We start from the raw sequence: 121,570 nt of genomic DNA on the forward strand, positions 1-121,570 counted from the left end.
TGAATATCCTGCCACTAATCAGCTTGCTTCTAGGGGCTGATAATTCTCCCCTTTGAAATTCTCCCCTTTCAGTATCCTTTGGGATACTGGCAGGTCTTGGCACACTCTCAATTACTGGGGACCACTCAGAACAAAGATGGTGGTTTAGATAATCACAAAGCCTTTTTTCTTTTGGGGGGGAGGGGCAGAGGAGAGAGACTGAATTTTAAGCAGGCTCCAGGCCCAGTGCAGAGCCTGATGCAAGGCTCTTACAACCCTGAGATCACACCTGAGCTGAAACAGTTGGATGCTTCACCAACTAGCCACCCAGGTTCCCGACAATCACAAAGGTTTGACAGACAACCAGGAGCTCAAACTGAGCTGATTGGTGAGGCTTATCTCCTGCACAAGATCAATTTGTCAAGACTGAGAGAGATTGCTGTCATATTTAATATGCAAGCACCAGTAGAGTGAAGAAAAAATAAACCAGATGAATATGTTCCAAACAAAAGAACAAGATAAATCTCCAGAAACAGATCTTAATGAGACAGAGATAAGTGATTTATTTTATAGAGAGTTCAAAATGATGGTCATAAAAGTGCTCACCATGGTCAGATCATGAATGAAGTGAGAATTTCAAAAGACAGAAAATATAAGTAAGTACCACAAAGAAATCATTAAGCTAAATAATACAGTAAGTGAACTAAAATATTCAATATAGGGGTTCAAGGGTAGATAGATCAGAGAGAAGAAAAGATCAATGAACTCAAAGACTGGGCAGTGGAAGTCATCCAATCAGAGGTGCAAAAAATTTTAAAAATGAACAAGAGTGAAGATAGCATAAAGGACTTATGAGACACCATCAAGTGGACAAACATATTCATTATCTGGGTCCCAGAAGGAAAAAGAAAGTGACAGAAAAGTTATTTAAAGAAATAATGGCTAAAAACTTCCCTAACCTGGAGAAACAGACATCCAGATCCAAGAAACCCAAAGAGTACCAACTAAGATGAACCTACACCAAGACACATTATAATTAAATTGTCAAAAATTAAAGACAAGAATACTCTTAAAAGGAGCCAGAGAAAAGCAACTTGTTACCTACAAGGAAAACCCTTATAGGACTATCAGTGGGTTTTTCAAGAGGAAATTCTCCTCATCAGAAGGAAGTGGTATGATATTATTCAAAGTGCTGAAAAAAAAACCCCAAAAAAACCCAAAACTGCCAATCAACAATACTCAATGTAATTAAGAATGCTCGGAGTTGCCCTTCAGAAGTGAAGGAGAAATAGTTTTCCAGACAAACAAAAGCTGAAGAAGCTCATTACCACTAGACTGGCCTGACAGGAAATGTTGAAGGGAATTAATTAAGCTAAAATGGAAGCTACTAATCAGCGAATTGGTAGTAACTTGAAAACAGTATAAAACTCACTGATATACAGTTAAATTCAGAACATTGTAATAGTGGTGGGTAAGCCACTTATAATTCCAGAATAAAAGTTAAAAGACAAAAGGATTAAAAATAACGATACAGTAATTTGTTAATGGATATACAATATGAAAAAAAACAATTGTGAAATAAAATTCACAAAACACAGGAAAGGAGTATAAACATATAGATCTTTTGTGTATGGATATGTTATCTGAAGGAAACAAAATCAGTATCTTGAAGAGGTAACTACACTCCCACATTCACTGTAACATTATTCACAATAGGCAAGATATGGAAACAACCTGTCTGTCAATGGATGAATGGATAAAGATGTGGTAGTTATATACATGGAACATTATTCAGCCATGAGAAGAAAGGAAATCCTGCCATTTGTGACAACCTGGATACTTGAGAGCATTGTGCTATGTGAAATAAACCAGACAGAGAAAGACAATGTGTCACTTGTATGTAGAATCTAAAAAAACCAAACTCATAAAAACAGAGAGTAGAATGGTGGTTGCCAGGGGCTGAGGGGGTGGGGTGGGTACTAAGGAGACACTGGTCAAAGAGTATAAATTTCCAGTTATAACATGCACAAGTTCTAGGAATCTAATATACAGCATAGTGACTATAGTTAACAATACTGCATTACATATTGAAGATATATGCTGAGAGTAGATCTTAAATGTTCTCACCACAAACAGAAATGGTAATTATGTGATAGGATAGAGGTGTCAGCTAAGGCTATGGTGGTAATCACTTTGCAGTATATTAAGTGTATCAAAATAACATGTCATATACCTTAAACTTACACAATGTTGTTACTGGTTTTTTAAAAATATTTATTTTAGAGAGGGAGAAAGAGTACACACATGACTGGGAGCAAGGGTAGAGGGAGAGAATCTCAAGCAGACTCCCACTAAGTGCAGAGCCTGATGCGGGGCTCAATCTCAGGACCCTGAGATCATGACTTGAGCCAAAACCAAGAGTCAGATGTTCAACCGAGCCATCCAGGTGTCCCAATTTACACAATGTTACATGTCAATTATAATTTGACAAAGGTGGGGGGATATGCTTCACACAATATTAGTGTACCTCTAAGCTACAAAATAATCTAATTGGCACCACTGTATATTTCCAAGATCCTAACCCAGTGAAGAAATAAGGTGGACATTACAAAATTTTTGTCTTTATTTTCTGATTGCCACTTATTAAGGTGTTATTTCACAGAACTCTTCTGGTGGCTAGATGTCCAGAAGTCATACAATTATCCATTCATTTGCTCCAAAAATGAATATCCACTTTACAAACAAGACAAAAGCATCAAGTATTTTGCCAAGCTCTTGATGTGGGTGCACACACAGGAGTGTTTCTCAAGCAGTGGTCCCTGGGCCAGCAGCATCACCTGGAAACTTCTAAGAAACGCAAATTTTTTGCCCCACCCCAGATCTACTGAATCAGAAACTTTGAGGTGTTACACAATTTGGGTTTAATAAGCCCTCCAGGGAATCTTCACACATACTAAGTTTTCAAGTTATTGAATTAAATAAGCATCAGTCTTCAAAGATGAAGTAAATTTTATGCAAGAGAAAAAAATAATGCAGGTTAACACTAACTTTTGCTGCTGGCATATGAGTTCACAAGTCAACTCCAGGGGCAGCTACGTGGATGCCCAAGGCCTTGGTAGTGCAGACTTCCAGAATGAGTGAAATGAAATGGGACTTGAAAACTGGATGAATCCCAAGTAAGAGAGGATTCTAACAGCAACCAGTGGAGACCTGCCACTAATGAATTCAGTCTGTGCACACGTGTTCTCCTTGATAAAACTCGACTGATTGTATGTGGATGATGACTGTTTACAAGGATGTGTTCAGTGAGGTGTCAATTTGGGCACGTTTTCTTCGACAGATCACATACCACAATCAGCTGAAAGCCAGTGAATGTGGTGTCACTGACCACATCATTAATGGAAATCAGACGAATCATAATAAGAAACACTTTTATTCTTTAAAAGCAATGTTTTAAGAAAAAGGAATCAAAACTCTTGGTAATCACACTGACCATTATCAGGATAGTACATGCTACTAGGAAAATGTAATTTTTTTTCTGAGATGCTCCTTGCTGGATGATCTGCATCTATGCTATAATGTTGTGAACAACACACAGTATGAGCATGTTTAGTGAGCAAGACAAGAGCTGTGGCTTACTCTAAATACTTTCCTTGGCTGCAGTAGATGACCAAATTTGATTATATGTTTTCAGAGCTTAGAAAGGCTAACCACCTAATCATGCCAGAGCTCAACAAACCAGCATTAATAATCACCAGAAAAGGCACTTTAAAATACATTTGACAAGGAGTGACACTAATGCAATGAGAACTGGTCTAAGCCCTGCACTAAACTTGTCATAGATCATATAGATAGTGCATTGTTTCCATATGTATATATAAATATATATATATATGTATATATACCAACAACCACAAACGTGTGTGGGTGTGGGTGGGGGTGTAGCTCTGTAAGTCCCTGGTAGGGGAAAAAAAACCTTTGCTGTTTCCTTTAATTCAATAGTATACAAAAATTATAGTCACTTGTTTTGGAACAAAGAATGAGGGGATGAGAAAAGTAACACAAGAAAGTACCCTACTACACCTTTGTGTATCGACAAAAAAAAGCAGTAAAATAAATACTCAGAACTTTCCTAAGTTGTCAACTATTTAAAAAAAAAAAAAAAAAAAAACCTAATGTTTTAAAAAAAGTTTATTCCACTGGAGGGAACAGGGAGGACATTTTTGGTACTGTAAATCTCACACACTCACAGCCATATTGCTTCAGTTTAAAACAGTGGAATGAACACGAGAAATTTCTTCCACAGATTCTGGCTTTCAGTACCCAAGTTTTAGGTATGTTGTGTTATTCCACTTAGCTTAACATATAAACAAAGTCTTGTATAAATATATTTTTAGGAGGTCTAAATTCTCAAGATATTTTCAGAATACTAAAAGTACTTAGAGGATTTTTGTGAAATAAACAGAATTGGCCATACATACCAGTCCACTGCATACACCCAAGACTTGGGTGTTTTGGCTCGATGTTCTGACAGACCAAATTTATCTGTGTCAGAGGTGGACAAAGGCTTACTTGTTCTTCCCAGGAACAAGTGTATAGACACATTCTTACTTTCAGAATATGAGAAAACGATTAGTAATGGCATTTAAAGTCAAATTACTAACTGTATAATGCCTGAGGACAAAAATCAGAGCAATTTTTGAAAGGTTAAGAGTCAGACTCTGGGCATTTCCGTTTTTTCGCTGCTGGCTCTTCAGTCTTGTTTGATTCTAAAGTGCTTGCGTTGGATTTGAGACTGGGGTCTGCTTTAAGGTTATCCATGGCAACAGTGAAGCCTGAGAGGAGGTACCCCCCACCTCCACTCATCAGTAGTTTGGGATGACTTCGATCTGGCAAAACCTAATCAAGACAGAAAGACATTCATGTTTTCCTAAGCAGATAAAGCTCATGCTAACAATACACAGGCCATACATCTGAATTTAAAGGACAGAGATTCTCTTAAAGATTTAATCAGACCACTTCCTAAAGAGCTCCTTTCCTTCACCTGATAGTGCAGATGAAAGTGTAGAAATTGGCTTAAATGATTTTCTTTTAAAAGATAAAACTGAAGCTGTGGCTCTCAAACCTGAGGCGAGTCTCTGGTGGCAAATGAGCAAATGTTTGTGTAGTCCACTGGGCCTGTGCATACCTTTCTTTCTATTGGCTCCAGGAAGCTTCATGGCCAACGGTGGAGCTTGGGTCCATGGAGAAGTAGTTACTAGACATATATCCAGAGCTTCCTTTCCCTGATACCTTGTTAACTCTAATGGGGAGGGTCCGTTCAGGGCTTTGCGTATTCTGGATTATGTAGTACCATGTCCAAGCAGCAGGGCAGGGCCTGTGGCAGCCATGGAGGTGCTCCTTCAGATCTCCCTTCAAGAGGGAACTGGCTGTGAGGAGTTTAGGCAGCAGAAAGCCTCTAGCTGCTGCTCTTTGGGATCCTCTGCAGCTTTAGACCCAGGGAGGCCATGGGCTGCTCCAAGTCGATTACTGAGCATGGGTACCCAGGACCGCAACATTTCTGCCCAATACAGGGCTCCTTTAATGGGCAATCTTTGCTCTAGCTTTCCCCATCATCCTGGCTGAGACTTTCTGAAGGCAGGGCTGCAGGCTCTTCCTCTCCATCTTCCTTTGTCTCCCTTCTTTTTTTTTTTTTTTTAATTTTTGTTTATTTATGATAGTCAGAGAGAGAGAGAGGCAGAGACACAGGCAGAGGGAGAAGCAGGCTCCATGCACCGGGAGCCTGACGTGGGATTCGATCCCGGGTCTCCAGGATCGCGCCCTGGGCCAAAGGCAGGCGCCAAACCGCTGCGCCACCCAGGGATCCCTGTCTCCCTTCTTTATAGCAATCAGACATCTACCATGATCTGAGGGCTTTCCCATCTGATCCTGCTCCCTCTCCCCCTCATCTTTCAGAGGCATCCTCCCCAATAAATCCCTTCCCACTTCTAATTTCATCTTAGCACATGCCTTCCAAAGGACCTGAACTGACATGGAGCCCACCAGTAAATCCTGAAAACCTGCTACAAACCTCTCCCAGCAAAGAGGAGAGAGTCATTTTCTTGTTGACGTAGGGATTTTGCTATTATCAGTTATTCCCTTCCACAGTGATCTCAAGGCCTTGGAGAAACAAGAACCATAACTGTTTGTGTTTCTGGACTGGAGTTACAGAGTGATAGACCCTGACATGAAAGGAGGAAAAAGGGTCAGGAAACCCAGGGCAATTTCTCTGAGTTATAGGCAGGAGAGTCTTTCATCTCTGTTGACAGAAATAGGGGTATCTCTATTTAACAACTTCTGGCACTACTGCAAAGAGCCAGAGTGACTCAGGAGAATCAACTCCCTGGAACTGCTGTTAAGTACACATACCTGGTAATTCCTAAGCCAGGTTTCAGACAGCCTGAGGTTGATGACGCCTCCTCTTTCCCGCAGTTTTGTGTAGCATTCCAACAGAGGCTAAAGGCATAAACAGAGTTCTATTAAGAACGACTTTGAGGGCTGCAATTTGAGTATTAACATGCAGATGAAAGAACTCCCGTCCGTTCCATGTCAGCATTACCTCTTTATACTGACAGTAGACCACAAATGGTCTTGAAGGGGCCACAAAGTCCAGCAAAGACAGCAGCAGTGGAGTGGGATGGAAACGACTAGCTACAATTAAACTGCAAGGAAAACATTAGACAAATTACTTCTCTACTCGGCAAAGCAGTGCATAGATTTTAAAATGCACTTAAAACGATCATCTATTCATTTGCCATGACTCATACAGGGAAGACCTTCAAATACAATATTCTCCAAATTCCAAAATAAATAAATAAAATCATGAGCTATTACTTTCTAAGAAACACAAAATGAATTAAAAGCTCTTGTGGTCCTTGGCAACTCTAGGTAGCATTTAATGACATTCTTGATTATAAAAAAAAAAATCATCTGGAAACTAATCCAACACTCTAATTCTGGCTTGGCAGATCTCTGACTCTACACCTCCTGTCAGGTTTTCCTTAGCCTTTACCTAATTAGCCATTAATACATCAATTTGAATACCCCACTCCTTAGATATAGCAGGACTACACAGACCCATTTGATACACTGTCATTAGAGAAATTTCAAATTTATTCTAAAACTCTGAAACCAGCACAACCAATTTCCCCACCTCCACCAGATGCAGCCTCCTTTCTTTAAAAAATCAAGACAGAATCATCATCTCTGCTTCAGCTATAATCAAAGCAGATAGGCAGAGAATTCTAAGCTGTTTGAAGCAGAGCCCATGAACACCCAGATATCTGCATTCTTTCATCAACGCACCCATCTGCGTTTCTTTCACTCAGCAGAGCAGCAGCCTCTAAATGTCTTTTCCTTTGCTCTTCTTGTCTCCTCTGCTTTTCCTGAATCTTCAAGAAGAAAAAGAAGAAATTAATGTACTGAGGTCATTCAGTCAGGTTTATGGAAATGCTGGTCTGTCAAAACATTTCAACGTATTTATCAATTTGGACTAAAGCAAGAAGGTCATTCATGAGGAGGTTGAAAACACAAACCCATTCGTAATAGGACCATCAAAACCTGCCTATACAATGTTTCTGGATCCTAAAGCTCCATCCCAAAGAATACACCACACACGTGTGTACACCCACACACACTTTCTCCATCTGTTTTGGCATTTATTACCTTGGGCACTGATGCTCCAAAACCAAACCAAATCTGTGCTTAAATGAAGTTAACTGAAACTCTGAAGGGAATATTATGAAGGACTCTTTTAATTTTATTTTTTATTTTTTTATTTATGATAGTCACACACACACACACAGAGAGGCAGAGACACAGGCAGAGGGAGAAGCAGGCTCCATGCACCGGGAGCCCGATGTGGGATTCGATCCCGGGTCTCCAGGATCACGCCCTGGGCCAAAGGCAGGCGCTAAACCGCTACGCCACCCAGGGATCCCGGTAAGGGGGACTCTTAACACTTACATAATCCTTTTTGTTTCCTCTCTCTTTAGGCTCCTTATATTCTGGATCTTGAGAGACGATTTCCATTGTTTCCTGTTCTGGTGGGTGATGGCTCTCTGGCCCTTCTGCCACACTGTCTTCATTGTCTTGTTCCGAAGTCTGTTTTTCCTCCAGAGTCCCGTTACTTTCTTCAACTGATGCACTGTCTTTAGGCTCTGAAGCTAACATCTCCACAGAAAATGTTCCATTTAGGAGACTGTCCACTTTGTTGAGTGGAAACTCATAAAGACCACTGAGGAAAGATTTGGGAAATCCAAAACATGCTGTTGCTGCCCGAACAGGTCCACCTCCAGGGTACAACTGAATAATGGAACCAAAACCTGAAGAGATTAAAAAAAAAAATCTGCTTGATGGAGGTGACTCTAGACTCTGCAAATACTCAAGAGTCCTCCACAGAATGGAGACTGAAGGTCTCTACTCTGTTCAGGGGCTATAGGATGATGCAGCTCCTCTGCAGGTCTTTCCAGTATATGAATATTCCCAGTGAAGGAAATATCATCCCAAAACATATGAACCCCCACTTGACACCATGGTTAAAACCCTGAGATCACCCAAAGTTTGGGTGTCACATGATTGGTGACTGGCTCTTAGCTTTTTGCCAATCCAATCCTCATTCAGAGCAGCTGAAAGTTCTCATCTGCCACAGGGTTAGAGGGAGGGCAGGCAAACCAGGCTGTGTTGTGCTCTTCCAGGACAAGATACACCCCTTGTGTTCTTCTCATCCAATTCCCTCAATTCAGGCCATAAAAATGAGCACCAGCTATCCAAAAATTTACTGAAATCACAGTCCTGGAGGTCTAAGCCAGCCAAAGGCTTCAGAAACATCCCCACTGATGTTGAAACTGGAAAGGGCAATTGCCATCCAGGGGCACCAACACAGCACTGGCAGGGAGATGTGGACTCTATGGGAAGGTCCCAGGGACTGGGGCTGTGTGGGCCCACATAAACCATGTCATTAATCTTGCCGGAACTCAGCCTCACTCTCTGTGTGTTTGAGTTTTTAGTCCCTTCTACTCACATCATGGTGGTGCTTTAATGAACCTGAAAATGTTACATCTTACCTCCCATCCGTTCCATCATTGCACCCAGCACCAAGCCTGCACAAGTTTCCATTACAATCATTTTATTGCCAGCACGGACATTTCCCAAGGTCAACATCTGGGCTAGTGTATCATATCTCATGTGGCTGAGGAAAAAAGAATGATTCATTTATTTTTAGCTAAGCAGAGCCAGCTACTCTAATCATTTTTTTAAGTTTTGTTTGTATGTTTCACAAAAATTATGTTGATAAGATTATAGATTGCTTTGGAGGCACAGTAAAAAGAACTTACAGTTTATGAGGTAGGAGGGCACTTTATGCAGGTGAACAAGTTTTTCATTTTACTTAAAATCATGACTTTTCTTAAAGATATATTTTCCCCCAATTATATTTTTGAAAGGAAACAAAGCGTACTTAATTTTTCCAGGTTCTCTTGCATAATACATAATTGAAAGAATGCGAGTGGATGGCTTCACAACAGTAATGATGGCTTCATACCTGGAGGAAGAAAACAGCGGACGTTAGTTTTTAAAAACTGGCTTAAAAATATTTTATTTTGAAAATATACTTCAGAAATGTATAATGATTTGATACTTTCATTCTTTTCAAACAAAATCCACTTACTTCTTTTTCTTCTTTTTTATATATTTATCTTGAGCAAATTCTGTCTTGTCTCGGAATGTTGTACTATTTTCAATTAACTGCTGAACTATTTCCTACAAGAAAAGGAACAAGCAGATTTTCTGAAATTTTATTTCCACTGAAATGATAACTTCAGAAGTTTCTTACCCTAGAATGTATCCAAAGGTCTGATTTTCCAGTCTCTTTTCCACAGAAGTCCAAATGAATAAACCACATTTCTTTTTACTCTATCTAGAATTTGTATAAAATACAAGTACTTTGTACCTGCACTTAAAATAGGGTCAAAAAAACCCCCCACAAAACAGAGATACATGATAAAGGGAAAAGGGGAGTAAAAGGAACAGTCATTTCTGAAGACACTGGCTGAAAACATTACTGAAAATGAACCAAGTTAAGCTCTGATGTGCCCAAAATTATTAAATTCTCTTTTGCTAATAATATCAGTAATGCCACTCACTTACATTCCTGCATATAAGAAATGAAATCTCCGATATATGGAATGGCATGTACATGTCAAACTCTTTCTAATAGAAAAACAGTATTTTTATGTTTCACCTTAAGTAAATCCTGCTTTAAAAACCAAGCAATTTCCTCAATACCAAAAACAAAAACAAAACACAATGTCCTTTGAACATTACCTCTCCTTTAATGCCTTTGTCCTTTAAAGCTTTTATGTCATCTTGAGTAAGTTTCTGAGATTTCCCATCATCAATTATATTTCGATTATCAGTGCCTGCTTCTTTGGTCTCTAAAGAAGGAAATTGCTTAATGACACTTCTGATCTGAAGTTATTTAAGATCTTTCTTCCTCTAAGGTCATGTCCACATTCAGTACATCAGCCACTCAAGTTCCACTGTCTCCCCAACCCACCTCTCATCCACTATCCTTTCTTGCTGTGACTGTTCCACTCTCTAACTCATCTTCTTGCTCCCACTCTTGCCTTACAAGCCACCCAGACACCTAGAGTATTCTCCTTGTAAAATGCAAACTGGCTCATCGAATCCTCCCATGCACAAAACAGTGGCTTCTTACAATTACAATACATTCTAAAGATATCTGCAAGGTTGTATATGTTCTGGCCCCTGAATACCTTTTCTAACTACCCCTGTACTTCAGCCACACTGCCCTCCTGTTCCTTAAACCAAGCACAGGCTCACCACAGGGCTTTGGCACTTGCTGCTCCCTCCACTTGGCACTGCTTTCATGACAGATCTCTGCCTAGGTCCTTCCCATCACTCAGGGCTGAGCTCATTATCTCAGCCATGTCTCACCCAATCAGCCTCCAGTATACCTCCCTGCTTTACCATCTTCACAGCACATATCACCATCTGCAAGTATGCTGTTTGTCTACTCATTCTTGGTGTTCCCCACTGCTCAGTACATTTAATAAGATGACTTGGACAGTGCCTAATCATGCCTGGAACATATTTGGTGCTAAATAAAAATATGGAGGTTAGAGTAAAAGCATTTTATTAACTGGTCTGAACCAAAACTTTGATTTGGTTAGTATTTTAGTTGTTTGGTTCTAAAAATTAATTATTTTATTTTATTAATAAAATATTTCAGGTACATTTATTTTAACAAGCGTTATAGTATTTAATTAACAATGACAACTAAAATTATGAGGCCTTTGCTATAGGCAAAGCATGGTTAAGACCTTTCTATGTGTTATATGACTGAACACTGGCTATAGCCTTGACATAAAATGTATTTATGGCTCCATTTTACAGATGAAGATACAAGCCCTAGAGAAACCAAGTAACCTGACTAAGGTTACTAAGGCAAGTGATGAACTTGGAACTTAAACATAGTCAGTTAAAGTCAAAGCCAGACTCTTACTCCTACCCTACCTACATGCTAACTGCCTGCAGCTGTTATGTAACTTCTGGGCACTGAAAGGACTCTACCTGTTCTTGCACCAAACTAGCAAGGATTCTTCTAGGATTAAAAATTTGGCCCAACGTCAGAAAGCTGGTTAGTGATGGGCTGGAGCCAGAATCCAGGGACCCAAAGCCAAAGGCAGACCTTGCTTCATTCCACCAAGCTACAGTTCTTAGATTATAAGTTTACATTTCTTTGGGGATAGCCTCGGTTAGCATTTTAAAATTGGGGTCGACAGGTTTCTGACTAGCCAGCTCAAGAGCACCTATTTCATATATCCAAAATAGTGTACCTGAAGTAGGCTCTTCCTTCTTCTTCTTAGGCTGAAGACTTCCTCCATTGGTCACTTCAAATGTGGTTCCATAGCTATGGCCAATGATGTTATCCAGATAGAACCACTGTTTTTCAAAAGTTACTTTTCTGGGGAAGAAAATGCAATTAGCTGAACCTCATTTGCATTCAGTATAGAAAAGATAGGCTCAATCAAGTTTATTTCAAAACTGGTCTCCATAAAGAATGATAGCGTTATCTCTGAGCATAAACTGACAAGTGAACTAGAGAGAAGTGGGCTGGGGCAGAGACATAAAATTAGTAAGAACCCACAAAAACACTGAACTTGGAAGGAGAAACAAGGACAGAAGACACTCCTCTTCTGAGGCCTTGTTCTGACTCCAATTTGCGCTGACAGGATGTCCAAACTCACAGCTTTGTGGATCTCATGAATAGCATAAAGCATAAAGTCACTGTCAGGCCACTGGACACACAGTGTAACACCCCTTGCAACTCTAGCGAGAAACTCGCAAAACTGAACAGTCATTGAGATGACAAGGATTTAACAAATTCCCTGGTCTAACTGGCTATTTTTTTAAAAAAATTATCTAGTAAAACCAGGATTAGTCAGTAGAGCATGAGACTCTTGATCTCAAGGTCATGAGTTCACATTGGGTGTGGTGACTACAAACAAAAAAAATTATCCAATTAAGGCAAATATATTTACAAATAAACATTACTGATATTCTATATGTTTGGAAATGCTGCCTAACACTGACAATGCTCTACTGAGGATCAGGCAGCCTCAGCTTTCCCCATTACCTGGATTTTTATCTTATTATCATTTAAAAGGAAAGTCCTACACACACATAAAAAGAAAACTAATATCTGCTGAGTGTTGACCAGTAGCTAGGCAGTACGTGCCAGCGTGTTTCTTTCTTTTTTTTTTTTTTTTAAATTTAATTCTCACAGTAATCCTAAAACATAGCTCTTCCCAGATGGACAATCTGAGGCTTAGGGAAAAGTATCTTGTCCAAGATACACTGTTAGAAAGTGGGAATCAGGATTAAAATCCAGGTCTGCCTGAGCCCAAAGCCTGGTTCCTTCTACTCTATCACACAGTCTGCTCCAGGAAAGACCAATGGATCTCACGAAGCCCCCCTTAGTTTTAGGATATGGCCCATGTCCACAGAACTCTGAATCCTGGAAGACACATACTGGTTAATTTTGTTTGTGCCCCACCCCACACCTTCTTTCCCTTTCTCTGTGCTCCAGAAGTCTATGACAGAACCCATAGACCACATCACCCAACCTCCCTTGCCAAAAGTTTCCCACCACTGATAGACCCTGGGTGCATTCCCACTCTCTGCTGGTTCTCTAAATCTTGCCACATCACTGTATGTGTATGTGTCACATCTTCATTAAATCTCTTCACTTGAACCATCTGAGTGAACTCCATGAGATCCTAAGTGATCCAGATATAGGATCAATTCTTATTCTTTGCTAAGTGCCTCGTTTCTAAAACATAACAGAACATAACGCACTCTCAAAATATTTGCTGACATACATCCAGTCAATCCAAGTTGAAACTCAGTTTAGCCCAGATATACATCCCATACTTTCATCCCTTGAGCATCCTGGTGCTAATGAAACACTGAGGCTGAGCTGGGTTGGATTTACCCTTCTGGTAGCTGGTCTGATATGGAAAGAAGAATAGGTCACTCAAACTGATATGTGACAAGACGTCACTGCCCCAATCAGGAAAATGGGGACCAGGCAGAAGAATGTGGTGCCATGTTTTCACTGAGAAGGAGTAGGATTTGCTAAGTCTCCTTCTCAGTGAGTCAGGATTGTTTCTGCTCAATCAGATGTGTACAGACCCAAAGAAGAGTGAAGGGAGAGTCTGCCCTGTAGTGTAGATGAACTCAGAGGGTCATTTATTGAATAAAATGGAAATTAACGTACTGGCTTCTGCCAAGAGAAGTAATGAAAAGTGTTTCCAAATAAATATGTCTAGTATGGTTACAAAGTACCTTTTAGAAATGAAGATGCTACTATTTGCCTTGTTGGTAATGAAAAAGCTCTTGTCTAAAAGAGCACATTAACAATCACATTTTAAAATCAAGCAACTTAAAAGGGCAGTATGAAAAAGGAAAGAAGACCAAAGTTTCACCCGTATGGTCACTGTACAGCTGTATAAACTCTGGAAGCATTCATCAAACTTACAAGGACTTTGCTGCACTGTTCAATTATAAAATTTAAATAAGTAGTATTGGCTCTTTCCAAAAAATACATACTTGAAGGCTGGCCCAGGCCCATACTTCTAATTGGAAATTCTAAAAAGAAAATGGTGCAGATATTACATTTCTGGACTAAAGGGAACTCCCCTCCCCCCCGGTATTTCTTTGTCTTTACTAAATTGATTCTCGTGCAATAAAACTTGGTTGTCACCAGTATGGTGCTTTGGGAACTGTTACTTGACTATTTTCTAATGATACCTGTTTCACTTTAAATACCAGTCAACAGTTTGATTCACACAGGAGTAAAATCATTCATCTCACATGCACTCTTAGAAACTCCAAATCTACCACTACCAAACCTATGGTCTGCAGAAAGCTGTTCTCCTTACACTGAACTCAACTTATTTTATTTCATTGTCAAAAGTACTATAATAAGCTAACTCAAAAGAAAGCTTGGTTGTACTTTTCAGATAACAAATTGAAATATCTCAACAGATTTTCAGCATGAATGAGCTGTTGGGGTTTAACAATCTCAACATCCCTGTCGTGAAGTCACGAAAAATTCCCACTTCTCTAATATTAAAACAGAGTTATAACTAACCAGTAGGTTCACAAATCAAGCCTAATTTCACGTTTTGAGACCCTGAGCGAATTGCTTTTCGGGAATTTAACTTTCCTAGACCTCACATCCCTTCCCATAAAGTGAGGGAACCCTAGAGTGATCCTACGTGCTATGAGAAGTTGTTCTCCGATGTAATTAGGTGTAAACAATTATTCCAGTTTGGATAGAGAAAAGAGCCTAAGGGGCAGAAAAGGTCGCAGAGGTTTCATTTTTGTGGGATTGATCCTGCTGAGGGAACAGGGTGAAAGGATGGTCTATGGGGAAACCGTAGGGAAGGGGAGAACCCTGAGAGGCAAGGATATCAGAGGATGATTGATGGGTTCTGTGAGATAAGAGGAGAGAACGTCTCACGGACCTGGAAGAACCCTGGACAGAGGGAGAAGGACGCGTGGGGGGACGCGTGGGGCGGGGAGAGCACCTGAGCATCCGAGGGGCAAGGCCGGGAAAGGGACCCTGCGGAACGAGATGGATGCTGAAGGCAGAAGGCCAGGCTTGAAACCATGTAGGGGGCACTCTGCGGGAAGACAGGAGGGATAGGGGAGAATGGGACGCGGAGGGCCGAGAATGGGACTTTGGGGGAAAAGGCCGCTGTGGGAAGACCAAGGGAAGGAGGAGGTTGGGGAACTAGAGAATCAAGAACGGGACCCTGGCGGGAGATGCTCTGTGGGAAGACCTGAAGGGAAGGGGTATCTAGAAAACGGGGACGGCGACCCCGAAGGCCAGCACCCGACCTACTTTCTCCGCTGGACTTGCACCGCTTTGAACACATCTTCCCGTTTCAGCACCACGAAGTCGCCGTCACGGATGCGGTGGTCCCCGGGATGCGGTGGCTGTGGGTCCAGCGGCTCTCCTGAGCCCTCCATGGAGCTCAGCCGCGCTCCCCGCGCTTCAGCGCCTCTCGCGTCCCCCGCGCCCCGCCCCTCGTCCTCCGCGGCCGCCGCGTCCAGCCTCACTACCACAAGCCGAACGGACGTAGAAGCCTCCGGCCGGCACCGCCCCCACGTGCTGCGCGCCGCTTCCGCTTTCCGGTCGGACCCTCCCGACAGTTTCCGGGAGCCTCGCAGCTTCCGCCTGGCCGAACTCCTTGATTGGCTGCCCTCCGTTCCCTCTCGTCTCGCCGCTCCTTGGACGGAAGTTACGTCACAAAACGCGCCAAAAAAGATTTTGGAAGCAGGGGAGTTCAGCGTGAGTAGCTAAATATCTTCCCGAGAGCCGGCGAAGTGTCGTGAGGATCTGAGGTCTCCGAGCTGCTCCAACACGGGAGACTTGGCCCCGCGCGGGGACGTCAGAAGGACTGCGACTGAAGGGACTTGGGCCGGAGTCACCTGAGGACGTCGGACTCCAGTCTCTTCCTGGCCCCGCCTGTTTCCCCCTGGAATAAGGGAGAGCCAAGCGGAGTGCACCTGCTGCCACCCGGGAGCCTGCCCCACTGAGAACTGAGAGCTCTGAGACCTATATCCTTTGCAAGTCAGAACAGCTTGAGGAGATGTAAATGAAGGAGGGTATTTAACGAAGCACAGCGGACCCACCCGTGGGTTCAGTTCTACAGTCCTCCTTGAGTTTGTTTTTGAATTCTTTACTAGGTATTCTCACTCTTATCTCATTTCTAAGAGGTATGGCATGTAGTGTCCTCAAAGTAGCGCTTCATGCGGGAGCCTGAAGACGGAGTTGGGAGCTCAGTACTGCTATCAAACAATTTGATTTTTTTTTGTAAGATTTTATTTATTCATGAGAGACAGAGAAAGAGGCAGAGAGAGAAGCAGGCTCCCCACAGGGAGCCTGATGTGGGACTCGATACCAGGACCCTGGGATCACGCCCTGAGCCAAAGGCAGACAGACACTCAACCATTGAGCCACCCAGGTGCCTCTCTTATGTGGAATTGAAGAAACAAATGAGCAAAGTGGGGGAAAGAGAGAGAGAGAGACAAACCGAGAAACAGACTCTTAGCTGTAGAGAAAAAAACCTGATGGTTACCAGAAGGAGGTGGGTGGTGAAATAGGTGATAGAAATTAAGGAATGCACTTGTGGTGAGCCCTGGGGTTGTATGGTAGTGTTGAATCACTGAAACATACTACACTGTATGTTAACTAACTGGAATTTAAATAAAAACTTAGAGAGGGATCCCTGGGTGGCGCAGCGGTTTGGCGCCTGCCTTTGGCCCAGGGCGCGATCCTGGAGACCCGGGATCGAATCCCACGTCGGGCTCCCGGTGCATGGAGCCTGCTTCTCCCTCTGCCTGTGTCTCTGCCTCTCTCTCTATCTCTCTGTGACTATCATAAATAAATAAAAATTAAAAAAAAAAAAACTTAGAGAGATGGAAATAAGTAACTGTTAAAATAACTGGAGTGTCTGAGGCTACACTGTTGCAGGCCTGTTTGTTAATCTCAAATTAGAATATGTTAATTTTGTATTTACTGTGTTACTACATTCTTAACACTATTTTCACTGTAATTTTGATGAGGATTTTTTTTGGTCTTTATCTTTTAGAAAATATGAATGGAGACTATAGAGGCAGAGGATTTGGACGAGGAAGATTTCAAAGATGGAAAAGAGGAAGAGGTGGTGGGAGCTTCACAGGACAATGGAGAGAAAAAGAACACAGACCCGATCTGAATAAAACCATGAGAAAACATACTTCTGGTAGTGGAGGTCAAAAATTGTTCAATTCTTTTTTCCTTCATGAAGGAAACTGTCCTACAGAGAGCAGTTTAACTTAAATTTGAGTCTTATATGATGCTCCTCCTTAAAATAGTATTTAAACATTAAATCCAACGTTTTTACTGAGACCTTTAACTTTACCTGCAACTAGTAATATCATATCAATTTCTCATTGTTGGAAGGAGAAGCAAATTAGAAAAAATGTTCTATTTCTACTGAGCTAGTGCTTGCTTTGGCAGCACATATACTATTTCTATTTATTAGTGTATTCTGTTTTCTTCAGAACAAACCTCACAGTCTTCGCTACTACAATCAACATTGGACCAGTTCATACCATATAAAGGCTGGAAGCTTTATTTCTCCGAAGGTAGAGTTAAAAGTGCAAAAAGTATTGTAAATTCTATTTTCTTAACTTGTCTTTGGATGTTACATCTCATATTATTACTATAATTCATTTGGCTTATTGATAGATACCACCTTCTTTAATTTTAATTCACTCAAACAATTAAATCATGTTGTTTCAAGAATATTTTTAGGTTTTATATCAATTAGGAAAGCAGAAACTACATTAGGTATTTCAAAAAGGGATTTAATACGGGGTATTGAATATAAAGATGGAAGTCTAAAAGAGCAAAAGAGGAGCATTGAGATAAGCCCCCAGCTAATAGTAACTTCTGGAAGCAGCATCTATTCTTATGGCTGAGGGTACAAAAGGTAAGAAGTTCTGAGGTTGCTAGGACCTAGGAATTCAGAGGAACAGCTGTTGCTTCAGCTACTGAGGGGCCCCCCTCAAAGTAGTACTTGGACCTCTAAAGGGTACCCTTCTAATCTGTGCTCAGATCACTGCAGTGAATGAAGCTAGTTGTTGCTGGTAACTCCAGTGGGAGGATTGAGAACTGTGGCTCTTTTCTGCAGCTGGAGAGATGCTGCAAAGAATTAGAAACAAAAATAAAATCCTTCTTTCTTGCCACCTTCCAGTCTTTAAAGTGGCTCCAGTTGGCAGAGCTTAAAAGAAGTCTGGAAAATGCACTGACAGATCTCAATTACAGCATCGCAGAGCAGAAAAATAGGAGGGTGGGCTTGGAACTGAGATACCACCAACACAGGTTTGTGTAGAAACACACTTAAGGAATCTCCCCTTTTATAATCAAGAACATCAGCTAACATACACATATTTAGAGGTTTGGAGACTAGTCTTTCCTGGGTTTTTACAGTTTTTATGTTTATTATGTCTTGTGAGTTACGGGTTATGTGTACACTAGGCTGTGTATTTTAAGGGCAAGGATCTTGCTCCATATGAAGCACTCAGTGTTCATTTGGTGAATGAATAAAGTGCTTTACAAATGTTTTCTGTATTGAGAGTCCGTTTCTACTATATACACAGATGTGTTTCCTAAGTGATATGTCTTTTGTTGCTTTAGAATGCATTAGCTACCAACATGCAGTATTTCCCTGGCAGTTAGCCCAGAACACTAGAAGTGATCTTTAGACTGGTCCTAAGGATGGAGTTCAGGAGATGCCTTGGGTTTAATCATCTCTACTTCATGTTATTGTACTGCTGTGGAAGACCAATTTGAAAATGTTACAGAACTTTATAGTATAAAGGTTTTAGGACTAGAGTGAAGTAAGTAGTAGTCTGTCTCCACTGATCGCAGGATATGGCAATTTGGACTAGTAGAATTTACTTTGCAAAGACTGATTGTTATTAGCTCTGTTTCTAAATAAGAATTTAGTTCATGTGTCTAGCTTTGGCTTTATTATAGTTTTCATTTTAAGCTTTATTATGTAAGTTATTTGAACTACTAGGTCCTATTAAGTATCAGCGGTTCAGTCAAAGATTTCCAGATATTGGTGCTTTTATAGAGAGATACTTCCTATTTGCATTTAAGACTATGCAGACCTAAACTTGCTTTAGAATCTTAACTATTGGGATCCCTGGGTGGCTCAGCGGTTTGTCACCTGCCTTTGACCCCGGGGCATGATCCTGGAGTCCCAGGATCAAGTCCCGCATCAGGCTCCCTTCATGGAGCCTGCTTCTCCCTCTGTGTCTCTGCCTCTCTCTTTCCATGTCTCTCATGAATAAATAAATTTTAAAAATCTTAAAAAAAAAAAAAAAAGGAATCTTAATTATTCACTCAGTACTTACGTATATTCTTATGTAAATGTAATCAGAATGCAAAGTAGTTAAAAGTCTTTTACCATGTATGTTAAGTGTTTCTTCCATCTCATGAAAGATATGCCTGTACACATGTGATTATTAGTGCTAATGCCATTTTGTTGGATTAGTTTACAGCAGTAGCTCTCCTTTTATTCAGAAGATTCAAGCATTTGAAATTTTTTTCACAAGGCGTATTGATTTATACGATAAGGTAAGATTCCTGTACAACAAAGCTACTAGTCTACCTTTATCTATTATCTTCTTGAACAATGTGTTTGAGATGCTATTAATCAGGAGATGCTGCAGCCAGACAGCCATGATCCAGATCCCAGCTCTGCCACACTTAGCTCAGTGTGGACTTCGGTGTATTACCTACATTCTTTGTACTTTGGTTTTCTCCTGTATCAGTTGGGCATAGTAGTATTAATACCACAAAGAGCTGTGAAGAGGCATAAATAAGTTAATATAGTTTAAATAGTGTAAATATGCTTGGTGTAAAGCTTATTGTACCCATTGTTTTCACCATATAAACATATTCTTTTTCAAAATATGTAATTGAATGTTTAGTTATGATAGTTGGCTCCAAAAAAGGCATCATTGTGTTCATGCCTTAATATTTTATAGGATGAAATAGAAAGAAAGGGAAGTATTCTGGTGGATTTTAAAGAACTAACAGAAGACCATGAAATGGCTGACTTGGTACCAAATATAGCAAATGAGTTAAGGGATACACCTGAGAAAACCTTGGCTTGCATGGGTCTGGCAATACATCAGGTAAATATTTATTTTGTGCAGACTTCTGTCAAAATTTTAAAGGAAGATTTTACAATAACAGTACCTTCTCTAAAAGATACTTAGTTTTTAACCAACAAATGTTGGCTAGGACTGAAAGCTTACAATCTTGTCTTAATAGATACCATTTATTTTATATAGAATAGCTTATCTAAATATAGCATTTATTTTAATTTATTTGAATTAGTCTATTGAAGATAATACAGAAATTAAAGAGTTCCTTAGAAACAATCTCAGGGAAAATAAGACTAGGATCATATTATCTGTTACAAACTTGGAAAGCAACTCAGATTTAGGTTCTGTGACATGAGGCAAGTCACTTACACTCCCTGAGTGTCCCTATATATAAACTGAAAATAACAATATGTGCTGTGTCTGCCTGAGTTTTTCTCAGGATCAATTGACACAATATATGTAAAAGTATTATTTAGGCTGGCAAAGAGATAAATGCTTCGAGGAAAAGACTAGTAAATCTCAGAACAAGCACAGATAAAATACTGGCTGTATTCAGAGATAAAGAGTTATTGGGGAGAAATGGAGAGAGCTCAGAGGACTTTGTAGAGATGGTAGAGTTATTATGGGTCTTAAAGGGGGTACTGAGAACTGCACGTAGAGCAGAGGAGATAATGGTAGCCAGGAGCGAGGAATAGTTCATTACAAAGATGTGTACACTGCTGGTACCTGAGACTGGAAACCTTGGTGTTGTCTTCAGTCTCCTCTCACTCATTAGTTCTCTATATACAAGTCACCACATGCTTGCATTTCTATTTCTGAAACATCTCTTAAATCTATTTCTTTTCCACCTTTACTGCCTCAGTCTTAAACCTTCATTATCTTTCCTAAGCTGTTGCTATACCTGATAAAACATGATCTGTCTTTGGAAACTGTAGTTACTTTTCTACAGAGTGAAATCTAAATCCTTTTTGTGGTGTTATAGGCTTCCATGATCTGATTCAACTTCCTCCCCACTTCCACTCACTACCATTCAGCTAAGCTGAGCTCTCCTCAGGAGTCTTTCAATTGTCTGATCTCTTGCACATGCTATCCCTTAACCGTGGAATGCCCCTTGCATTGCATATCCAAATTTGGGGGGCCTGACACTATTGTCTCACCAGGAAACCTTTCTCATGACCTTTTTTTCAAAACTTGCATAGTATTTTGTCTCTAAATCTTTGTGGTCTTTATAGCAATTATAGCTGTATATGTGCATCTCATTTTCACTTTTAAGATTGTCAGCATACTGCTTTATATACAAGAGGTTATTAACTATTTAATATCAAATGCCAAGGGAGTGCGTATTGGATATTTCAGAAGTTGTCTCTATTTTCTCTATCTTAATAAATCACTGAATATGGAGAAGTAGAAAATATGTTTTCACCAGAGCCTGTCCAAAAGGTAATAGCTTTGAGGACTATTGTAAGGACTTTTACTATTAAGCTTAGTTTGGACATAAAGTAGTAGACAGGAATGCTGGAGTTTTCCATTCCAGACACAACAAAATCCCAGGTAAAACAATCCACTATAAGTAGTCACAATTAAATATCAGAGTTTTAAAGGGCTATTACAGTTTTGTTAGTATTCTGCTCTGAACTGTTTATATTCATAAACTTCATATTTTCTAAAAGAAGAGTTTTGCTTCAAGAGGGTATTTTGTTCCAACTTTTGAATAAATACCTGTTTTGTTTAGGTATTAACTAGGGACCTTGAAAGGCATGCAGCTGAATTACAAGCCCAAGAAGGATTTTCTAGGGATGGGGAAACAATGGTAAATGTGCCACACATTCATGCCAGGTGAGGATTTGCTGTTATTAAGGTATTATTTAGAATCTGGCATTTAAGACTGTTTAAGAAGGAGAACCTCATTTTATAAAGTCAAAGAAATCAGTAAAAAGGGTATGAGTTCTTTGCCATCTATTGGTTATCACACCTAAGTGAACCCACTGAGAATTCTTCAAAGAAATCATGACAAAAATAAACTTTTCCTGCCTGAAATGAGATGATTTCCCAACCTTCACATTTTGGTAAAGATTGATTATGGGTGTGTCCTTATCAAGTCCCTGCTATTTGAAAAGTAATACACTAAGTGCTTGATTATATTTTGTTAAAATTATGAGGTTTCTACTAGACACAGAACAAATGGAATTTTGTTTTTCTTTAATTCATCTTTAAGATTTTAAATTCTCATTAGAAGAAATGAATAAGGTAATCATCAGGGTTTTGCTTTTCTTTTCTAGAATTTATAGAAGACATTGTGTAACGGTTCTTGAAAAAGAAATTAGAAACTGGAAGTCATTTTTTTTTGTTGCCAAAATTTTCCTGTTGGCATTTTTTTTCCTTTTTTCCCCTTAGAGTACAGCCAATGAGACAAGAAGAAAAGGGGAGATTTAGCATTTTTTGATTTTTAAGGATGATTTAATTCTTGTGAAATTTCTGATATATAGGGATGATATGGTTGGAGAATTCCAGTTGCTCCTAAAAGGAAGTTGTGAAAATATAGATAATGTTCACTGTTGGTTCATTTGTAAATTCAATGATAAATACATTCTTGTTTTTGCTGTTAGGGTGTATAACTATGAGCCGTTGACACACCTCAAGAATGTCCGGGCAAATTACTACGGAAAATACATTGCTCTGAGAGGGACAGTGGTTCGTGTCAGTAATATAAAGCCTCTTTGCACCAAGATGGCTTTTCTTTGTGCTGCATGTGGAGAAGTTCAGAGTTTTTCTCTTCCAGATGGAAAATATAATCTTCCCACAAAGGTAAGCTATTCTTTAACTGAATTATCTTGGCAAAGAAGGCAGATCATTTTACAGAAAACATTTCCCAGTGTTTCTGTACACGGAGGTAATTTTTATTTTTAATTTTCAATTTTTAAATTATGAAGTACTTTAGGGAGGAGATCCCTGGTGGCTCAGTGGTTTAGCACCTGCCTTTGGTCCAGGGCGCGATCCTGGAGTCCTGGGATTGAGTCCCGTGTCGGGCTCCCGGCATGGAGCCTGTTTTTCCCTCTTTATTATGAATAAATAAATAAAATCTTTAAAAGAAAAAGAAGAAATACTTTAGGGTATAGAAAAATAGGTAAAATATTTCTCCAGTCACCACCCAGAATGTACATTTTGCCAGTTCCAGATATATATATATTTTTTAAGTTTTTATTTATTTATTAATGAGAGACACAGAGAGATGCAGAGAGAGGCAGAGACACAGGCAGAGGGAGAAGCAGGCTCCATGCAGGGAGCCCAACACAGGACTCAATCCCAGGTCTCCAGGATCAGGCCCTGGGCCGAAGGCGGCGCTAAACCGCTGAGCCACCTGGGCTGCCCCCCAGATATATATATATATATTTTTTTTCCCAGATATATTTTTAAAGATATAAAGCATAATGATATAAAGATATAAACCGATATTAGTATTTCCTTTGTACCCCCTTGCTTGTACCATTCCCAGAGATCATTATCCTGAAGTGAATGTGTATTCTTTCCATTCATATTTTTATATTTAGACTTAATAGGTATACACGTTGTTTCCTTTACTCTGCTGCTTGAAAGTGATGTGTTCCTTTTTTCTTTTTTTTTTAGACTATTATAGATTTTTTTTAAAAGATTCTCTTTATTTATTCATGAGAGATAGAGTCAGAGACGTAGGCAGAGGGAGAAGCAGGCTCCATGCAGGGAGTCTGATGTGGGACTTGATCCCAGGACCACAGGATCATGCTGTGAGCCAAAGGTAGATGCTCAACCACTGAGCCACCCAGGCATCCCAAGATTATTATAGATCTTAAAGCCATAGAAAAGTGGAGAGAGGGGATCCCTGGGTGGCGCAGCGGTTTGGCGCCTGCCTTTGGCCCAGGGCACGATCCTGGAGACCCGGGATCGAATCCCACGTTGGGCTCCCAGTACGTGGAGCCTGCTTCTCCCTCTGCCTATGTCTTTGCCTCTCTTTCTCTCTCTGTGTGACTATCATAAATAAATAAATAAAAATTAAAAAAAAGTGGAGAGAATATCTGTATATGCACCATTATGAATTGACAAGTACTAATATTTTGTGATTTTAGCTTATTTTTAATTTTTTTAAAGACTTTATTCATTCATGATTGACACAGAGAGAGAAAGAGATAGGCAGAGACACAGGCAGAGGGAGAAGCAGGCTCCATGCAGGGTGCCTGATGTGGGACTCGATCCCAGACTTTAGGACCACGCCCTGGGCGGAAGGCAGGCGCTAAATTGCTGAGTCACGTAGGGATCGCTATTAACTTAATTTTTTAAACATAAAATATTATCAAAGTTGAACTTCCTCTGTTGCCCTCCCCAGTTCCACTCACTTTTTTCCATCCTTAGAGGCAGCTACTCTTCTGAAACTGCCATGTATTCTTCCAATATGCATTCTCATACCTGACAATATATATATATATAGGATTTATTTTCTTGTGCTGTTACATAAATAGTATGCTGAATGTAACACTCTGCCAACTCTTTTTTTCACTTGGTTGTTTTGGACTTTACCTATTTCAATACATATCTAATTCTTTCATCTTTACCATTGTGGAGTATTCCATTGAATGAATAGCTACTATTATCCATTCTCCTAGTGGACATTTGTGTTATTTTCAGTTGTTTACAGTTATATGATGCTGCAGAGAACGTTCTTGTATGTTCCTCCTTAGCAGAGGAATTTCTCAGTTGTGGGATATAACATTGTTAACTATTAGATGTTGCCAAACGACTTTCCAGAGTGTTGGTCCTAGCTTACCCCTCTGTTGGTAGTGTTAAATAATTACCATTTCCCTGTATTCTCATTAACACTTGGTATTGTTAGACTTCTAAAATTTTGCCATGCTGATGGGTGTAAATGGCATTTCATTTTTAATATGAATTTCTGTTGCAGTTGAACATCTTTTCACTTCTTTGTTGGCCATCCAGTTTCCTTCTTTATTGAACTTTCTGTTTAAATCTTCTGCTTATTTTCCTGTTTATACTATTGATAGGAATTCTTTATGAATTCTAGGTACTAATCATTGATTATATATATTACAGATATCTTCTCCCAGTATTTGCTTTATCTCTTTGTGGTATATTTTTTGTTCTACAGTTTTACATTTTGACAGATTAAATTGATCATTTTTTCACCTTATGACCTTTATGTTTTATGCCCTGCCTAAAAAGCCTTCTTCATTTGAGCATTATAAACATATCTCTTACATTTTCTTTTAATACTTTCAAGTTTCGTTTTTATACTTGGATTTTTGCCCATCAGGAATTTAATCTTGGGAATGGCATAACACTAAGGACCTAATTTTGCTCTTTGAAGTAAAAGCCATTTGGTACCATTTATTAATTAAGTCCTCTATTATCAGTCCTACTGATGTGTATTGTTTCTTCTATGGTGCACTGTCCTATGGACATGTGAGTCCATTTCATTTTGCTGGTCCTGTACAATCCTATTTATATTGATCTCATTAAAGTTTTTGATAAGGCAGGGAGACTACCATATCTATTCTTCTTTTTTGGAATTGTGTTTACTATCCTTGGATTTTAATAAATTTTTTACATTTATTACATTTTTACACTAATTGAAATTTGTAAGGTTTCCTTCTCTTCTAGGAAGAACAGGGTGTGTGAGATTTGGCTATTGATTCTGAATAATCAGTGGTGTTGGTAAATGAGTGTCATCTACTCTTTGGGCTTAAGGTTCAGGCTCTGTCTTTAGTTCAGAGGCTAGAATTTCAATCCTGATTTATTGGATATTTTCTGTAAACTATATTTGGTCAAAGTATTTCCATGCCCTCCAATTTAGTGGGTAGTAATGCTGACTCGCAGGATGAGCATTAGTGTGAAATGTTCTGCATGTGTCTGAACTTGCATGAATTGAAGTGATAAGAAAGATGTTTGTTCAGGAGATCCATATTGTAGTCACTATTTTTGTTACTATATAACAAATCACCCTAAAACTTAGTGGCTCAAAATAACAGCAGTCATCTAATTCTTTCTCAAGACTTCTGTTAGTCCAAAGTTTGGAAGAATTGCTTGGCAGGGTAGTTACCCATTTAGATCTCTTAAGGAATTGTAGTCAAATAGCAGATAGAGCTGAACAGCAAGAGGCTGGAGTGGCTGGGGGCTGGCTGGGCATCTCTCCTCCATGTGTCTTTCTGGGCTGGTTTTGGTTTCTTGTACATGGTATGGCAGCTAAGGGTACTCAGTCTGCTCACATGGCTGCTGATAGCTTCAAGAGACAGGTCCAGCTCTCAGGAAAAAATGGCTGCCTCTTTTGAGCTAGCTTCAGAAAACAGGTGGCATCACTTCTATTGGTTACAAAATAAGTCATAAGCCTGTCCAGATTCCAGGAGAGGGAAATTAGACTCCATCTTTTGATGGGGGAGTGGGAGGGTTCTAGAAAGGCTCATGGGAAAATACTGTTGCAGCCATATTTGGAAAATACAGTTGGCCACAATCTCTGAATTTACAAATGCATCTTGAGGTCCAAATAGTGGACAAGTGATTTTTAAAAACTTAAACACATTTACATTTCGAGGACTGTCTCTGTGGACTGTCTCACAGTGCAAAGGCAAGTGAGATAGGGGAGCTCGGGATCAAATAAGACCCAGGAAGACTTTGGAAAACGGGAGGTTTGGTGCTGGATATTGTGGATGCGAGAGGGCATTCAAGATTCAAGGATCAGGAGACTGAATGTGCACAAAGGAAGGAATATGTGCTCAGTGTGAGAGGCTTGTGAGGAGCCTTGCACACCCACAGTAAAAGGAATAAAAGCAGTAATCAAGAGGGACTAACTGGAAAAGTGCCTCAAAAGCTTGTAATATAGAATCAATGCAGAAGAAAGTAGTCATTTTGCTCATACTGCATTTTATTATAACACCATTCTGTGACCAAATAAAAGTAGTATTAAATGAAGCATTTTAACTTGCATTTTCCTTAGATGTGATTGTAGTTTATCAAAATGTGGATGTGAATTAATCTTCTTGCAGTGTCCTGTGCCCACATGTCGAGGGAGGTCATTCACTGCTCTCCGTAACTCTCCTCTCACGGTTACGATGGACTGGCAGTCAATCAAGTAAGCAGACTATAAATAAAACACAGGTTTTAGATCTCACGTTATAGATTTACTGCCTAGTAAATCTATAATATTCATATATTATATTGTGAGTCTTATCTGTAGACAATGGTAAAGTATATAGTAAAAGATTTATTTGTTTTATAGTTTATATATTGAAATGATAATTGTCTTTATTTGAAATGTGTTCTATATCAGATTGCAGAAAGGATTTTAATTATAAGTATCCTGTCCTTTTTCTACTGAGGAATAGTTTATTTCTCATGTGATTCATTGAACTGGATGTAGACCAACAAAGCTGTATGATTTTCTTTCCATGAGCTGTGATAGAAATGTTGTTAGAAGTATTAAAACAAAGAATGCCTTAGAAATAAGATATGTTTCATTTTATATTCTCACTATCTATGAGGCATTTTACTATGGGGTTTTTTTTAAGCTGTTTTTTGTAGGTCATATGGTTTTTAGTGTGTGTGTGTGTGTGTGTGTGTGTGTGTGTGTGTATGGTATTTTTAACCCAACAAATTACTGTGTTTTATCTGACCATCGTCCCGTAACTCATCCCTGAATATAAAATAATGGGTGGTTTGAAGTCAGAGTGCTACCCAAGAAACCTGGCTAAGACAGCAGAAGGTATTTTAAAAACCAAGAACCTAGAGAAACAGTGAGATGGATTGCTACCAAGCCCTGTCCTAGCTTTACCTCCTGTTCTGCAAAAACTAAGACCGACATATATAATAAATGTACAGTATGCTGAGATCTTCACAAACTCTCCATTTTATAAAATAAATGTTTGAGACTTTTACATTTTATTTAAAAATTTTTTAACTCTGATGTAGATAACCTACAATATTATATTTATTTCAGATATATAATATAGTGGTTGCTCAGTGCCCATCACAATAAGTATACTCTTAATCCCCTTCATCTATTTCATCCATCTCTCACCCACCTCCCCTCTGGTAATCAACAGTTTGTCCTCTATAGTTAAGAGTCTCTTTCTTAGTTTGTTTCTCTTTTTCCCCCTTGGTTCATCTTTGTTTCTTAAATTCCACATATGAGTGAAATATGGTATTTGTCTTTTTCTAATTGGCTTATCCCACTTAGCATTGTACCATATAGCTCCATCCATGTTGTTTCAAATGGCAAGATGTCATTCTTTTTTATGGCTATGTTAAAGACTCTTGAGCATGGTCTCGTGCTCTTTTAGTTCACAACAGTGTGCAAAGAAAGTCTGTAGGATTTTCACTTCTGAAGAGAGTGATGAGGGCCTCTCAGGAGCTGCAAGGTTCACAATAAGGTAAGTTCACAGAAGGTCCAGGATAATTCACTTAATTATACAAAATCTCTCTGCTTTTTTGGTAAAAATAGCAGACAAGAAAATAGGCTCAAATATTTTAGTTGGATTTGAATGATGATCTCTTGATATTAGATCAGACTTAGAAAGAGAGACCATTTAGGGGAGGCTGAGTGGCTCAGGCGATTAAGTGTCTGACTCTTGGTTTTGGCTCAGATCATGATCTCAGGGTCATGAGAATGAGCCTCAACTTAGGCTCCACAACCAGGAGGGGAGTCTGCTTGAGATTCTCTCTCTCTCCCCCCACCCCGTGACCCCTCCCCAGCCTCTAAAATAATAAACAAATCTTAAGAAAAGGAGAGGGGAGGCCATTTAAATCCTTTTCTTGAATCTTTAAAAGTAAGATATTGCTAAAGTTCATTTTGAATGAGTTATAGTAAAACTTTGTACAATATTATCTTACATTATTGTTTTTTATTCTACCAATGTGTAGATATATAAAATGACTATCTGCCCTAAGTGAAAGATCTTTGGGCTTAGATTGGAATGTTCATAAAGAATTTAATTATTGGGATCCCTGGGTGGCGCAGAGGTTTGGCGCCTGCCTTTGGTCCAGGGCGCGATCCTGGAGACCCGGGATCGAATCCCACATCGGGCTCCCGGTGCATGGAGCCTGCTTCTCCCTCTCCCTCTGCCTATGTCTCTGCCTCTCTCTCTCTCTCTCTCTCTGTGACTATCATAAATAAATAAAAATTAAAAAAAAAAAAAAGAATTATTGTTTCTCAGCTAGTGCTTTGAATAACTTGAATGCATCAAGGCGAAAGCCTTACAATGTATATCAAAGGCCTTGCAGTTGAAGCAGTCCCAGTTTTAGGGGTTTACTTGATGAAAACAGTCACAATATGTGAAGAAATAGCTTGCTGAAAGTATGTTTGTGTGTGTGTGTGTGTGTGTGTTTTAATGGGGAACAGCCTAAACATCTGAAGAAAATATTGTAAGTAGGATGGTACAATGGATTATTGTGTAGCCACTAAATATGATGGTGCAGGAGAATATTTTGAAATGACATAAAAAAACCATGTACAGTGTTTCTAGTGACAAAACTGGCAAGAAATACACGTTAAGAATATACTCTAGGAAGTGAGATTGGAGTTGTTTTCTTCTTTCTGTTTATCTGTTTTAATAAGAAAAGTATTAATATCTAATTTCTTAAAGCAAGACATCCTTAGCATGTTGTGTCATTCTGAGGCTTCTCATTGCAGTCTGGCAGTGTTTTGAGTGTGCACGGAGGGTGGAGGTGGAGGGTTGGTGGTGGTGAAGAAGGAGCAGGGTTTGAAGTAGTGCAGGTTAGGTGGATATCTGGCTGTGACCTCAGAGGAATTGAGAGGCTTATCTAGATGTATAATGAATGTATTCCAAAGTTATTATTTTAACATTCAGTGATTTTTACTTACATTCATTATTTAAAGAAGTTTTAAAGACTTCCAGGGAAGATGGCAGAGTAGGAGGATCCTAAGCTTACTTGGTCCCACAGATACAAGTAGGTAACACCCACATCAGTGTAAATAACCCCAAAAGCAACCTGAAGACTGGTGCAGCAGATTCCACAGCTAAATACAGAGAAGAGGCCACATCCAAGAGGGTAGGAAGGTGGAGATGTGGTTAGGAGCCAAACGGATCCACGGGACTGTGAGAGGGAGGGACTTAGCAGTTGTGGGGAGGGAAGAGAAGCAAACCTCCACAGCAGGCACCCCAGGTACCGGGAACCTGCATGGGGAAGGTGACGACCCATAACATTTGGCTTTGAAACTGAAGGGGCCTAATTTTGTGAGTTCTTCCAGCCTGAAACAAAAAATCAGTGGCTCAGCTCTAGGAGAGTTGGTGGTGAGAGAAAACGGAGTCCCTGCCCCTAAAGGGAGAGCACAACAAACAGCTTAGCTAAGATACAGTATAGAAGCAGCAGTTTGAAAAATGCCTAGGGTTTACATGAGGGAAATTTGTTAGCTAATCTCAGAGCATGTACTAGACTGGAGAGGCAGGGCTTTTTCAGAGACTTCTCCAAGAACAAAAGAGCTGATTGGTGCTGTCTCCCCTCCGTGGACCCCCAGCCTAGTTAAAGGGACGCCTGTGGGAACCAGGACAGTAAAATACTCTCCACTTCCACCTAGCTTGCTAATGGACACCACACCCCTGTACTTTTCTGTACAGGAGTTTTCCCAGCAGCTACAACTCCCCTCCTATAGCCAGCTGGTGTGGACCTTGCTGGTACTGTGCACATTGCCCCTATGTTCTCCTGCAGGAGTCCATCCAAAGTGGCACCACAAGCATGGCAGTGAGCAAGCAGCCCTGACAGAGGTCAGCAGCACTCCAAAGTGACTTCTACTTTGGGGAGAGGGGAAGATAACCACTCAGCCAATCCAGCTGTGGCTCTGCAGTGGGCTGGGGACAGACATCTGGTCTGACTGTAGGCCCTGTCCACCAACAGAAACTTCTCAGGGTATAATACAGGGAGGGCACCCTGTAGTTTGGTGCTCCTGCAGTTCTGGCAAACACCTGGCGAACTTCCCTCAAGCCTAGGGCAGTCCACACTGGCCCACTAACAACACAGGGACCAAACACTGCCCACAACAGGCAAAGGGAACCATTAGAGATGACTAGACTGAAGACACACATGTCTTAGCCACAGTAGTAGGGCACATGCAACACACATACGAGACCCCTGAAGCGCCAAGGTCTTAAGAATAGGAGACGTTGCACTGCAGGGCACTACAGGATCTTCATAAGGCTACTGCTTTCAAGAGCAGGAGACATGGCTGACTTTCCTAACACAGAAACAGACATGGAGTGTTCGTCAAATGAGACAGGAGTATGTCCCAAGTGAAAGAACAAAAAGGACAAAATCCCAGCAGGAGACCTAAATGAAATGGAGATAAGTAATATGCCTGATAGAGATTTTAAACTAATAGTTATAAAGGTACTAGATAAACTAGAGTGAATAAATCGAAGACTCGAAGAACAGGTCAGAGATCTGGAGGACAGAGTAAAGAAAAGCCCGCTTTTACTTTTTCCCCTTCTACCACTAGTTTTCTTTCAGCCAAAATGTGAATTTTACATTGTCAAGGTTTACTTCTCTTTTCCAGTTATAACTGTCTTCCTTGTTTAATTTATAGGTCATATCTAACAAAAACAAGAGCATTTATAATTTTATCTTTGTTCCACAAAGTAACAAAGAAAGTGATCAGATGCTTAGAAAAGGAAATGTAATTTATGTTACCATGTTGTTTTGTTTTCTGTCCCTTAATAGAAATGATCCAAGTCTCAAAATCAAAATGAATTCTCTTCTACTCCCTTGAATTCTCCCGTTTTATATACTTCGTATTTGGGCTCAGCTTTGTTGTTTAGTGCTTTTCCTACTTTTTGAAATCCTTCTATAGTGTTTTGAATAGTGAAAGTACATCTAAACATGTCTTCATCCTGCGTGACAGTGATCAGTCCTTTTCTTCTGGTGTTGTCTTGGACTCCCGAATATCTCTTTTCTCTCTTTGAGCTTCCAATCAGATACATCCGTTGTACTGTTCATTTGTCTTTTAACTTGTTTTCACCCTTTGCTTTCTGTGTGCTTTTTGTGTGTTTGTTTCCCTCCTATAAATATTTGATTTATATATATATATATATTTAATTTTCCTGATCTCACAGTTTTCTAGTAGTTCCCTTTTTATAGCCGCTTATTCTTGTTTTTATGATGGTAAAATTTTCTCAAAAACTCTTCAGCAGGTTTTGTTTTTAATGCCCTTCTCTTTCCTGAATTAATGCCATTTCATCCTGAAATATCTGATGAACACTGAGAAATTATCTGGACTCCTTTGATAGGTTTCCGTTGCTATTTTATAAGTAGGAGTTTTTCCTCATGAGGCCTCTCTCCCTCTTTTGATGATCAGATTTTACTATATGAATATGTTTTTGAATTGGAGTTGGACTTCTCAGATGCCAGAATGAGGAGACTTTATTCTGGAGCTCTGATGCCTTCATTAGATGCTGTAGCTCCCCTCACAGAGTGGATGGATCCATTTCTCTAGAACAGTGTTCTGGTTTTTGTTAAACAGTAGAGCGTGGTTTGGTGGAATGCCCTCTTTCTTCACCTACCCACCTATCCACCCACCTACCAAAACAGCTATTCTGTGACTTATCTTTCAGTTGATTATCCTGTTTCCTTTTAGCCATCCACTGAAATGAGGAAAAGTTTCACCTGTGTAAGAAACCAAGCATCCCTACTCTGCATTCCTACCAACTCCAACCTAGAAGGCTCTCAAGGGCTCTGCTGAAAATATTGGTCCCCACTTCTCTTAGATCCTTGTAACTTTTTCCTGTATGTATTTTGAACTTCATTTTGTTCTATCCATCAGTATTTTTCCACTTCCTGTTTTCTGAACTTTTAAGAGCTTGTGTTTCTTGATAACACCTCTGCACACCCTATAACCTGTCTTTACTTATTTAGTGGCTACCATTTTGGTGGACATTTTGGAGAGAGGGTAGGCAAATGTACATGCTCATCCTGCCATTCTTAATTGGAAACTACTGAAGTAATATTAGACATACCATTGAAAATTTTTTTTTAACTAATCTACCTTTTAGCTCTGTATCTTGTGGGTCCTGAATAGTTGACATGTTGAAGAAATAAAGTCAGTATATATACTGACTAAAAATTGTTTAACGTTTTAGAATCCAGGAGCTAATGTCTGATGATCAGCGAGAAGCAGGTCGGATTCCACGAACGATAGAGTGTGAACTTGTTCATGATCTTGTGGATAGCTGTGTCCCAGGAGACACAGTGACTATTACTGGAGTTGTGAAAGTCTCAAATGCTGAAGAAGGTATTGTATAATTCTTTTCTTATTTTGATTGTTTCTCAATAATTTGTCAGGATTCATCTTTTTTCAAAGTACTTTTGAATCTCCACAGATACAGGGAATTCCTTATTTCTTACATAGGTGAAACTTTTCCTTTAAAATACAAGTTTATATGTATTTTACTGTGCCTTTCTTTTTTGTGGTATTTGAGTCTTTGTAGGGAAAATGAAAATACCAATTATTATATTTCATACCTTGAAATTTACAGGTTCTCGAAATAAGAATGACAAATGCATGTTCCTTTTGTACATTGAAGCAAATTCTGTTAGTAATAGCAAAGGACAAAAAACAAAGACCTCTGAGGATGGGTGTAAGCATGGAGCATTGATGGAATTCTCACTTAAAGACCTTTATGCTATCCAAGAGATTCAAGCTGAAGAAAACCTGTTTAAACTCATTGTCAAGTATGTATGAGGTTATCTGAAGTTTTATTATGTATATGCAGGATAGGGGTGCTGTTGGCTACAAGTAACAAAAAATTAGTCAAAATGATTGCAAATTACAGTTCGCAGGTCAAATCCAGCTAACTGCCCATTTGTATATCCCCATAAGCTAAAAATGGTTTTTACATTTTTTTAATGGCTGAAAAAAAAGAATAATTCATGACACATAAAATTATATAAAATTGAAATTTCACTTCCTGTAAATAAACTTTTATTGGAACATAGCCATAATCGTTCATTATGTAGGCCTGGCTGCTTTCCATTTATGTAGTGCCAGGGCCTGGCTGCAGTGGCAGAGCTGAGTAGTTGCAACAGAGAATAATAGCTCACAGATATTTACTGTCTGTACCTGTATGGAAAACTTTGTTGATCTCTAGTTTAATCTATAAAGAAAATTTACTATCTCACACCAAAAGTTAGTTACTCAACAAAGAGTGATGGGACTGTGAATTCCAGTCATTTCAATTAGTTGTATGTAGGGTGTTTACTTTTTATTTATTTATTTATTTTTGGATGTTTACTTTTAAAAACCAAGAAGGAGATTCACATAGAAGTCACTTATATTCACTAAGTATTTCATAATATTATTTTATTTTCATGTTATTGCCATGCAGTAGAGAAGAAACACAGTAGAGGCAATTTTTGCTTTAGTGGTTAAGAGCTTTTTTTTTCTTTTTTCTTTTCTTTTTTTTTTTTTTTTTTTTTTTAAGGTAAGCTAAGTTAGAATCCATCCCACTTCCAACGAGGTTGGGAGCATGTTACTTATTACCTCCTTCATTTTTCTCAAAATAGAACTAATTCTTGCCCAGAAGGTTGTCCCAAGATTACGTGAAATTTAATAATGTATTTAACATAATTAACACAACATACCATTATTTTAAAACCTTTTAAACAATTTTTTGGATATTTTGAAGAAATAGAGGAAAACAAGAGAGACTGAAAAATAGATGTACCTAAGAGTAGTAAAGAACTGAGGTTTTGAAATGCATTGTATTAGAACACTTAACCCTGTCGTGTTTCCTTTATTTAGGCTTTGGACACTAAAAGAATTTGACTGTTTCTGCTTTTAATATGTTAGTCAATTGAGAAAGGATAGAGTTCCTCAGGGAGTCTTTAAACCCTCAGAGACTTCTGAATAGATAGCCATCCATACCTACCCTGGGAGAAGGGGTGCTCTGAGCTAGAGTAGGGTTGTGATCTGTGGATTAGGGACAGTGTGATGAGTGGGCTGTGAGCAGGTAGGGAAGAACCACCTGGTTGAAGATCAAAACACTGCTTTGGTTCCTCTTACCTGTTTCAAATAAGAATGAACCTGTACAGTGGTCCTTCTGCCATACTAGAAATGTTTTCTTTTCAGAGGTTGTTCTTACCCTTTAGTCCTAAATTTGTGATTTCAACATTAAAACTCGAATTTTTTGTGGTCGTCCATTTTTAATCTTGCGGGGGTTGGCAGGCTGCCTGGTTTTGTAAATAAAATTTTATGGGAATACAGTGCCATCCATTCATCTACATAATTGCTTTTGCACAAGTTGGGTAGTGTGACCCAGACAGTAAAACTGAAAAGATTTACATTCTGGCCTTTTAAGAAAAAGTTTGTCTACCTTTGCTAGGTAGAAAAGGTATGAAAGGAGAATGGAGAAGACAATGGAAGGTTATGTTTTAGTTTTGGTTTCTTTAGAAGCAGTAATTTGGGTAAGCATTTATTTGGGAGGTGATCCCAGAAATACTGGTAAGGGAATGGGAGAGTGAGAAGGGATGGTAGTCAGTGTATGGTGCCTCAAAGAAGAGGTTACTACAAGCATCTGAGGCTTAATCCTCTTGAGGCCTCTAGAATACTAGATTGTGTAGAACTAGCCTCAGTATTTTTCCATCGAAGGGCCTAGTTTTACTAGGTGGTACTTTCAGCCTGCTCTGCCTGCCTACTGCTGAGGCTTCTGCCTCCAGAAAAAGCCCTTCAGCAGGCAGGTGCAGGTGTGTGATCAGGAGCCACCAGTGATTATGTGGGAACATGCTTAACACTGAGTACCGAGGGATGTGGCAGGACACTATCTTCTGTGTTTACAGGTATTAAAAGGGATAATGGTCAAGCCTTTTTTGCTTGATCCTTATTTTTACAACTGATAAATGTAAATATATTCACATATTCATATATGATCTTATCCTGATCCTTTGAATTAAGGTGAAGTAATGACATTTTGTCTCATCTTAAGATATTATTTACCCAGTTCACCTGTTAGCCTCCTTTCAGTGACTTGGTTACATAGAAGATGTGTGTTTGTGTAATATACAACATAATTCTGTATCCCGAAGGAGAAGACAATGATTATGAGGTATTTTAAATGCTTGTGATAGATAACAGTCCATTTGGTTACTTTAAAATGCTTTGCAAAGGGGCGCCTGGGTGGCTTAATCAGTTAAGCATCCAACTCTTGATTTGGGCTCAGGTCATGATCTCAGGGTTCTGAGATCTAGCCCATGTTGGGCTCCATCCACATTGGGTGTGGAGTCTGCTTAAATTCTCTCCCTCTCCTTTGCCCTCCCTACCCCTGGTCTTGTGCTCTCTCTCAAAAAAATGAAAATAAAATGCAAGTATTTCGTCTCCTTTGTACATGTAAAAATTTTTAAGTGTTCTTCCCTTTATGGATTAACAAAGAATTTTGAGAAATTTACAGAGTAAAATGTCTTGAGTTGAGGGATGTAAATTTTATGTTTGTCTTTTTCTTTTTTTGATGCTAAATAAAGCAAGTTAAGCAAGTTGTAATGTAGATCTTCTAGTGGATTGATGAAGCATAAATAGGGATTTATAAATTGTATTCTGTTTTCCAGCTCACTTTGCCCTGTCATTTTTGGTCATGAAGTAAGTACTCTCCTTCATCTTTACTCAAAAACATATAAAGTTGGCAAAAAGCTAATTGTTAGCCAGTTACTTATATTTTAATATGTCATTATTCTCCATAAATGATGTGAAAGCCAGATTTCAGCTCCTTGTATGAACAATCTGCTTACTAATCTGAGCTAATAGGAATGAGGTACTCCTACAGTGACTTTGGGCACTAAGTGCTAAAGCGACAGCTAGCAGGTTATTTCCCAGTTTTGTGGAGTAGATTCATGCCTTGCAATGTAGGTCTTTACTTAGTGACTTAGTGACTTTAACAATACCTCTTTGATTTTATGTGCTTCCTAATTTTTGCTTTTTAATCATTTACATTATGGAAGTTTATATTTTAAGTTAATTTTCTTAGGGAAAAAAAGTTAATCATGCTTCAAAAAAAATTCTCAATTAAATGTAAATATAGAAGGAGAAGCATCCCTTTTTTGCTAGTCATCTTTATGTTTTTCTCACTTTTGAGGTTTTTCTTCCCCCTTCCCCCCTTTTATACTTGAGCTTGTTAAAGCAGGTTTGGCATTAGCACTCTTTGGAGGAAGCCAAAAATATGCAGATGACAAAAACAGAATTCCTATTCGAGGAGATCCACATGTCCTTGTTGTTGGAGACCCAGGCTTGGGAAAGAGTCAGATGTTACAGGTAGGAAATTTCTCATCTAGTATTTGATGTATTCCTTATGAAACGTATAACTGATTCACAAGTGAATTTTCTTAAACCATGTAGTATTTTTATTCCAGAAGAAATAGTTGGTAGGGGGGTAGAAGTGAATCGGTAGAAGTAAAACAATTATTTGTTTAAGTAATATATCACTTCTGTCCAGGCATCCTTTCAAATAGAGCCCATTTTCTGTTCCATAGACTGTGCAGACATGATGGTCTGTTGAGATGTCAACCATTGTGAAATGTTAACCATTTCTCTAACCCCCTTTTTCTTTGGTATCAGCTTTGCTAGCAAGCTAGGTGTTGTGACTTCCACCTATGAACAAAATAGTTTGAGAAAGTAAAGAGCAGGGAAGCAGGTGTCCACACATCCTGTCTTCATACAACTACATAAACACTGTACTGAGCTTTAGGAACAGTCTGATAAAGGTAAGAGATCTATCTGTATGCATCTCCACTGCTGCTCTCTGATTTTAAAGCAAGGCAGTTTCTATGACTGGCTTCTTGCTGGTCCTCAAGAAGATTCTGCCTCTGCCAGTAGAGCCTAGTGGTTCTCCTATCCAGGGCTTATGATGGCCCTAAAAGGTTCTGCCTATTGGAGTAGTTGTGGTTGCCTTGGGAGTGACACTTGGTAAGCCAGTCATGGTGTCCTTTCTGAGAATGCCTATGTGTCCTATTCCCCACCACCCCCAGTGTAGACAAATGTGACTAGACCAGGGGTCTCTTTGGGCAAGTTGTAGTCCTGTGGCTACTGAATCTTTATCCAGGGGTTAGACCTTTGGCTGCATATCAGAATCACCTTTGGGACTCTGAAAATCCTGAGGCCTTCCCTAGTCTAACTGAACTAAGAGCCTCTGGATTAGGGTCCTAGTGTCTGTGTGTGTATAACCTTCCACAGGTGATTGTGCTGTGCAACCAGAATTGAGAACCGCCTTGACCTCATGATTGCATTATAAAACCACTGTCTTTCACGTCAGAGTCACTATTTATTCCTTATGCTTTATTGTTAAATCACTCATCATTTTACTTGTACTCTGACATTTCATTTATATTTCCATGTTCCTTTGAACCAACTGGACCTATTTAAAAAAAATTCAGTTCTGAGCCCTTGCTACAAACCTGACAACTGAGGCACAGAGCACCCAGTTGTTAGGGAAACAATTGATAATAATAATGAAAACTGAATACCTAGCCAGATTGTGCATGTAAAAGGTACATGTGGGGACCTGAATTGTTATAGCTTTTTTTCCTCTCTTTTATGTTCCTTGCATATGTGTTTGACTTTTTAATTAGTGTATTATAGGTAGAAGCCTGGTTTAACCTCCACAGTGTTTGATTATCTATACAAATAAACTTCTATTTTTCTTATTCCTTTTTTTTTTAAGATGTATTTGAGAGAGTGCGAGCACATGTGCACATACATGTCTGTGAATGCTAGCACAGTGAGGAGGGGCAAAGGGAAAGAGAGAATCCCAAGCAGACTCCCACCAAACATGGAGCCTGATGTGGGGCTCAGTTCCACCACCCAGAGATCATGACCCAAGCCAAAATCAAGTCAGATACCCAACTGGCTAAGCCACCCAGGTTCCCTTTCTTTTTTTAGTTTAAGAAATAGATCTTGGCAGATAATGGTTTCAAAATACATTTAATAGTAGTGAAAAAAACTTAATACTAAGAAATGACATTGGCAATTTTTCATGTTTTTTAGGCCTGGAATAATGGCATTTATTCTAAAAATAAAAGCTGTAATATTAGGAGAAATTAAATGTTGTAAACAGTGGAGTGTATTGTATGTAAGTCTTCTAGCCCTGCTAAACCAGTTTTTAAAAGTTAGGCTAACACTAACAGTTCTGAATTATTCACGATGATGATGATGATGATGATTTTATTATTATTATTCACATTTTTAATCCTGTTTTCTCTGACCATTTTAGTAAGCCATCATCATCCTCCTAGACTAATAAGGAATTATAAATAACAAAAATAATGACAGCTACTGTGTATAAGCTCAGAGCACCATAGGTTCACTTGGGTTAGGCACTGCACATGTCCAGAGTGCATTGTCGACATAGCAGTGTATTGTCTCCTGCAGTTGTGCAGTGCACAGCATACACAGTGGCCTTGCATTGGGCACTTATTTGTGCCAGGTACCAGATTAAGTGCCTTATATACATAATCATATATTTCTCAGGGATATATGTGATAAAACATAAAGAAGCTGAGGCTCAGAGAGATCTGAGAGCAGCAGAGCCAATAAAGGGTAAAGCCAAGATTTAAACAGGTCTGCCTGACTCTGGAAGTCCATGCTTTTAATTCTTGTGCTATTTAACCACTATTCTGACCTGCCATAGCTTGTTTACTCACAAGGAATGCATTATTAAGCCATCTTATTTCCTGATGTATATGGAAGCATTGAAGCCTTTGAGATTGAAATTGGCATTCATGTTTTGTCTCTTTGAACTTGGAAACAAAGCATAAAATGAAACTGTAGTGTTCACATGATCACAGGCATCAGAGGCAGGCTGCCTGGGTTTATTTGAATTCTCACTTCATACTTTCATAGCAGTGTGAGTTACTCTGCAGGCTTTGGTTTCTATGCCACTAAATGGGGATGTAATAATACCTTCCTATTAACTGTGGTAATGAGGGTTGTACAGTAAAGCTATTAGAACAATATTGACTTGGCATATAGCTGACATTTGTGAAGCAGTCACTATTTATTTTTTCCCTTTTACTTTGGCTGATTCTTTTTATTATTTTTTAAAGATTTATTTATTTATTAGAGAGCACATGGAGGGGGCCAGTGAGGGCCAGGGGGAGATGTAGAGAATCCGAAGCAGACTCCATGCCCAGCATGGAGCCTGACATGGGGCTGTCTCACAACCCTGAGATCATGACCTAAGCCAAAACCAGGAGTCTGACGCACAACCGACTGTACCACTAGGTGCCCCTGGCTGATTCTTTTAAACCTTTTGTTTCTTTAGGCAGTATGCAATGTTGCTCCACGGGGTGTGTATGTTTGTGGTAATACCACAACTACCTCTGGTTTGACTGTAACTCTTTCAAAGGATAGTTCCTCTGGAGATTTTGCTTTGGAAGCTGGTGCCCTTGTACTTGGTGATCAAGGTAAGAGACCAAACTCTCCACTGTTTATAATATTTAATTTCCATTAATATTACAGCTTTTATTTTTAAATTGAGCCAAGGGTTTTAAAGGAATTATTCCAGGTCTAAATAATTAGTAATTCTGGAGCTTTGGGGTTTTGTTTTAGAGCCTTTTCCTTTCTAATTAATTTCTTTAACATTCTGTTCAAGAGGCATTTGGATAGCACTGCAACAACCAGTGAGTTGAGAGTGAATGCCAGAAAAAAATCACTGGAAATACAGGTTATTACCACAGAACTGAAACTGGTACTTATTGTCATTCATTTTCAGAATCTTGCAACAGACACAATTATACATAAAAATCAATCAAGTCAAATAGGTATAGCTCGCTCCTGTACTTCCCATTTCATAACCACCATCACATTTTGTGATCTTTTGTTTTAAGCCTGTTTTAAAACTTTACAGTAAGTTCCCTGTGAGATGGGATTTGGTCATCCTGTTGACTGACATATTCCTATTGCCTAATACATAAGGTGCATAGTAAATACTTGCTGAATGCATTGCTATTAGCCTAGAATAGTTTTAGATGCCTGGGAACTGAAAATAAAGTGAATGTTATCCTTTTACTCTCAGAGGACTTAAAATAAGAATTTAGAGCTATTACTTTATAATTAGAAGTTTTGCTATATTTTAACCCATCTTGTTGGATATTTTTCAGGATTTGACTTACAGTTTATAAGAAATTGAGTTGAAGGGCTCATCAAGAAGGGATTTCTAATTAAGCTTTGCTACCTTTGTGATGCTATAACCCTATTGGAAAACATGTTCCTATGTATACATCAGGCAATGCCCAGATTACAGTTCAGTTAAGGTCATTCATTCGTTTGTTTGCCAGTGACCTCCACTTCTGAATCCAGATCCTCTTAGTGCCTTCACCTGCCCCCTTTCCTTGATACCTTCCCTCTTTGGTTTCCAGGACATTACACTCTTCTGGTTTTCTTCTTACTTCATTGACTGGCTTCTCATTCTTGTTCTTTATCTCCCCAAACTTAACTGATTGGCACCTCCAGGTGCTTCATTTATGTACCTTTTTTCTTCTTAGTCTATGCTTACCTTCTTGATGATCTTCTCTAGTCTCATGAATTTGCCTATGTGCTGAAAATTTCCAAATGTATCTCTCTTCTTCCTTAAACTCCAGGCAGTGTTTCTTATTGCCTGTTATTTTTTTAATAATAAATTTATTTTTTATTGGTGTTCAATTTGCCAATATACAGAATAACACCCAGTGCTCATCCCGTCAAGTGCCCCCCTCAGTGCCTGCCACCCAGTAACCCCCATCCCCCGCCCTCCTCCCCTTCCACCACCCCTAGTTCGTTTCCCAGAGTTAGGAGTCTTCCATGTTCTGTCTCCCTATTATTGCAGTATCTTTATAACTTCCTCAAACTTAACATGTCTAAAACTGAAATCCTGATTTCCCCTTCAAACCTATTCTTATCTTTCTCAACTCAGTCAATGATAATTCCATCCATTAGCTCAAATCAGAAAATGTGCAGCCATCTTTGACTTTTGCTCATACCTCATATCCAGTCTATCAATAAATATTGTAGGCTTTACCTTCCATTTATATCCAGCATCCAGCCACTTTGCCACTGCTGCTATCATCTCTTACATGGATTATTAGTGTGATCTCATAGTTGGAAGCCTGGGACCACCCTTGCTCTATTGTTTTAACAAGGCAGAGCAATCTTGTTAAAACTCAGATCAAGTTATTCTGATCAGAACCCCAGTGGCTCCCTATCTCACTCAGAGTGAAAGCTCAAAGTATATATATATATATATATATATATATATGTATTCATTCTCATCTGTTTGTAAGTCTTTAAGCTTTTTGAGGTTCACTCTCCATTTTTTTAGCCCTCACAACACAGTGCCTTGGTTATGGAAAATGTTGAATGAGAAAATATTACATAAAAGTTAAGACAAATACTTTATCTGCTGTAAAACAAGCACAAAATCACAACTGTATGACATTTTACAATTTTAACTGCTAGAAACAATTGTAAATAATTCTTTATTATGGAACAGTTTTCACCCTGTAAGATTCAGAACTCGATCAAAGAAAACTTTTTGTCTGTATTATTTTACTGTGATTGTAGGTATTTGTGGGATAGATGAATTTGATAAGATGGGGAATCAACATCAAGCCTTGTTAGAAGCTATGGAACAGCAAAGTATTAGTCTTGCTAAGGCTGGCATGGTTTGTAGCCTCCCTGCCAGAACTTCCATCATTGCTGCTGCAAATCCAGTTGGAGGACACTACAATAAAGCCAAAACAGTTTCTGAGAATTTAAAGTAAGTCTCTTCAGATATTTATACCTTTAATATATTGAATCCTTATAAATCAATAAGAAAAAGATAACTGATATAATAGTTCACAGAAATGATAAGTTCCAGTAAATGTACAAAAACATGTTTGAGCACTATAAATTAAAACAACGAAATACTATTGATAGCTACCAAATTGGCAAACATTTTAAATATTAATGATCATTTTGGCACAGGGTTGGGGAAATGGATTCTCACATGTTCAGGTTAGTATATTGAAGGACAATTGACATGTTTTTTCACTTTTTTTTTTTTAAGAGAAAGCATGAGCAAGTGGTGGGGGTTACAGAAGGAGAAGGAGAGAGAATCTCAAGCAGGCTCCATGCCAAGTGCAGAGCCCAACTTGGGGCTCAATCTCATGACCCTGAAATCATGACCTAAGCTGAAATCAAAAGTCAGATGCTTAACCCACTGAGCCACCCAGGTGCCCCCATTTATCACTATTTTAAATGTACATTCCATTTGTTTTTAGCCAGTTCTACTTTTAGGAATCATACCCACAGAAATAGTCACACAAGTGCACAGAGATATATTTACGGGTTGGGTATTATGGCATTGTTTATCATCCACCAAAAATTGGAAACAACTTAAAATGCCCTTTGATAAGGAAGTGGTTAAACTATGGCAAGGCTGTATAGTGGAAAGTAGCAATTACAAAAATGGAAGTAGCTTCATATGTGCTGATAGCTCTGTGCTTTACTGTTAAATGAAAAGAGCACACTATATTCTTCTAAATGGGGTATGATCACACTTTTCCAAAAACAAAGTTTGTATTTGTATGCATATATGCTTTCTCTCTAATTTGTTCTGTATAGATTGGACAAAAGGTATAGGAAGGGGGAAATAAATTGAAATAATACAGAATTGAGAAAAAGACAAAAGAATGCCTCGTGAAAAATTGGGAGCTTAAATTCTAGAGGAAAAAAAACCAAATTTCCTAATGTTTGATAATGTGTACCTTTAATATAGAAATGATGCATAGGAAAATATATAATTGTACTTGGAGATGCTATACCACCACCACCAAAAATGTCAATCTATTAGTTTTTCTCAGTAAAATGAAAAAGTGCTTTATTGGAAAGATCAGAAAGAGCCTATTGAATAAGGACTTGGATTCTGGTTTTTAGTGGTACCCAAACCTGCTCTGGGGCCTTGGCCAAATTCTTGAGTCACTCTGGATTTTAGTTTTCTTGTCTCAAATAGAAGGATTTTCTGATTGGTGGGATCAGGGAAGATGACTAAGTAGAATATAGCATTTTTACTATAATGATTATAATGACTTTTATTTATTTATTTTTTTTGAAGAGATGGAGAGAATGGGGACGGGAAGGAGAGAGGGAGAGGGAGAGAGAATCTTAAGCAGGCTGCACACCCAGCACAGAGCCTGATGCAGGGCTCAATCTCACAACCTGAAATCATGATCTGAGCTGACACCAAGGCAGGTGCTTAACCAACTAACCCACCCAGGTACCCCATTAACAATGACTTTTAAGAAAAAGTGAGGTTTCTAAGTGATCATAGATACATTGAGAGACTGTGTTTTGGTGAAAGAAAACACACAAAGGGTTAAAACCACCCAACTAGATAGTTTCTGATGAATCATATGGCATTTGTTTTAAAATTCAAAGTCACTGCAAAGCTCACCATCAGGTAGTAACATAGAACACAGAGATGGTATAAGAAGGGGCCTTATTCTCAACCTACCAAAGGTAGGTGCATATATGGCTTGTTCGCCTGTTGAAGGGTGTGTGGCCTGGTGTCTCTCCAGAATTGAGAGTTGGTGGGTGTATTGAATCCAAAAGCTGTTGCTTGTTACTTTAACCTAAACTTTATTTTTTTTAAAAGTTCTACATGGAACTCAAGTAGTAAACAAGTGAGGAAACAGTTTTCTAATTGTTTAGATTCCAATCATTGTTGCTTCTTTCTTTTATGCCTCTTAGAATGGGGAGTGCCCTGCTGTCCAGATTTGATTTGGTCTTTATCCTGTTAGATACTCCAAATGAGGATCATGATCATTTACTCTCTGAACATGTGATTGCAATAAGAGCTGGAAAGCAGAGAACTGTTAGCAGTGCCACCATAGCTCGTATGAATAGTCAGGATTCAAATACTTCTGTACTTGAAGTAGTGTCTGATAAACCATTATCAGAAAGATTAAAGGTAGGTTTCTGTTTCTTAATCTTTATTTCTGTTCTATTTGAATGTCAGTTCAGTATGTTGCTTATTGTAGAGCAGTAATATATAGCTTTCATATCAAAACCCTTTATATTACAGTAGTAGGCTTTATACAAACTTCATTTGAAATAATCTAAGTTGGTTAGACTCAGAGCTGGAACAACAGTGTTTTGCTTATTTGGAAAGTCTTTTAGAATTTTATATGTATCTAAAGTTATTTTAACAGAAAGACTTTATTTCCCATCCTTTTAATCTTAGGCTTTTTTATCCTGCTTTAGGTAGTTCCTGGAGAAACAATAGATCTAATTCCCCACCAGCTATTGAGAAAGTACATTGGTTACGCTCGGCAGTATGTCTATCCAAGGCTATCCACAGAAGCTGCTCAGATTCTTCAAGATTTTTACCTTGAGCTCCGGAAACAGAGCCAGCGGTTAAATAGCTCACCCATCACTACTAGGCAGCTGGAATCTCTGATTCGTCTAACAGAGGTTTTTTTTTTAAGTTCATGCTTTTTTGCCTTAAAAATGGGAGCAAGAAGTGATATGATTTCTCTCAATTTCCTGCATAATTACCTTGATTTTTCTTCCAACTGAGAGACATCTGAAATGAATGTAAAAATTTTTAAAAATTGTTTGGACATATCTGTATCACAACCAAAGTATAGCTACTTCTTTCTAAGCACAGGACTAGTTACTTATGCAACGTTTTTTCCCCTTTTTACTGACATTCAAGCCTCCTGGAGTGTGGCAAGTGGTTAGGTTATTTAAGGATTCTGAGACTCTAAGTTGAATATATGGGAACATGGAATGTGTCAGTATTTGATTTGATATGACAGGTCTATAAGGATAGTATGTATTTTTCTAATAGTAATAACACTTATTCACAGGTTTGGAATGCAAAAAGAACTCTGGCAGTTAAAATTAGCTGGAGCTTGGGCTTTTTGCATTTAAAATCAGGGCAGCCCAGGTGCTCAGCAGTTTAGCGCCGCCTTCAGCCCAGGACGTGATCCTGGAGACCTGGGATCAAGTCCTGCATTGGGCTCCCTGCATGGAGCCTGCTTCTTCCTCTGCTTGTGTCTCTACCTCTCTTTCTGCAGCTGTGTCTCTCATGGATAAACAAATAAAATCTTAAAAAAATAAAAATAAATAAAAATAAAATCAGATTAATCCTTCAATGTTGTTTTAACAAAATGGTTAGGCATGATTTCCCAAAAGTAAAAGACAAGGAGAAACCATAATCAAGTTTTCTGAAATGAACACTCCGAAAGATGTATGTTAGTAGATACAAATAGGTTTTCATTCATATTTTAAATGAGTGATTATTTTCATACTCAAGTTTTCAGATAATTTTTATTCTAACTTTTTGTGTTACAGTCCCCTTTCCCCCCAAAATCAGATTTTGTGTAAAATGAATAAATGAAATAAGCTTCAACATTCCATGCCCTCCTCAAACAATGTTAAATATACCTACTTTTGTTATCTAAAAATGCTTCTTTTTTCTTCCAAGGCACGAGCAAGATTGGAATTAAGAGAGGAAGCAACCAAAGAAGATGCTGAGGATATAGTTGAAGTTATGAAATATAGGTAAGATTAAATTTTAAATGCTGTTTTAAATGAAATACCAGTCCTCTTTTCATCTCAAATTATAAATTAGGCCAAGTAAAATTATTTTTACTTAGTCCATTTGTTCTCTGAATAAACTATACTCTTGGTTTAAAATATTTGTATGCATAATCTTTATATTAAAAATGTGTTTTTGAATGGGTAATACATTCACATAGTTCTAAACTCAATTCAGAAGTACATATTTTGAGAATGTTCAAAAGCAACAGTCTCATATGGGTAAAATCATTAACACTTGATGACTACCAATCCTTTCAATCAATTCCTAACATTACCTTTTGTCTATTGTATTGGTTTAATATTACACAGAGCTTGGACTATCAGTTTTCTCTTTTACATGATTCAGTACTAGGGTTTGTGGGGTCTTGTGGATGAGATTTTTACTAAGCTGGCATCATTCTCTCCAACTGACTTCATTGTGTTGGAGACCCTCCAGTTGCCATTTGTAAGCACCCAGATAACCTAGGAATGACTGTCTCAACAACATGCTGCCAGGAGTTCAGTGTACTAGGATATGACATAAAGGAATGGCCACAAATACCAGTTGTCTGCCTGACTTCTGGTAAACCAGACTAATAAACCTAGAGATTGCCCCAATAGATACCTTCTTTTCACTAGAAAACTAAGTCAGTGAATCTAACCAAAATTCCAGATTCTAACTTTTTTCCCCCAATTAAAACCAAGGACCAATAGTAAGGACTTCTTGTTTAATGACAAAAAGTTGCCACTTTGTTTACAATCTTTCTGAGCATCTTGCTCTTAAACTCTCCATCTTTGAGGGTGGAGCTAACATTGCTACTCCTGGTTTCCTTTTCCATTTAACGATCTCTCACCCTTTGGGCCTTCTGGTACCTGGCTTTACTGAACAATGTTGTATGCACTACACTTTGGCTCTCTAGCAAAATCAGGGATCCAGTTACCTTGTCACCCTCTCTTACCTGTAACATTCTGTTTTTGAAGCTTTACCCTTACTTACTTCCCCTAGGCCTCAGATCAGACCCTAGACACTGACTCAAGCAGTCATCTGGTATTTTTCCACAATAAGTCCACGGTCTGATTTGTTCTCAAATCTGAGCATTATGCTTAAGATAAATTATGCTTTAAACCATTTCAATAAAAATCTTGTATTTCTCATTTATAATTGGTTCTGTGTGTCTGAAATCCTGACATCAGACACTGTTTACATATACTTTTCCATCCAAGAGGAACTCTTCAGCATTTCTTGTAGAACTTTGTTTCTACTGCTTCTCAGAGTTGCCTTGCTTGTAACTGAATTAGGCTGTCAGTTTACTTCTGGGCTTCTGAAAAAAAAAAAAATCTCATTGTTAAGTATAAACAGTGAGATATGAATTTGTTTCCATGAATTCAATGTGCTTTACTGGCTTTCATAAAAATTTTCAGATAATGAGAATAGGTTGATTCCTAGTGATTAGAATTACCTGCCGTTAGTTCCATAGTAGATTTTGAGACCCAGTTAAACACATTGAGACTAGATTGTGAATTATTGTTTGTTACACTTATCATGCTTTCTGACCTTAGTCTATACTCTGTGAGAGCAGGGCCCTTATCTGTTGTATTTACCAGTATACATCCAGGATCCAGGATCATACTTTAGCACAGTATGCCCTCAGTAAATGTACTGCATTGATAGTAAAGTTGACCTTTAGTAATCATCTTTTATTTATTAACTTCCATTTCGGAGTTTCTTTCTCTTGAGTTTTTGAAATGTTTGCCCTTAATGTGGTTTTGAACCTGTAAAATTACATTTTAACTTGGAAGCAGAGCCAAAATAAGAAAAGTCAAAACTGTGAGATACAGTTCATCATAGTTAGTAAAGCACATAGCTATAAAAACTAAATGTTTATAAGCAAGGGTAAACATGTTTTCTTTTTTTTTTTTTTTTTTTTAATTTTTTTATTTATTTATGATAGTCACAGAGAGATAGAGAGAGGCAGAAACACAGGCAGAGGGAGAAGCAGGCTCCATGCACCAGGAGCCCGACGTGGGATTCGATCCCGGGTCTCCAGGATCGCGCCCTGGTCCAAAGGCAGGCGCCAAACCGCTGCGCCACCCAGGGATCCCATGTTTTCTTTAAAATTAAAAATATACCAGGAAGTACAGGAGAATAGAGCCACCTTCAAAGATGAAAGATAATTGAGTTTTTTCTCTTTTAGGAAAGTGGCTCAGATATTTATAAATCTTCACATCTGAAGCCATATAGCTGAGATTCAGATCCCAGATATGCCACTCATTGGCTGCATAACCTCTGGCAAGTCACTCACCTTACTAGACTTTGCTTTTTCATTTGTAAAATGGGAATAAGAATAGTCCCTACATCAGGGGATTGTTGTACTAAATGGGATAGCATATGGTGATTACGATAAATATTAGTTGTTAATAGTTAACTTAGTAGCTTAAAGCATTTTTGAAAAAGTATCTTAAGAGGAATAAGCTCTTCATAATATTTATTTACATTAATTATATTATGTTAATTATTTATTATAGTCTTATTTGGATGACTCATTCCTATTTGTATAGCTTTCTCTTTCATGTAGGCTCTTATTATTCAGGGAACAAAATGAAGCTGTTTTTAGTAATTCTGTAAACTCCTTGCCATAGCTCCTTAAGGGCAGGAATTATTACTGTTTTATTCACCACTACAAGTCTATTGCCTAGCAAGTGACCAATTTATTTTGATTAACCAATTCCTGATTAAATAACATCTTTGCCTGTAAGCCTTGCTATGAGATTGTATCTGTTCCATTGTACAGGCAGGGAATCAGCCATTAAGCTGGGTTACAGATGATGGCTAACTGTATCTCTGGTGTTTTCAGACTTCTGGCTAAAATCTACTATAAAGTACATATGTCTTTCTTTGATGATATTGTGAAAATAAGATTAAGCAGAAAAATGGAAATAATAAGTAGATCCTTTCATCATTACCGCAAGCCTTCTAGTTCATTCCCACAGTATTTTAAACATCTTTGATTTGTCAGATGCTACACTAGAAGCTGGGAACATACCTTTATCCTCTAAAGCCTAGATTTACTATGTTTAGAATTTCTTTTTTTTTTTTTTTTTTTTCATGAATCAAAAAGAATGCTCCAGGTATTTATATCCTAGTGTATCAACTTTGTATTCTTTGGCCCTTCTCTTCTCATATGTTTCTTAAAAGTGGTAACTGTGTCCAAAAATGTTTTTATCTCCACACAGTTCATACCATAGTGAATTTCATAGTGGCCATTTAGTGAATACATGTTTAAAACTTTGCTATATGAGCCTCATGGTTACTTCCACATTTTTCTTTCTATAACATGGAACAAAGATTTCTATAGCCATGCCACGTGGGGTAACTTTGTTTTTCTTTCTTCTCATTAAGCATGCTAGGAACTTACTCTGATGAATTTGGGAACCTAGATTTTGAGCGATCCCAGCATGGTTCTGGAATGAGCAACAGGTCAACAGCAAAAAGATTTATTTCTGCTCTCAACAACATTGCTGAAAGAACTTACAATAATTTATTTCAATTTCAACAACTTCGGCAGATTGCCAAAGAGCTAAACATTCAGGTATGGCAAACCAAATACTTAATAAATCTTTTTTTCACGAGGTCTTATATTAAGTATAGAACTTCTAAATATCAAAAAGATTTGGGTGACTGGAAAACAGTATGAAAGTTCCTTAAAAAATTAAAAATAGAACTACCCTATGATCGGGGTGCCTGGGTGGCTCAACCAGTTAAGCATCTGCCTTTAGCTCAAGTCATGATCCCAAGTCAGGCTCCCTGCTCAGTGGGAATCTGCTTGTCCCTCTCCCTCTGCCCCTCCCTGCCCCTTGTTTCTCGTGTGTGCTCTCTGTCTTTCCAATAAAGAAAGACCCAAAGAATACACAAACACTAATTCAATGGGATATATGCACTGCTGTGTTTATTGCAGTATTTACAATAGCTAAATTATGGAAGTGACCTAAGTGTCCATCAATGGATGAATGGATAAAGAAGATGCAATAAACACACACACACACACGCACACACACACACTGGAATATTACTCAGCCATTAAAAAAATGGAATCTTGCCATTTGCAACAACATGGATGGAGCTAGAGAGTATAATGCTAAGCAAAAGAAGCCAGTCAGAGAAAAATAAATACCATATGATTGCATTCATATATGGAATTTAAGAAAACAAACGAACAACAACAAAAAAAGAGAAAGACAAACCAAAAACAGACTCTTAACTATGGAGAACAAACAGTAACCAGAGGGGAGGTCAGAGGATGAGATGGGTGAAATAGGTGAAGGGGATTAAAAGTACACTTTATGAGGGATACCTGGCTGGCTCAGTTGGTGGGGTATGCAACTCTTGATCTCAGGATTGCAAGTTCAAACCCCATATTGGGTGTAGAGATTACTTAAAAAATAAAAATCTTTAGGGGTGCCTGAGTTGCTCAGTTGGTTAAATATCGGACTCTTGATTTTGGTTCAGGCCATGATCTCAGGGTCCTGAGATTGAGCCCTGCATTGGACTCTGCAATCAGTAAGGAATCTGCTTAAGATTCTCTCCTGCCCCCTCCCATGTGTGTGCTCGCACACATGTTTTCTCTCTCTCTCTAAGTAAATCTTTAGAAGAAAAAAAATATTAAAAAAAAAGAGTACACTTATCATGAGGAGCACTGAGTAATAGAATGGTTGAATCACTCCATTGTACACTTGAAATGAATATAACATTTAACTATACTGGAATTAATAAAATGGAGATTGAAAAAAATAAAGATTTGGATGAAAAGGTTGAAATAGGCTTTTCTGGAGTATTTCAAAATATAAGCTTATTTTCTTTAAGCTATGAAATTAGCTGCTCAGAGCTTTAAAAAACAACAATTTTTATCTAAAACACATACCTATCTCTTTTTAAATATCTTGACAGTGGGGGAAACAGCAAGATTCACTTTCCATGTTTTTCTGACAATCCCTTGTGGGCAAGTCATCTTAACATCTTTGTGGGGTTGTTTTGTTTTTACATTTTTAAATTTAAATTCAGGACAGCCCCGGTGGCGTAGTGGTTTAGCGCCACCTGCAGCCCAGGGCGTGATCCTGGAGACCCTGGATTGAGTCCCACATCAGGCTCTCTGCATGGAGCCTGCTTCTCCCTCTGCCTGTGTCTCTGCTACTCTCTCTCTGCATCTCTATGAATAAATAAATAAAATCTTAAAAACAAAACAAAACACTGAGCATACAAGGAAGAAATTACAAAAAAAAATTAAATTAATATATATAGTCCATTATAGTTTCAGAGGTAGAAGTCAGTGATTCATCAGTCTTATATAACACCCAGTGCTCATTCCATCACATGCCCTCCTTAATGTCCATTACCCAGTTACCCTATACCCCCATCCCCTTCCCCTGCATCAACCCTCAGTTTGTTTCTTATGATTAAGAGTCTCTTATGGTTTATCTCCCTCTCTGATTTTGTCTTGTTTTATTTTTCCCTCCTTTCCCCTATGATCCTGTTTTGTTTCTTAAATTCCACAAATGAGTGAAATCATATGATAATTGTCTTTTTCAGATTGACTAACTTCACTTAGCATAATACCCTCTAGTTCCATCCACATTGTTGCAAATGGCAAGATTTCATTTTTTCGATGGCTCAGTAGTATTCCATTGTGCGCGTGTGCGCACATGTCTGTATATATCACATCATCTTTATCCATTCATCTGTCGATGGACATCTGGGCTCTTTCCATAATTAAGCTATTGTGGACATTGCTGCTATAAACATTGGGGTGCAAGTACCCCTTTGGATCACTACATTTGTATCTTTGGGGTGAATAGTAGTGCAATTGCTGGCTCATAGGGTAGCTCTATTTTTAACCTCTTAAGGAACCTCCATACTGTTTTCCAGAGTGGCTGCACCAGCTTGCATTCTAATAGCGTAAGAGGGTCCCCCTTTCTCCACATCTTTGCTGACATCTGTAGTTTGCGGACTTGTTAATTTTAGCCATTCTGACTGGTCTGAGAGGTCATATCTCATTGTGGTTTTGGTTTGTATTTCCCTGATGCCGAATGATGTTGAGCATTGTTTCACGTGTCTGTGGGCCATCTATTGTCTTTGGAGAAACGTCTGTTCATGTTTTCTGCCCATTACTGATTGATTATTTTTCTTTGGATGTTGAGTTTGGTAAGTTCTTTATAGATTTTGGGTAGTAGCCCTTTATCTGATAAGACATTTGCAACCATTCTGTTGGTTGTGTTTTGGTTTTGTCAGCTATTTCCTTTGCTGTGCAAAAACTTTATCTTGATGAAGTCCCAGTAGTTCATTTTTGCCTTTCTTTCCGTTGCCTTTGGAGACATGTCTAGCCAGAAGTTGCTGCAGCTGAGGTTGAAGAATTCGCTGCCTGTGTTCTTCTCTAGGATTTGGATGGATTCTTGTCTCACATTTAGGTCTTTCATCCATTTTGAGTCTGTTTTTTGTGTATGGTATAAGAAAATGGTCTAGTTTCATTTTTCTGCATGTGGCTGTCCAATTTTCCCAATACTATTTGTTGAAGAGACTGTCTTTTTTCCATTGGATATTCTTTCCTGCTTTGTCAAAAACTGGTTGACCACAGAGTTGAGGGTCCATTTCTGGGTTCACTATTCTGTATCATTGATCTATGTGCCAGTCCCATATTGTCTTGAAGATTACAAGTTTGTAATAGAGCTTGTAGTCTGGAATTGTGATACAAGCTTTGGTTTTCTTTGTCAACATTCCTTTGGGCTATTTGGGATCTTTTCTGGTTCCATACAAATTTTAGGATTATTTGTTCCAGCTCTGTGAAAAAAGTTGATAGTATTGCATTGAATGTATAGATTGCTGTAGGTAGCATAGACATTTTAACATTTGTTCTTCCAGTTTATGAGCATGGAACGTTTTTCCATTTCTTTCTGTCTTCCGCAGTTTCTTTCATGAGTGTTCTGTAGTTTTCTGAGTATAGATCCTCTGCCTCTTTGGTTATGTCATTCCTAGGTATCTTACAGTTTTTGGCATAATTGTAAATGGGATCAACTCCTTAATTTCTCTCTCTTCTGTCTCATTGCCAGTGTATAGAAATGCAACTGATTTCTGTGCATTGATTTTATATCCTGCCACTTTGCTGAATTCCTGTATGAGGTCTAGCAATTTTGGGGTGGAGCCTTTGGGTTTTCCACACAGAGTATTATGTCATCTGTGAAGAGTGAGAGTTTGACTTCCTCTTTGCTGAATCAGATGCCTTTTATTTCTTTTTTTTGTCTGATTGCTGAGGCTAGGACTTCTAGTACTCTGTTGAACAACAGTGGTGAGCTTGTATATCTGTCATGTTCCTGACCTTAGGGGAAAAGCTCTGCATTTTCCCCATTGAGAATGATATTCACTGGCTTTTCATATATGGCTTTTATGATATTATGGTATATTTCCTCTACCTCTACATTGTGAAAAGTTTTAAGAAAGGATGCTGTACCTTCTCAAATACTTTTTCTGCATCTATTGAGAGGATCATACGGTTTTTGTTCTTTCTTAATGTAGTGTATCACATCAGTTGATTTGTGGATGTTGAACCACCTTTGCATCCAGGAACAAATCCCACTTGGTCATGGTAAATAATCCTCTTAATGTATTTTTGGATTCTATTGGCTAGTATCTTGGTGAGAATTTTGGCATCCATGTTCATCAGGGATATTGGTCTGTAATTCTTTTTGGTGAGATATTTGTTTGGTGTTGGGATCAAGGTAATGCTGGCCTCATAGAGTTTGGAAGTTTTCCTTCCATTTCTATTTTTTGAAACGGCTTCAGTAGAATAGGTATAACTCTTCTTTAAATGTTGGGTAGAATTCTCCTGGGAAGCCATCAGCTCTGGACTCCTGTTTGTTGGGAGGTTTTTGATTACTGCTTCAATTTCCTTGCTTGTGGGTCTGTTCAGGTTTTCTATTTCTTCCTGTGTCAGTTTTGGTAGTTTATATGTCTCTAGGAATGCATCCATTTCTTCCAGATTGCCTAATTTTTTGGCATATTGTTGCCCATAATATGTTTTTAGAATTGTTTGTATTTCTGTGGTATTGGTTGTGGTCTCTACTCTTTTATTCATGATTTTATTTATTTGGGTCCTTCCTCTTTTTGATAAGTATGGCCAGAGATTTATTCATTTTATTCTTTCAAAGATCCAGCTCCTAGGTTCGTTGATCTAGTCTACTGTTCTTTTGGTTTCTATTTCATTGATTTCTGCTCTAATCTTTATTTCTCTTCTCCTGATGGGTTTTGGCTTTCTTTGCTATCTTTCTCCTTTAGGTATAAGGTTAGTGTATTTGAGACCTTTTTTGTTTCTTGAGAAAGGTTTGTATTGCTATATACGTCCCTCTTAGGACTGCCATTGCTGCATCCCAAAGGTTTTGAATGGTTATGTTTTCATTTTCATTTGTTTCCATGAATTTTAAAAAATTCTTTAATTTCCTGGTTGACCCATTCATTCTTTAGTAGGATGCTCTTTAACCTCCCATGTATTTGAATTCTTTCCACATCTCTTTTGATTGAATTCAAGTCTCAGATAGGCAGGAAATGATCCCAGTCTTTTGCTATCAGTTGAGACCTGATTTGTGACCAGTATGATCTATCATGGAGAATGTTCCGTATATACTCAAGAAAAATATGTATTCTGTTGCTTTAGGATGAATGCTCTGAATATCTCTGTGAAGTCCATCTGGTTCAGTATGTCATTCAAAGCCCTTGTTTCCTTGTTGATCTACTGCTTAGATTATCTATCCATTGCTGTGAGTGGGGTGTTAAAGTCCCCTTCTATTATTGTATTATTATTGATGTGTTTCTTTAATTGTGTTACTAATTGGTATATGTAATTGGCTGCTCTCATGTTAGGGGCATAAATACAATTGTTAGATCTTCTTGTTGGATAGACCCTTTAATTATGATAGAGTGTCCTCATCCCTTATTATAGTCTTGGGTTTAAAATCTAGTTTGTCTTACATGTGGATTGCTACTCCAGCTTTCTTTTGGTGTCCATTAGCATGGTAAATGGTTTTCCACTCCCTCACTTTCTATCTGAAGGTGTCTTTGGGTCCAAAATGGGTCTCTTGCAGACAATATATCCATGGGTCTTGCTGTTTTATTCCAATCTGATACCCTGTGTCTTTTGATTAGGGCATTCAGCCCATTTACATTGAGAGTAACTACTGAAAGATATGAATTTAATGCCACTGTATTACCTGTAAAGTCACTGTTTCAGTATATTATCTCTGTTCTTTTCTGGTCTATGTTACTTTTGGGCTCTGTCTTCCCATAAAGGATCCCCTTTAATATTTCTTGCAGGGCTGGTGTAGTGATCATAAATTCTTTTAGTTTCTGTTTGTCCTGGAAGCTCTTTCTCCTTCTATTTTGAATGACAGCCTTGCTGGATAAAGTATTCTTGGCTGCATATTTTTCTCATTTAACACCTTGAATATATCATGCCAGTTCTTTCTGGCCTGCTAGGTCCCTCTGGATAGACCTACTGCAGTCTAATGTTTCTACCCTTTTAGGTTACAGACCTCTTGCCCCAAGCTGCTTTCAGGATTTTCTCTTTGTCTCAGATTTGCAAGCTTCACTATTACGTGCCGAGGTATTGACCTATTTTTGATTTTGAGGGGGTGGTTCCCTGTGCCTCCTGGACTTGAATGCTTATTTCCTTCCCCAGATTAGGGAAGTTCTCAGCTATAATTTGCTCCACTGTACCTTCTACCCTTCTCTATCTTTCCTCTTCTGGAATCCTCTTCTTCTGGGATTATTCTAATATTATTTCACTTTATGGTATCACTTATTTCTTGAGTTCTCTCCTTGTGATCCAGTAGTAGTTTATCTCTCTTTTTCTCAGCTTCTTTATTCTGCATCATTTTGTCTCCTAGATCACTCTCTCTTCTGCCTCATTTATCCTAGCATTTAGAGCCTTCGTTTTTTATTGCATTTCATTATAGCCTTTTTGACTTTGACTTATTTTGTTTCTCCAGAAAGGGATTCTCTGGTGTCTTCTATGCTTTTTTTTTTTTTTTTTCAAACCCAGCTAGTATCTTTATAATTGTTATTCTGAACTCTAGTCCTGACATCTTACTTATATCCATACTGATTAGGTCCCTGGCAGTCAGTACTGCCTCTTATTCTCTTTTTTGAAGTGAGGTTTTGTTTTGTCATTCTTGCAGAAACTGGTTGCTTTTCTATTTGTAGAATTGCAGTTCTTTTCTTAGATCCCTGGCTGAGTTCACAGGTGTTCAAAATGATTTGATAGGTGTAATTCCTGGGGCCAGACAGCTCTACCTACTTAAAAATTTTAGTGAAGATGGATGTAATACAACTTTAAGCATGTAAAAGTTTATATGGAAAATTGCCTAATAAATTTCAAAATTGAAGCTACTCTAATTTTGTTTTTGAAGCTAATCTAAAACAAATATAAAAAATACTCTGGATAATGGAGTTTCTGCTTTTTTTTATTAGCTCAGCTAATCAACTAGAATACAATCATAATAAAATTAAAGACTTATATGTAAGCAGTTTTCTCTATGAGGAAATACAAATAAATGTATTTGCCCAAGAAACTTGAGAAATGTTTATTTCTGTTTGAGTGATTCATTTTATAAATCATATTTTTGCATATTACTTAATGGGCTGTTTTTTGATACTTTATTCCAGGTTGTTGATTTTGAAAATTTTATTGGATCACTAAATGACCAAGGTTACCTCTTGAAAAAAGGCCCAAAGGTCTATCAGCTTCAAACTATGTAAGTGGACTACTGAACCAGGACCTCCTGGGATTATTAGCAGTTTAAAACCATCTCATAAATAAATAAATAAATAAATAAATAAACAAACAAACAAACCATCTCGTTAATAAACAATGTTAAAAAAAAATACTGTTCTCTGGAAAATGATGTCCTAAAACTAATGTAATACGAAGAGACTGTTGATTTTTAAGAAGTGATAAAGTTACGTGTTTATTTTTTACAGCTCCTCTGAAAGATTAAAAATGTTTATATTTTAATGATGTAAATATATATTATTCATATTGTTATTTTTGACCTCTTTTATTCTTATAAATATTTCATAGTTTTTCATATTAAATGTCCATCTGGGGAAGTATTCGCAAAATTACATCTTAATGTTTAATTAGTTCTGATACACAAAAACTGAATACCTTTAGAAATAAATTGAAACCAACTTTCAGTTCCAAAAAAAATTGGAGATATTTTTTATTGACATATTTAACATCTTAGCTACTAAAAAAATTTTAAACTATATTATGTTGTATTACCAAAGTTAAATACGTACTTGTTTTAAGTCAATAGCTGTGCAAGACTTATATAAAACTAAGGAGCCTCATTAACTTAGCACACAGGTGAGATGCTCTTCTTCTCTAAACCCTCTGCACAGGCGCACACACACACACTTTCCCATTTCATTCCAATTTAGTTATATGTCTTGATTTTTCATTAAATCTATATTTAGCCATAACGTTATTATGACTATTGAATATTACTCATTTCCTTTCTGGTACTGGACTTCTGTTTTCCTTAGAGTTAATAATTAATTTGTTTTTCAGCTATTTAGCTTTCTCTGTATCTACCGCTAATTTGGTCCTGAGGCTCCACTGTACGTCTAAGTCTCCTCTCAGAACATGCAAACAAATCAAATCTATTTTAACTTCTTTGAAACCTCTTCTGGATTTCTCTAGCATTTTCCAGTCTGAACTACACAGCTATTATCTTGAGACTTCTCATTTTCTGTCCCATTTCCTGGCTTTTATGTCATCCTCTTTCTTGTTTCACTGACTCCTTTTGGTAGAACCCATCTTCTAGTAGCTTCCTGAGAACAAGTTCATAAGGCAAATTCTACCCTTCCCCTGAATTGATAGTTTGGGTATAGAATTTTAGTTTGTAAAACTAAAAATAGATGTTGCTCTATTGTTTTTAGTTTTCAGTATTGCTGTTTAGAAATCCAAGGCCATTATGATTTTTATTCTTGGCATGTGAACTTTTTTCTCTTCTTGGGAAGGTACTTGGATCTTTCATTTCCCAGGTATTCTGAAATTTTATGTTTAATAACTATCCTGGTGGTTTCTCATGCCAAAAAATATTGGTGTTATCTTTACTTCTTTTTTTCTTTTATCTTCTTATCAGTCCATCAGCAAATTCACTCAGCACTTTTAGTTCCATTTCCAGTTCCATTACTCTGGACCAAGCTACCATCTCTTGTTCCGCCTTGTAAGGACAAAGATTTTGCTTTATTCTGTTGCTTCTGTCCCAGCAGGTAGGACAGATTTTGACACATACCCCTGTGCTGGATACACATACAGTGGGTGATTATACCACTTATAAATGGGGACACAGAACTTAAAGTAGGTAACCAACTTTATTTAAGAATACGAAAAATAACAAGAGAATAAAAGGTTTCTAGCAACAAGATGGAGGCATTCCCCCCTTTTGCTCCTGTGAAGTTGCTCAAAACCAATAAGGAAACTGAAAGATAAAAATATATAGTGCATCTTCTATGAACCAGGAAACAACTGAACCCCCAAACTAACATACTCGGAAAAAGCTGCCAAAAACTATGAGGATGATCTAGGTAGCCTTACAAGAGGGAAGAGGCTGAGATGATGTCTGGTGGTGAATACTGTAGAATAAACCAACAAAGTATTTCTCTTAAAATAAGCTTTATACTCCATTTGGGGCAAAAAGTAAAACCCTGTGCAATAGTGTGAATATGGCATACAGGTTGACAGCAGCAGCTTCTCAGGATCTTGCTGGAGTACAAGAAACAGAAGAAGAGAGGTTCAATGAGAAGTCACACAGATAAGCTACCTTGAAGGAGAAAAAAAATCTGGCTGTTCTCAAATTTCTCTAAAGCAATATTTATCGATAAAACAATCGAGCAATGCCTACAAGGTTTTTAAGAAAGAATTTATACCCAGATGTTTTAGTCAGGTTTCTTAACTGCAAACCAAGAGTCCAACTTTTTCTGTACAGGGCCAAATAGTGAAAATTTTGGCTTTCTGGGCTCTGTGGTCTCTGTCGCAAATACTCAGTCATTTTAGCTCTAAAGCAGCCATACATAATAAATGGGTGTGGTTGTGTGCCAATACAACTGTATTCGCGAACATTGAAATCTGAATTTCATAAAAATTTCATTCTGCGAATGCTAAATATTCTTAATTCTTAAGAATTACTTAATAGGTAGTGGGTCAGACTTGGCCCACTTGGCTATAATTTGCAGCATCTGGGTTGCAAACAACAGAAACTGACTGACTTGATTAAGCAGGAAAATGAGGGTGTTTTTTTTGTTTTATGGTTGTTGTTTTTTTTTTTAAGAATTTTGGTTTTAGCTCACAGAATTATTGGAAGATTGGTGGACCAAAATTCTATGCTGCAAGGAGCACTGTCTAAAACCATGCCTTAGAACTGACCTGAAGAGGAAGCTACTACCACTCTACTGCCGCACACCCTAGAGGAAAGTACTGTGCCTCCACAGCCCACTGGTGCCACTTCTATACTACAGACACTGGGAAATGACTGCCCCTGCAGAAAAATGGAAGAATGTCCCCCCCCACACACACACACACCAAAAGAGCAGCAAAGTGTTCTTCATGGGGTCTCCTTAAATTTCTGCATTTGAAATAGAAATCTCATTTAGAAACATCTGATTGAAGAAGGCTAGATTAAATGCCCCTTCCATAGAATGCTAGGGAAGTTTTTGGGTTCTGCTTTAGTGAGGCAAGACCAATAAAACCAAGCTTTCTCATTTGTTAGGAGAGTGTTCAAATGGTACTCGATTGCCAGACAAATACCATTCATGTATAAGGCCAAAAAACACTTCCTAACATACAAGAACTCAGAAAGTGAGCCATTCTTGTAGAATCTACTAAAATATGACCAATAATAGCAAACTAGATGAACAGGAAGAAAAACTGGCAATGTACATTGTTTACCTGGCAGATAAAAACTAAAATAAATGTGGGAATGATTGCCATAGAACATAATGTAAATATGAGTTTGAAAAAAAGGAGGGAGAAAATGAATGGTGTGATTTCATCTTTAAAGGCTGGGGTGGGGCTTAAAAGATAACAAAGCTGATAAATCTATTAATAGAATTAAAAGCATATTTCACAAAAGACAGAACATCAAAATGAAGTGGTAGATGAGACAGGACAAGGATATGTAATATATAGTTTGTTCATATATGTGTGTATATATATAAAGTATAAATATATTACATTATATTAAAGAAGAAAAATACTGTTTAAAAACTCAAAGGTTATAACAACTATATAAAATTATAGGGAAAAAGATGATAATAAATTATCAGGAGAATCTCTTCCAGTTTTCTTCCATATTGGGTTGTCTATTTGGCCTCCATTAATCACAAGACCAAACTAGCAGCCAAAATTATTTACATCTCCTCTGTGATCCCAGCTTTTGCAACTAACCCTCTAACCACAAACCTGAACATTTTTGTTTCACTTCCTGCCCAGTAGGGGATATCCCCCACCTAAATACTTCCCACAACCACAGCAATAAAGGCCTAGGGTTCCCCTCCCTCTTGCCTCCTGACCAACCTGGGTGCTTCCCCATGTGGTCCTTTGTGGAACAGTATGCCCCCTTCCGTTGGTAAATATAATTAATGCTTTCAAAAGCAATTGTCTCGTGTCTGTGAACTTACCATACCTGATTAAAACAAATCCCAGGTACAAACTTTAGAAAAGAAACAAAAACAGAACAAGAAAACATTACATCAGGAAAAGTTTTAAAATAGCCCAACATATTCACGACAAAAGTCACCTTAAATATGTCACATTAATAAATGCAAATGGACTCATCTATTGAAACAAAAAGACTCAGATCTGAGTTCACAAACTGTTGTATGCAAGATACACCTAAAAACAAATGTCATGTATTACCTGTGAGCTAACCTGAATCTCAGGAAACTCAGAATACCACTGTAGATTAGAGCTGTGTGGAGGTGGGTGGGTGGGTGGAGCTAAGGGGAGCAGCTACTAAATAGAAAAATCTCTTTCACACCTTGTCCCATGTTCACACTCTAACCTCAATTCTCACTGCTCTCATGTTCCTCAATCACTCTGTTTTAGCCACACTGGTCTCTGCTGGTTCTAAAACATGCCAGGCATATTTCCTACCTGAGGTCCTTTGCACATGTTTCTGCCATCCAACATGCTTTTCCACCAGAGAGCCACACGGCTCATCCTCCCAACTCCTTTGGGTCATTACTCAAATGTCACCTTCTTAGTGCCATCTTTCTTAGACACTGTTCAAAACTGCACTCCTCCCAACTCTATCATCCTTCCCTGCTTTCTCTGTAGCAAACAATACAATCTAATATACTATGTAGTCTTTTTCATGCCCGTTTCCTTAAGTCCCACTAGAATGTAAGCCATGTAAGCCGTAGGGATGGGAATTTTTTTTTTTTACTATCATCTTCACTGTTAAATCTCCCATTCCTATAGCAGTACATGGCATGTAAGAGGCACACAGTAAATATTTGCTGAGTGATAGTCAGTCTGGGGAAGAGGCATGTGAATGAGCTTCTCAGAATATGCTCTGAGCATGAGAATATCTCAGTGCATGTGAATGCTCACTAAAGGAGCATTGTAAAGGAGCTTCACAATTCAATGGATTCACCTACTCCATGAATGTCAGCTAGTCATTTTCTCTCACCACCTGAGTCCTTGCTCAATGAATTCATGAACATAGTGACCATGAGGCCAAGGTTGGCTTATGCTCACCAAGCCTGAACCTCCCCTCACCAAGGGTGACATATACTATCACCACTGCTGAGTATCTAATCAGCCAGTGGAGCAATCTATCCTGAAATAACACAGTACCATGCTTCAAGGGGACTAACTTGCCACTTGGTGGTTGATCAATTACACTGGGCCTCTAGGAGGCAGCAATTTGTTTTCACTGGGGGTGAGCAGGGAGCTTATTTTGGATGTCTGTCCTTCCTGCCTTGCTTCTCTGAGCAATGCCATATGTGAATTTATTCAACTTATTCACCATCATGATATCCCACATAGTATTACCCTTGCTTGATAAAGTCACTTTACAACTGAAGAAATAAGGCAATGGGCTGAAGTTCATATGCTACTGTCTTTACTCTGTACCCCATTAACCAAAAGCATCTGGCCCTAGGGAACATTGCAACAGATAATGAAGATTCTGTTATCATGCCAGCTAGGTGCAACACCTTATAAGTCTGGGGTACTGTTCTATGTGAACTTCTCCAAGCTAGTGACCACTCTATGGTTGTTTCTCCCACAGCCAGAATATGTGGGCCTAGGAAACAAGATACAAATTTTAGAACAGTTTCACTGTTCTTCTAATGACCATTCATAAAGTTTTTGTTGTTGTTGTTGTTGTTTTTTTAAGTTTTTGTTTTGAATCCCCATAAAATGGGGCTTTACTAGCTAGAGGTCTTTCTATCTAAAGGAGGAATACATCTGTCAGAGGACACAGCAATGCCTGCACTGAACTGGGAGTTGAAACTGCCACCTAAACATACTGGGCTCTTATGCCTATGAAGAAGAAAAAAAGAGGATTAATGCCAGACCTGAGAATGAGGCGGGGAACTGAGTCACTCCTACAAATAGAGGCAGAAATCTCTAAGATTTCTGAATCTTAAAGAATCTTCTGGGGTAGCTCTTACTATATCCACGTCCACCAGCAAGGAGTGGTGGAAAGCTATATGCGTGATCTCTAAAGGCTCAGACTCCTCAGGAATGAGGCTTTGAGTCACTCTACCAGGTAAAGAATCAAGAGCAGCTGAGATGGAAAGGGAGTAAGGAATGGGAATGGAGGAAGACCGTTTTAAATGTTAACGACAACCTCATGTGCAGTTGTGGAGAGGCCTGCACTGTACATTACTCAATTTGCCTTCCCACCCTCTTATTTTCCTCTAGTGTTTTAAATGCATCGGTGATAATTAACTTGATAATTTAGTCCTTAGGAAGAGGTTATCAGGGTGAGAATGTAGCTGAAACAGAAGAGGAATATGCACCACACAGTGATGGGCTTGCACAAACAACTCTCCTTTTATAAAGGAGAGAAATGTGGTTCTTGCATGAACCTGTTGTAGTTGCTCTTGTTACACAGAAGGTTATGAATGGGTAGAATTTTATAGATGCATATTGCCTAGCCGAAGAGATGAAGGTTGTAAATACAGTGATTTGATACTTTCATTCCTCCCTCCTCGTGTGTCTGCCATGCAGAGACTGGGAAGCAAAGAAACGACACTTCCCAAACTCCTTTTGCAGCTGGTGTTCTGAGTTTGAGTTGGATTGCAGGGACTGGACATCCTTTGTGAGATTTGGAGGTGGATGTGAAGAGAACAATCTTCCTCCTGCCTGCTGTTTTCTGGTGGCATGTGTAGTTGAGGAGACATTTAGTTTCTCTGAAACAGAATTCTAGCAGCCATTGAGAAGCAGCTGTGGTGTGATGGCAGCACACCCCATTCCCCACCTTTCTCACTGCTGTGGGGGTAGAAGCTTCTGTGGCAAGCCAGATCTGCATCATTTTTCTGAGAGTCAGTTCTGGAGACCCACCATGAAGCACCCACTCCTCCGGCCCTTCTGACAATATCACAAGCACCCAATTCCATTTTGCAATCCTTGTTTTTACCGCGGCTACAAGTGATTTGTATTTCCTGTAACTAAACCCTCAGGCATACATCCTATCCAAAGCACTCCACCCAGATCATATACAATACTTCTAGTTATGAGTATAGATACTTACAGTGAATTCATAAAAACTCCATACTGGGGAGCCGGCCTGAGATAATCAGAAGGAACATTAAAAGGGGCAGAGGGAGGCAGGAGGGGGACAGTGTCAGAAGATGTGACTGCAGGAGAAAGGGCTCTTGGGCTACAATTATCATCCTTTAAAATTTCATATGAAATTTGTGTTGCATATTTTTTTAGAGCTTTCACCAGTTTCTATAGGAGGCCTGGAAAACATCCCATGGAAGGCTTTTTTTTTTTTTTAATCTTTTAGGGGCTAGGGTCCAGATAGCATGCAATAATGTAAGTTTTCGGGGATCCCTGGGTGGCGCAGCGGTTTGGCGCCTGCCTTTGGCCCAGGGCGCGATCCTGGAGACCCGGGATCGAATCCCACATCAGGCTCCCGGTGCATGGAGCCTGCTTCTCCCTCCGCCTGTGTCTCTGCCTCTCTCTCTCTCTCTCTGTGACTATCATAAATAAATAAAAAAAAAATTTTTTTAAAAATGTAAGTTTTCTGAGAATAGAGACATGTGCAGATTGCCTAGAATCTAGTACCTGGCTGGCATATAACAGTTTTCTAAGTATTTGTGGGAAAAAGGGAAAGAACATATTTAATCTAATTTCCCTCCCAGGAAATGGACTTGGAATGGACAAGAACAGAAGAGAGAGGGTGGATTTTTTATTTTTTTTTTTAAGATTTTATTTATTTATTCATGAGAGACACAGAGAGGCAGAGGGAGAAGCAGGCTCCCTGCAGGGAGACCGATGTGGGACTCAATCCCAGAACTCCAGGATCACTCAGGATCACGCCCTGAAAGAAGGCAGGTGCTCAACCACTGAGCCACCCAGGTGTCCTGAGAGGGTGGCTTTTGTACCAGAAAATCCATCCCAAACTCTGGCTGACATCTATACAAGCTGACCCTACTCTGGTAATACCTAGTTCTACTGAGTAAAATCTTAGTTTTAATGAGAAAACAGTGAAAAATATTTCAAAAGGGATCCAGCCCTTTACTTTTGCTCATATCGTCAGAAAGGACCTAGTCTGACTCCAATGTTGTCAGGAAACACAACTATGTTTAATGCTATCAGTACCAAGCTGCCCAGCATTACACCCTCTTGTCCTATGTATCAGCATGTGCACCAGAAATAACATTATTAAATAACCTGATTTAACTGAAAAAAAAAATGCTGAGCTGTATGGAGACATGGTTTATACAAATATGAACAACTCTGCTCAATTCTTAAGGAATATGAGGTGTGTGCAGGAAATTAATAGCTGAAGAGTATGCGTCATATTCAGAAACACTATTTTTTTTAAGATTTTATTTATATGAGAGAGAGAAAAAACTATTTTTTTTAAAGATTTTATTGATTTATATGAGAGAGAGAAAAAGAGACAGAGCGCATGTACCGGAGCAAGGGGAAGGAGCAGAGGGAGAGGAAGAAGCAAACTCCCCACTGAGCAGGGAGCATGATATGGGGCTCTATCCTAGGACCCTAAGATCATGACCTGAGCTGAAGGCAGACGCTTAGCTGACCAAGCCAGCCAGGTGCCCCCCCAAACACTTTAAAATATAAAACTCTCATACTTGCATTCCATTTTCGGTAATTACATGAACCCCTTTATTTTTTTCTTATATAATCTCTACACACAATGTAGGGCTTGAGCTCATGACCCCAAGATCAAAAGTCACATGCACCACCAACTGAACCAGCCAGGTGTGCCCTATGTGAACACTTTTAAAATTAACCAAGGTGCTTAGGATTCTGTGGAGAAAAAAAAATTGTACTCACATTTGAAGGTTTCTCTCAGAAGTAAAGCACTGAAGGAGTCCACAGCATTGGTTTAATTTTTTTCTAGTGGGGAGTGGGAGTGATTTCTCATTTTCCAGAATTCAGTCACTTGTCCTGAAATGGAAAGGATAGATAATGACATTAAAACAGCATTGTGATCACCAGAAAGCTGCCAACAACAGGTAGCTTTGTCTCTAAGCTACAAAAAGGAAGAATCTTAAATTTTTGACAGGAAAGGGGAATAGAATGGAAAATAAAACAAGTCATACACTAATATTAAAAATCCCTTTGTTACTTTAAAAATATTTATTAAGGGCAGAGGTTTAAATATATTAAAACCATTATTACCATATATTAAAACCATTTTACTCCCTTGTTTGTAGATAATGACTGCCTACGTGAGCATTTTTATTTCTTTTAGAGGTTCCTACAAGAATGGACTGCATAAAAATTCTTAGGTAAAGACTTGATAGTTCATATATTCTAGTACCAGCAGTACTCTTATTGGGAGGAATGAGGAAAAGTTGGCACTAGAAGTTGACGAAAAAAGAATTAATTTAGATCTCTTAATAATTTAAACTCTTAGTAAGTTAAAGAGTAAGCTAAATTATAGAGTATAGGTGGAGCTAATCTCTGCAAGTCCTGAGGAGCTTTGCCCTATAACTAATTCCCTCTCCTGTTCTGAATCTAAACCCAATCATTTTATTCCTTCCTATTTAAGGCTGTTGGTCTATCTGTTACAAGGATTTAAACCTGTACCTTATTTAAGTTACTAGTTACTAGATACTGGCTTTTTTGTGTCAATGATTATGGCTCACTCCTACAAAGTTTAACTTGATTCCTAGAGAAATAATATCAATTTTCTGGTTTGCTTTAACTCCCAATCATTATTACTTATATGAGATCCATTTGCAAAGCTACTTTGCATTATCACTATTTTCTTCTGGTCTCAAGAAACAGAAAGTGACTCAAGTTTAGTGTGTCCCAGACTGAAAACTTATAAATAACAAACCTATGCCTCATTGTATGTCTGATATATGAGGAGACAAACACGTTTCTAGTTTGTCAATTTATCAGTAGAAAATAATAGATTTGGCACAGTTTTTTTTTTTTCAAAAAGCTTATGCTTCAAATAGAAGTGACAAGTGAGAAAGAATGGGTTGCAGAATTTTCAAAAGCCTAAGATGTGTTGATATTTAGCACAACCAGACCCTTCCGTGCTTTGCAACTTACCAAGGAAAGCATAAAAGTGGCAAGATATTACTACTCTCTATGGGTGGGATTTTTATTTCTAACAACTTCCTCAGCAAAGAATCAATTAAAGGATAAGGAACCAAACACAGTATAGCTGTGATTGCACAATAGCTATTAGTGGCTCTTAATAGTATTTACATTTTCAAAGCACTAAAGTACACTGTCAACTGGCTAATTATCCAAGGTTAATTATTTACAATCCTTTTTCTTTTCATATTCTTTTGTTCTCTTAGTATTAGTACTTACATGATTGACTAGATTACTTGGGATAAGATACCTGACTAGTATATTTTGCTTTTTTAAAAAATTATACTAATAAAAAGGGTAGAGATATAAAAATTCGAAATTAATTTCAAGCATGAGACCTAAGAGTTTACTTATGGATTTTTGAAAAAGATTTTATTTATTTCAGAGTGTGCATGCAGGCGTGCAAGCATGAGGGCGGGTGGGGAGAGAAGCAGACTCCCCGTTGAGCAGTGAGCCTGACTCAGGGCTCCATTCCAGGACCTCAGGACCATAACCTGAGCTGAAGGGAGACGTTCAAATGACTTAGCCACCCTGGGGTCCCCTACATATGGATTTTTAAAAAAGATTTTGTTTATTGATGAGAGAGAGAGAGAGAGAGAGAGAACTGGCAGGGGGAGAGGCAGAGGGAGAAACAGATCACAGGACTCTGAGATCATTACTTGAGCCAAAGCCAGGCACTTAACCAACTGAGCCACCCAGGTGCCCCTACATAATGAATTTTTATTTTTATTTGGATTTTTGTTAGACTTATTTTTCTAATTATTTTTCCCAAATTTGGGACAGTTCCAGGGACAGAGATTCCCAATCCCCTCAGACATGTAAGCTGCTCATCTATTCATCTTATTGGATAGAAATGAACAATTACAGAATTTATAAAACAGAAAATGAACTTATTATAAAACAAATACTGTCTGTAGAATTTTTAGGTTTCCTCTGTCCTCCAAACAATGTTAGGAAATATAGTTATACTCTTTATTTACTCTATGTACCTAATATATCTGGAATTATTTTCCTGGGTTTCTGCATTTTCTCCATCCTTCATCCCAGATTATCCTGTTCATTTATTGACACCTGTCACGTTCTAGAAAATGAAATCGGACTAATATTTGGATAGTCTCCTGTCTGAAAATGTTAGGGAAATGCATTGCTAGAAGCACTGTTACTCATTATTTTTTGTTTATTTTTAAAAGATTTTTAAGCAATCTCTACACCCAATATGGGGCTCAAACTCACGACCTCAAGATCAAGAGTCACACACTCCACTAAGTCAGCCAAGCACCCCTACTTTCCATTTGTATGTATTAAGCTGTCATTGTCTTTTAGGCCAAAATACCAGATACTTTACTGTCCTACTTTATAATTAGCTGTAATATCAGTAGTCCATAGTAAAGGTGGCTTTTAAAAAAATATATATATATATACTAGTTTGCTATATTTTATTAAAAATTTTTCCAGCTTTGAGCTATGATTGACATACATCATTGTGTATATTTAACATGATGATTTGAAACAAGTATATATTGGCAAATGATTACAATAAGAGAAAAGACCGTGTTATGCCAACTACTACAGGCAGATGCAGCAAGAACATCTGTGGAGCAGAGAGAAGAAAAATCCCAAGAAACAATGAGAAACTGTTTTAAATTGGGAAGAAGTGGAAAGAGTGAATAAAGGCAATTCAGTGAGTGGAAAGCAAAGGAGAGGCTGAAATACTGCCTATTCTCTCTCGCTTGACAGGATTATCCAATGTCTGTGTATGAGAACTGTAGATATTTCGTTTCGAGATGATTAAAAAACATTTAATCTTTTTACATTGCTGGTACAAAAAGTCTAAGTTTCAATGTCGGTATTTCAGCATATGCATGAGTAATTAAAGATTTCTTTTGATAAATACTCAGATCTACAATGATTCTCAAATTCAGTTGGTCTTTTCCTCTCCTGAACTAAGAGTTTAAGGTGGGTCTGTCATCACAGACGGGGTTGGGGGGAGTTGGGATGGTGGTGAGGCCGCAAAAACCATTCAAATCCAGTTTGACACAGAACTCAATTAAGAAAACAGTTCTGCAACACTGCGATGTTAATGCAGAATAATACATCAGTAATTAATATATAATTGCAGTATTAATGTATAATGATACTAATCAGTCAACAACGAACTGATTCTTAGTTATTCTGTATATTCCTCTAAGAAGCAAGTTTCTTAACCTCTCTAAGCCTCAATTTCCTTATCTGCGAAAGTAAAGGTAATAGGGCACCCGGGTGGCTCTCAGCTCCGGCCTTGCTCCCCGGGTCCTGGGATGGAGCCCCGCATCCGGCTCCCCCAGCGAGCCTGCTTCTCCCTCTGCCTAGATCTCTGACTCTCTCCTCTGTCTCTTATGAATAAACAAAAAAATTTTTTTTAAGTAAAGGTAATAATGGAACCTATTTTGGAGTTGCTGGGAGGATTAAATGGGAGAGTGCACTAGAATCTAGCCGTACTGAGCACTTTCCTGGCACACAATCAGTAATCGCCACTGCTGGCATTTCCTAATGCCCGTCCTTGGCTTATGAAACGTCCAGAAGAGGCAAAAGGGCAGGGAGCCTGTATTAACGACCTCACTAATATTCAACGTCCCACGAGGGCCCCGGGGCGCCCCCCACACCTCGGAGGGGGCCGTTCTGCAGGAGGGCTCAGCCTGAGGCCCGAGCCACAAGCGGCCGCGCCGCCACCCCGCCCTGCTCGTCCCCGCCCTGCTAGTCCGCACCGACCTCAGCTCACCCCCGCGAGCCGAGACACGCCCACGCCGCCGCCGACCCGCGGCTCCCGGCGCACCCAAGGTGCCTAACGGCACGCGCTCCCGCGACCGCCGGGGGCGCCGGGAAGTCCAGCGCCGACGGTGTCGCAAAAGCGTCGCGAAGCCGTCGGTCCTTGGCGGCTGCTGGCCACCTGTATAAGCGAAGCGTGCTGGGGTTTGAAAACTGCCATGGAGGCTCCCGAGCTTCTCCGACGCTGCGGAGACTCTGCGGAGCGGGGGCTCGCCGGCGCCCCAGGCTGCTGAGCTCTCGCCGCCTGTGTCCTCGCGGCGCGGCGGCAGGGCCATGCTGGCTTCACGCGTGGCGCGCGGCTCGTGGGGGCTCCTTCGCAGCGCGGCCTGGGCGCCGGGGGCGCGGCCGGGCAAGGGGCGCGCCCGCGGGGCCGTGCTGCGCTCGGTGCCGGGCTGCCGAGGCTGCCTGGTGGAGCGCTGGTGGCTGCGCCCGGCCGCGCTCGGCCTGCGGCTGCCTGGCGTCGGCCCACGGGGCCACTGCTCCGGCGCGGGGAAGGCGGCCCCCCGGCCGGTGGCGCGAGGGGACGCCGCCGCCGAGGCCCGGGGCGGCCGATGGGGCCAGGCGAGCGCCGCCAGCTTGGTAGGTACCGGGGGGGGGGGGGGGCGGGGGGGCATCCCCGGGTCGGGCGCGCGGGCCCCCGCGGGGGGATCGGACTCGGACGCCAATGACGCGCTCTGCCCGGCCCAAGTCGGACGTTTCCGTTCCAGAACTTGTCGGCTGTGCCCTGAGGAGAAGTCCTGGGCAGGTCATTTAGTCGGGATGAATTTCAGGGGTGCCAATGGAGGTCCGGTTAGAAGCCCTCCTCCCTTTGCTCCCCTTTCCGTCCGCACCTTTAGCTGGACCGGCCTCTGGTTATTGCATTGGTAAAAATAGCCTTCGCTTGTCTTATTAAGTGTGTTTTTAATTCTCTGAAGCCATTCCTCAATGTTTAGGACAAGTCAGTAAGAATTTCTAGAAAAGTATACAAGCCTCTTGGCTTGTGTATTGACTGTCATTTGACCTTTGTTAACCTTATGTAAGATGAAGGATAATTGAATAAGTCATACTACTAATTCTTTAATCTCTAATTATAGAAAAAGATCACAACTCTCTTCTTGAGGCAATAGAACAAACTTTTTCTCCACTTACCTGTTGAAGTACTGCCTGAGCAGAAGACCCCAGAGCATGAATGTGGGAGAGGTTTTGATGTCATGTTAGCAGGACTCATGCAATTATTACATCTTCAATTGTTAGGTCTTCAGTGGGCCCTTGGACTGCTTTCATCAGTTGTACAGCATGGGTTGAGGTGGCCACATCCTGGCAGGGGTCTCAGCTCCACTAATAGCTAAAGCATGTCAGGGTTTGCATGCTGGATGCTTTGAGGTTGCCATATCCTGGGTGAAGACCTTCCCAGAACGGCAGTAGTTGGTCGAGTATGCCACAGGTTATCTGGTTGGGTAATCTGAGATTAGCTCTCTTAATTTTAATGTAGAAACTTTTACAAATTTAATGATTAGAAATTAATGAGGTGCTTTAAAGTATTTTATGTGGAGCTAAAAAGAACTTTCTTTCACGGTTCCGACAACATTATAGTTCTATTGATTAGTTCACCAGATGTAACGATCTGGCTGTTTGCACCGTGTCTTTTAATTTTGCCCTATGGATGTATCTGACGTTAATTTGGGGGCTCTCTCCTGACCTTTTGCTTTGTGATTCGTGTTTCTCAGTCGTGAACTATGTGTTTTTCTTCCAAGTTGCTGTAACACTGGATCAGTGTTTGACTTACTCTGTACCACGTTATGGTAAACAAACTCTCTTTTTCTCTGGATTCTGAGACACTCTGGCCTTTGAACTTCAATTTGGAATGCGTTCCAAGAATGTTACCATTTAATTACATAAGGTGGCCTACTTTCAATACAGAGTCCCTGAGTAGAAGTTTGTGCTGCTTCTTGTTTAGTGATTGTTTCCTGCAGAATGTGAAGTTTTCCTGTAGCTTTCAGTGGCAGTATTCTGGCATCTGACCTCAACAGTAACCTCCAAAACTAAGCTGAATGTTTCTTGCCAGTTTGTTTATACACACAAATTTAGTATCTATAGAGAACTGCTTTTTCTTATGGGATGGTTCATGGAATTTTAAAAGATTTCTTTAGAAATGGAAACTGTCACTTAAAAAAAAAATCAGCGTTGAGGTTCAAGTTAATTGATTAGTGATTAAGAGTAGGGTTAGTCTTGTGAAGAGATAGTCCCATGGGTTGGCAGCCTTCACCAGTGGAGAAAAAGTCCAGGCTTTAGGGAGACATTTTCTTGTAATTATTTCTGTATCCTGTTGGGCAGGGTATCCTAGCTCCACTAGGGCGAGGTTTTTTAAAATTGAAATATCCTCATGAAACAGATTTTGTTTGGCAAGGAAGTAACGTTTTTCATAGTAGCTGCCAAAGAGCCCTTTTGTTAGTGCCAACTTCAAGCAGCTTGGTTCCAAATTAAGTTTCAAGGAATCCTAAAACCCTCAGATTTTAGGTGGGAATCTTAACATTTCATTTTCATGGCTATTGGGAACAGATTTACATTTCTCTTTATTTCCTAAGGCTCTCAATCCCTATTTCTAGCTCCGTTTTCTTCCACCAGTTATCCATTTAGCCATGAGATTATGGAATTAAATTTTTTTTCCTCTTCAAATGTCCATACACTGTATATAGCATTTAGCCTTCTTTTGATAAGCCAAAATGCCTGGGGTTGATAATTTGCCTTTTTTTTTTCTGACATTTCCATCTAGACTGTTTACTTGAAGTATAAGATCTTGAAGTTACATTTTTAAAAGCAGAGTGTTATAAGGTTTGAATTCTAATCATGAAGTCCTATATTAATGCCTTGACCTATATCGTAAATAATACATCTTTGTTCTTTTCTTTCTTTGGGAAACATGTACATATACTCTGTACTCTATATATGGTGTCTCCCCCCTATATATATATATATATATACACACACACACACACACATACTGTATATACTGTCTATATATAGCAGATACTTTAGTCTGTGGACATATGACATATCTTCATCTTTTGTATTCTGGACAGTTTTAGAGCTATGGTCTGTAAACAGTGGATTTTAAAACTCAGAGTACTAAATTTAAAGTTTATTTAGTTTCTGACTCCTAAGTTGATGTATTTTTCTAATAAGTTACCATTTAATATAAATTTTGTTGTCTTTGTGTTTCAGTATGAAAACCCATGGACAATCCCAAATATGTTGTCAATGACGAGAATTGGCTTGGCCCCAGTTTTGGGCTATTTGATTATTGAAGAGGATTTTAATATTGCACTAGGAGTTTTTGCTTTAGCTGGTCTAACTGATTTGGTAAGTTGTAAATGTACTCTGCCCCGCCCCGTTTTGCTTTCTTTTCAAATCCCAGGATCTCTGGTACACTGAAATAGCAGAGACTTAGTCTGTTTTTTCCTAGAAGGAAATCCTCAAGATAAATTTAACCTAGTACTTTGTATAAAGACTTGTCTTTAGCATCTGTGTGGGACTCCAATTTTTTAAGTGATCTAAGGAAGGAGGTGAAAGTTGTTGGGAGGCATAGGAGGGGGTGCTTTTTATTTTTGGTTTTTAACTTTTTTGTAAAAGAAAATTTGCCTTTAGAAATTCCCAGGGAGCCAAGTGTTTGCTTTAGGAATAGAAATAAAGGAGAAACGTTGTGAGACTATTTTTCTACTTATTGTGATAGAAATACTCTGATCTGTAACAACACTTAGTTTTACTGGTGGAGGGGGAAACAGTGGGTCACCTGTGACCACGGAGCTTGTAGAAGTCAGAGCTCTACTCAGGTTTATGCTGGTAGGAGGCTATAGGCACACACAGGATTTGGTTTCTGATCCCGGCTCTGCACCCCTCTGAGTGCCTAGCAGAAGATCCTGCCCTGGGTCAGGCCTTAGGCATCCTTTCTTCTACTCTCCCAGTAGATGGAAAATGTAAAAAGAACCCCTTTATACCACTTTGTCAGTTTTGAGAAAGGGAAGTATTTATTCAGGTTATATCAAATTAGAACTTGGAAAATAATTTTATAGCAGAGGACAAAATACGTGTGAAATAGGCTTTTGGGGCTAACCAGCCATCAGTATGTATGACATTACTTGTATTTATCACCCACCTTGTTGCATAAGGGATTTGAAATGGTTTTTAAAATTACATGTCCTACAAAAACCCAGTTAAGGAAACCGGTGAAAATAAGGAAGAAAAATTTAAAATCAGGGCAAAGTTAACATGTAGAAATAAATACATTATATACTCATACAAGACTGGTCTGAGATCCATGTGAGCACCCAGACAGGCAATAATGATTTGGTGCCTCTTCAAACTGATTTATGTTTTAAAAGTATTGCTTGTGATACTTATTAGTGAGAATGAAGGTTAAGTTTCTGTAAATTACAGTTGTACAGTATCTGTAATGTCAGCTATTCCCTTTGAGGTTCACAGAAACAAAATTCCACTCTCCCATTAACATTGATGAGCAATATAGAAATAGTGAAGAATTTGCAGGGTAAACAGAGGAGGACATTTGCATTATTATATAGCATTTCCAAATATGCTTTAAAAATAGTCTCTCAAAATAGTTCCAACTTCTTTTTCCAGAGTTTAGCTTCTGTTTGTTACTATTTCTCCCCATTTTCACAGTCTTTCTTTTTTTTGGTTCCTCCTTTTATCTCTTCATGAAGCCTGAAGGGCTCCACTCAGACACACTCCAGGTCTGTCAAAGGCCATTGTATTGATAATGGATTTTTTTTTTAATGTAACAAGATCTTTTTGTTACTGGATTTGCTTTTCTTTTGTTTGTACCTTTTTTATGCTGCCACAGGAGACTGCAATATTCACCAAACTCAGGCCTCATTTACATTTTTCAAAATCTGTGTGGCAGTATATGTGAAAACCTAAGTTATTTGGCACTATATTTCACATTTACTTCATGGAGGTTTTGATGCCTCTAGATTGCCCACTGGGCAGATGGCTGGAGTCATGGAGGGTTTAAGCAGGGGAATGACCAGGCCTGATTTATGTTGTAAATGGGAAAGAAGTTGTAGGAAGGCAAGAGTGGAAGCAGAGAGGCCAGTTAAGGAGCTTACAGTTACATAGGGGAGTGGCAATGATAGTAGCTTGGACTGGGGTGGGAGTTTGGGGAGAAGTGAATGAATTTGGGATATGTTTTGAAGATAGAGTTGATTTGTCAATGGATTGTTAATGTGTAGTGAGGGAATTATGTCTGATAGGCTGTTACTTTTTTGTTTTATTTTTTAACAACTGGTGCATGAAGGTAACAGTTTTGTGATGAACAATACTCTGTAGGACAGAGTTAAAAAGTACCAAGTGTTGTTGTGCCTGTCGACAGAGAGAGGTATTAGTTGGGTAGTAGTAGTTTGGAGTTGGAAGAAGTCAGGGTTAGAGATAAATGTGAGAGTTATCAGCTGTGGACGGTCAAGTCTGGGTGAAGTCAGGCTGGGTTACAGAAGAGACAGAGTCAGAGAAATGAGCAGTTAAGTGGAGCAAAAGTAAAGGAGCCAGTAAAGGACACTGAGAATAGCTGGTGAGAAAGGAAGAAAATTAGGCCATCAGGTGTCCCAGAAGTTAAGAGAAGTCATTGCTTCAATTGTGTTGAGGTCAGGTATGCTAAAAATGTAGAATTCATTGGTGATCTTGATGAGAACCCTCTTGAGTAGAGACAATCAGAGTGGTTGGCAACAAACGTGAGGTATAATGACAATTATAGATTTCAAAGATACTGCTTTGAAAAAGCTTTGCTTTGTAGGGATATAGGGAAGTAGGGTCAAGGAAGGCTAGTTTTTAAAGCTATATATCCTGGAGAAATTTTTGTTGTTAATTAACTGGTTAATTAAATGATCAAATAGAAAAGAGGAGCTTGATGATGCAGGAGAGATGGGGGAGAAGAGAGGCAAATCACAGAAGGTGAGAGGGCCTACGATCATGAATCAGGAAAAGGCAGAGAATGTGTATGGATGCAGCAGGTAGGCGGTAGACTTGTGGGTGGGAACAGAGTGCTGACAATCTTGTTTCTGTTTTTCAAGGAAAGTATAGATAGGATCATAAGAGTGAGAGGCTTTGGGAATGAAGGAGGAGTAGGCTTGAAGTGAGAACAGACAGTGTGAAAAGAGAAGGTAAACAAGCAGATGTGGGATTGCCAGGCAGTGCTGAGTGCCCATGGGAGATTTATGGTCTTGAATTGGAAGTGAGACACCCACTTAAGTATTCTTGAGCACTGGTCAGTTGATTAGGTGCAGGCCTGGAGTTAAGTACATGGATAGCTGTGTGTAAGCAGGGTGGATGAAGAGTGAAGTAAGGGAGTTACAGATATTTGCAAAGGAGCAGTGATGTTGATGACCTTGGAATCTAATGTAGATAGAGGAACAGGGAGATCCAGATGGGAGTGCTAGTAAAAAAGTGGAAGGTGTTGACGTTCTTTGAGATCAAAAACTGAACTGAAACCTGGATCTACTAAGGCCCTGATGCCAACCAAGTTCTAGGTACTTTCTGTTAGACATTGTTACATGTATATTTATAAGAAAGTAGGTTCTTTCTGTTGCTATAGTAATAGCTAGTTAAGTGCTCTTGAGGATTTACTGAGTACTAAAGAAGTATTAATCCCATTATGTCCTGAAGACAATCAACCCTTTGAGGTGGGCTATACAGATGAGGAAAGGGATGCTTAGGCCAAATAATTTCCCCAAGGTCATATAGTAAATGGCTGAGCCAGGACTTGAACCAGTTATGTTCTGCTGCCAAAGAGCAAGTTCTTAACCATAGTTCTGTAGTACTACTATCTCTAACTCACTACAATACTTAGGATATAGAGGACTTATTTATCCTTTAAAATGCACATGTTTAATTATGTCTAAATTACTTTCTCCTTGGATCTTTCTCCTTGAAGATAGGACTAGAAAATTCAAACATTTGTTAAAGCTTGAAGTTAAATAAAATGAGTAAAAGTCAGATAGAGACTTGGAAAGCCAGAAAATAACCCCCATTATTTAATGGGAATAGGTGATAGATACTTGGTTTCAATTCATCTTGTGACCCCAGGTGATTGGCTCTTTCCATTTCTCAAGTGAAACTAGAGATCTGGATTTTTGTGGTAAGACTGTGACTATTTAAATATTGGCAACTAATTTACATTTTTAAAAGCTCTGGGTGGGTTAAACAAAAAGCTGCTGCCAGGTCCCAATTGGCCCATTGGTAACCATGTGTGACCTCTGCTTTGAGATATAATTTATTTCCAGGAATAGTGAGTAAGCAATTTGCGTATCAAAATTTTTAAGTAGGCCAGGGACAGAAGACTGATTTTTTTGTTTTTAAGAGATTTATTTATTTATTTTAAAGGAGCGAGAAAATGTGCACATGCCTGTGAGGGGAGAGGCAGAGGGAGAGAATCTCAAGCAGGTTCCTCACTGAGCCTGGAACTGAATGTGGAGCCTCTGAATGTGGCTTACTGTCATGACCCACGAGATGATTACCTGAGCCAAAACCAAGAGCTAGATACTTAACTGATTGAGCCACCTAGCTGCCCCCTGAGGATTGAGTTTTTTATTCACGTACAGTCAGACATGGAATTAACAGTTGGACTAAACAAAAAAGAAAAATAGTAATAGTGAAAACTTAGAGTATTGGATCATATCTTAGAAAAGTAGGTAGGAGTGAAAACCAAAGTCTTACGGTTAAAAGGTAGGCCTCGCGAGCAAAAGCAGCCATTTTGGCTGTAGTGAAATAGCCCAAGGAGGGGCTCCTAATCCATGCTCCTAATCCATGTCACCCATGCTTTCTGTGGGTTTTTTTTTTTTTTTGGGTTCTTTAAATCTCTAAATTTGTGTTTGGGTTCAACCCACAAAGAGGCCTTATGAAAAGAAAAGAAATACCAGGAGGCCTTGAGAAAGAAAAGTACTGTAGAAAAGTGAAATTATTTATAGACTATTTGGCAATTTGAAAACTAAACATATACCAGTAAAAGAATGAGAAGATTTGGGGGTAAGAAATAGAAGAGGTTTTATTAACATTTTAAAACAGAGTTGTTATCCTGGTATCTATTAACCTTCAAGATATCTACTTTGTACCTATTATGACATTTATTAAAAAAAACTTTTATTTTCAGTTGGATGGATTTATTGCTCGAAACTGGGCCAATCAAAAATCAGCTTTGGGAAGTGCTCTTGATCCACTTGCTGATAAAATACTTATCAGTATCTTATATGTTAGCTTGACCTATGCAGATCTTATTCCAGGTAAGAACGCCATCATGCGTACTTTTAAATAGCATAGCGAAGAATGACATTAGTCAGTTTAGGATTTCTCTTGATTGAGAGATGTTTAATTTTTGTTCCAAAAGTATATTTTTCAACTTTAAACTGTTTCCCTAATTTTAAACTATTGAACTGTTTTGCTTGTCAAGCTGTTATTTTACCTTAGAATTTGTGTCCTTGTTTTATTAGTAGAATCTGTTGTTTTCTTAGATTGTTTAAATTTAAGCAAATATTATTTCACATTACCAATTCATATTAGTTTAGAACTTTTTGAAACCATAAGTTTATATTCTTAGTGCCTGGCTTTTTGAAAGCAATTTAAAGTTTTCTTAAATCTATTACTTATTAAGTATAGTTTCATCATAAAAAATGAGAGTTCTGAAATCCTGAAAATGTTTATAAAATTCTACATCACTAGTTTTACTTAGAAATTATTACGCAATTTCAAATCATAGATACAGTTTGTACATTATCTGAATACTCTTAACAAAATTTTACGATCTTCTGCTTTGTATTTTGCATGTACTTTTCTGGTTGTTCATTTTATACTTAAGCTGTATTTCTCAGTTTTTCTCCCTTTGTTTAGATTAACCTGTTAATTTCCAAGTATTAGAAATAGAATCCGAGAATAAAGCATGTTGTTATTGTCATTTGATAGGAAGAAGTGTAATGGGGTTTCAGTCTAGTCTCCTCAGTCTACAGGTTCTTTTTCTCTTTTACTTTTAGGCTTTTAAATTCCCATACTAAATTTAAAAATTGGATTAATGTTTCTTTCCTTTGAAAGTCAGAATTTTGGTGTGTATATGGTTGGGGGTGTTGAAGGGGCAGGGGTACTCTCGTTCTAATATAATTTGTGGGGGGAGAAAGGAACCTAAAGAGCATCCTATTGACATTATTCAAAATCCAAATGATCCTGTATGTGTGTGTATATACTTTCCTGCCTCCAGTTTTTTGAGTTATTTTGTATTTTGTTACATTATTATGCAAAGGTTGGTCAGACATTTCCCTTTTGAACAAAGAAACTGTATCCAGGTTTTAGTATAATAGATACTATTGCTGTGAGATTTACCTAAATAATTGGTTTAGGTTGCTTTGCAAGCTGAGAATTTTCTTTTGCTATTATTCTGGAAATTTCTGTCATCTCTTTTTTGTGTTGGATCTATTTTTCTAAACTCCCATGGCTTCCTTTTGGTGGAGTACGATCTAGTTTCCTGTGCAAGGATGCAGCGTGGCAGCCAGAGTTTTAGAGTCCACAATGTCTTTATTCTAAAGACACTTAAAATGTGTTTATTCTACCTCCATACTTGATTGAGATTTGAATTGGATGTAATTTTCAATTGCAGATCATTTTTACTCAGAATTTTTGAAGACCCTGTCCTATAGACTTCCAAATTCCATTTTGCTGTTGAGATGTCTCTTGCCATTCTGGTACCTTTTCCTTTATATGTGATCATGTTTTGTATTGGAAAGTTTTCAGAATTTCTTTTGTTGCTTACATTTTTCTAGTTGATATTTTAGAAAAAAATTATCTTTCCTAAAAATTTTCTAGCTATTTCTGTGGGTACCAGATTATCCCAGCACTTTTCTTTTTTAAAAAAGATTTTATTTATTTATTCAAGAGAGAAAAAGCAAGCAGCGGGAAGGGCAGAGGGAGAGGAACAAGGAGCTTCTGTGCTGAGTGTGGAGCCTGACTCAGGGCTCAGTCCCACAACCCTGAGATTACCACCTGAGTGGAAACCAAGAATTGGATGCTTTAACTGACTGAGCCACCCAAGCACCCCTATCCCAGCATTTTTTATTGAAAAATCTGTACTTTATAGACTCCCTGCAATGTCCATATATACATGGGTTCATTTCTGGGTTGTCTTAGTTGTTCCCCTATTGAGTTGTCTACTTTTGCGCTAGTACCATTGTAATTATTACTGCTTTGCTAAAAGTCTTGATATCTAGTAGAATAAATTCTTCCATATTTGATATTCTTAGCTGTTTCCATTTTGTGTATAAACTTTATTTTTTTTAAATAACATATTTTAAGTTTATTTCAGCAATCTCTGCACCTAACATGGGGCTCAAACTCAGGACCCTGAGATCAAGAGCTCCATGCTCTACCAACTGAGACTGCCAGGCGCCCGTGTGTGTCAATTTTAGAATCAGCTTTTCAAATTCCCCAAAAAAGCCTGTTGGAATTTTAATTGGGATTGTATTGAGTTTATAGTTCTAAATGAAAGAATTGATATCTTTACAGTATTGATCTTCCAGTTCACAGACATGATATATCTACTCTATTTAGTCTTTTTAAAATGTCAGAATGTAGGGCAGACCTGGTGGCACAGTGGTTTGGCGCCGCCTGCAGCCCGGGGTGTGATCCTGGAGACTCGTGATCGAGTCCCACGTCGGGCTCCCTGCATGGAGCCTGCTTCTCCCTCTGTCTGTGTCTCTGCCTCTCTATGAATAAATAATAAAATCTTTAAAAAAAAAAAAAAAAAACCAAAAAACTATTTAAAAAATAAATAAATAAAATGTCAGAATGTTTGTTTTCTTCGGAGAGGTGAAAACCAATTTATTAGTTTTATTCTGTGTTGCTTGTTAATTTTGATGCTTTACTATTTCATTTTGTAATAACTGCCTGTTGTTGATAGGATAAAAATCCTTTCTATTTCTGATGTTGATTTTTGTGTCTAGCAAAACTTGTTAAACTCTTACTCTAATATAAATATAAATTCTCTTGGATTTTCTACATCCTCAATTATATAATATCTGTAATTACTAGTATATTTCTTCTTTTTCAATTGTTTTCTTTTCCTTTTCTATACTGCACAGCATAGTGTAGTGAATAGGAATGGTGTCTGTGTTTTGTTTCCAGTTTCAAAAGGAAAGTTATCAACATTTCACTGTTAAATGTTTCCTGTAGGGTTGTAGAGATATCCTTTTTTTAGGATACGGAAGTTCACTTCTATTTGGAGTTTGCTAGGCGTTTTAATTAGTATTAGATATTAAATTTTATCAAATTCTTTTTCTTCATGTATTATGAGAGTCCTGTTTATTCATTTTGAGCTGTTAATGTGTGGTGAATTACGTTATTGATTTTTCTAATGTTAAAACAGTGTGAAATTCCTGGTATAAATCCAATTTGGTCATGACAGATTACGAAAATATTGCTAAATTTGGTTTCTACTATTTTGTTGAAGATTTTGTTTCAATATTTACAAGATGGGCCTGGATATTTTTTCTCTGAATATCCAACAGGTATACTTTAGGTTTTATTATCAAATATATATTAACCTCATAAGAGTCAGGAAGTCTGTTTTTTCCCCCCATTCTTGGGAAATGTTTGTGTGAAATGCAGTATTCCTTCTTTAAATGTTTGGTAGAACTTATTGAAGCACTGAGGACTGGAGTTTAGGAAAGAGTTTTCAAATAGGTGATGCCTTTTTTTTTGTTATAGGATGATTCAGATTTTCTGGTTCATCTTTTGTCTATTTGGTAAGTTACAGTGTTTTTCTAAGAACTTGTCCATTACAACTACGTTTATAAAGATTTACTATCAACTCTTTATGGTATCCACATTAACTTTCTGATATCTGCGGGATATGTAGTAGTGTTCCCCTCTTCATCCTGATTATTAGTTTGTCCCTTCTTTGTTTTTTTCCCTTGAATTGTCTTAATAGAAGTGTGTCAGTTATGAATCTTTTCAAAGAACCAACTTTTTCTGATATGCTTACTACTTTGTTAAATATTGCTCTTTTCTTCAGGTTTCTCTTGCTGTTCTTTTTCCAACTTCTTTAGATTGCATTTGTTTAGTAGAAATATAATGGGAGCCAAATATATAACTTAAAATTTTCTGGTAGCCTATTAAAAACAAAAGGGAACAGGTAAACATAGTTTTAATAACACTTAACCTTCTAGATCAAAAATATCATTTCATTGTGTAAACCATAAAAAATTAGTGAATTTTTCTTCATACTATGAACTCAAAAGCCAGTGTCTAGTTTTTACTTACAGCACCTCTCATTCAGACCAGCCACATTTCAGGTGCTTTATCTTCCCATGTGGGTAGTGGCTGTTGTATTGAACGGCTCAGCTGTAGATGAATATTTAACTCATTCCTTTAAGCTTTTCTAAAGCTGGCATTTAGGGCTGTACATTTTGTCTTAAGTATTCCTTTCACTGCATCTCATATGTTGGTAAAATATGCCGTTGCCATTATTGAGTTCAAAAGAATCTATTTTCATTGTAATTCTTTCTTTGACTTAGGGGGGTTAATAAAAGTTAATTTGTGGACTTGTCTAGCTATCTTTTTATTATTAATTTCAAGCATAATTACTTTATATCCAAAGAACATGCTCTGCTTTTAGCCCTTTGGCCCAGTATACAATCATTTTATAAACATTTTACGTGTGCTTCAAATGACGATGTATGTGGTAGTTGGGCATGATGTTATTTATATATTTATCTATTTGATCAAATTTTAAATCCTGACATTTAAATCTTTACTGACTTCTATTTGGTTTGCTTGTTCAGTTACTGAGAGAGAGAGAGTAGGTTAGTTTCTCACTAGTTCCTACCTGTGTAGTTTTCCATTATTTTTCTTTGTGTCTCATTTTTGCTTTGTGTCTTTTGAAGTCATGCTGTTAAGTGCATATGAATTAGATTTCTTTGTCTTCTTGGTAAATTGAATGCTTTATTATGAAGTGTGGCCCTCCATATCTTCAGTAATGATTATTGCCTTAAAGTCTCTTGTTGAATATTGCTAGAACTGCACTAGCTTACTTGTGGTCAGTGTTTCCCTGATAGATAAATCACTTTCAACTTCTCCGTATTTTTATATTTTATTTTATTTTTTTTATTTTTATATTTTAGATATTTCTTGTAAATAGCATAAAGATAGATGGGTTTTCTTTATCCAGTCTAAAAATATTTTCTTTCAACTAGAACATTTAATCCATTAACGTTTACTGTGATTACTAATGTTTGTGTAGCAGTCTTCCATTTTCTGTGTTTCATTTGGCTCATATGTGTATTTCTACATCTATATAGATTTTATCATTATACTTGTTTTCCTTGTGTGCCAGTTGGCAATGTTATGTACTGTTTCCACTTAGTTATTCTCAAAATTATATCATTCATCCTTATCAAAGTTCAGTGTTAATGAATCTGCACCATGGGCCCCTCCTTTACCTCCAATTATTCCTTCCTCAACTTAGGTTATTGTTACCGTACTTTACTTTTATATACTTCTTAAACTCACATGATACTGTTTTTCCAATGTTCATTTAGATGTATCTTCATATTTACTTTTTTCTGGCTTACATTGTTTGGTGTATCTCAGACCTTCCATCTAGGATCATTTACCTTTTGTCTAAAGTCTATCTCTAGAAATCTCTTTAATATTGGTCAGCTGGTGGTAGGTACATTCCTGTCTTTTGTGTCTCTGAAAATATTTACCTTTATTCTTTTGTGTATATGAGAACATTTTATTCTTTTGTATGTGTGAGAATATTTAAGTTCCAGTCTCCTAGCAGATTTCAGTTAATACAATACAGTGAAATCAACTCTACTTTTTTTTTTTTAAATCAACTCTAGTCACCATATTATACATTAGATCCTCGGACTTTATTCATCTTAAAAGTGAAAGTTTTCACCCTTTTATCAACCTCTCCCTATTTATCTGGCAACCACTTTTTTACTTGCCACTCTGGAACCACTTTTTTACTTGCCATTTTTATTTCAGATTTTATTTTATTTTTTATATTCCACATATAGGTGATACTGGGCAGTATTTCTCTTTCTTTGATTTTCCCTTTGTTCTTAAAGGATATTTTTATTGAGTGTAGAAGTCTGGGTTAGTAGTCATTTCAGCATATTTAATATACTGTTCAATTTTCATTTCTGTTGTTGGTATATAAGAAGCCAACTGCTAATCCATTTCTTTTTTGAAGGTAAGTTTATTTTTTACTCTGGCTGCTTTTAAGATTTTCTCTTGGTCTTTGGGGTTTTCCACAGTTGCATAGTGATATATCTTGGTATGAGTTTCTTTTTTATTTATCTTGCATGGGATTTGTTGGACTTTTAATGATATTGTTAATCAGTTTGAATTAAAGTAGCTCTTACTAATAAACTTAGAACTGGGAAATTTGAGTTCTCTTCCCATTCTCTTTATGACTTTTTCTTTTCATTCCTTCACTGTCATTTTAGAAGGGTTTTAGGGGAAGAGATGGTATATATGCTGTCTTGCATCTTATTTTTATACTGCCTGCATTTTTGTAAAAGTTCCATCCACCTTGATTTGGATAGCTTTGTTGTCTTCAAGAGTAAGAAATGTGCTTTCTTCCTCAGCTAGGATAATAAACAAGTCTGCTTTTCTTTTTGCTCTTTCTATGGGAGGAGAGATAAAGATGAAAATAACTTATTTCATTTGTTATAACAGTCTGGATGTGAGCTAAGTTAATTTTTACTTATGTGCATTTGTTCTGCTATATTTACTAAATTAGAGTTCCTTTCTATATCTTGTATTATTTCTGGTTTACTGTATAGCAAATTCTTATTGCTGATTTGAATTGATTTCTGGAATAATTATTGTTATTTTCAATGTAATGTATGATATTGATAATGACCACTTGTAATATGTAAAAGTAACTTTGTCTTATTAATTTCCCTTGAATGCTAATAAAATTTGCCTGTAATGTACTCCTTTGTTGCAGACATTACCTATTTCAGATAGGATTAGCAAGTAGGGAGGAAAACCTTGGAGCAATCCTTGACACATTTTACACCCTTCTACCCTCACTAACACACTGACATACTCTGATAGGCAAAAATGAAAACTGTTTTAGCCCTGGAAATAAAGGGAAGGGAAGGCTGGAGAGAAAGGAGGAACAGTTAGAAGATGCAAAAGCCAGGGAACTGGATAAAATTGTCCAAAGGACCAAAGTAAGAACCTGCATATAATACTGTCAGTTGGCAGAGGCCTTAGAGAGCACCTGGTGAGGCAGGGTCCTAGCTTGGCTCTGCATGCGAATCCTCCAGGTAGCTTCTTTCATCTGTGCTTCTATGATGCTCTTCCAGAGTGATTGTGTGGTGGGCAGTCAGTTTGGAGAACACTTCATTTCTGTTAACAGTCCTTTCCTCCACCAGACTGTTACAGATGGTAAGCTGAGTCCAGAGATGCTAATCGCAATTCACACTGCTGGATTGAAGCCTCGTACACTGACCAGAGCATAGGCTATGAATTCCTTAGACCTAGGTTCTATTCCTAGGTTTCTGGCTATATGTACTACTTACTCTACTGTACTGCTGTACTGCTTGCTAGTACTAGTATTGGCTGTACTACTCACTAACTGGTGACCTTGGCCAGATTATATAATCTGCCTAAGGCTGGTTTTCCTTATCTGTAAAATGGGGGTAATGATGGTCCCTGTTTTGTGGAGTTGATATATAGATTAAATCATATGTATGAAATGCTTAAAACAGTGCCAGATAATAAATGGCAATTTGGGTTGTTGCTAGTTAGAACAAGAACCCAAATCTTGTAGTGTATTGAATTGCCTCATCTCTTTTGCAGAAACTTCTTATTTAGGATTAAATCCTCGCCTCTTTTCCCCTGTGACTAAATACACTAACAGGTGCTTTTTGTCTTCTAGAGTTATGTTTAGCAGGCTTACTCTATGTAATTTGCATGAGTTTGCTGCATCTTAAAATCTGATGGTTAGAATTTGCTAGCTAATGATTGCTGTAGAAAAGTCTGTTTTACAGACACAAAAATGCTTCTAAAAATCATAGCTGACTTGTTTTGTTACTTGGCTCAGACAGCTGTGTCTTTTGTGTGCTCCAAATGCCATGACTTGAGTGGTAGATAAGTATTTTCTCTTTCAGATAGTCATGTCATTAAGGATTGGCCAATGATCTATACTTACATCATAGCCATAACCAGTAGAGATTTAAATTATAATCTGTAATTAGAGTCTACTCAAGTTGCAGAATGAATAAAATGTCAGAACTGGAGAGGATCATAAATATCTCAAAAGTAATTCATAAAAGAGCTGTTTGGAAGTATTATGGAAGGGATACACATGACCCTCTTAATTTGAAGCAATTTGAGTGTCAGGACTTTTTTCTTTTTTAAGAAATATTTTTTCTAATAAAAGTAATGTATGTTCATAGTTAAGACTTCCTACAGTGTAGAAAATGTGAAATGAAACAGAACCTCTGCCGTCCCATTATTATTCAGCAAGGGAGCAGGGGTTCTTTGGGTATCAATCTGAAATATTTGGGCAGCCCAGGTGGCCTAGCAGTTTAGTGCCACCTTCAGCCCAGGGTTGTGATCCTGGAGACCCAGGATCGAGTCCGGCGTCAGGCTCCCTGCTTCTCCCTCTGCCTGTGTCTCTGCGCCTCTCTCTCTCTCTCTCTCTCTCTCTCTCTCTCTCTCATGAGTAAATAAATAAAATCTTTAAAAAAATAAAAATAAATCTTAAAAAAAATAAATAAAATATTTTGCTTGCTCTGGCTTTGGGGCCATGCTATAGAATCTTTTAGGGGAGGTAAGGAGGAGCTGAGGGAAAAGGGAGAGAGAATCTTCAGGGTCTGGATCTCATGACTCTGAGATCATGACCTGAGCCTAAATCAAGAGTTGGATGCTTAACCAACTGAGCCACTCAGGCACCCCCAAGCTATAGAATCTTAAGAATAATGAGAAAACTATCAACTGATTGAATTCTTTTTAAATTAAAATTCGTTGAATGGGGTAGGAGAAAAAAATAGCAATTTCCTGGATAGGAACTGGCCAGACAATAATGAAAATGTCCAGCTTCTTCACAAGTGTTACATATAGCAAATTTTACTACTTCTAAAATAGTCTGGAAGATAGAAGCCATTAGAGCTCCTGAGTCAGCATGATTAGAGTCTTCCATTATCTTTTCTGATCTCTACCGTTTCATTCATTCCATGTGAGCATGGTGATCATTTTTCCAAATGCACAAAGCTGAGGAGTAACAAAGGAGAAAATAGTGGCTGAATTGAGCTGACAATAATACTAATAACTACAGCTTAAAAACATGGGTAAGAAAAAAAAAACAAACATGGGTAAGAAGGAAAGCAGGCAAGAGGATAGACATTCTGAAAGGCAGACATAGACTTTAAAAGCCATAATCTAGGGGGCATGGGGTAACTGGGTGACGGGCACTTGATGGATGAGCACTGGGTGTTATACTATAGGTTGGCAAATTGAATTTAAATTAAAAAAAAAAAAAAGCCATAGTCTTTCACTTAGAGGGTAGGTTAAAGATGAATACAAAAATCAGTGGTTCACTCTAAGGACCCTAAAACATCAGTAAGTATTTTGTTAAAACATTTTTACTTATGTGAAACACCAGTTCATGATAAGGCTGAATGTGGCTTTATTGTATATGTAATACCAGTAATTTTCTAAATCCCAATCAAAATTATTTTACATTTGATTTTCAGTTCCACTTACTTATATGATAATTTCAAGAGATGTAATGTTGATTGCTGCTGTTTTTTACGTCAGATATCGAACTCTTCCAACACCGGTGAGTCTGTTTAAAAAAAAAAAAATTCTTTGGATGCCTGGGTGGCTCAGCAGTTAAGCATCTGCCTTTGGCCCAGGGTGTGATCCTGGAGTCCTGGGATCGAGTCCCACATAGGGCTTCTTGCATGGAGCCTGCTTCTCCCTCTGCCTGTGTCTCTGCCTCTCTTTCTATGTCTCTCATGAATAAATAAAATATTTTTAAAAATTAATTAAAAAAATAAAATTATTTTATTATTACTTATAACTTAATGTTAAAAGAAAAACCCACTCTGTTGTATCTTGAGTTTAACTTTATGAGACTAATTTATGGCCATTATTTTTTATCCTTTTTCCAAGGATTTTTAAAAACCATACATAACTCTCATCTTGCTATTTAAATCACCCACAATGGTAGTTGCTCAGTGAACACATAAATGATCAGTTTTGAAAAGGCATGTTTATGAGTCAAAACCTTTTTAATTGACAGCACATAAAACCCAGACCAACTTGCCCTGTCCATAGTAGCAAACTGTTAGGAGTGGTTATGTAACCAAGCCTCTTTTGCTGCCTGGTTTAGCTTCTACTGTGGACTGTCTGGAACTAGTTTTTAAAATCAAAGTTGTATGAGCACATAATGGTTTGTTTGCATATTAGTTCATTTCTCTACAGATACTTGAGCACTTAGGGATAGCATAATAACCTCATCTTTAGTTTATTAGTCCAGTGAAAATAGCAGGATTTGATTCATTTCATTTTTTCGTCTATGAAAGAAAATAACAAGGGAGATTTATTGAGTTTATTTAGAAAATGGATGTGGTCACTTCAGGATAGTTACTGTGTTAGATTTTTCTAGGGATTGAGTAATCTATAAATTAAAAAAATCTGTTTTCAGTAACCTGTGTATGATTTGAAAAGAATATAGACACTGTTCATTTAGGGTATTAAAAGAAGGTGCAGATAAAGGGCTTGTCTAGCATAGAGCCAGGCATACAGTGAACACTCAGTCACTATTTATTACATATAATAACAAAATGTTTGTTTTAAACTTGAATAATAAATTGAATAAACTTTATCTTTTTGTCCTCTGCCAGCGAACACTTTCTAAGTATTTCAATCCTTGCTATGCCACTGCTAGGTTAAAACCAACCTTCATCAGCAAGGTAAGAGACACACACATGCTTTTAAGTTACTGCCTTGTAAATGTTTATTATAATGAATATAAACCTTAATCTGGAGCAGCTGAAAATGAGACCTATTTCATGCACTGAGACTGTAGGAGATAGTGAGGTCATTAACCCAGTTCTTTTGTCCTTTGAGCTTTTGGGGTCTTTAAGCTATGCATTATGTTTTGCCTTTGATGGTCTGAATAGTTAAGTCTCTGCATGAGGTCTTAGGGTCACCGTTTAGGGAAGGGGAGGAAGTGGAATTATAATCTCATCTTGATTGAGATACAAAGAAATTATGGAGGCTCCTTTGTAGTTTCATTACCCTCCTTTCTGTGGTGTAAACACCATAAAATCAGGCTCTTCATTTTCACAATCAATTATTACATGGAAAGGATAGGAAAAAGTTTTACTTACTAATAAGCAGCTGCTACTCTTAGTTTTCCATCGAGTCTTCCTGAGCCCTTTTCAGGACAGCACCTGTGCCACTCTTTGCATACAGGGAACACACAGTTAATGCCTTAAGGCATGTTTATTTTTCTAGTAGCCTTGGTAAGTTCATTCTGATCATCCTTTTGCCCTGTCCTTTGTGACAGAAGTTTAACAGGTTAGGGACCCAGATCATCTTTGAGACAGAAGGGTTATTAATTAGTATTATACCTAAAACTTCCTGGGGTCAACTTTTACCTACATTTATGGGTTTCTTTGTTTTTTTGAGGTTCAAGTGACTTATATTTGTATCAAGTACAGCAGTTTGAGTGTAGCACTGCTTAGAAAATGACTCAAAAAGGGCAAGAAGTTCTCCAGTTTTATTATTTAATTTTTTAAGATGAAGTGGAATCCTTGTCTTTAGTTGCAGAATGGACGATAGAGATGCTTCTGTGCACATTTCCCACTGCTTCATACTTATCACACTCTTCCCCAGCACACTTCTCAGGATGAGTAGGCAGTCTCCAATGCATTTTTGGTTCTGTTTTCTTCCTTTTTTCCTCTGGCGTATAGGGTATGGAAACATGCTCATTTCCTCCATAGCCTCTCTCATAGAGATAGATGCATTTCAGATTACTGGATACCCTAGTGTTTGACCTTTAGGCAAGTGAAGGAGCACTAGACGAAGCGCTGGGTATCTAGGTTCTGGGTTAGGTCCTATAGCCTGCTATAAAACTACAAGCAAGTCACTTAACTCATTACATTTTCATCTGTGAAGCAGTAACTTTATTATTGCAATGTTCACAGGGCTATTTTAACAGAAAACTGAAAAAGGCAAGGAACTTTGCAACATTATTGAATTGCTATGGAAATTCAAGGTAGTAGTTTTTTCTGACAGATGCCCCTATCCTCACTGTAAAGGGCACCTGTGTAGACAGATGAGTCGGTTAGTGAAGTTCACATTTTGGTGTGAATGCCAGCGTCTTTAGCAAGGATAGTACAACACCAAGCACGCTGAGGGTATGTCATGTTACAGCATTGTGGGCTGTGCCCTTGTCTCTTGAGCTTGCAACAGGATCTCCTTGGTACCGCTCATTTATGACTTTTTTTTTAGGTAAACACAGCAGTCCAGTTAATCTTGGTAGCAGCTTCTTTGGCAGCTCCAGTTTTCAATTACGCTGACAGCATTTATCTTCAGATACTCTGGTAAGCTAAATGTAGAATTACTCTATGAGAATGTCAACAAAATGTCTTATTGTGACAATTTTAGAATTAACTTGGTTCTTACCGTGTTTATTGAGCACTAACTGGGTAAAGCTGGGGGGTATATTTTATGACTGATACTCTTCTGAAGTTTACTATCAAGCATGGGATATAGAAATTACAGAAGCTTTCATGCAAATTAAAAGTGATGAGAGGTATGGATAAAGTATTGGGGTTTGGGGGGAGGGAGGATACTTGTTTCCAGGTAGGGAGAAAAGGGAAATCTTCAGGAAGAAGTGCCATTTGGGGTATATATATATACAGGGAGAAACTGGGGTAGGCCACTGACGTGAAGATTGGCCCTGAGTAAAGTCCGGTGTAGGAGAGTAGGTTAGGGGAAAGTGCATCTAGCATAGTGGCAGAGGGGCATGGTGGGAGGGAAACTTGGAGAAAGTAGTTTTATTTTTATTTTATTATCCTTAGTTACAGCTTTGAAATGTATCACCTTGAAATCGTGTCAAATTTAAACTTTTGGAGTCCAGATGTGCCCCGTTGAAACCAAAGCACTATGTTTTAGTATACTTAACTAAAACCTTGCTTGATGCAGTCTGGGCCAGAAAATGGTTAGTTAACCAAAGTCAGTTAAGCTAAAGAAGCTTTAAAGATGATACACATGCTAAACATTTTATTTTCTAAAATACATGTCTACATTTTTTCTGATTCATCCTACATTTTTTGATAGAGGATTAATGCCTTTTCTTTAAGTATTGGTCTGTCTGTGGGAGTGTTCTCATTCTTGACTAAACTATATCCATAGTACAACCTCTCTGATGTTTGTTTTCTGCTTCTTAAAAGTGATATAAGAACTTAAGACATTTGTAAAGCAATCTAAGCCTAGAAACTTTCTATATTTTTACCATTTTTCCAACCTTTCAACTATCATTGCCTATGTTGACAGTACTTTTTAGCATTTTACCTTGTTATAAAGTATTTGCAAAATATCTCACTTAGTTCTCAGAAATAGCAACTCTCCCTACATGTATGTTTCATTGGTTCAGGTGGATTTAGATGATCAAACTGGCACAAACAGCTTTGGTAACAAACGAAAATAGTCTCCGGGACATCCCACTCAGCTGGTGGAAGCAGACATGGGTGCACTATAGAAAGTAAGCCCCTAGGCCACGAGTACTCAGCAAGCGATGAACATCACCCATGGAACTTCTCAGGGAATCTGGTTAATTGGCAGTTCACTTAAGGGAAAATCATTAAAACAAACAAAGAACTGGATTTTATTTAAGATGACTCAGATATTCGAATTTTGCAGGAAATAAAAGCCCAATACCCTAAGCAGCATAGGGCAGTGGAAAAAGCACATGGGCTCTAGAATTGGAACTATGCCAGGCTCAGACAAGATTCTGTGGCCCGTAGCAAAGTTCTCTGGGGCTCCATATGCTGCTCGGTAAGAGAAGGTTGTTGGGAAAATAAGATGATGGCATAAGACACCTAGAATAACGGCTGGGTAAAAATGACAATTGTTAGGATTGCCTTTTTCAGGCTCATTAACTAGATTCTGTTTGACATTACTAATTCACATGAAATCTTAAAAGCAGTAGCTTTAGCTTCCTATAGCTAAAAGAATTACGCCCGTAGTGTGTTGCTTATAGTTCTTACTAAATGTATTTTTTGTGATTCTCATGGTTACTGTGTTTTTGACCTGACAACTAAATTTTTGTTCTCTTCCATAAAAGGTGTTTTACAGCTTTCACCACAGCTGCATCAGCTTACAGTTACTATCATTATGGTCGAAAAACTGTTCAGGTGATAAAAGGGAGATGAAAGCCATCTATCATCATTAGCAAGGAAGCAATATACATCATTGGTGGCAGGGCAAGTGGAAATCTACAGGAGTTTCCGTATTTCGGTGTTCAGCTTGAAAAAGGACTTGTCAGAACAAACCATGTCATCAAAATTTAAGTAATGTGCGTTGAAAATAAGCTTGATCATGGGCATATGCAGAATTTCCAATGTATTTTTAAATACAAATAAAACTATAATTTAAGAGTTTTTTATCTTAGGTTTCTTGATTAATTTATAAGGTACCAATTATTCCAATTATCATCAGTCACTTTTTAATACATTTTTTAAAAACATAGTCTAGAGCATGGAAACTGGAGTTGCCACTTTTGTTTAACAGAGTTTAGATTGCTTACAAAGCACTAGGGAATTTCTTGGGTTTACGTATCTATCTTACACAACTTGGCTACATAATCTTATGTTTGATATTTAGACTGTGTACACATTAATAGTTCATTTGGTTAATATTTGATCAGTTAGGATAATGACAAGGTAGCTTAGCTATGGATGAAGTAAACTTGTAAAGAGATTGAAAATGCAGTAAGTTTTGAAAATAATAATTAAGATCACAACAGAAGGTATTGAAGTTCATGTTCAGTAGTCTTCCAAACTCTCAGGTGCCTAATAGTTTATGTACTAGGATAGCAAGCAACCAAGGTGGTAGAAGTACAAAACCATGTCCATTAGCCTACACCATCTAGGGAGCAGTGAATTATATTATATCTTCCACTTTTTCTAACATAGCAATGTTTGTATGATATTGGAGCCTGTACTCCCATGTAAATAATATGAAACTGTATATTTTTCAAAGGTTTTTAAATTTTTGGGGTATCTTTTGTTAAGATATTAAAGGAATAAAAGAGCTGGAAAAGTACCTTCGGTGATGGTGTTCTGTATAGCATGCTGTGGTGCTTGCTGTTGTGTTAAGTTTTCTGATTCTTACAGTCCATTCAGATACATCACTTGCAATTACATTGTAAAAATAATTTGTTTGGGACCATCTGACAAAGTCCTGACTGACTACACTTCAATATTTGAAAGAGTGGGAGATGCAGAGAGAGGGAAGAGGAAAGACAATGGCTGTTGCTGGTTGCTTCCTCTTAGCAATGGAGGCCAGCTGCTGCCAACTGTTGGTATACAAGTGAAAAGAGGATGTAGTAAGACATAAGTGTAATATGGAGTGATGCAATGAGATTATCCAGACACAGCTTGTTGAGCTGTGTTAAATTAAGATGGGAGTTATAAAAAGCAAAATGCATGCTTCTTGGCAATGGCATCCTTGGATCAGTATGCTCCTTTGTTGCATTCGGTCTTGACTTCCTTGTTCCCAGGCTGGCAGCTGAGTTGCCCTTTGGCTTGAAACATACTGAAGCTTGCAGCCAGGGACACTGTCACTGAATCAGACGGAGGGTGGTGTGAGGGAAGAAACGGATGGCCTCTAGCAGCTGGCCAGTCTCCCTTTCTGGAACCTCCTGTGTAGTGTCATAACTTGGGAGGGAGTGAGGCTGGAGATGGAGTTCCCACCCAAGAGACACATTGAACATGTCTTGGCACTAGCAAAGTGGGAGCACAAAAATGTTTTAAAATGAGAGAACTCGAGATAGAGTGATTATGGGAAAAATTAGGATTTTGCACTTCATATGTTTATTTCATGGTTTAGTGTTGATGCTGTTTGGAATTACTTATGTGTTGGACCCAGAGTCTCTTTAATATGAAGGTCTTCATCTGGCTCTGGTTAATAAACCTCAACCCTTAGAAAAATGGGACAAGTTTCTTGAGGGTTTTGGATATTGGACAGTTGTAAAACATGAATTGTGCTAGTTTGCAAAACACTGGAATTCTATTAGGCATGTTTGAGTGTATATTCATGCATACAGAGTCCAGCACAACAAATTTCATTTTGGTGTCTCCTTTATAAAATAGGATTCAGTCCTGATAGCTAAAAAAGGCATTGAAAGGATTACATGTCTGGAGTCTATGCTAGTCACATTTTTGGCTTTTGCTTTCCAATTTTTAATCAGGAGCTGGTAGGTATCTTAAAAGATTGCTTAATCCAGTTCTCATGGGTTACATATGTGATGAAACTTGGAATCACCTTAGAATTTTAGAAAGCCTTTTCAAAACTTCAAATACCTATTCAGGTCAAACCTGGATATACTGACTTTATGCAGCATGTTTTTTTGTGCTACAGCACATTTTGGAAGCAAGATATGTGAGAATCAAACTTGATTTTTTTTTTTTTAAACAAATAAATGCTGGTTGGGTTGAATTGTGTCTCCCTAAAAGATATGTTCAGGTTCTAAGCCCTGGTACCTGTGAATGTGACCTTATTAGAAATGGAATCTTTTCAGAAGTAACCCTGGATGATAAAGTCCTATTGGATTTGGGTAGGCCTTAATCCAATGCCTAGTGTGTCCTTATAAGATGAGGGAAGTTTGACTTTGGGTATATACTGGAAGAAAATGAAATCATCTTGAAGAGGAGATCTGCACCCTTATGTTCACTACAGCATTATTTATAATAGCAAAGACATGGAAATAACCCAAGTGTCAATGGATGAGTGGATAAAACGTGTGTGTGTGTTTATAAAATTTATCGGCTGAATGTTACTCAACCTTAAAATGGAAATCCTGCCATGTGTAATGATAGGGATGGAACTTGAGGGCATTATATCAAGTGAGATAAGGCAGAAAAGGACAAATTCTGTTTGATTCCACTTTTATATATAGAATCTAAAAAACAAACCAAAACCCAGCTCCTAGAAACAGCAGTAGATTGGTGGTTCATACTGGTGGAAGACAATGGATGAATGTGATCAAAGGGTATAAACTTTCAGTTACAAGATGAGTAGGTTCGGGAGATTTAATGATCCTCAGAAGACAGCATGATGATTATAGTTAATGTATACTTGAAAGTTGCTTATAAAGTGGATCTTAAGAGTTCTTAGCACACATCAAAATAACCATGTGAGTTGAAGGATGTGTTGACTAAGTATTTTGTAATCATTTCCCAATATATGGGGGTATCAAGTCCTTACACTGTATACCATAAGTGTACGCAGTTATATGTCAGTTATATCTCTGTAAAGATGGAGGGCGAAATAATTTTTAAAGAGGGAAATTTGGACACAGAATGCCATAAGACAATGATGGCATAGAATGGATTTATCTGCAACCCAGGGAACACCAAGGATTGCCAGCAACCAGGACTGATACGGAATAATTCTCAAGATTCTCCAGAAGAAACCAGTCCTATGGATACCCTCGGTTGTGGTTTTCTTGCCTGAACTGTAAAAATAGATTTCTGTTGTTTTAAGCCACCCAGTTTGTGATCATTGTTATAATAGTGACAGAAACGTAAAATAAATACTAATGTAGAAAATTAAAAATCTGGAGCCACATAATTTTTATAAAATCACTTTTTTAAAGTTGGCATAACAGTGAAAAGAGGATGTAGTAAGACATATAATCCATAGTCATACAAATCGTGAAGGCACCGTTTGATGCAACTGAGAGCAAAATGCTTTGGCCTCTAGCTAGAGCCTTGAGGTTCTTTTTTGTTCATTTCTTCTCTTAAAAAAAAAAAAGATCCTGAAAGTCACCTTATTATGCTTTGTTAAGAAAAGGAGTTCATAGTTTCTTTGACCACTTAGACTGTGGAGAAGTACAGTAAACTGACTTTAGAAAGGGCAGCTTATCCTTGCGTTTCTCCGATGCTCCCAGAAGACTGCAGTTTCGGTAACAAAGCTAGAAGCGCATTTTTTCGCCAATAACCCGGATGGCGTCGGGAACCGTAACCAGTAGTTCCCCCTTCTCCCCAGTCCACCGGAGTGGATTCCTTGAGTAACCTCTGCCTTAGCTGAAGCTTGACCAGGGCCGTACCTCCCTGCAGTGACTTGAGAATGTCACCTCGATATGGCCAAGGGGGCTGGACCGCACGAACCGCGGCGTCTCCTCCTCCTTTCACACGCAGCCTATTGCCGCCGACACGGGGGGGTGGGGGGGGGCGCGGGGGCGCGGGGGCGCGCGAACCCCAAGGCGTCTGGAGGAGCGGAAGGCGGGGAGCCCGTGGTTCCTCGCCCGCGCGCCCCGGGCCGGCGGGAGCGGCGGGCGCCGGGCTACGAGCGGCCCCGGGGCTCGGGCGGCGGCCCGAAGGCGGGGTTCCTGTAGGCCGCCAGGTGCGTGGCGCGGCGCGGCGGGCGCGGCGGGCGCGGCGCGGCGGGCGGCGCCGGCGGCACACGCAGAGCGCGAGCAGCAGGGAGGCGCCGAGCAGCAGGCCGCAGGCGGCGCACAGCCCCGCGAGGACGAGCGCGAAGCGGGGCCTGGTGGTGAAGGCGGCGCAGGCGCGCGGCCGGCTCAGGCCCGCGGGGTTGGCGGCCAGGACGCACACGCGGTACGCGGTGGCCGGCGAGAGCCCGTGCAGGGCGTGCTGCCGCGCCGTGGCGCAGAGGCCGGCCACCACCGACAGCGACCGGTTCCCCGCGCCCTCGCGCGAGTAGCGGATCTGGTAGCCGCGCACCGCCGAGCTGGGGGCGCACCAGCGGACGAGCGCCGACGTGTCGCCGACGTCGGTGACCGCCTGCAGCCGGGGCGGGTCCGGGGCCGTGTCCTCCCCGCTGAGGCCGGGGCACCGGCACCGCCAGCGCCGCTGCAGCTCGGCGCACGGGGTCTGCAGGTGCCTGCAGGGGTGGTAGTCGCAGGGCACGTCCCGCGGGGGCGCCGCCGCCGGCCCCTGCTGCCCCTGCCCCTGCCCCTCCTCGCTGCCCCCCGCGCCCTCCTCCTCCTCGCTGGAGTCGCCCAGCAGCAAGATGGGAATCGGCGCCCTCGGAAGGACTCGGGTGGGGAGCCCGAGGGGAGGCCTGCGGGCGGCGGGCGGCGGGGGGCAGCCCCGGGCGCGGGCTGGCGGGCGGAGCCCCGGGGACGCCGCCTCCGGCTGCCGCAGGCCGAGCGGGGCGGACGCTGCTCCGTGGGGCGGCGGCGCGCGGGGTCGGCGGCGCGCGGGCGAGGGGCTCGGAGGGCCGCGTGGCATCGGGGACGGCGGTGCTTCGGGCCCAGGGGCAGGCGGCGGGCAGCCGGGACAGCGGAAGAGGGGCCGCGGGGACGCCTTGGGGTCCTGAGGCTGCGACGCACGCCGTGTCTGCTGCCCTGGAGGGGACCCAGCAAGTTAGAAGGCGCCTGGAGGCGGGGCTCACCTCGCTGACCCTGGGGGCAACCTGTGGAGGAGGGAGGCTTCCCTCATCATCCCGGTGGGCAGAGAAGCTCAGCAAGAGGAACTAGCTGCCCAGGACGGCGCTGGCAGAACCCGAACCCAGGGCCGGCCGGGGAATGGGGGTTGCCAGTCTCCAGGCAGTCTGCCGTTTGGTAGCCGACCGTCCGCTTCCTGGCTGACCACTAGTAACAACACCCGATGCTCGCTGACATTTTCTGAGCGCTTGCCAAATGCCAGTGACTACTGGTAGCACTTTTATCGTATGAACTAATTTAATCCGTATGACCCTATGAAGCAGCCACTATGATCCCATTTTACAGATGGGGAAGTAGAGGCACAGAGTGGTCAAGCAATACAGCCGAAATCAACAGTGGTAAGTGGTGCGAAGAGGCAGCACTCTCAACCTCTTCATTAAAACTAGAGTGAGACCCTTCACGGCAAAGGATCTGGGTCCTTTGGAGGTAACATGAAGGGGATGGGAGCCCCACTTCACAGCTGGGTTTGGGTGGGACGTGAAAAAACAACCACACATGATGCTGGGAAGGGTCTCCTGAAGTGAGCTGCAAGGAGGACGGGTTTGCTTGTGGAGCTGGTGTGAGGGTTCTTGTCACCGGAGGTGTCCCTAGCTGCCCCCATTCTCTCCTGGTGGCTAGTCTGGGCATGGCTCCCCACTGCAAAAACAGCTCATCTGGCCAACACCCAATGGGAAGTCTTTGAAGGACTTCTTTTTCCCCTGGTCCACAAGAGCTCTGTAAGCCCATTGGCCTTAGACTGAATGATGCAGGAGACCAGCTGCATCTTGGGGAACTCACTAGGGGGGCCCAGTGGTTAAGAGCACAGTTTTGAAGGAAGACACATCCTGCCTCCTTCATCCAACAGCTGCTTGACCCTAAGCAAGCACCTCCCCCTTTGGGCCCCAACCCACTTGTCCATAAAATAGAACAAAGATAAAACTATCTTGGCAGAGAGGATATAGCTGTTCACTTAGCCCATTTTTTCCCCCTACTGGGCACAAAACTAGACTATCTTTCCCAGCCTCCCTTGTAGTGGATGTGGCCTGCCGACTGTCATCGAGCCACTGAGGTGAGAGTGGAAGTGATGAGCCCCACCTCCTGGCTTTGCCCCTTTGAAACTGCCATGTCTGTTCCTTCCTCCATGCTCTGTGCCACTCTGGCTGGCTGGAATGAAGAGCCTCCCTCGCTGGGGGGCCCTGAGTGTGACTACATGGGGGATGGCCACCCTGCCCAAGATGAGCAAGACAAGATGAGCTGTGAGAACTCAGCTCCCCTCTTAGTCATCTGCTTTGTAAATGTATTACCTGCTTAGGATGGTCCTCTTTGCATCCCTGAGGAGCCAGGACAACTCACAGCTGCAAATGAGGGGGTTGCCAAAGAGGCTGATGGATAGGACCTGGGAGGAATGCAGGTTCCAAGGAGGGAAGGAACTCAAGTTGCAGCTGAAACACAAAAATTAATTAAGTCAGGCCTTAAAAATCAAGTCAAAACTACTCCCAGAGAGCCATGGTGGTTTCATTGCAAAACCATTCTGTTAGGGGTTAGATGACACCACTTTGGACAAAACTCTTTAAAGACCCTAGACTTCATTTTTTATCATCTGTCAAGATACCAGCCCAACTCAGTCACTATCACCCCTCCTATCGAATGGAGACAATACTCCCCTGCCCGTTTGTTACATCAGAAAGAGTCTGTGATAATGAAACTGCTTAAAAGTGTAAATCTCTACATAAAAGTGAGATATTGTTATTATAGACCAGTCACAAGAGATGGAAGAAGTTGTTTATTAATGAGAACACTCTTAAAAAAAAAAAAAAGAACACTCTTGAATATATACTATGGCAGTTGAACTGAGTGCTGATGGCACTCAGCACCAGTCCTTTGGTGGAAGACACCTCAATGAAAAAAAAAAAAAAAAAAAAAAGACACCTCAATGAAGTGTATCAGTTAAGCTCTGGCTGAGTAGAAATTTCCCCAAAACTTAGTAGTTTAAAATAACAAATGTTTGTTCTTAGGAGTCTGTGGTTCTTGTGGTCTGGGTCAGGTCAGCTGGGGCTGGAAGATTAGGCTGGCCTCATGTCTATGGAGCCTCAGCTAGGTTTGCTGGGGCCCCCTTCCATGTACTCCTCATCATTCAGGAGGCTAGCCCAGGCTAGTGTACATGGTGGTGGTGGTGTGGTGGGGGTCCCCACCAGCCAGGAAGGGAAAGCTCCAGTGCTCAACCACTTTCAAGTCTTTGCTTATGTCACTTTTGTTAATGTCTCACTAGCCTAAGCAAGTCACATTGCCACGTCCAGGTTCCAGAGGTGGAGAAAAGACTCTACTTCTTGATGGGAGGAGCTGCAGTCACATTGCAAAGGGTGTGTCCGCAAGGATGGGAGGAATTCCTGGGGCCATTTTGCAACGGGTCTAGCACACTCAGCAATGACAGGGCCCCTCTCAATCCTCGGTTCTTTCTTCCCTAGAGTCTTACAGAGCATTTGGCCTGAACTTTCTCAATTCCTTGAGTCTCCTGGCTTCTTTTACACATACTTATAATTCATCTTGAGCTACAGGTGCTGTACTTGACTTTCAGGTTTCTTCTGACTAAAGGCTGGCTTTCTCCACCTGCCTGGGAACCTTCTGCCTTCCTCAACTACTCTGTGGGAGAAGCTCATGTGCTAGGTGAGGAAGGACCGACTCCTCAGATCTGCTCTAACACTCCAGGGTGATGGAGACCTGACACTTGTCCCCTCTGGAACACCAGATATATGTGTGTGCTATTTATATTGATTCTTAATGCACATATGTGAGTATATACATATATGCATGCTTGCTTTCAGCAGATTTCACAGAGCTAGAGTGGAATCTTAGGATGAGAGTTTACTTAGTACTTCAGCATGCCAGGGAAATATTTTTCTTTTTGCCTGAAGGGGGAGAGGGAAAGGATCATCATATTTTTGAACAGGTAACATTGCCCAGTACTTTACATTCATCATCTCGTTGACATCATTCTGACAATATAGTGACATAATAATATTCTGCTCATTTTTCAGGTAAGGAAAATGAGTCCTTTCCTTATCTGGTGGCCCTTTCTGCCACCTGTGCAACTTGCATGTGATAAAATCAAGTTGAATCACCACCTACTTGGGGCTACAGGAGGGCCTGGCTCACATCCTGGTGTGTGTTGCATGTCTCTCCATTTGAACTACAAAGACCTAGTGTGAAAGAGGTTTTATTTGCTCTCCTAAATAACCTCTTTTCACTTCTTTGCTGAAATACTGCCCCTCCCTCCTGCATGTCAGAGGGGACTGTTGGAGGGCTTTGGGCACACTGGGTTGGCAGAGCAGCCAGGGAGGTGGCCATCCCCTCACCAGTGGGTGCTAACTATGCTAGGGCAGCCAAACATGACTGGGTATTTAGAACAGCCTCCCCAGGGGAGGGGGCGGATGGGCTAAGGAGAGCCAAGAGTAGGCCAGGCTAAGAGGGAGAGAGGGCCCAGCGGGGCAGATGGAGAGGCTTGAGAGCACAAGAAAGCAAATGGCTCCTTCCCCCACACTGGAGCACAGGTGGTAGAGCAGGGGGGAGAGGGGCCTAGGATGAGCCAGAAGGGGTTCAAACTTCTCCTTCAGGCCATGGGAAGCACTGCAAGGTTTTCAGTTGGCAGGAGGCTCAATCAAATTATGATTTAGACCGACCTCTTGCCTCAATGTGGTGACAGGGTTGCAAGTGTTCTTAACCTGGGGTCTGCAGAGACAAGGTGTGTGAAAGTGGATGGAGTCAGGATTTGAGCTGTGGCTCCTCATCTGATACCTTATCCACAAGTCTGAAGCTCAGAAGAGGAGTCAGAGCCAGAGAGGATATCACTCTCACCAACATCACCACCACCACCACCATCATCATCATCACGATTACCATCACTATCACCAATTCACCATGACTACCAACGTCAACACCATTACCACCATCACTGTCGCTGCCATTATTCCCATCACCTTCTTCACAGCCACCATATCATCTTCACGAATGGTAGAGCACGCACCATGTGCCAGACACTGAGCTAAGTGCTCTGCATGTTTGGTTTCCTTTTCTCTCATGACAAACCTCAAAGTGAATATTCTGGTTGTGGCTGGAGCTAGCAGAGAAAAGAAAGAAGTGGCTACACTGAAAGTGATGATGGAGGCAAAGGTGCTTCCCAGGGCCCAGATAAGGGCTCCCATGAAAGGAGGTGGCTTGGGGTCATCTGCAAAGGGATTCTGCTTCTCCTGTTGAAGTCAGGACAGTAGCTGCTCTTGATAAGGAAGGTAAATACAGTGACACTCTGGACAACCAGGCCTGAAAGGACTGATCCTGGGTCCCAGCTGCAAGTAGGACCCTTCTACTCCCTCACCTTTCCTCCCTGGACACATTCAAACTTTGAAAGGGCTGAATTGCATAAATACCTGGGGTGGCAGAGGGGAGGTGGCGGGGGGAGGCTAGTGGATCCAGAAATAGAGAAGCACCTGATGCCTCATCCCCTCTTCCCCCAGCAAGTTTCTCAGCCTGGGCTTAAAGGAAACTTTACATGCATGAGAGTTTCTTGCACAGTTATTAGGCCAATGTACTATCTGGTACCCGACCAAAATATCACCCAAAGCACGAGGAAGCACAGAAATCCAGAGAGGATGCGAAGGAGCAGAGGGAGAGGAATTAAGGTCTGGTCAGTGCTATACAATGCTTACACGCGTTCAGCTTGGTGCAATGGGCAGAAATCAGTTATGTGATTCACATGTGTCTTAGAAACACTTACTTCTGGAGTAGAAGGACCTGTAGGCAAGGAGTGTCTTGGAAGATGTGCGTGTGGACAGAGCTAAGTGCTGAGGAGTCTTGACAATCCAACTGCCGCAGGTTTGGGTTCATCTTGAAAATGTCCCCCTCCAGGATTCTCAGCCTGGGCATCTTCCTCAGGTAGAGAGATGTGAGGTTCTGCAGGTCTTTGATCCACCCTGACTGCACTGAAATACAGAGGGGAAACTGCCCACTACCCAGGAGGGCACACACCCGAGAGGCTGACACAGCATTACAGAAACGATGAAAGGGACAGGGTGAGTTGTAAAGGCCATTGCTGAGTATGGGCACAGTTAGCAGCTTTGGGAAGCTCAGGAGCATGGACCACTTCAGCTGGAAGAGCCCTCAGAGGTGACCAGTTTGTCCTTCCTTCCAGCCCTGGAGGCAGCCAAAGTCAGGGAGGAGAATGACAGGCCCAGGGCCACACAGCTGGGAAAGGATGGAGCGAGGACTTGAACCCAGGATAGGGTCTCCAAGGTTTCTCCTGCCTCATCCTCTTGTTGGAACTCCACAGTGAAATACCCCAGGCTTCGCTCTAATGGCTACTGAGAGTGGTGACATTTTTGAGAGAGGTAAGGAAGGAGGAGAGGAGGAGCAAGGCTGGATGAGGCCCAGAAACCTAATTTTGTGGCTCCCCTAACAAATGGAGGATGTACCACTTCCCCTGCTCCCCATTCCCGCTCCTTCTTCTGTCTGTAGTGGAACCGGTGATTATAGGCACGCGAAGTGTTTTTTAAAAAAGTAAAAACCAACCTTGTGAATCAGTCAAAACATGCCAAGTACAGGGGAAGTGGTACTCACTTCCCTCCTGTGTCTTATTTGAAGACTCAACGTTCACAGAAACAATTTGGGCCAAACAAAGTAGAAAAATCCATGAATTCATCCTCAGGGCACCTGTTGCTTCAGGTTACCTGCACGCTTGGTGCCAAATTCACTCATTAATCGCCCCGAAGCCCTGCCTCCACTCCCCCGCCCCGCCGGCCTCGCCCGCTCTGCTGGGTAGTAGCAGAGCAGCGGAGTGGCTCAGGCTGGGCTCTGGACCCCGGATGCCCGTTGGGATCTGGAGCTGCGAGACCGCGGGCGTTCATCGTTCCGTGCCTCGCTCCCCTCCTCTGCAAAGCGGCGACAGGAATCACAGTCCCCACCTTCGAACAAGGCCCGCTGGGCTCCGGAAATCGAGGAGAGGAGCCGGGTCGCCACCCGCTAGGGAGGCCCCCCGCACCCCCCAGCCCCCGCCCGCCGGGGGCGCCCTCCCAGCCCCGCTGCGAACTCACCGCGCTCCAGGAACGTGCCGCTCAGGTCCAGGACCTCGAGCGCGCCGCCCGCGCCCGCGAAGGCCCCGTCGGCGATGCCCGCCCCGGGGTGGCGGCCCAGCGCCGTGCAGGACAGGTTGAGGAGGCGCAGCGCGGGGAGGCAGGCGAAGGCCCGCGGCTGCAGCGCGCGCAGCGGGTTCCCGGCCAGCCCCAGCGAGCGGAGGCCGGGCAGCGCGGGCCCGGCGCACGGCGGCAGCGCGGCCAGCCGGTTGTGGCTGAGGTCCAGCGTGTGCAGCGCGGCCGGGCCGCCGGGGCCCCAGCGCAGCGCGGCGATGCGGTTGTGGCTCAGCGAGAGCACCCGCAGGCGCGGCAGGTGGCCGAGCTCGGCGGCGCTCAGGGCGCGCAGCAGGTTGCGGCTGCCGTCCAGGCTGCGCAGCGCGGGCGGCAGGCAGGCGGGCAGGCGCTCCAGGCTGCGGTTCGCGAGGCTCAAGGTCGAGGCTCCCGCGGCCGGCAGCCCCTCGCAGGGCGAGGCCGTGGCGTTGCCGGCCCCGCTGGCCCGGGGGTCCTGCGGGGTCAGCCGGAAAGGGGGGCCGCTCTCCGGGGGCGGCCCTGCCCAGCCGGGGCGCAGCGCGGTGGGCAGCAGCAGCGGCAGCGGCAGCAGGGCCCACCACATGGTGAGCGGCTGCGGAGAGAAGAGCCCCGCAGCCTGTGAGCCCGCAGAAGCCCTCCTGGAAGGGGCAGGTATGCCCCTCTACTCTCCGGCTCCGAGGGCCGCACAGGCCCTGGATGTTCCCTGAAGGACGCCGGACGCTCCTGCCGCACCTCCTGCCCTCCCTGCTCCCAGTGATGCCTTTCCCTCTCATTCGCTGAGGGCTAGCATCCACAGGTGACGTCCTGCAGGAGGCCTCCTCCATCTGTCCCCTCCTGCCTGAACCTCCAAGGAACCTCCTCCCTTGTTCCCATTGCATGAGCTTCTGGAGCGAAGGGACCGTGTCCCTTATTGCTCTAAACTTTCCCCAGGTGCCCAGATGCTGCTCCAGAAACATCTGTTAATAATGAGCCAGTGAATGACCTCAGTCGGGAGAAGCTCTGCTGGAATAGAAGCATGGGACTTTCAGAAGACTTTGACAATTCCAGCAAAACTCACTTGCCCTCGTTTTTCCCCTTAGAAGGGTTCAGCCACAAGGGAGTCCCATTTGCATCTGACCTGGTTTGCAGGTCATATTTTAAAATGAGTTCAGAGGGCAGAACTTCCTCTTGAGAGGGCACTCAGGGTTGCCTTTGGGGAAGAAAAGAGCCCCCAGAAAGTTGTGAGGCATGGGAACCCAGAGTCATGCATTTCCTGGCCTCATGCTGGTTCCAACGACAGCCAGGACCCCTGAGGTCAACCTTGCCTTAGGGGGGTGGCTGCAGGCTCCTAGGTGTGGAGTTTCTAGAGCAGCTGGGGGACCGGAGAGGGGTAGATCACAAACCCAGGGGCTGGTTTGGGAGCGGCAAAGCTACTTCCCACCAGGCCTGGCCTTGAGGTCACTGCTCCATGTGGCCCCAGTTCTGCAGGGTCATATTCCCCAACCCCACTGTCTCTGCTGACCACCGGGTTTCTGAGCAGCCACCCAAGCTTCTCTCTTGCCAGTTGAGGGTCAAGGTGATGGGAAGAATCCTGGAAACAGGCCAGGAGGCCACGGGTCTGGGAGAATGTCATACTCACCCTAAGCTGCCCTGCGGGAGTATGGCACCCCTGGATGCTCTTCACAGTCCTCTATCCTGTCTTACGGATTCCAGAGGTCGGTGACTTAGACAGCCAGCCGTGCAACTCTGAATTCCAGAGGGAGGCCTGTTTCCCAGGTACCCCTGCTCCTGGCCCCACCTACTGAGAGAGCCTGAGCTACTCCAGTCCCTGCAGCCCCTCCTTCCCCACCAAGACTTTGTGGTCCTTAGCCAACGCTCTCACTGCCTTTTTCCCTTCTCCCTGGTGCTGGGCCTGGGCCTGCCCCTTGCTGGACCTGGCACCTCCTTCCTGCTCTCCACCATTGTTACCTCTTCCTGCACTGCCTTTCCAAGGCCTGACAAAGGGAGGGAGTTGGCTGGCCAGAGAGAAGTCTGAGGGCTAGTGGGTGCAGTGAGGCAAAGGCACACTCTCACCTCCGAGGAATCTGAACCTCCTGCTGGGTGGTTCCCACTTCCTGGGATAGTTGGAGGCTGAATGATGAGCTGGTATGAGGAGGAAGCCCCTTTCTCCAAAGGAGGAAGGCACCTCAGTCCATAGGAAGGCTTGCAGGACTTTAGAAGAAAAACTGGCAGGAGAGTGGGTCCTCAGAAGAGTCTGGAAGCAGGGCCAGGCTCAAACTGTTAGGAGTTAGTTGGATAGTTCGGTAGTTAGGGCCGGGGTCCCCCACAAGAAAATACCAAGTCAGGAGAGCTGAAAGAAAACAGCACTGACACCCTGTTTTGCAGTTTAGACAGGACCGGATTGACATTCTTTTTTTGCAGCCTTTGCAGAAATGACTTCTATCCTGAAATAAGACAATGAAGCACAAGGCATTTGTCCCTATCACAGGGAGTGGGGTGGTTAAGACCTAAGCCCCCAGGTGTCAGCAAAAAATGACCATCAGCACAGAGACACTAACGTAATAGACAGACAGATAATGTAAGCAAAGCCCTGAGTGGTACGACTCAGCACCCCAGGATTGCTTATGATAATTCTGCAAAACAGCTTGCAAAACTCGGTGAACTTAGAAACTCCGGGGTCAGCCCTCTCTGGCCTCCCTCCCTCTCCAGGCAGGAGCTTCATACTCATGCTCGATAGACTTTGCTTTGCTGCTGCCACTTTCCTCTGGTCCACCTCTTCGTTCTTTGAAGAGAGAACTGAGAACCACAGGCACTAAAAGGCAGAGAAATCCTGCAACAAAACCAGATCCAGGAGTCCCCAAGAATGGGTTTCGCTGGGGTGACAGAGTGGATATTTGTCTCCGTTTATCTTGTGAAGATAAGTAAAGGGGGCGGAAGTGCAGAAAGAACATTGCTGCCCCGTGGCTGGGGTGGTGGATGCGCATTACTAAGAGCCCCAGGTCTCCCCCAAGCAGTGATGATATTAAATACACTTTGTTTGCAGCTCACAGTGCCCTTCTCTCCCAGAGTTCCAAGACTAGTCATCTTGTCTGAGAGGCTTTGATCTGCATCCCCCACCTCCATCCCCTTCCCACTGCCGCCCCCAGGCTGGGGATTAATCATCCCCAGCATTGTGTATACAGACAAGGACCAGAACTTCATGGATCTTTCCTCCTGTCAGTCCTTATCTGAGCAGCCCTGAGGAATTCCAGGACGCCGCCTCGCCTCGGAACTGGTGTGTTGTGTTAATTGGATAATTGCAAGTCCCCTGGGATCTCCTTTGAGGCCTTCTCTACTGAAAAGCCTCAAAATATCAGCCTAAGTGCCAGCCTGGGGCCTTGCTGCTTAGAAGCATTCCTTCATCTGCCCCAGCTGGCAGCAGGAAGAGGCCTGTTCTGTACAACCCTGTCTGGGGCAACCCAGTCACTATCCAGGGGGCCCAGGGCCCAGACCCCAGAGCCCCTCCCTGCCAACCTTCTCGCAGATTAAACCAGCCAGGTCTACTCTATAGGCCAGGAGAGGTTTGGGGAGTATAGGCAGGGCTCCCTAGATGAGAGGGGTCAAATCTATTGAAACAGCGACCCTGAAGAGGAAGTTGGCCCCCCATGGAAGCCAATAAAAGAGGATCCCAGGAAGCAATGTTGGGTGCTCTTCTGCACAACAGTGGGGCAAGGAGGCTGAGGAACCCCGCTGAAGTCATTGCCCTGTACCTACCCAGAGCCCCAGGCCTTCTGAGCCAATATCTTGTCCTCACTGCTTGCTGGCTAGCTCACCAATGGCGGCCTGGACAGCCTGGCCTGGACAGGATGACCCAGTGTCTGAGCTTGGCTGTCTGGTTTGCTCTTGTCATGCCCAATCCAAGCAGACACACACACCCTTGGCGGGCTTCCCAGTTGGGCTTTTGAGTTTGGGAGTCTGATGGTAGGTACTTCATGGCAGAGTTTGCTTACTGGTCTTGCCCAAGTGGCTGGTTGGCTTTGCCCCAGTGGGTGTACTCAGCTTGTCACCACTACCACCTTTTTTAAACCAAGCATCTACTATAGTCAGAGCCTAATGCCATATGTATTATCTCATTGAGTCCTCCTCAGGTACTATTATTCCCATGGTACAGATAAGCAAATTGGGAGGAGACCCTAAAGAGCATGGAGAGGGATTAGGAAGTGAGACAGGGGAGGGAAGGCACCGCTGCTGTGTTAATGAGCAGGTCACTTGATCCCGTTGGGCCCCCGTGAGACTCCGCGAAGCACACCTCAGGATGAAGTGGTGAGGAATTGAGAGTTTTACCCACCAGCTTCTGCTTCTCATTGGCTTGAGGTTTCCTCCTGTGGTTTAACTCCCTGACACCCCTGGCCTGTCCTGAGCATGCATCGAGCAACGCTGATAGGAGGGGGCATCTATAGCATCAGCAATAGCACACTTCAAGATTTTGCCCAGGCAGGCCTGCCCTTGGTGTTCTCTCCCAGGTGACCCAGGCTAACTGCCATCAGGTGGATTGGCAAGGCTTCTCCTTAATGAATGGATTCACCTTCTTTCCTTTCTTTCTTTCTTTCTTTCTTTCTTTCTTTCTTTCTTTCTTTCTTTCTTTCTTTCTTTCTTTCTTTCTTCTTTCTTTCTTTTTTTTAAAGATTTTATTTATTTCTCCATGAGAGACATACACACACAGAGGCAGAGACACAGGCAGAGGGAGAAGCAGGCTCCATGCAGGGAGCCTGATTTGGGACTCGATCCTGGGATTCCAGGTTCATGCCCTGAGCCAAAGGCAGGCAGACGCTCAACTGCTGAGCCACCCAGGAGTCCCTGGATTCAACTTCCTAAGAACTGGGCCACATTGTTTTTCTCAGTATTCCTTGGGAGAAATGTTCAACAAATGAATGAGAAGAGTACACAGTGAGTCACAATGTCCTCTGCAGTGCCCAAGAGTGGATGGGGCAGGACTCAAAACCATAAACATTGAATTCTCAGGCCCACCAGCATCACAGCATTGAACAAGCTCAGGTGGGGGTGGACAAGGGGTACGGGGCGGGGGGGTTGGGGTGGAAGTGGAAGGAGAGAAATGAGTCACAGAGAAATTTCCAACCCAGATTCCCAGTACTTTCATGGATTTGGAGGGGAATGATCTCATGGAAGAAGATCACAAGGTAAGAGTGTTAGTAAAACCAATGCCTGCAGGGAAAAAAAAAGCACCAGCAATCAATTATATACTTGGCCATACTTATTTTCTGAACTTAGATCAAAATCCAACTTGTAGATTCTTCCTTAAAAGTGACTTTACAACTTGTCTGGTTCCACCCTTCCCTGTCTACTTTAGAGGGAGAACACTGGTCCCTAAAGAGGAAAATTCGCTTGTCTGAGGTCACAGAGGTGAATCCTAGTAATCTAGTGGGAAGGAAAGGTGACCTGATTCTCATTAATCTATTCTGGGCTGTAGGCTCTTTTGCTTAGTTGATTAGGTCTCTCCTGCCCTGGCATCAGCACTGTAGGTCTTTTCCCGTAGGTACAGCTAAGTAAACATACCTGATGAGCATCAGGTCACTGGGCAGAGTCTCCAGGGGTTCTGACTCTGGCTCTCCCCCTCCTATCCCCAGAACTCCAGAAAGCAATACCCCTAATATGGGTTGTCCCCGAGAAACAGAAGTGGTGCTCCCCCAGGGGGTCTGTCCAGCTCTGTTCGCAGTTGTAGCAGCCTGGGATGGGGTGAGGACGGCTGCGCTAAGCGGCAGGTGGTTCTCCAGCCAGATGTCCTGGCCCTGGCCCTGCTTTCCAAATGCCAGAGGCTCTGCTGAGGGTTCTTCCCCTAAGTGCTGGAGCCGGAATGCACAAGCCTGAGGCTGCATTCTTCTCTGACAGCAGAGATAAGCTGGAGGAATGGGAGGGTGTCTGGGGGAGGAGTCGGTACCAGGTTGTCAAGTCTCTGGGCAGCCAGCTCTTGGGGAATGGTATGCAGAAAAGAGGCCTTCAGGTGGTGGGGACTGAGATATCTGAGTGGGCTCCGCTGACGTGGCTGACCTGCCTGTGAGGAAGTGATCCTCAGGGAATGAAATAGTCATGGGTTGCGACTCATGGTATCTTCCTCTTGAGGCATCCCTCAATAGCAGTAAGTTTTCAGCATAATGATTTGTAAAATGCATAGAATTAGAAAAAACACCACTTGAGATTCTATTAAAACCCATAGTGGGTAAGATTCAAACTGAAATGAGAGGTCAGACTTTAACCCACCACTTTATTTTGCATGTAGGAAGTGGGACAAGACAGTATGTGGGCTTTTTTTTTTTTTTCAAGGCACAGTCTGGAATTTATTACAGACTGCGGCAGTGCGTGTTAGTAAAAAGGTCCCAAAACTGGGACAAGATATTGGGTTTGCATTTTAACACTGCCACTTTTTAAATTGGGTATATCTGTATTCTTCAGCTTCTCTTTCATATTTTTCATCTGTAAAGTAAACACATTGGTTCAGCACACACATCCTGAGAAGATGCAGTGCATGCCCCAGGTGCTGAATATATAAAATGGGGATCCAGAAATGAACGAGACCTGGACCGTGCCCTTCAAGCAGTTCTCAAGTCTAGAAGATGTGGAAGACAGGGAACAGTCACCAATAGTGTGAGCCTACTGTCTTGGCACATAAGGCTGAAACACAAGCTCTGTTAGGCCAGGGTGTGTGTCTAGCCGGTTTGCTGCTCTATCCCAGTGTTTGGTGTTACCTGCCTACAATGCGTGTTTTTAGGAAATATTTGCTGAGTGAATGAGTGTTTATGAACTGTATCCTCCCCTTCTTTTGTTATTTTTTAATTTTTTTTTTTTTTTAATTTATGATAGTCACAGAGAGAGAGAGAGGCAGAGACACAGGCGGAGGGAGAAGCAGGCTCCATGCACCGGGAGCCTGATGTGGGATTCGATCCCGGGTCTCCAGGATCGCGCCCTGGGCCAAAGGCAGGCGCCAAACCGCTGCGCCACCCAGGCATCCCTTCTTTTGTTACTGATCAGTTGTATTTCCTTATTTGGGATTTTCCACGGAGCAGTGACAGTTTGCCTGTATATTTATTTAGATTTTTGGTATGTTAAAGAAAATTCTTCCCAAAGCAAAAGCATTCAAGATGTACAAACAAGATGATGATTTAGAGTCCTGTAGAGCTTGGATGTTATTTATTCCTCATTGCCACAGTGACTTGCACACACAATAAGACTTTGTTGAAGGAAAAAATACATGCTATCCAATAAGCATATGAGCATGTACTTAATGTTATTACTTCCCACGGAAGTACAAATTCAAACCACAATGAAAAACAACTATGCTTCCACTGGAATGACCAAAATTGAAAAGACTGACAGTACTGAGTTTTGGGAAGGATGTAGAGCAATAGAACTCTTATACGCTGTTGGTAGGAGTGTCAAATGGTACAATTCCTTTGGAAAACTGGCGTTTTGATGAATGCTAAGCATATACCTATGTAATGGTTCAGCAGATGCACTCTTTATACTCAAGAGAAATGAGCATATATATATCCACCAAAAGAAAGTTTATAACAACTTCATTCATAAAAGCCTCAAACTGAAAATAACCTGAAAGGCTAAAATAGCAAAATGAGTATATAAATTATGGTATATCATAGTATAGTCACACAATTGGCTACTACACAGTCACAAAGCAACAACAACAACCCAGATGAATCTAATGGACACTATGTTGAATAACAGAAGCCAGGCACGAGAGTACATATTATATGGCTCAATGTATGTAAAGTTCAAGAACAGGCAAAACCAATCAATGGTCAGAATAGTGGCTATTTTTGGAGAGCTTACCAAGTAAGTATATGGCCCAGTAAATGTGAGAGCTGGAGGTATGATAAGACATGGTGTGTTGAGGAGATGGGCAGTTCAATATGGCGGGAGGCTAGTAGGTGTGTGGTGGAGAAGTGTAGGGAGAAGACATTGGAAACATTATTTGGGATCATTTTGTAAAAGGCCCTGTGGTGGTCATTAGAGCCGTTTGCCACATATTCAGCTTTTCTCCCTCTGGTCACTCAGTAAGATTGTACTTTCTGGCCCCTTATGATTGAATGTTCCACATTTTGTTCTGACCAATGAGTTGTAACAGGAAGCCATGTGCATCACTTCCAGACAATGCATTTAATTGCTGATGTCAGATCGTCCAGGGCTCTCTCTTCCCCCTCTGGCATTGGCAGTATTTTGGAAGGTGGGTGCTATCAGCCTGGGTCCCTGGGAGTGCCAGAACTCCCCTGATGTTGCTGTGCCTATATTGGCAAATAGAAATAAGTAAGTAAGTGAATAAGATAATTGCAGATTGCAGTTAAGAATTAGAAAGGAAATAACAGGCTGATGTAATATATAAAGGAATTGGGGAAGAGAGCAGGGCTGGTCTTGGGGAAGGATTGCTTCATTTGCATGGAAGCCTAGGGATGAGATGGAGTTGGCATGCAAAGGGCCATGGAAATAATGTTCCAGGGAATAGCATGGGCAAAGATTTGAACCCAGGAAAGAGCCGGCTGTATATGAATCACAGAAAGCACACCTTTGTGGTTGGAGGATAGTGGGAGAGGGGAGAGGTGGGCAGGGACGTGATTATGCAATGAGGTTGTGTTAAAGGTCCCTCTAGTTGCTTTATCTATTGTAGGCAAGAGCAAAGCTAGAGAGCTACATTAGGGGGGTGTTGAAAGTGTTTATGGGGGAGGAAATGATGCTTATTCAAGAGTGATGACAGTGAGAATGGAGATAATTGTTCACATTTGAAATATGTTGTGAAAGTGGAATCCACAAGATTTGTTAATGAATTGGAAATGAGGTGTGGTTGGCTAAATAATGGGCCCCCAGTGATACACATATCTCAATTCCTGGAACCTGTATATGTTACTATATTTGGCAAAAGGAATTTGCATATGGGATTAAGTAAGGATCTTGTGATGGGGAGATTATCCTGAATTATCTGGATAGACCCCGAGTGGAATCACAGGTATCTTTATAAGACGGAGGCAGAAGGAGAGTTACTACAGAGAAGAAGGTCATGTGGAGACTGAAGATGCTATGCTACTGGCTTTGAAGATGGAGGAAGAGGTCTAGAATGCAAGGAATGCAGCCGCGGAAGCTGGAAAGGCAAGGAAATGGATGGTCCCCAATCCTTCCTGAGGGAGTATGGCCCTCCTGGCACTTTGTATTTGACTCAAGGAAACTGATTTCAGAATTCTCACCTCCAGAGCTCAGAATAAATGCGTTTGTCATCAATATTTTTATTGTGGTACAATATACATAACAACATGTATTATTTTAAGCACTCCCTAGGTGTACCATTCAGTGGCATTAAATACATTTGTAATGTTGTACAACCATCACTGTTATCTATGCTTGAAACATTTTCTTCATCACCACAAAAACTCTACCCATTAAATAATAACTTCCTTCCCCGCCCCAACTCCTGGTAACCTTGTTTCTATTTTCTGTCTCTATGTTTGTCTATTCTAGATTCTTCCTATCAGTGGACTTGCATGATATTTATCCTATGTTGGGCTTATTTCACTAGGCATGATGTTTAATGCCAATGTCCATCATACATAAAAATTTCATTCCTCTTTATGGCTGAATAATATTGTATGTTGTTTTAAGCCGCCAAATTTGTGGTGATTTGTTATAGCAGCCATAGGAAACTAATACATGAGGGAATAGAGAAAAGGTCTCAAGGACAATCCCTAGGCTCTTGGACCTGAAGACTATTTACTGGGAAAAGAGAAGTCTAAAAAAGCAACAGATTTAGGGGAGGAAAATTAGACTCTGTCTTGGTCATATTAAGTTTGAGATGTCTGTTAGACCTACAAAGAGATGCTGAGGGAGATAACTGGACATCCAACTGTGTCATTGTGGGAAGAGGTCAGAGCCAGAGAGTTACATTTGGGAGGCATTATCATACAGATGGTACTTAAAGCCAGCAGACTGACTGAGGCTACCTAGGACAGAGGTGTAGAGAGGGAAGACAAGAGGACCAAGCCAACATTTGAAGGTAGAGCAGAGTGAAGAGGAATCAGCTCGTAGGCTGAGAAGGAGCAGCCAAGGAGGTGGGAATAAAATTTGGAATCATAGAAGTTGAGAGAGAACAATGTTTCATTAAGGAGGGCACAGCCAGCCAAGTTTTAACAGACTGAGTAATGGTGGACATTTATGACCTGGGCAAGAGTAGAGTTTAGGGAGGGGAAGGACAGAAGCCAAAGAGGAATGAGTTAAGGGCATGAGAAAATATATATTAGCCTGCTTAACTATTTGGAGAGCTTTTGCTGTGAGCAGGAGCAGAAAATGGGGCAAAGTAGAGTTCAAACCTTTTATAAGGTGGGAAATATTGTTGTAGTTGTCTATGGCTACCCAATAAGTATCCCCAAAACTTAGTGCCTTAAAGCAATGGTTATTCTATTCCATGATTTTTGAGGGTCAGGAATGTGTCACAGAGGGGCTGGATGATTCTTTTGTTCCATATAGCACTGACTGGTGGTCAGTATTCACTGGTAGTATTCAGCTGTTAAATGGGCTGGTTTTGAGGCTTCAAGATGGTTTGACTCATGGGTCTGGCACGTGGGTAAGGCTGACTAGAGGGCTGGGCTCTGCTGAGACTGTCAACTGGAGTGCCTAATTGTGGCCTCCCTAATATGGTGGCCTCAGGGCTCCAAAAGGGAGTATCCTGTGAACAAAACAGAAGCTACATGGCCTTTGTGACCTACAGTTAGAAGACACATAGCATTATTTTTGCTGTCCTCTATCGGTCAATCCAGCCACAAACCTACCCAGGTTTAAGGGATGGGGACATAAATCCCATCTCTTGATGGTAAGACATCCAGAGAATTTGTAGCTATGTTTAAAAACCCGCATAGACAGGGAACATGTTTACAGTTTGGATAGGAATGTACCAGGAGATGGGGAGAGGTGAATGATGCCAAAGAGAGGAGAAAAACTGCAGGAATCAAATCCTTTGGAGGTCATGAAGGGATACTACTCAGAAGGCTAGGGATTGGGCATTTTTCCACCTAGGGCAGAAGGGAAGAATGACATCATGAGAAGATGAAGCTCTTCCCATCTGGTGACATCACTGTGCTCAGTAACTTACAGGTCATTATGCTACAAATCATCAGCTGATGGTAGGTGTTGAGGCAGGTTGAGAAGAAAAGAAGGTACAAAAATAGTAATTTCAGAGACTTGGAATATTAAGTATTTTTTTGAAAAGCAAATTTTAACAGTGATTGGCTTTTTGTCATCACCAAAAACAGTATAGATTTTAAGTACATGATTATAAATCCTTAATAATATATTAGTAACAAAATTGCCTTTTTGGCTATTATTAATTATGCCAAGTGTTTATGGAATCTATTTGAGATTATCTAAATTCTAGGAAGTTGCTGACCAATTCTTTTAGATGGGAGCCACATAATATTATATTTCCATTTTGTTGCTGGAGGAACTAGCATTAATTTCATAAAGTAAGTCTGGGAAAGAACCCAAGATTATAACTCTGAGATCATTTCGTTTTTTAGGAGAACTGAGAACATGGAAAATACTTGTTTATTTTACTTGAAGGGGATATTTGAATCATCAACTCCTGAGAATGACTTAAAAAAATTATCTGGCAAGGGTTGGTCTTGAGCAAAGTTAGGTAGTAGATCATGTCCTTTTGCAAATGATGCTTTCAGGTGTTGAAATCTGTTTGTAATTCTTGTTCTGGAATTGCTTTGAGAATAAGTTTTTTCACACACACAAAACAAACACCAGGGCTACTTTTGTTTGTTAAGTTGTTCACCAAAATATTTTATTAGTCACAATCTCATAGCTCACTTTATTTAGTCTTGGGTAGTTCCAAAAATTGAACCCCTTATGAAAGTACTGAAGATCTGCCAACAGTAAGGACATCCCAAATAAGGCAAACTAGGCTTTGCTGAGAATTTCCAAAGGGGAGTTCTGAGGATGTTTAGAACAGCACCATTGCAAAGGTCCACACACATACTTCATAGAATTACACTGTGTCAGGAGAGATGGAGATCTTAGGGTCACTCAAACCAAACTTACTATCTGTGCCCACTGATTTCCCCTCTCTCCAGTATCCTTTATATTTATTTACTGGTTGGATTTCCATCTACTGTAGGTCAGGCTTGACTCTCTTCTCTGTTACTCTACAAATTCACTTCTTTACTCTTCACCACAATCCGGAATATATTCAGCGGCAGGTTACAGAAAACTCACTTAATAGTGGCTTAAATGCATCTGTTTATTCTTCTATAACAAAGAATCCAGAATTAGGCAGCTATTGGTAAACAAACTTCTTCTGTTTTTAGGCTCTCTCATCTTTAGCGTATTTCCTTTATCCTCAAGCTTGTTGCCTTCTGGTTGCAAGATGACTGCTGTACCTCCAGACTTCGTATCCAGACATTCAAGGCAGGTAGAATGGGGAAGGTGAAGGTGAAGCCAGCTGCATCTCCCTTCTCTCAGGGTAGAAAAAGCTTCCCCAGAAATCTCTACAACATTCTCTCCCTTAGACCTCATTGGTTAGAACTGGTCCCATAGCCACCTCTAACTGCACAGGAAACTGAGAAGTTTGGGAATAGGATTGTCACAACTGGTGTAGACCATTAAGATCTGTCACTGGGAAAAACAAAACAAAACAAAACAAAAACCCCAAAAATCCGTCACTGGGGCTGGACATATTGGCTCAGCCCAAATCAGGTTATGTTAGTAGGAAAGAAGAAATTGTTTTGGTAGGTAAATAATAGCATTGGCCACAATTGCAGTGTGCTGATTTTACTTCCGAAATGGCTCTCAGTTCTCCCGACCTCACTTTCCACTGGCTTAGCTCTGGTCCTCAGTCTTTTAATTTGGCTCTTGGAGGCAAGCTCTGAACTGACCCATCAACTTCCAGCCCATTCTCCATCAGCTGCCAGACTAACACTTCTAAAATGCAAGTCTGATCATGGCACCCCAAGGATAAGAACTTTCACTGGCTCTCTCTCTCTACTAATGGCCCTTCTTTCAAGCTTGACTTTATTCCTTTCTCCCCACTCTTACTCATCCTTCAAGACCAAGTCTAAATGTCCCTTTCTCTGGGAAATCCTTCCTTCATTGCTCTTGACTAACAAAAACTACTACTCTCTCCTTTTTGTTCTCATAAATCTTTTTAACATATCAAGAATAATGCCTGTTATATAATATTACAGAATTATTTGCTCAGATGTCTATCTGTCTCTTGCTGGATTATATTACCCTTAGCAGCTAGTGTAATACCTAGCACATAGTAAGTATGTGCTAGGCAGAAGGAGCTACTTGTTTCCTAATATCTCCTTATGGCAGAAGGAGCTACCTGTTTCCTAATACCTCTTCTCACCCTCTTTATCAGTAAAGGAACTCTAATTTTTAGTTGAGCCTATGGTAACTTTGAATAAGGACCAAATATTTCGATCTCCCTTATAGTTATTTGAAGCCATGTGACATAGTGCCTAGAGCCAAAGCAGCCATATTGGATCATGAGATGACTTTGTGAATAGAAGCTGTGCTTAGTGGATAGAAAAGATAAAAGAGTGTGGGTCTTGACGTGGTATATAATGCTTTATTGGCCTAGGCCTGCTTTTGGAGTTTCAGGTGGAAGAGAGAAAAACCTCTGTTGTTTGAGCCACTATTATTTTCAATTTTCCATCATTAGTAGCTAAGCAATTTTAACTTGTAGAAATATATGTACATGTATAAGTTACATAATATAATATGTAAATAGTACACAAATACACAATAAATGTAATAAATTATATCAACTATATGGCTTATATAATACAAAAAATATTTATGTGTGTGATTGCGTGTATATGTGTGTTTAACTGAACTGGTTGAAACACTGTTGGCTGGAACCTAGCATGGCTTGACAACTGTAGGTCCATAGGTTACATTAGGTTCTCGGATATATTAGATATGCATTCATATATTTTAAGATCTGTGAATACTAGGAAGGGCGTACCTTCCAAACCCCTGTGGCCTCATATCTGACTGAGTATGCCTGTGCACACTACCTACCCCAAGTGCATTAGCATTTTGCAGCCCCTTGTCCTAGAATGAACTTTGCTAAGCTTATAAGGAATGGATTATTCAACAGCTTCTTGCGAGTATTTGGCTGCCCATTTGCTCTTCTGATGTCTACCTGATTCAAAGAACCATTTATAAAGGGAGGAAAAGGTCAGAATAAAAACATTTCACTCAGCCTCTAAAAACAGAGTTCAGTCCCTGAGGGAAAGTTGCCTCTCTCTGATGGAATTGGCACTAATCACTTACATGCAATGGCAGGACCAAGGCCAATCATTTGTGGGGTTGGGGGTGGATGGGGTTGTCTCTGGTCATGGGTTGGTGTTTCCTCTGCTGGGAAGAAGGCAGAACTCTCCCACCCTCCTGAATGCCACCTCTGACCCAGATGTGCAGTCAGATGTCATATTGGGCAAGTGGGCCATCCCACATCTTGGGATCCGAAGGTTATTTAGTAGAAATTTTCACGATTTTGACATTCGAAATCTGGTATAATGTAAATGAAGGAAAAAAATGTCCATGGAGTTTTGTAGGCCTTACCCAAATACCTTGGGGGTGGTGGTGGAAATCACCTCGGGGGGTTATCAGAAATAAAGACAATCTAGGGCTCTTTTTTTAAAAACAATTTTATTTATTTATTCATGAGAGACACAGAGAGAGAGGCAGAGACATGGGCAGAGGGAGAAGCAGGCTCCCTGTGGGGAACCTGATGCGGGACTCCATCCCAGGACCCTGGGATCATGACCTGAGCCGAATGCAGATGCTCAATCTCTGAGGCACCCAGGTGCCTCAATCTAGGGCTCTCGACCCAAGGGGCCTTGCCACTCACATGGGATTATCAAGAGCAGTGGTATAGAGCACAGCTTAGGTCAGAAGGTCTGGGTTCAAATCCTTGCTTCCCACACTCTAGCTCGGTGACCTTGACAAGTTGCTTGACCTCTCTGTGCACAATAGATCTGCTGTGTGCTAGAGCTGTCTCATCCCTGTCAGAGGGCTGGGTATTTGGATATCTTCCCAATTGTGTTCACTGATGCCATGCTGGCTATGGTGGGAGTTTTTAGACCAGGGAAACTGGCAAATCCAGTCTCCGCCTGCTAACCCTTATACCCACAGAGTATGAAACATTTGCCAGCAACCACATCACATTTCCTAATTTTTACGGTGAGGCTGACAACACCTATCTCTCCCAGAGGCTGAATTGAAAGGACTTATGGAAAGCACAAGTGATAGCCCTAATACATGTTGGCATTCTAAGCTCTATTATTTTTGAGGATATTCTCTGGTCAGGGGCAGAAGCAAGATTTGACTTAATCTGGGACACCTGAGTGGCTCAGCAGTTGAACGTCTGTCTGCCTTTGGCTCAGGGCATAATCCCGCGGTTCCAGGATTGGGCCCCGCATCAGGCTCCCTGCATGGGGCCTGCTTCTCCCTCTGTGTGTGTGTGTCTCTCATGAATGAATAAATCAAATCTTAAAAAAAAAATTTAACTTGCTCTAACATTGGTTGGCACTACCATTTAACCTCCTGGTATCTGTTTTGCCCCTGGGGCTTATTTGACTGTCATGACAGCCTGTCAACCTGCTCTGAAATTTGAGTTATAGAACTATGTGTTCGGACTTAGAAAATGGGCCAGTATTGACAGAGTGATGCCAGAGTTTTGGAAGAAAGGCATGGCATGATGCACAGGAGTGGGGGATGTACCTCAACCTGTGGGGGAAAATGGATCACAACCAAAGAATGCTGGAGTGCAATGGGCTCTAGGAAATCATGCAATCCAAACCCTTGTTTTACATACAGGAGACCTACAACTCTCAGATGGAGGCTTGGGTTTTCCTCTGCTATTGTTCCAGTTTCCTCCCACCCCCCCCCCTTTTTTTTTAAAGATTTTATTTATTTGAGAGAGAGAGCACACCTGCAGTTTCCTTTTTGACCAGGCTGATGCAATCACTGTCTTGAAGAGGTATCTGCATCCCCCTGTTCACTGCAGCGTTATTCACAATAGCCAAGATATGGAAACAACTTATTAATGGGTACATGGATAGAGATAAAATATATGGGCAGCCCCGATGGCGCAGCGGTTTAGCGCTGACTGCAGCCCGGGGTGTGATCCTGGAGACCCGGGATCGAGTCCGTCGGGTTCCCGGCATGGAGCCTGCTTCTCCCTCTGCCTGTGTCTCTGCCTCTCTCTCTCTCTCTCTCTCTCTCTCTCTCTCTGTCTCACTAAATAAAATCTTTAAAAAAAGGATACAGGGATCCCTGGGTGGCGCAGTGGTTTGGCGCCTGCCTTTGGCCCAGGGCGCATCCTGGAGACCCGGGATCGAATCCCACATCAGGCTCCCGGTGCATGGAGCCTGCTTCTCCCTCTGCCTATGTCTCTGCCTCTCTCTCTCTCTCTGTGTGACTATCATAAATAAATAAAAAAATTAAAAAAAAAGGATACAAATATATATGTGTATGTATATAGTGGAATATTATTCAGCCATAAAGACGGAAATCCTGCCATTTGCAACCACATGGATGGACCTTGAGGGCATTATGCTAAGCGAAATAAGTCAGGCAGAAAAAGACAAATACTGTATATTCTCACTTATATGTGGAATCTAAAAGAAACAAGCTGGGGCACCTGGGTGACTCAGTGGTTGAGGGTCTGTCTTTGGCTCAGGGTGTGATCCTGGGGTTCTGGGCTCGAGTCCCACATTGGGCTCCCCATGGGGAACCTGCTTCTCCCTCTGCCTATGTCACTGCCTCTCTCTGTCTCTCATGAATAAATAAAATCTTAAAAAAAGAAAAGAAACAAACTCCTAGAAATAGATTGATGGTTGCCAGATGTTGGGGATGGAGGATGAAGGAAATAGGTGAAAGTGGGGGAAAAAAAGAGAAAGAAAATGTTTTAAAAGAGGAGGCATGATATTCCACATCAGAAGTTTTAAGCTGCCTTTGGGCAGAATAATCATGGCCCCATACTTTGCATTCAGCCAGCACTTAAATAGCTCCTTTTTTTTTTCTCAGTAAATATCTCATGAATTAATTTTCATGAATATAGAATAACTTAATTGATATCATATTAAGATACAAAAACAAAAGCCAGTATACGAGATGGTATAAAGGCTGGAAAGACAAAGTCCGAAATGCCAAAAATGTGTGTCTTTGGATAGTGTTAGTAAGACAA

At 40.5% G+C, this 121,570-nt stretch overlaps 4 protein-coding genes across 11 annotated transcripts; 2 read left to right on the plus strand and 2 right to left on the minus strand.

The window, feature by feature from the left end:
- Nucleotides 1–2,580: 2,580 nt before the first annotated feature.
- On the minus strand, nt 2,581–73,614 carry TRMT6 (tRNA methyltransferase 6 non-catalytic subunit). 6 transcript variants are annotated; one of them, XM_041732084.1, is made up of 11 exons: nt 71,647–73,614; nt 66,433–66,546; nt 11,877–12,004; nt 9,686–9,777; nt 9,476–9,559; nt 9,084–9,208; nt 7,984–8,342; nt 7,324–7,409; nt 6,578–6,680; nt 6,388–6,474; nt 2,581–4,878 (listed from the first exon to the last, which is right to left on the minus strand). In XM_041732084.1, exons 3-11 carry the CDS (start codon nt 11,922–11,924, stop codon nt 4,687–4,689), a joined length of 1,176 nt encoding a protein of 391 aa, XP_041588018.1. In that variant the 5' UTR covers nt 11,925–12,004; nt 66,433–66,546; nt 71,647–73,614; the 3' UTR covers nt 2,581–4,686. The 6 variants fall into 6 exon arrangements, with proteins under 6 accessions (XP_041588018.1, XP_041588017.1, XP_041588014.1 ...); XM_041732083.1 differs by lacking the exon at nt 71,647–73,614 and adding an exon at nt 70,472–70,613; XM_041732080.1 differs by lacking the exon at nt 71,647–73,614 and adding an exon at nt 70,462–70,605.
- MCM8 (minichromosome maintenance 8 homologous recombination repair factor) lies at nt 15,883–63,324 on the plus strand. 3 transcript variants are annotated; one of them, XM_041732077.1, is made up of 19 exons: nt 15,883–16,329; nt 17,205–17,366; nt 17,659–17,742; nt 19,662–19,744; nt 20,158–20,307; nt 22,013–22,116; nt 22,887–23,085; nt 27,306–27,391; nt 33,405–33,556; nt 33,801–33,996; nt 36,862–36,892; nt 37,421–37,561; nt 40,566–40,707; nt 42,842–43,037; nt 45,011–45,230; nt 45,524–45,733; nt 46,752–46,828; nt 50,247–50,436; nt 57,549–63,324. In XM_041732077.1, exons 2-19 carry the CDS (start codon nt 17,210–17,212, stop codon nt 57,639–57,641), a joined length of 2,511 nt encoding a protein of 836 aa, XP_041588011.1. In that variant the 5' UTR covers nt 15,883–16,329; nt 17,205–17,209; the 3' UTR covers nt 57,642–63,324. The 3 variants fall into 3 exon arrangements, with proteins under 3 accessions (XP_041588011.1, XP_041588010.1, XP_041588009.1); XM_041732076.1 differs by having other exon boundaries at nt 15,883–16,299; XM_041732075.1 differs by lacking the exon at nt 15,883–16,329 and having other exon boundaries at nt 16,933–17,366.
- Nucleotides 70,637–93,846, plus strand: CRLS1 (cardiolipin synthase 1). The gene is made up of 7 exons (XM_041732085.1): nt 70,637–71,097; nt 73,720–73,857; nt 78,653–78,782; nt 88,260–88,345; nt 89,415–89,483; nt 91,030–91,121; nt 92,867–93,846. Exons 1-7 carry the CDS (start codon nt 70,792–70,794, stop codon nt 92,952–92,954), a joined length of 909 nt encoding a protein of 302 aa, XP_041588019.1. The 5' UTR covers nt 70,637–70,791; the 3' UTR covers nt 92,955–93,846.
- Nucleotides 93,847–96,375: 2,529 nt separating this feature from the next.
- LRRN4 (leucine rich repeat neuronal 4) lies at nt 96,376–105,359 on the minus strand. Its single transcript, XM_041732078.1, is given in 5 exon segments — nt 96,376–97,790; nt 97,792–98,116; nt 99,499–99,636; nt 102,963–103,167; nt 104,275–105,359. Coding segments are annotated over 5 exon segments (2,445 nt in total). The 5' UTR covers nt 104,927–105,359; the 3' UTR covers nt 96,376–96,665.
- Nucleotides 105,360–121,570: the final 16,211 nt, after the last annotated feature.

Source organism: Vulpes lagopus, chromosome 18, assembly GCF_018345385.1.
Source record: "Vulpes lagopus strain Blue_001 chromosome 18, ASM1834538v1, whole genome shotgun sequence".
Taxonomy (NCBI): domain Eukaryota; kingdom Metazoa; phylum Chordata; class Mammalia; order Carnivora; family Canidae; genus Vulpes; species Vulpes lagopus.

Bases quoted from the DNA above. Each gene is read 5' to 3' on its own strand.
- MCM8 (XM_041732075.1), top strand. From the start codon at position 17,114: ATGTTAATTTTGTATTTACTGTGTTACTACATTCTTAACACTATTTTC. The intron at 33,997-36,861 runs GTATGTATGAGG...TCTGTTTTCCAG, and splicing joins CTGTTTAAACTCATTGTCAA to CTCACTTTGCCCTGTCATTT. The intron at 46,829-50,246 runs GTAAGATTAAAT...CTTCTCATTAAG, and splicing joins GTTGAAGTTATGAAATATAG to CATGCTAGGAACTTACTCTG.
- TRMT6 (XM_041732079.1), bottom strand. From the start codon at position 15,579: ATGGAGGGCTCAGGAGAGCCGCTGGACCCACAGCCACCGCATCCCGGG. The intron at 8,343-9,083 runs GTAAGATGTAAC...TAATCTCTTCAG, and splicing joins AATGATGGAACGGATGGGAG to GTTTTGGTTCCATTATTCAG. The intron at 6,475-6,577 runs GTAATGCTGACA...TTATGCCTTTAG, and splicing joins TCTACTGTCAGTATAAAGAG to CCTCTGTTGGAATGCTACAC.
- CRLS1 (XM_041732085.1), top strand. From the start codon at position 70,792: ATGCTGGCTTCACGCGTGGCGCGCGGCTCGTGGGGGCTCCTTCGCAGC. The intron at 88,346-89,414 runs GTGAGTCTGTTT...GTCCTCTGCCAG, and splicing joins ATCGAACTCTTCCAACACCG to CGAACACTTTCTAAGTATTT. The intron at 91,122-92,866 runs GTAAGCTAAATG...CTTCCATAAAAG, and splicing joins ATTTATCTTCAGATACTCTG to GTGTTTTACAGCTTTCACCA.